This window comes from Schistocerca serialis, chromosome 1, assembly GCF_023864345.2.
Source record: "Schistocerca serialis cubense isolate TAMUIC-IGC-003099 chromosome 1, iqSchSeri2.2, whole genome shotgun sequence".
Classification (NCBI taxonomy): Eukaryota; Metazoa; Arthropoda; class Insecta; order Orthoptera; family Acrididae; genus Schistocerca; species Schistocerca serialis.
Genome location: NC_064638.1, coordinates 119,768,196 through 119,912,374, shown reverse-complemented (window position 1 = coordinate 119,912,374; position 144,179 = coordinate 119,768,196). Strand labels below are relative to the sequence as shown.

The following is a 144,179-nucleotide window of genomic DNA, read 5'->3' as shown; positions in this document are numbered from 1 at the left end:
ACAAGATAATAAAAGAAACTAAAAGAAATAATGACGATAACTATGTATTAAAAGCAAAATATAAGAGAAAAGTTATCAACAAGATTATCATATCAGAAACTGGCACAGATTAGACACAATAAAAAATATCTCTTACTAAACAGCAAATAGCTCATTAGCTTAATGTGTATCACAGTAATAAACGAAATCAGTTAACACAAAATAGCATGCAGATATACTTTGTCTGCCAAATTATGTAAATGCTATTCTGAAGTAAGATATCACACTGACAGAGGAGAATCTAATATTGAGGTCGCTTAGAAATCAATATTTGTGTGAGTTGTATGGTGTACCACAGTATGTACAGTCTCTAAAAAATCGTCTGATTATAGTAATAAAACCAATAATGTACACAGCAAACATATCCCTATGAGATGGAACATAGTAGCTTAAAAACAGCTAAATTAACTACAGTATTAAAAAAGAGGTGTACTGAATCATATTATTTTTTGTTATTTCCTTTTCTTATATATAAGCTATATGTAAACTGAATGAGTTATAGACACCTCCAAAGGTAGTTTAACGAGATCTTTTGTAGCATGGATAATGTTTTATATGTTGTTAAATATCTGCAAGAAACAAAGTAAGAAACACACTCTTCAATTTGTTAATTAATGTATCTTCACACTTTTGTTTTGGGAAGTGGTAGTGTACAGAGGTGTCCTTGGATCCGTCATACCAGCATTGGTCAATATGTGTGTTTTAACTGTTTATTAAAAGTATTATAAAAAAGTTATTAGAAAAGGAATATTTATTAGCATGGTTTTAAGGTCAAATTATATCTATTCATGTTTTCACTCACTGTCGAGATCCTGCATAAAGAGGTTCAGTGCAGACAATACTAACTAAAGCGGTATATGGAGGATCATTCCTGCAGCGATATTGTAATACTCAAGACTAAACACAATGGAATTTATGTGGAGTTAATGACTCAGACTTTATGTTGTTGTTGTGGCCTGATGGTGGTTTGATGCAGCTCTCCATGCTACTCTATCCTGTGCAAGCTTTTTCATCTCCCAGTACCTACTGCAGCCTACATCCTTCTGAATCTGCTTAGTGTATTCATCTCTTGGTCTCCCTCTACGATTTTTACCCTCCACACTGCCCTCCAACACTAAATTGGTGACCCGTCGATGTCTCAGAACATGTCCTACCAACCAATCCCTTCTTCTAGTCAAGTTGTGCCACAAGCTCCTCTTCTCCCCAATTCTATTCAATACCTCCTCATTAGTTATATGATCTACCCAGCTAATCTTCAGCATTGTTCTGTAGCACCACATTTCGAAAGCTTCTATTCTATTCTTGTCTAAACTATTTACCGTCAACATTTCACTTCCATACATGGCTACACTCCATACAAATACTTTCAGAAACGACTTCCTGACATTTAAATCTATACTCGATGTTAACAAATTTATCTTCTTCAGAAACGCTTTCCTTGCCATTGCCAGTCTACATTTTATATCCTCTCTACTTCGACCATCATCAGTTATTTTGCTCCCTCAAATAGCAAAGCTCCTTTATTGCTTTAAGTGTCTCATTTCCTAATCTAATTCCCTCTGCTTCACCCGACTTCATTCTACTACATTCCATGACCCTCGTTTTTCTGTTGATGTTAATCTTATACCCTCCTTTCAAGACACTATCCATACGTTCAGGCTTAATAGGCACCTGTTAAACTTGGTTTACTTGTACTAAAAATATTGTGCTTCCTGTGACAGATCGACAGTTTCAATGGTTGCAGTGATTATCTGGTAGCGCACAATACTGGATGCAGCAGAACTTGATGCAAATTATGTTTATTGACTTTGAAGGTAATGATATTAAACGTGTGTTGGTATTTGTATCACTTAAAGTTTCACCCAAGATTGTGCACCGATTCAAAAATTACCTTCAAATTTTTATCAACTATTCTTTCCAATCAGTTATTTCAATTATTCAACATTTATTAATCACTTTCCATTTCCATATACTTGTTCAATGGCGACTGTGTAAAGGATAGTGCCAAGTGAAATATGAACAGACCTTTCAATTGCTGAGATAAAATTTTTCGAGATAAATGATTCGTATTATCGTTACAAGGAACTGATGAAACTTTCATTGTATTTGTTACATGACCACGAGATTAGAGATTGGGAATCTAGAAACATTGAAAGAGCAAATTAAAATTAAATTTTGCCTATAAACGAGACGAGTCAGGAATGCTGATTTCAGTGGAAAAGGTAGGAAGCTGCTACACTCTATGCTTATATGGCTGCACTACGCTCTTCAGTTTGTTAATCCATGTATCTTCACACTTTTGTTTTGGAAAGTGGTAGCGTATGGAGGTTTGCTTCGATCCTTCGTACCAGCATTGTTAAAAATCTGTATTTTAATTGTTCATTAAAACTATTATAAAAATCATTAGAAATGGAATATTTACTCACATGGTTATAAGGTTAAATCCTATCTGTTCATCATTTCACTCGCAAACCGAGATCCTGCATCAAGAGGTTTGGTGGAAGCAAGAATAATTCATGCCATGTATGGAGGAGTGTTCCGGCATCAACATTGTCATACTCAAGAGTAAACACAATGGAATTAATATGAAGGTAAGACTCAGACTTCACAGGCACCTGTTAAACTTGGTTTACTTATATTACAAATATTGTGCTTCGTATGATAGGTCGACAATTTCAATAGCTGCAGTGATTATTTGCTACCACACTACTGGAAACAGCAGTACATAATGCACATTATGTTTACTGATCTTGAAGGTAATGATATTAAAAGTCTGTTGATATTGGTATCAGTTAAAGTTTCACTCAAGATTGTGCACAGATTCATAAATTACCTTGAAAAATTTTCAACTATTCTTTCAAATCAATTTTTCCAACTATTCAACCAATTACTCATCCATTTCCATTTTCATATTCCTTTTCAAGGGGCACTTTAATCTAAATAACTGTTGTCCAGTGTTCTAACTCAGTGTTTCCTCCAAAATACATGAAACAATGTACAAAGTTACATTACAAAAAATATCATATAATGTCCAAGTAATCTTGGATTTAGCAAATCTGAGTCTGCATTAACAGCTATTTATTAGTATTTAGAAGAACTGGATGGCATGGAAGATGTCATCAGAGGGATTCGATATCAGTGGAAAAGATCTTGCATAGAAGAAAGGCAGCAAATGGTGATATTAAGGTACGATAACATTCAAGAAAATGACATTACAACAATACACATCTATCTAATAAATTACCAATGAAGTACAGAGTACCACAAGGCTCTGCACTAGGATCTCTATAGTTCCTTTCAGTGTGTCTGATTACTAGCCAATGTCAAAAAATAACTTAATAATAAATACAGAAAAAAACTATCTTTATCAGTCTCCACTCTTCTTCATTTCTACCAGAATTTGATACAATACCATGGATTGGCAATATGTAATTGACATCAGTTCTGAAACTAAAGTTCTATAAATATCGATGAAAACGAATTTAAAATGGTGCTGTCATATGAAAGCTCTTGGAATAAAGCTTTCAAGAGCTTGTTCTGCACTTTCTGCGCTAAATCAAAGTGCAGCCAAGTCAGCTGTGATTAAGACATATTATGAACACTTCCAATCATTAGTTCAGTAAGGGCTCATCCTCGGGGGAGACACAGCTCTCTGTAAAACATCTAGACAACACTTCATTCAGCTGAAAATAAAGGGCCCACAAGACTTTTAGATATTAGTTAGTTTTTTAGTTTCATGAACCATAGATCATTTTGCACGATAAATCATAATGGGATGGACTATGTCATTTTATATTCACAGAAAAAATTATTTTGGAACTATTGCTACATGCTGAACATTTATATGTTTTTTTAAGTACACAAAGGTGAATTATTAATTCCTGCAACAACCTTTAAGTCATTACAATAACAGAAATTGTTCAAAGGAATAAAAGAAATTGGCACAGAGAAAGTTTTTTATTTTTAGATTTTATTTTTCTCTCCAACAGACTTTTTATATCACTGATTAAGTGATCAAAACTTTTAATTGCAGCTTTGTGTACCACTTTTTGTGCTGAAGACAACCTTAATATAGAGTAATAAGTATCACTTTTTCTTCGTGTATTGTAATTACATACATCATTGTTCATTTTGAACTGGAGCGAGTTACTTACAACAAACTTCACGAGGTAATAAATATTGCAGTAGTCAGAACACGCAACTACTTTGACAGATGTCTACAAGAAGATCGTGTGGGAGCACTGTGTATTATTCTTACAGCTCGATTCTGAACAATGAAGATTTTATTGCTTAAATATGAGTTAGCCAAGAACATTATTCCACCGGACATTATTGAATGGAAATATGCAGAATATCTCAGCTTACTGATTTGTCACTCCCCAACATTTACAATGATTCCAAGTGCAAATGTGGCTGAACTAAGTCATTTTAGGAATTCCAAAATGTCTTATCTTCAGTTTAAATTCTCATAAATAAGGACATTTAAGAATTTTGAATTTTCCACTCTATTTATTAATTTCTCACCATATGTTAGACTTTCATTGTTGTGGTACCCCTAGATATAGAGAACAGAATATGTTGCCTTTTAAAATTGAAGATGAGAGCATTCACAGATAACTAATCAATGGTAATTTTAAGAAATTATTTACTATATCACCTGTTTCTGTATGTATGAGTGTATCTGTTTGCTGATGAGTGTCTTTTAAACAGCGCTTGAGACCTATGATAAAATAAAAACATATTTTTAACAACACATTAAACACAATTAATATTCACATATCTCAGCCTGTAACAGTATTAGGTCATTCAAGTGCTTTGAAGATAACAGTTAAATTATGCAACAGCCCACCTAATGATTTAAAATAGCAGTGACATAAAAATACTTTCAAACATAATTTCTGGGAACAGTACTGTTTCTCTCACTCTCTTTCTCTCTCTGTCTGTCTGTCTTTCTCTATTTTGCTTGTCCTATGTGCAGTGTATTGTTTAAGTATGTAATGGATCAGAGTGCACCAACAAATAATGATGACCTTTAACTGACAGCAACATTTAATATATAAAATAAGTAATAGGTTCCTATTAAAATAAATACCATGTTGTCACAGTATTGGTCATATACAATTTAGAATAAAAATACACAGACCATATTATTGGATAGTGTGGTACACACCTTGAATGATGAGATAATAATCCACCTCATTTTGTTGTCATCCGAGATGTGCACTAACTATACAGCATATCATAATTAATATTTTGTATTGACAAAGTACAGCACTAACATTTTTGTACAACTTTCACAAACTTTAAAGAAATGCACGATTTCTTCCTGAACACACATTACAATGCCTGATAAGTTTTAAAAGTGGAATTTATTTTATATACAACCATACATTTCCAGAAACCAATCTTTTGGTCCCTGTTTTGTTGTGTCCATTTATGTAGGCACAGCAAATACTTCTTAGTTTAGCTTATGTAATATGCAAATCACCCACTCGTCATCCACACTTTTGGGCAATCCTTGGTCATTAAACTTCTGTGTGTGCAGCACTCGTTTTTGTATTTCCACAAACATGCTCGAAATTTAAGAGACTCAGCAATTATTGCTAATGATTTTTTTTAGATTTGTTTGGAACTGCAAATCACACACACCAGAAAATTGCAAACATGAAAACCAAAATACAGAAATGGTGCTTCGAAATTGAAACAAGAATTGACAAACGGAATTTGCTGTTCATTAGTGCAGGAAGGGAACTGCATCAGAAGGTGCAAAAGGGATGAACATTTTGTGCCATACTCAAATTGCCTTTTGAGTGATGTAATTGAAAACTGAGTTCTCACACACATTGATTAGTTAGTTAGTTTAATGTTCCATGAATCATTTGCACAATAAATCGTAAAGATGTGGAACAAGTCATTTTATATTCACATGGCAATTTAATTTGTAGTTTGAAAATATAGCTATATGCTGAACATTTATTACCATTAATATCATTAAATATACAGATGTGAGCTAATAATTATTGCCTATCGCATTTTACACATTTCAATAATAGAAATATTTCTGCAGAATGGAAGGAGTAGTCAAGGAGAAACATTTGCAGCTTGTTTTCAGATTTTACTTTGTGGGGTAAGTTATAAAACTTTCAGTTGCAGCACTGTGCACTTTTTTGTGCTAAAGACAACGTTAATGTTTAGTAATGAATGTCATTTATCTTCCTAATATAGTAATAATGTACAACATTGTTTCTTTTGAACTGCAATGGATTATTTGCAACAAAGTTCCTGAGGAAATAAATATATTGCAAAGCATAAATCGGAATTCTCGACTCCTTAAACATGTCTATAAGATTATCATGGATAGATGGATACTTAGAACATGTTTTTGAGCAACATACATTTTCTTTCTTAAAGATGAGTTACCCTAGAACATTATTCGATATGACGTTATTGAATGAAAATATGCAAAATATATCAACTTACTGGTTTGTCTCCCCTGTAGATTTCCGAAGATTGTAAGTTCAAATATGGCTAAACTAACACAACTGGATTCACATTCAAGATGGCGCCGAATGAAATTCGCGAGTGTGTTAGTTCCAGTAATAAATGTAAATTTAATGAAGAAAAGTGTGCATTTTGCAGAAATGTCGGTTGGTATTGTGACCAGTTATGTATTACGTGTTATATTGTGTTAAAAGTATCTGAAAAAACTGTGATGCATCTATAAACTGTGAAAAAGAAACCATGTTGACGATCGGTAAACAGAACAGCATGAGTTCCGCAAATAAAAGCAAACAATCCGAAGTTTGTGTGAAGTGTAAGAAGTTCGACGTATTTAGTGATGGGAAGTGCATCTCTTGTTATTTAATTATGAAGGTGGTAGTAAAAAATGAGAAACTCAGTGTTTGCTTAGCATCAACTTCATCATACAGCCACGAAATTGCGCTTCAAGAAATAACAAACAGCAAACTATGCTCATGCAGAAAGAAAGTCGTTACAGGTATTATGTGCTTTAAGTGTAAAATTGTTTATCATTATAACTGTGCAAAGGTGGACTCAAAACAAGTGATATGGAAATGTGATAATTGCGTAAAAGTGGGCACTATAGACAGCAAGGAAGAAATAATTTCCGTGTTGTTAGAAGAACTGCAAAGACTGAAAGCTGAAAATGTCACATTGTCTGCTAGAAGTCAACAGAACAAAAGTGAATCCCAAGACGAGAGCACAAATTGTCACCAGCCCAAGAAGATACCAAAACATCTCGTTTCTCAGCAGTTATATCATCTGAATACAAGCAACCGTTTTAGTGCCTTAAGTGATAAAATTGATGAAACAGAGAAATCTACTCAGGTGGTAGGACGAGACAATGTTCCTAAAAATTCGACAAAAAGACCAATTGAGAGTCAGCCAACGAATAAGATTTTATTACTATCGGACAGTCATGGGCGAAACTGTGCATCATTGCTAAATGAATTTTTGAAACCCAAGTACTACACATCATCTGTTGTTAAACCAAATGCATGCCTCAGTGGTGTAGTTGAAGGGGCATCAGATCTTACTAGTGATTTCAATTTGGACGATGCAGTTATTATCCTTGCAGGAATAAATGACATTCGTAAGAAAAACAACTTTATTCCAGACTTAGAAAAGTTGACTGCAGCACTTGATCATACAAAGCTATTGTTATGTACCGTTCCCTACTGTTATGACAAGCCAGAAGTCAACGAAACAGTGTACAGATTTAATGAATATATAATGAATTTGTCATCTAATTTTGTTAATGTGAAAGTAATTGATGTCAATTTATTCTTGCAAAGGCCTGATTACACTAATCATGGACTACACCTGAACAAAACAGGAAAGCTCAGACTGTGCAGGAACATTGCTTCATCAGTATCAAACCCATGGAAACGGTGTGATGTAGTAAAAACACTTACAACCAGCTCTGCAAGAAAGGTCAGATTTTGTACCGGTACTGTAGAAACCAATTCATGCCAAGATAGACAGGGAACCAATGTGAATACAAGAAACAGATGTATAGCTGTGTCTCACCCTGTCACTGCCAATGACATATTAATACCATATGATGAAGTTCCACCCAAAGAACCTCAAGGACTGGAAAATAATTCCGATGCAGTATCTCCAAGGATAAAAGGTAATCCCCGATTTTCTACGAGAGAAAGAAGAATTCCAAAAAGAAACAGTGATTTTTTATGGCCAGCACCCACCCGACCTCGCCAACGACATCTAGTGAACAAATCTCCAGCTGCGACATAGGTCTTAATGTATCCAACACAGTTTTGAGTGCAACGGGGACTAACGGTGTTAATGGACAAGCAGACCAGCAGAAGGACAGTAGAGGTAGCTATAAGAATCTTATTATTCTTCATCAAAATATCAGAAGTCTCAAAAGTAAATTAGAGTTTTTATCTGTAAATTTAGGGGACATGGACACTGTTGACCGTCCTCATGTTTTATGCCTTACTGAGCATCATGTAACAGTTGGAATTGATGGGCTGCAGCTTGATGGGTATGATCTAGCTACTCATTACTGCAGAACAAGTAAGGAGAAAGGTGGTGCTGTAATTTATATAGACAGTAAAATCATTTATAAATCTTTAGATCTAAGTAAGTATTGTGTAGATCAACATTTTGAAGTTTGCGGGACTGAAATTTCTGCAAAGGACATGTTACTTACTGTGCTTGCAATTTACAGAGCTCCAGCAGGGAAGTTTTGCATCTTTATGAATAAGTTAGAATCTCTTTTGACCAAATTGTTCTCTAAAACTAGAAATTTAATAATTGTAGGTGACTTTAATGTCAACTTCTTAACTGATAACAACCTCAAAACTGACCTGGACCACTGAATGAATTCTTACAACTTGGCTGCGATGGTTACCTGGCCCACTAGAGATACAGAAAATTGCAAGAGCCTTCTAGATAATATTTTCATTGACAAGAATAGAGTCAACAGTGCTAGTGTGAGCAAAGTAATTTATGGCCTGTCTGACCATGATGGACAACTTCTGAAAGTAAATAACATCAGTTTGTGCAATAAAATCTCCCACACCTATAGGTCCTATAGATGTATAAACACTGAAACTGTGTCTGCCTTTAACGACTATTTGTCACAGATAGATTGGGAGCCAGTGTACAGCACATCAGATGTTAATGATAAATTTAACCTTTTTTTAAATGAATTTATATCTGTATTTGAAATGGCTTTCCCAAAAAAAACTGTCAGAAAGAACAATGAGGTTTCTTCCAGTAAACCATGGATTACTGGAGGTATAAAAATTTCTTGCAGGACTAAGAGGGAGTTACATGCCTCACTAAGAGTATCAAATGATCCCCGTGAAAGGTCTCATTTTAAGTTATATTGTAAAATTTTAAAAAGGGTGATAAACAAATCCAAGAGCCTGTATATTAAGTCTGAAATTGATAAATCTGAGAACAAAATAAAAGCAGTTTGGAATGTTATAAAGAGAGAGTGTGGCAAGAGTAACAAGAATGTTAATACCACAGAGATAAGCTATAAGGATGAGGTTATTCATAATCCTGTAACAGTTTCCAACATATTCAACAATCACTTCATAACTGCAGCAGAACAAGTAGGTTGTAACGGTTCCTTAAATGCTGCTACGCATTTATTACACAGAGCTAACCCTAACACGTATGACCCAATTTGTATTGCCCCAGTTACTATTACTGAAGTTAAAAATACCATCAAGGCCTTAAAAAATAAAAATTCCACTGGTATTGACAACATCTCACCAAAAATACTGAAGCATTGTAGTGAACACATATGTCAAGTCCTGTGTCACATTTTTAATGAGTCTATCCAGCAAGGTGTTGTCCCAGAGAGATTAAAGCTTGCCGTTGTGAAACCACTTTTCAAGAAGGGTGACAAAACTAATTTATCTAACTACCGTCCAATATCACTACTAAGTAGTTTCTCAAAAGTATTAGAGAAACTAATGTATACAAGAATTGTAGAACATCTTAACAGCCACAACATACTCAACAGAAACCAGTTTGGTTTCCAAAAAGGTAGATCAACTGAGCAGGCTATTTTTTCTCTCACAAATGAAATTTTAGAGTCAATAAATAATAAAATGTCACCTATTGGAATTTTTTGTGACTTGTCTAAGGCCTTTGACTGTGTGGACCACAACATTCTCTTACATAAGGCTAATTTTTATGGCTTGCGAGGTAGCATTGGTAGATGGATAGAATCATATCTGCAAAACAGAAAACAGAAGGTGATAATTAATGGTGCCAATGATAGTCCCATTTCTTCTGATTGGGGCACATTAAAGTGTGGTGTGCCTCAGGGGTCCATCCTAGGACCTTTGCTTTTCCTTATCTTCATCAATGATCTCCCACTTTGCACAGACACCGAGTGTAAATTTACTCTTTTTGCTGATGACACCACTATTCTGCTTGAAAGTCGAACTAACAGTGACCTAGAAAATAAATGTAATGCTGTACTCGTTGACATCCTACACTGGTTTAAGTGCAACGGACTAACTCTAAACATTCAGAAAACTCAGTATATGCAATTTCACACATCTCAACAAGAAAATGAAGTATGCCACTTAAACTGTGGTAACCAAAATATACTACACTGTGAATCATCTAAGTTCTTGGGCATTCTAATTGATGGCAAGCTGAACTGGTCTGAGCATATCTTAGACCTACATAGAAGGCTCAGTGTGGCAACTTATGCTCTGCGTGTAATCACCCCCATTGGTGATGAGGACGCTACTAAAGCTGCCTACTTTGGTTATTTTCATTCTATCATGTCGTATGGCATAATATTTTGGGGCAACAAGCCTTTAGCCAAAAAAATATTTACTGCACAGAAGAGAGCTGTTAGAATCATGAGTGGTGTTCATCCAAGATACTCTTGCAGAAGTCTGTTTCATAAGTTACAAATATTAACACTTACATCTCAATTCATATTTTCTTTGATGATTTTTGTTTCTAACAACCTATCTCTTTTTAAAACTAATAGTGAATGTCATGATCATAATACTAGGTCTAAAAATGATCTACACAGGGATCTGAAACATTTAAGTCTTGTTCAGAAAGGTGTTCATTATTCAGCCACAAAAATTTTCAACTCCCTTCCATCAGGTATTAAAGATCACATTAATGTCTTACCTACTTTTAAATGTAAATTGAGAGAATACCTAATGGTAAATTCCTTCTATTCTCTTGATGAGTATCTACAGGTAAAGCAATGATTTTTTATACTGATAAAAATTTGTTTGCTATAGATCACATTAACTGTTTAATTTGGAAAATGTACTATATTTCCTTTTTAGGTATTGTTTTATATTACTTGAGCTATACCTTTGATTTGATTTTAACCTACAAACTTATTCATAATCTTATGGTACATTTTTGTCATTTTATATATGTGTATTATTTGTTTAATTTGGAAAATGTGCTATATTTCCTTTTTAGGTATTGTTTTATATTACTTGAGCTATACCTTTGATTTGATTTTAACCTACAAACTTATTCATAATCTTATGGTACATTTTTGTCATTTTATATATGTGTATTATATCTGTTGTATGTAATCATGACTCATTCCACATCCTTGTGATTTATCACAATACGGATTAATTGAATACGAAATAAATAAATAAATAAATAAATAAGTTGTTTTAATTTCCAAAATGTGTTTTTTTCTTGTTTAAATTCTTATCAATATGGACACCTACAAATTTTGAGTGTTCCATCCTATTTACAATTTTCTGATCATGTGTTGCACTTATCATTGATGAAGTACCTCTAGACAGGCAAAGACGAATATGTTGTGTCTTTTTACAATTGAAGGTGATACTGTTCACAGAAAACCTGTCAATGAAACTTATAAGAATCTTGTTTACTTTTTTTGTCTTTCAGAGTGTGTGCTTGGATTGATTATAGTACTACTGTTACCTACAAACAGTACTAAATCTGCTTGTTGCATATTAGATGGAAGATCATTTACATACACGTGGAACAATAGCAGACCTAAGGTTGAGCCTTGGGGTCACCACATACATGATTTCTCCAACGTCAGATTATCGTCCCTAGACTACGTTTTTTGCATTACTAATTACTACTTTATGCTTTCACTTCATTAGATATGACATTATCCAGTAGTTGGCTACACCATCAATCCCACAAAACTGTAGTTTATCTAGGAGAGTACTGTTACTCACACATTCAGTTACCTTAGATAGGACAGAGAAAATATCAACTGGCTCTATTTTGTATTTAACACACGTAAAATTTGGTGAGTGAACAAGTTAATAGCATTCTCAGTAGCAGAACCCTTCTGGAATCCATACTATGAGTTGCTGAGGGTATTAGTGTTCCTCAGTTACTATTCTAGAATACATCACCTTCTCAAAAATTTTCGAAAATTAAGTCACTAGCGAAATGGATCGGTAAGTATTGACACTTCTCCTGTCATCCTTCTCAAAGAGGCATTTTACAGTGGCATATTCCAGTCTCTCTGGAAAAAGATCCTTGAGTTAGTGATTCATTAGGCTGTGAGCAGGCAGCACACTCGATGACATAATGCAGGCTGATGCTGTAGTGTCCTGGGCAGTGTGGTTGGTAGCATCTTGCCGAGATCAGGCGAACAATAGAATCTGATGCATTGTTATTCAATTTGATAGTGGAAGTAAGTACATTTCTGACAGTACATTTATTCAGCGTAAAGTAAGGTCCAAGCATTCAAGTGAAACAGAGAAATTTTTGGAGATTTTAATACCATGCATGTGAATTTACGATCAAATCCTGATAAATTCCATAAATGCACTAGAATGTCCACATTTACATTTGATTACGTTTTGAAAGCGATCGATGCAAGCTTGAGAGTACTCTGCATCAATTTCCATTGAACTGTATTGCTCGCATCAACGCAAGTTAAGTGATTTCAACACTTTTTTTGCTTTTTTGGATATTATTTTCAACGAAAATAGTATAAACAGCTGCATCTAACATTACTAGTGGCAAAAACTGTGCGACACTTGTTTGTGAATTACTTTGTATGAACAGAATAACACAATAAAAATATTTACTTTATGTTAATTTTAAGCTTCATTACTATTTCACAACAAACCTTCCTTCCAATGGACTTATTTTTACACTGAAAATGGCTAGGCTGGTAAATTTCTGGCCTTTTCTTGTTCCAGTGTGCTAATTTCTTCAGAGGACATTGCTTGCCACTCACTGCGCACTTAAGAAACACAAACTGGTTTCTGTCCCATGTGAACTCCCTGCTGCTTGCTGTTACTGCCATCTGCACGTGCCTCCCGAAATACCTGCCTCCAGGACACTTCCATATCGTCAAATAGGTTTGTGTTCTGCACAGTATGGGAGACACCATTCAACACTACTCACTTGGGTCATAACCTTAACAAATCTTTACTTTGCTACTTGAAACACTGTCAAATCCAGATGAACTTTTATTTTTGAGAGTATATGTAATTTTCTTAATTTCAGAAGAATTTGATGAAACATTCATGTGTCTGAAGTTTTTGAGAGTTGTTTCTTCAACATACTACTATGATTTTTCTCTTGAACTGTTAGTCCCTTTAATTTCTTTTGTGTTTATCGAATGATTGTTAAACATATTTGGTGCCTGTCACTTATCATTTATAGTTCTTCCCTTCAGCTCTATAGTGATGTTACCATTTTAGGTTGCATTGTCTCTAGTTTCACTACATTCCATATATCCTCACATCTGTTGTCAGAGCTGATGAAAAATATTATTTAAAGGCAAGAAAACATTTTATTAGCTTTGTAATTACACCCTGGATACGAAAAAAACAAAACACATTTACTGTAAGAAAAAAACACACAGAAGTTACACACAAGCCAAGAATAAAGATATTGACAGCAGAGTCGTGGAGCAGCACATAAATATAGACGTCAAGGAATTTTTTTTCTTTTCTTTTAACACTTCCTCCAAAAGAAAAAATCACGAAATTATTGCTTTGTCTCTTGCATGCCAATTTCCGAACATAGAAAATTAAATCGAACTCGTTCAAGAGGTTTCGTCAAAATATCTGCCAACTGATTGTGTCCATCAATGTGTTCCAAGAAAATCTCACCGTTCAGATATCTTTCACGAACATAGAAATGTCGGACCTCTATATGTTTAGAACGTCGATGATATTCTGGATTTTTTGCCAACTTCAATGCACTAGCATTGTCAATGTAAAGAACTGGAGGCTGCCCTGACATTTCCACTAATTCTGATAGCAGACGACGTAACCAAACTAACTCTTTTGCTCCTTCACTAGCTGCAATTATTTCCGCCTCGGTTGTGGATGTGGCCACTACTTTCTGCAACTGACTTGTCCATGACACTGCACCACCTGAGTACTTTGCAAGAATTCCAGTTGTTGAGCGCCTTGTCCGGTTATCACCTGCGAAATCTGCATCAGCGTAAAACTTTAACTCTTCTTTTTTATTACATACAATTCCAAAATTTAAGGTCCCTTTCAAATACCGGAAAATGCGCTTTACTCTATTCCAGTCTTCAGTGGTTGGTTTCTCCATAGCTCGAGCAGCTTTATTGACTGCAAAAGTGATGTCTGGACAAGTTACTGTTGAAAGGTACATGAGACAACCAATTGCTTCACGGTAGGGTACAGATGACGAAACTTCTTCGTTTTGATTATTGTCCTCACGTCCAATAGGAGTTGAGATTGTATTGCATACTGCCATTCGAAATCTTTGCAGAATTTCTTCTGCGTATTTCTCTTGACTTATCATTATTGCTCCATCTTCATATTGCTTTATTTTTATGCCAAGAAAATTGTCAAGACTGCCAGTTGTTATTTCGAATTCATGTTGTAAAACATCCATAAAAACAGCAATTTCTTTCTTGTTACTGCCGACAATCAGGCCATCATCAACGTAGATTGCCACATAAAGGCTATTTCCATTTTGTCTACGATAAAATAGGCATGGGTCTGCATCACTGTTTGAAAAACCAGCTTTCTTCATGAACTCAACAAAACGTTTGTTCCAGCGCAACGTGGCGCTTGCTTCAATCCATAAAGACCTTTTTTTAAGAAACATACTCGGCCTGTACCATCTTCGAAACCTTCTGGTTGTTCCATACATACTTCATCTTCAAGTATTCCATTCAAAAAAGCTGTCTTTACATCGAATTGTTCTAGCAGCATTTTCTTTGAAGCAGCTACAGCCAACAGAGTTCGTATGGTGTCATAACGTGCCACAGGGCTAAAGGCGTCGTCATAATCAATTCCTGCTTTCTGAATACAGCCTTTTGCAACCAATCTGGCTTTAAAGCGAGTACCTCCATTGACTGCGACCTTTCGCCGTAGAACCCAGCGGTTTTGCAATACTTTGGCATTCTTTGGACGGTCAACCAGCACCCAGGTATTGTTTTCCTTAAGTGATTGAAGTTCTTCACTAATAGCTTGCATCCATTCTTCCTTCTCGTTTGACTGCAATATTTCTGAAAAACAGTTTGGATCTTTGTATCCAAGTGCATCAACTTTTGTTGCCATACAAAATTCACCACTTTCCATCCAGGTTGGTTTTCTTCGTTGTCTTTTATTCTTCTGTTTCTCTTCGTTAGAAGATTCAGCAGCTTCTGCTTTTAGAAATTCTGTTAATTCTTTATTTTCTTCAGATTCACTCGACTCTTGACTTTCTCTAGAATCGAGAGTGCCAATTTTTTCTTGAGTTTGGCTTCCTCCAGAAGTGTACAGCCTAGGAGATTTACATTGGTCATCTTTAGATGAATTCGGATCATTAAATTCTTCCCGAGGGACTTCAAATTCAACATGATCACTATGTAAATCACAAACAATTTCTGGCTTAAATTTCACATCGTGACTCAACACCACTTTTCTTTTAGATGGAATCCAAACTCTGAACCCATCTTTGTCATTAACATATCCAACAAGTCGTCCAAACACTGCCTTATCATCAAACTTGGAACGGAATTGTTTGTTAATGTGAACATAGCAGCCTGTACCAAAAATTCTGAGATGATCAAGTCGTCCTACTGGTCGATTAAACCATAGTTCATAAGGGGTTTTATTTTCAACTGAAGATTTTCCAGTACGATTTATTAGGTAGACTGCTGTGTTACATGCCTCTGCCCACAACCCTTTAGGTAATTTACTCAGATTTAGCATTGACCAGGCAGCTTCAACAATGGTTCTATTTTCCCATTCAGCCACACCATTTTGTTCAGGAGTGTAAGGAGGAGGAATCAGTAGCTCTATTCCCCTGTCTGCAAGCAGTTCACTGACATTCTTATTGTTAAATTCTTTGCCACCATCACATCTAAATTGTTTGACAACATGTCCATTAGTTCGTGCTTCATTTAAAAACTGCTTAAGCACAGTACACACTTCACTTTTGTGTCCTAAAAAGAAAATTCGACGAAATTTACTAAAATCGTCTTTGAAACATACATAATAATGCTTGCCTCCAAAAGATTTCGTGCTCATTGGTCCATTTACATCCGCGTGGATTAATTCACCAGTACTGGTAGCGCGTATTGTTCGTGTTTTGAATGGCAGCCTATGCATCTTTCCAACCGCACAGCCGTCACAAAATTCACTCTTGGCATCTTCCACATTAATGTTCATTCCTTTTAAAATATTCTTCACATGTTGTTTATTCTGATGACCAAACCTTTCATGGTACACTTGCAATGTTTCGGATGAAGTCATCAAGCTCATACGATTCATTTTTGCATTTCTAACAACACGCATGTTCAACACATAAAGTCCATTTTTCACATAACCTGTCATAACAATATTGCCACTGACTTGTTTTCGAACACAGACATTATTATAACTAAAATTAGTACTGTAGCCTCTGCAGGCAATGGCTCTCACAGAGAACAGATTAGCACTTGCATCAGGGACGTATAAAACATTGTCCATTCTAGCATTGTACCATTTATTGTTTCGTCGGATTTGGATGTAAACTGTTCCTTGACCGTACGCACACATTTTCACATCTTGTTTTCCCAATGAAATTACTTGAGGAACATCAAATTCACTATACGAAACAAAATACTGTTTGTTGGGAGTGATATGATTTGTAGCGCCACTGTCGCAATACCATTTATTTGGGTCACTGTGATTACTGGTACACACACCCATAGCGTATGAAGTAAATGTAGCGTGTTCACTGACTCGCTTCTTCTCTTTTCTTTTATTGCTGTCACGAGTGTTCTGTGGACACTCTGCTGCCCAGTGACCTAATTGTTTGCATTTATTACACGGAAACTTTTGTTTTAATTGTGACTTCGTCATCTTTACTTGCTGATTACTTGTTTGCCGTTTTCTTGTTTTAGAAACGACAAAAGCTGCACTTCCATTAACGTCTTGTTCACGCAGTTCAATAGTACAGAGTTTTTCAATCAATAAATTCAAGCTTTGCTTTTCTGTCGGTATCGTATCCCAGAGATCCTTAAAATTGTCGTAGTCTTTTCCCAGTGTAGACAAAATTCGACCATTTAAGATTCTTTCAGATAGCGTATTTTCTTCATGTTTTGATAATTCATCGTTCAGGTCCACAAATAACTTTTGCAGTTTGGCCACATGTGCACTAATATCTTCCGATTCATCACGTTTAACACGGAAAAATGTTTCAATCAACATATTCAAACGCTGAGTACTGCTACGTTCAAATCGGGCGCGTAATTTGTCCCAGATTTCTTTAGCATTCTTGCACGTTAAGACGAGTTCTGCAACAGGTTTACTTAGCGCACTTGCTATAAGACTTGCTGCCTTTGCGTCGTCCTTGAGCCATTCCACATACGCTTCTTTTTGTTCACTTGTCGCATCTTGCGGCAACTCTACACGTTCACGTGTACCGTTAATAATATCTTCTAGTCCATATGCACGTAGCACCATAGAAATATGCCATTTCCATTTAGCCCAGTCGTCAGGTCCTTCAAGCTTATCAATGCTGACCTTATAATCGCTGCTAGCAGTCATGTTTATTTACAGACATACGCTCATTTCAAATATTGTTTTAATTAAACTGTGTTGTTTGCCTTTACACGTGTACTGGGCCCATAACCTGATGAAAAATATTATTTAAAGGCAAGAAAACATTTTATTAGCTTTGTAATTACACCCTGGATACGAAAAAAACAAAACACATTTACTGTAAGAAAAAAACACACAGAAGTTACACACAAGCCAAGAATAAAGATATTGACAGCAGAGTCGTGGAGCAGCACATAAATATAGAAGTCAAGGAATTTTTTTCTTTTCTTTTAACAAGAGCTACTAGTTTCTGACATTATGTGCATGTTCCTTGATTTTTTAATAACTTTTGTTAGTAATTTTGACAAGAATTTGTTGTGTGCAACTACTGCAGAATATCCACTTGTTCTTGCCAACAGATACATTCCCCTTTCCCTTTCACAAGCTACTTCAATCCCTGTAATGATTCATGTTTTTTATGTCGCTATTCAATGTCTTTTCTGATTAACTTTTACGAGGGTTGGAAGTACACTCCTAAATGTTTGAAAATTCGAAACAGCTTTTATGTAGACAATGAATAAGACAGATCCAACTATGGAGCCTTGAGGTACTCCTCTTTTTATTGGGAGTGCTAATGATTTATGCATGTTTACAAATGGATTATGTAACTTATTTCTTTAAATTTAAGATTTAATAAGAGTTGAATAAGTGGAGTATTTATCTTTAATGTCACAGTATTTTTAACTTTGCAAGAAATATGTTAAGTGAGACAGAATCAAATAATTTGCTTAAATCAGCAAATGTACCAAAGAAAGTCAGCATTCTATCATACTCTTCATAAAAGGCATTAAAGTTTCAATTGTTTTCACAGCTCCTAGATGGCTGAGTTTGGTGAAGAGCAGTGGTAACTATTTGAGAGAAATTACAAGTGTGATAAGAGTGAAATGGTGACATTGTAATCTATGTGTGTGTGTCTGCATAAAAGTGATGAGCTATTAATTATAATGCAAGATTTTCATTCTACTTGTGCATAGCTGAGATCAACATTCGTTTCCATGTGACACTACCTAAATTGAGTATGTATTTTCGTAAGTAACTAGTGCTTAAGTGGCACAAAATGATTGAAAGATGCTAAAAGATTATTATTATTATTATTATTACCATTATTAATATTAGTATTAGATTACCTACATTGCCAAACACATAACCTATATTGTAATGTGTGTGTTGTACCTTCATGTACGTATATGTTCCTCTGATCTAATAAGAAACCCTCGACGAGACTGCTCATGTCTAGTCATGGGCACCCAGATAATTTTATTTTGCAGGTGTCCAGGTTTTAAAATTTGTCAGTGTTAGTTTACATGCTGTGTGTCACCCTACTACAATTTTTTTTGCCAGTGGCTAAAGTAACTGTTAGATTGTATGGTCTTAATATAATAACAATTATCTTCAATATGTTGCTCAGTAGTCGCATATTTGGTCTCTTCAGTACATGTCCAGCACTTGCAGAATTACGGCGACAAGCAGAAGTCTTTTATTGACAGTACTAGTGGTTGTGTATACAGGGTGGTCCATTGATAGTGACTGAGCCAAAATATCTCACGAAATAAGTATCAAACGAAAAAAAACACAGAACGAAACTCGTCTAGCTTGAAGGGGGAACCAGACGGCGCTATGGTTGGCGTACTAGATGGCGCTGCCATAGGTCAAACGGATATCAAATGCGTTTTTTTTAAAAATAGGAACCCACGTTTTTATGACATATTCGGGTAGTACATAAAGAAATTAGTTGGACCACTTATTTCGCTTTTTGATAGATGGCCCTGTAATAGTCACAAACGTATAAGTACATGGTATCACGTATCATTCCGTCAGTGCGGACGGTATTTGCTTCGTGTTACATTACCAGTATTAAAATGGACTGTTTACCAATTGCGGAAAAGGTCGATATCGTGTTGATGTATGGCTATTGTGATCAAAATGCCCAACGGTCATGTGCTATGTATGCTGCTCTGTATCCTGGATGACATTATCCAAGTGTCTGTACCGTTCGCTGGATAGTTAAGTTATTTAAGGAAACAGGAAGTGTTCATCCACATGTGAAACGTCAACCACGACCTGCAGCAAATGATGATGCCCAAGTAGGTGTTTTAGCTGCTGACATGGCTAATCTGCACATCAGTAGCAGACAAATTGCGCGATAATCGGGAATCTCTAAAACGTCGGTGTTGAGAATGCTACATCTACATCTGTTGGACCTGTAGCATATTTCTAAGCACCAGGAATTGCAAGGCGACGACTTTGAACGTCGTGTACAGTTCTGCCACTGGTCACAAGAGAAATTACGGGACGGTGACAAATTTTTTGCACGCTTTCTATTTAGCGACGAAGTGTCATTCACCAACAGCGGTAACGTAAACCGGCATAATATGCACTATTGGGCAACGGAAAATCCACGACAGCTGTGGCAAGTGAAACATCAGCGACCTTGGTGGATTAATGTATGGTGCGGCATTATGGGAGGAAGGATAATTGGTCCCCATTTCATCGATGGCAATCTAAATGGTGCAATGTAAGCTGATTTCCTACCTAATGTTCAAATGGCTCTGAGCAGTATGGGACTTAACATTTGAAGTCATCAGTTCCCTAGATCTTAGAACTACTTTAACCTAACTAACCTCAGGACATCACATACATCCATGTCCGAGGCAAGATTCGAACCTGCGTCCGTAGCATTCGCGCGGTTCCAGACTGACGCACCTAGAACCGCTCGGGCACCGTGGCCGGCCCTACGTAATGTTCTACCGATGTTACTAAAAGATGTTTCACTGCATGACAGAATGGCGATGTACATTCAACATGGTGGGTGTCTGGGACATAGCTCGCGTGCTGTTGAAGCGGTATTGAATAGCATAATTCATGACAGGTGGATTGGTCGTCGAAGCACCATACCATGGCCCGCACGTTCACCGGATCTGACGTCCCCGGACTTCTTTCTGTGGGGCTAGTTGAAGGATATTTACTATCGTGATCCACTGACAACGCCTGACAACATGCGTCAGTGCATTGTCAATGCATGTGCGAACATTATGGAAGGCGAACTACTCGCTGTTGAGAGGAATGTCGTTATACATATTGCCAAATGCACTGAGGTTGATGGACATAATTTGGAGCATTTATTGCAAAATTGGTATTTATAGGTAATCACGCCACTACAGCGTGCGTTCTCAGAAATGATAAGTTCACAAACGTACATGTATCAGATTGTAACAACTGAAATAAAATGTTCAAACGTACCTATGTTCTGTATTTTAATTTAAGAAAGCTACCTGTTACCAACTGTTCATCTAAAATTGTGAGCTATATGTTTGTGACTATTATAGCGCCATTTATTGCAAAGCGAAAAAAGTGGTCCAACTAAAACATTCATATTTCTTTATGTACTACACGAATATGTAATAAAAATGGGGGTTCCTATAGAAAACAAAACGCAACTGATATCCGTTTGACCTATGGCAGCGTCATCTAGCGGGCCATCCATTGCGCCATCTGGTTTCCCCATTTAAGCTAGACAAGTTTCGTTATTTGTAGTTTTTTCGTTTGACGCTAATTTCGTGAGATATTTGGCCTGGTTACGATCAATGGACCACCCTGTGTATGTTTGGTTCACTTCATGTCATTTCACAACGTTACATACATTTTGCTAAACACTCCGCGAAAATTAAATTCATTTATTTCTACTTAGGACATCACACTTTCTTGGAAAAGGTTACTATTGCCCCAGTTTTCTGAAAAGTGCTCGCCACTGATCACTCCACGAGGGATCTTTCCAGCCAGTACTTTCTGAAGCAAAAAGATATGGGCTATTGTCCTTATGACGCTGGGCGTTTGTGCAATACTGTCTCTATTCGATTATAGACAGGCGACCCTGTGATTCTGTTGATGCGTTTTCTTCTTGAGGTATCATTTGAAGGTTTGAGTCAGGGGAAAAGCAGTTACAATACTGTTCAGGAGGCCATTAATGAATACTTTTAGATAGTGAGGTCACAAATCATTCAAACTGCTCTCTAGCCAGTTTGGGAACTTCTCACTCAAGTGCCTCCATCTAGTGGAAATTCTTAACAATAACTAAGATTGAAGAGGAGTTCTTTTTATGGTACTCAGACCTTCAGTTACAAATATTGCATTCTTTACGTGATGTAATTGTCTTCTCTGACACTGACTCACTATATATGATGAAAAATAGTTAGTTGCCTGAGGAGATACAGCATACTGATTTGTCCTTCTTACACATGACTGAAGAGGTACATAGATTCATTTTATACAAATATATCATTGTAATCCTTCCACAGTAGTATATCACAACTAACATGTCATTTTGTGAACAGTATTTCTTTCTGTTTTTTGGGAAATCATCTTATTCAATTCTTGTAGAAAAATTTGTGACAGTTCTTATTGCAGATGACAACTGTGTTTCTGTTAGAGTATTGTTATGTAGAAGTACTCTCAAAAAGGAAAAATGTAGAAGAAGAGAATTACAAGATTAGTAGATTTGGAGAACTATGGTGTGAATTCATTATCTACACCTTGCTCGAAATATTGAATACCACTGCTACTTAATTTGGTTAAAATCAATTAGAATAATGAGTGAGGAGTTTTCAGAGCCAATTTGGCTGCCACTGCAAGCAAAACTTCATAAGTATATTATTAACAGTTACAGTAATTGTGGGGGATAGAAAATCTAAGTCACTGATAATATGAACTGTGCAAGAAATGTAATAAAATTGCGCCAGTAAAAATAAGCAAGGATGTATTCTATTATAGATATTGAATTTTTTTATTGTGATCTCACTCTCCGATATTTTACATCATCAAAAGGCTAGAAAATAGTATGTTACCTGATAAAAAGAATTATACCCTATCTAAACTCTAGCTGGAACAATACAAGCTAGGGCAACACTCAATCCATTTTTTTTCAGTTGATGATTGATCTGCTTTAGGCAGCTGGAATATTCAGAAAGATAAGACATTTGTCTCATGGATAAGTATTTCTGATGGTAGTTAATTGAGTGAGAAAAGAATTACCTTGCATTGCTCAGCTTGTTCTTTTTCTTTTTCTTTTTTTTTTTTTTTTTTGCTTTGAACACAAATGGAAATTTGTGATGATATGGTCACTCTGCAGGTCCTCTGTCCGATGGGTTGCTAAAAATGCATTTCATGTTGTATGACTTCAGTTAGCTGTGATAGCTTGCTAACACATACCTACATTGCTATTAGCCTACTATACTGCCTCTGTATGGAATAAACAGTCCCTATTTCATATTGATTCTGATGTAGTAATGTGGTAATACGATTTAACTAATTATTTAATCAGTTCATATCAAATGGTTTTTGGTCTGAAGACAACACTACTGTTGCATGAGACATGGCTGGTGCAAGCCATTTGTTCACAGAGTATAATGTAACAACTGAATGTATTGTTACAAATTTAATTCGGACAAATGTCAATTTACACCTTATGTTGTACAGTATTTAGTTCACATTATATTATTATATCATTTACACTATTACGCATGAATTCATCAACTTTCTAGAAGGTCTGTATTTTAGCCATGATTCCATCTCCATTTTAATTTTGTTGTAGCAGTTACTTGATACCTTTTGGTATCTTTTTCAGAAACAGCACGCAAATCTGTGCAAAATTATTTTTAGTCTAGTTCAGAGGACATTTATCATGGTTCCGTTCCTTGTTTTACAAGAACAGACATATATATGCCTTCTCCTTTGGTGTTGACAAGAACTTAGAGTATGTACAAGCAGAGACAATAAGATTTTGTATTTTGTGAAGTATTTTTTGCAAGAGATAGTGTTTTATAGACCAAAAATGCATCTTATTATTTTCTTTTGCCAGAGGAAGACATTTGTAACTCTGACAAAGTACTCCTAGACTATTGTATTTTATTTTGTATGTCGTGTTCCACAGGACCAAACTGAGGAGCAGTTGTCGTTAGTCATGGAATGAGCCAGTAAACGAAATTATAACAAAAGAGTAATAATAGATAAAATGGGACATATATGAATCCTATGTAGATGACAAGCCACAATTTTAAGTAAACATAATCAACAATGCAACACAGTAATTAGCTTAGTTTTTTGATTTTTCCAGGAGTTCCCTGACAGATTAGAAAGAGTGAATCATGAGGAAATTTTTCAGTTTGGACTTGAAAGGTTGTGGATTACTGCTAAGATTTTTGAATTCATGTGGCAGCTTATTGAAAATGGATACAGCGGAATATTGCATGCCTTTCTGTACAAGAGTCAAGGAGCTGCATTCCAAATGCAAATTGGATTTTTACCTTGTATTAATTGAGAGAAACTTATGTTTTAAACTATATTATTTCATACTGTGTTAGCATCGCTCACAACTTGGTGCACTATCAAGCTGGTATCATCAGCAAAAAGAAATGTTTTAGAATCACCCATAATACTAGAAGGCTTATTATTTACATAAATAAGAAATGATAGCAGGACCAGCACTATTTTGTTTATTAAGATATTATGTAAAACAATTTTGAAGCTCTTACGACGATCCACTAGAGTGAGTGTTGAACATTTACTTGGAAACAGCTCTATCCAAGGCTATACGTATTTTGTAATAGCCTTGAAACTACATGATTATACCAACTTTATCTTAGCAACAAAGAAAAATGTGTTGGAAATGATGTGAAATTCTTAAAAAGATCCATAAATATTATTATACGCTAAAACGTTTCTGACTTGATTAAAAAAAGGTATAATTTGCTGTTAAGCACATTCTAGCCACATTTAGCACATCATTCATCTATGAAGTGGACGGTGTTAAATTCTTGGGATTACAGCTTGATAATAAATTCAACTGGGAGGAGCACACCACAGAACTGCTGAAGCGTCTTAACAAATCTCTGTTTGCAATGCGAATTTTGTCAGACATAGGGGATATAAAAATGAAAAAGCTGGCATACTATGCTTACTTTCATTCCATAATGTCATATGGGATTATTTTCTGGGGTAATTCATCAAGCCAAGCTAAAGTTTTCCGGGCACAAAAACGTGCAGTAAGAATTATATGTGGTGTGAACTCAAGAACATCCTGCAGAAGCCTGTTTAGGGAACTAGGGATACTAACTACAGCTTCCCAATATATTTATTCCTTAATGAAATTTGTCATTAAAAATATATCACTTTTTCAAACCAACAGCTCAATTCATGGAATCAATACTAGAAATAAGAATAATCTTCACAAGGATTTAAAGTCACTTAGTCTTGTACAAAAAGGTGTGCATTATTCAGGAACACACATTTTCAATAACTTGCCAGCAGCCATAAAAAGCTTAACAACCAATGAAATTCAGTTTAAGAGAAGCCTAAAGGATTTATTGGTGGCCAACTCCTTCTACTCCATTGATGAATTTCTGAGGAAAACCAACTGATTTGTATATAAGTACAACATAACTTCTGCACAATTTCAGTGCAGTAATGTGTTCACTGAAAATTTGTGTGTGTGTGTGTGTGTGTGTAAGTATAATCTAACTTCTGCACCATTTCAGTGCAGTAATGTGTTCATTGTAAATAAGTATTACAGCAGTTGTATTACATGTTTCTTACCTTATAAATAAATATAAAACTTTTTTATTTTAAATTCAGTGCAATAGTATTTGTAAAATGACTCTTAGTGTTCATTAAAAAATGACGATCATTCCACTTGGGACCTGTGGAATGGTACATTAGCTTATTTGTTTTAGTTTAAATATTTGTCATGTATTGTTGTTTTTCTGACATGTTCCACATCCTGGAGGACCTCCTCACTACGGATCAATTGGAATGAAAGTAAATCTAATCTAATCTAATCTAATCTGTCTAAAGTCCATAAACCACTGTAAAGTCCATGGCATTGGACCCTTCTCATTGTACCAATTATTAGGACTTTCTCCCATTCCTTAAATGTACAAAGTGTGGGACAAATGATTGCTTTAAACACTTCTTCGTCTGTCTTCAAGACTCTTCCAGTTGCGATGATCCTCTTTGTATATGTTTAATATCCCTTAGTATTCCTGTTTGATGCGGGTTCCACACTCCACACACTTGTGCAGTATTCTAGGATGCCTCACACGTGTGCTCTGCATGCAGTTTTCTTTGTAGGATAGTTATAACTCTTTGATTACGAAACGTGGATGAGATGAATCGTGCATTATACTGTTATATTGAATAATAAATATCGAATCCATATCTTGCTTTATACTTCCAGTGTTTTTACTAAACATTTTAGGTGAATGTTAGGTGAATTCCTTAAACGAGACAATTGTCAGTCTTAGCAGCATCGTTTGAAATTAGCTGTTTTCCGTTGATGTCCCTTTGTGGGCCCGATTCTCGAATTTTCAGTGTGATTATTGGTGTTCACTGATCTGCAAGGCATTATGGTATATATTGGAAATGCTCGTATTGATTAGCGTACGAAAAGAAAATACAACAATTTGGCATTGATCCTTGTTGTATTCTTAGAAGAGTGTCACAGAATAATGGAAAGTCTCATTATGGTGGCTGTCTTCTTATCGAAACTGTGAGCTTATATTATGCACAATGCAATCATGTTTCTGTACTGCTCTAGTGACACATCAAGATATGGAAAAACAGTCGTATTAGTATATTGCTTCATTTGGTATTTGCTGGGTTCTAAATTTTGGATCTCGCCTTTCGATGCCGGTGACCTGTCATTGAGGATACTGAATATTGGGCTTTAGGTAACAGCTACTCTCGAAACGTTAATTTCAGTGGTTATTGCTGTAATGATTCATTCAAATTGATACCAAAATGTCTAGTAAGTTTCAGGGGGCAGCCTCTACATAAGAGTGACCACACTGTTCCAGAAGAATTCATGAAATTCGTATTCTCTCTCACGTTTCATTAAAAGACTATTTAAAAGGGAAGTATCTTCACGATATTAAACTGTACCGGTTAGCATCTCTTCTAAATTTTTGTGATTTTGCGGAAAGTTATTCATAACTTTTTTGAGTGTGGCTCGTTTGCATTATAGGCTGTTCGCCATTGCTCATATTCAGAGGTGTTCTACCTCGAAAAAGCAGCTAAGCAATTTCTGCCTGAGTTTAGCGACATCAGCAATGCTAAGGCGAAGCAAAACTTACAGAATAATTCATAATCATAAATCAATAATACGTATATATTATATACTGAGTACATGTAAGGAGATACTCTTGTATGACGGAGATGACAGTCGAGACGCACTGAATACTCCCTTGGCTAGTGCTAGATAAGTTGGAGCAACTGCAAGTACCAAACAGTAATCATGTTGCACTGTCTACTCAAACCTTTATCATTACGGTAGTCAACATATTTGCTATTAATGCACAGTTGTTTGGTAGATAATGTGCTGAAATTTTCGATTTTTTGTGATTAAATGTGTAATATAGAAGAAATGCAATAAACTAGAACTACTCATTGCGTGACTATCAAATCATTTAGAAAACTGCGTAGGACATGAAATATAGACCTTTAAGAATAAGTGAATGTGTCCACAAATTTTCTTAATTTTTTCATCTGAATCTTATATTGGGACGGCTATGGTAAACATCGATTACTTTACGGAATTTCGCAGCATATTATTTAGCCACTTGATATTAAGCTTTTACGAAACAGCACTTCCCGCCATGTTGTCTGGCCATTTGTATTAATTTGAGTCAACAATCTTTGGTGGACTTGTAGTTGGCGTGTGTTCGTTTGGCACGAAGTTTGTATATCAATGATTTTATACGACATAGCGCTCGAAATATGAAATAATGAGATTGTAAGTTACGTGACATAAAAGTTGTGTAATGGGAGGCGTGTGTAGAGCTCGTAATTGCTTTCGCACTAAAGATAAGTGTCCTGATCTACCGTTCTTCACTTTTCCTAAAAACCCTATCAGGTATGTTGGTGTTGAAATGTATTTATAAACTTGTTGATGGTTTTCACATCCTAAATACTTGTTATATTATTTTTTCTTCATGATTTCTTTTGTTTTTAATAGTGCCAAGAAATGGATTACAAACATTGGTGACCCAGAACTGTTGAAGCGGCCACCTAGCGCCTTGAAGAACAATGTTGTTTGTGCCCTTCATTTCGAAGAAAAGTGTTTTGTGAACAAAAAGAAACGCTCACTTGTGAGGAACGCTGTCCCTACTATATTCAACATTCCTCCATTTAGAACTCAAGAAATCCGTAAGAATGATATACATTCGAAATCGGAAAGAACAGACGTTCCTGAGTGTAATAGTGGAGCTCTTTTTTCATGCAATGTTGAATCATTTGATAACTGGCATCGTCAGATTGATGCCGTAACAGAGCAGCTGCTGTGTCTACTACCCGAAAATAGCAGCCATACTTCGCAGCTAGAAACGCAAACAGAAAAAAGGTGTATCGACGCATTTACGCAGTATGAGGATGAAAGTGAAACTCGCGATTTTGAAAACAGATTAAACGATCTGAATAAAGATACCAATGTTGAATCGAGTGATGCAGTTCCGAGAGTGCAGTTGCTGTGCCGTTTGTGTTCAAAGCTTACTCATCGTGAAAGAGTGATGCCAATTTTTAGTTATGAAGCGGAAAAAATACATCTAGATGTTATGATTAATAGCATTATGCCAACGAAAGTAGTGCAGGACGACGGTCTGCCACAGCAGGTTTGCAAGTTGTGTGTACGAAAATTGACATTTTGTCACGATGTAAGAAAAGAGTTTTTAGCCTCAGACAAAAGATTACGCGATCTTTTGGGCATTGCAGCTCCCAAGGATTCGGCTGAAGTAGGCCTACCTTCTACCAAAGAAAACGTCATGGTAAGTAGTAGTACATACATTGATATAGGCTACTAATGGAGACAAGCATGCACTTACAAAAGAATAAGCTAAGATCTCTACCAGTGTTTGCGTTCTAATTTGTTGCCAGTAGACAGACTATGCCGGTTGAGTAAATATAACAGGCCTCATAAAAATATTTATGTAATCGAAGCTCTTGCTTACAATTCTCACAGTAGAAACACATGAAGCATAGTAGGAAGGTGTTTCAGAAGTCAGAATGGTGCAGTAAACATGCTGGCATTCTTGTCAACAACAGGGATGTAGACAAGATGTTTGAAAGTTAATATTTCATGAATATGTCCAAGGTTACTTGTATGTGTTATTCAGTGTACGCTAATATAGGTTAGCACTTCACAGAAGCAGATTAATCTCAACTCAGTCGGCATCTATTTTTAAAGAAACAGAAAGAAAGAAAAAATGCTTGTGACATGTCAAATTTCAGCAAAAATCCATTGTGTTTATTAATTATTTAATAAAATTTTGTTCAGTCTGTTACAATCAAAATGTTAAGAGTAGATTAATACATCAGTAAATCATTAAAAATGTATTTTAGTAAAATATATTTCATAAATTGTAAAAGAAATTATGTTAATAAGAGATAGAAATACATCTTACAGTGTTTTGTGTCCACACACTGCTGTATGTAGTGGTTGAAGAGTACCATAAGCTGTAGTGCTATAGTGGACATTAAATGTGGCTCCAGTGTGATGGTTTCCCCTTCCACTCCACACTCTGGGGAAATTAGTTGTGGTCACAGTCATGTGTAAAATACCTTGAGGCCTTGGTTGGTGTAGAGTTGATTGTAAGTTGACATAGCCAGTGAACATGGGTAACAGATTACTCTGTAGTACAGTTGAGACCTAAGTTTGTTGTTGGAAATATTTGCTCCATATTTAATATGTAATTATGAGACGCATACTCAGCTTTGTGAATGCATAAGTCATTTCTAATTTTGGGTAGAATCCATCACTACCAACATTTGATCTAATTGTTTCTTTATATATACCTGAAAATGGAAGGCAAATTAAGAAATGTTATATCATTTTGTGTAGGGATCTCCAAGTGTATTTTAGTGCATGTTGTGTCCATATGCAATACATTAATCATGATAGAAACAAGTGGGCCATAATGTAGCTTGGAAGTTACAAAGTAAACTCCCCTTTCCTTCTTTTGTAGTTGTAGAAGATATGCCTAAATATACTTGTCAGAGATTTCTCTGTTATGTAATTATTCTTTCCTCAATTTACTGTTCAATTTCATTTTTCTAACAAAAATTAAAATGAATATTTTACCTACTAGGTCTCTAGTCAATTCACATTTATTGACTTTGCCATCTGACAGCTTTACCCAAACCTGTGGCTCCACAGTATATCAGTCTGTAACCACAAACAACATTGGAAGGTTGGGGAGTCGGATAAGCCTCTAGGCGTCAACTTTTGCAGTGGAATGCTGTGTTTTTATTGTGCTGAGCTAGGGCTGTTTGTTCTAGAACAAATGACGAAATAATTAAGGTCCATCATGTAGGTCCTAGGACTGATTTGGGAAGAAATGTTATTGTCCACGTTGACTGCTGAAATTTGCTGCAGAGCATTTGTGAAATGGCAGAATTGTAGGGGGATGGTGAAATTTCCTCCTTCCATGCAGCTCCTCTTAGTGCAGCAGTCTGTTTATAGAGTGGAGTGATTTCATTTTACCTCCCACCCTGCTAGTAAAGCTCAAGAAAAAGTTTGCAGACCACTACCACGAGTGAGTTAAGTTCTTCCATTGTGTTGTTTGATTTGCAACCAAAGTTGGAAATGAAATTTGGAATGAGGCACTACCTTTAATATACTTTGCATTTCATTTTCTGTGGTAATTTATTTCAAAGCTCGTCAGATGCTTGGTGGAGGTATGTCCATATTTTTTTCCGTGCCATGAGACTGTATCCATGAAATAATCCCATAATGCAACATCAACTTACAGGGCATCTGATACCACCATCTATTGTCTTTAACCAATATCATACCAAGCCCCAGGATGCAATGTACAAGAACATGGTTTCGAGATGGTGATCAATAACCTTAGACGTTTACATGGTGTGAAAATGTAAACATCAAATACAAAATTGTACTAATCATGTATAATAAATATTGAAGGTAACAAAACTACCACGGGAAAGTGGAGGTTTTTGGTGGTATCAAACTAAAATCTGATGCAGCAGGAGCAAAATCACATAAAGAGTAAAATATACAAAACACAACAGTGGCAAAATCACGATATGGCATAAAATCAATACAGAAATCCTAAAATAAATTGTACTAACAAAATGCAGTATCAACATCCAGAGTTGAGCTGTATAGCTCAACTTGAAAAGCTGAGACCACTACAAAAATCCTAAAATGGATCATACTACGGAATACCTAAGAACAGGATCGATACACATAGTGAAAAATTGTGAATACTAGTGTAAGACATTATTGATACTGTACAGCAAAACCAATACTCGCTCATATGGTGAATATTGAAATCATTGCTGCACCAATGTAAGTAAAACAAACTGTGATTCCTGTCACCCACAACCAAATATAAATACTAACAACACAACCAGCAAATTCAAATAAAGCTGGAATAAGACACACTTTGATATCCAAGAACCACACTGTTATGTGCAGGTGAGATATAGATCTAGCAACAGCTAGTGTTAGCTGAAAGAACGTCATCCACACAAGCTCTTGAATTGCAAGCTTAGAATTCCCAAACCTGGAATCCCTCTACATAGAATGCCGTATGTTGTTCTGCTGACAATGTCACATATGCTGGTCACTTGGCCGAGATGCAGCAACTTTGGTTAGGCTCACATTTTCTCCTCAATCATAACACTTCACGTTATCTGCAATTAAATCAATCAATTGTAGGAATTTAACTGTGCTCAACATGTCATCCCCCCCCCCCCCCCCCCCCCCAATTGCGAAAGGCAGGGTCCTACTTGTGAACTTAATTGTCACATCCATAATTAATAAAAAATGAAACATAAAATTAAACCTACAACCATAAACAGTACCTACACTAATGCTTCTCAACCCAGAAATGACTATTGCTCATAACTGTTAGACTCAAAATAACTAACAGATTGCCACAAAACAGACTGCCACGAATTATTCTAGTAGTACATCATTAACACCACTCACAAATGTAAACATCCTACATTAGTGTGTGCCACTACACACTCCAGTACACCATTTGCAAACATTATAAGTGTACCGCATGAACATGACATCCCCAACACAACACAGTTATGCCGCAAGTCAAAGCAGATGAGTGGTATTGAATGCCCGAGTTCACCCAAAAAGTTTATGTTAATGGAAGTTGCAATCGCAGTGCACACACATTAGGCAAAATCATGAGAAATGGAGTAGAATATGTCTGGATTTCGAAGAAAAGCTTTCATGTAGTTTCTTACTTGATTGCTTCCATATGTTCCTTTATGCTGTGTTGAGATATCTGCATAACTTGAGTTAACAGCTGTGTTCAGTAGTATTTTTTACTATTTACTGCAGAAACATAAGAAGACTATACAGTTTTTTGCATACCGTACTTTTTTTCTTTTTACACTTTTGTTAACTGTTCATTTGGGCACCTTTTGTAAGGGGGGGGGGGGACTGTTGATTTTGTATTGCTTTTTATTTAATCACTTAGTATGTCGGTTTATTTTATACCCTAATATTTTACTTGCACCTGGCTTTTCATCCAATAACTTATCTACATGATAGGTTTTAATACGCTAAGTATCAGATGGTTTACAGAAGCTTTCATGACAGCATGCTTACTACACTGATGGAAAAAAAATCACACCATCAAAAAATGATTACCATAGAGCAAAGAAACTCCATGAAAGAATTTATCAAGGCAACATATTTAAGTGATTAATGTTACAAGATCACAGGTTAATCAAAGCACAAGATAAGTCATTGTAAGTGTGAAATGTTGGTACATTAATAATCCGATGTAACCACCAGAATGTTGAGTGCAAACATGCATGCATTGTGTAGAACAAGTGCCGGACATCAGTTTGTGGGATGGGGTTCCATGCCTGTTCACTACAGGGATGGTTAATGCCATTTGTGAATGATGCTGCAGTTGTCATCCGATGATGCCCATATGTGCTCAATTAGAGGCATATCTGGTGATTGAGCACGTCAAGCCATCATGTCGACACTGTAGAGCTTATTAGGTGATGACAGCAGTATATGGATGGGCATTTCCTGTTGGAAAACACTTACTGGAATGCTTTTCACAGATGGAAGCACAACAGATGAAATCACCAGATTGAAGTACAGATTTGCAGTCAGGTTGCATGGGATAATCACGAGAGTGCTACTGCTATCATATGAAATTGTACTGCAGGCTGTAACTTCAGGTGTAGGCCCAGTGTGTCTAGACCATGAACAGATTTGTTGCAGGTGCTCACCTGTCCTCCTCCTTACAAACACATGGCCATCACTGCACTGTGGCAGAACTAGGTTTCATTAGAAAACACAGCAGACATCCACCCTGCCCTCCAATGAGCTACCGCTTGACACCACTGAAGTCGCAAATGGTGTTGGTTTGGGGTCACTGGAATTCATGCTACTGCACCTCTGGCTCGGAGCTATCCTTGAAGTGACCAGTTTGTAACAGTTTGTTGTGTCACTGTGGCGCCATCTGTTTCTCAGATTGCTGCTGCAGATGCAGTGCAATGCAATGCACCAGGGCCGAACACTGAACATGGTGGTCTTTCCTTTTGGTAGTGCCACACAGCTGTCTGAATGCCAACCATCTAGTGACAGTACATTCTGGTGACCATCACTGCCAGCAGTTGTGGAAAGCAGCTACATTCCTACCAAGTCTTTCCACAATATCGCAGAAGGAACATCCAGCTTCTCGTAGCCCTATTACACGACGTCTTTCAAACTGAATGAGGTGTTGATAATGGTGTCTTTGTCACCTTAAAGACATTCTTGACCAACATCAACTCACCATGTCCAATCTCAAAGGTAACTAATGTTGATAACCGTTACAGCTTGTGTTTAAACCAAACCAGATTTGCATTCTCATAGTCGCACTACTAGCACCACTCTTATGCAACTGGTGTGAAATTTGAATAGACATCATTTTCATATGCACAAACACGCCTTCTAACTTTTGTTTACGTTGCACATCTCCTTTGTGTTGTGATTTTTTTCCCATCTGTGGATATTCGTAGTTTTATCAAATGTAGTTATGAAAATTATTGCTTTATCGAAGGGGTAGGGTCGAGATCGAGGGCTGTGCTGTCACTTGAATGTTTAGTGCAGCAAAGTTAGTACTACACATTGTGAGGTATGAAGTTGGAAGTTAGTGCATGGCTAATGGCAGAGCAATGAACAGAGTTCAGCTGATGATGTGTGGAAGCCAATGCTTAAACCCCGATAGTATAAAAGCACAATTCCTAGTGACAAAAAAGTCAGTGAAATTGCAGTATTAAATAATGACAGTGCAATGTAGTATGGTATGTATTTCATAAGTGTCATCACTTCTGAGTAACTATTTGCTACTTTAATTGTTTGGTAAATGCTGCTAAGCTTTGTATCATAAAACAACATATATTGGCTTATCGAAGTCACGTCTAAACTACCACATCTCAACTTAATCTAGAACTCTGGGAAACACTGCTGCATCACATTCATTGACTTTTCCAACTTACCAGTCAAACAGTCACTTGATATTGCACTACAGACCTTTCTCTCATAACAAGCAGCATTCTAAAAAAGTAGTGAAAGACTGTTAAAATAATGACACCAATATTTAAGTCAGTCACAAATGATGCCCAAAGGACATCACCGACATTGGAGTCCTCTGAACACTTTTATAATTTCACATTGATTACCTAAAACCGTCCTTCAGTTGGAAGTCTAAAATTGACTTGTAGCAAACCCACGTGCTGTAAAAGAAAAGCTCCTTGGCCGGCACTGCACCTGTTCTAGACTTTAGATGATAAGAAGACATACTGCACGAAAGTTAAACATAAGTTAGCTATATTATCTCCAGTATACAAGTGACATATTTTCAGTAATTCCACCCCACATGACTCACCTTAAGAAGGTATAATTTTTTCATCAGTTTAATAATTCATTAACAGATGAAGCACATTTTATTAGTGCATTGTTCTACAATGTGTATTTACTGTGTGTGATCAATAGACACACCAGTGTGACATGGCGGTGACATATGCTTGAGGGATATTTTGCCACTCCACACTTACTGCAATCTTAAGGTTCAGAACCCTTCAGGAACGTGCGGGAATAATTGCTTCTTGTAAGTGGATCCCAGAACTGTTCAATTAGATCCGTGATCAGCGATTATGTTGCTCACATAGAGTAAAAGTCTCTCTCTGTTGCACGTTGTCCACCAACTAAACTCTGCGAGGAAAAGCATTATCTGTAAAAAACAAATAATTTTCAATTGCTCCAGCATACATTTAAATATAGAGTTCAGCCGGATGCATCCTGTACCTCAAAAGTTTATTTAGAACTGATTCAGATGACATGGAGAACATCTACTAATGCTGGTTCTGGGTGAGACTGTCAGCCAGTAAGATGCACAAAAATAGAGCTATAAAATGTTACCTGCTCATCCGAAATGTGTGTCAGTTTTTGGTATCAACTAAATCAGAACTTAATGAGCAAAATGCAGCTCCATTTGTTATGAACCATCAGTGGTGGTACTCGACCCAATATCTTAATTGTTGTTTGAAGGGTTCTCGGGTGTCCAGCCAGATACGATCACTGAATGCCCATGATATTTTGGCGAATAACTGTTCCGCCAGCATGAGGTGGTGTTGATGCATTCGACGACACCCGAGAACCCTTCAGACATCATATATGCTGAGAAAGCCTCCGATCACACATCCTAATTGTTATTTGAATGTATTTAAGTGTGTGGCATAAATAAAGGTAACTTTCAGAAATCAGAATGCACAGAATTTGAATTGCTCCTTTCTTTGGGCTATATGTTGGTGCAAAAGGACAAGGAGGCAAATTGTACAGAAAATACGTCAAGAGGGTATGGGAAAGACCTCTTACAGTCTGAGAGATCTGCTTCCAATCCCAACCAGCCCCTCCTCCCCGCCCCCCTCCTCCCTCCTCTTTTCCTTATTGAAGAAGGAATGTGAAGTACTGTTAGTGAACAGTATTGCTTTCTGTTTCACGTTTTTCTACCGCCAGCACTAGAATGTCATCCGTTATAGGTAGTTATTGGTCAGCCTTGCTATCTCTTTTTAATTTCAAAACCAAATGGTCAATTTTGTACAGTAAACCACAAAAATACTGTGACAGTTGTGAGCAACACAATAATACAAAATAAGTTTCAATCTATGTTCAATTAGAAACACCTATGCTATCTGCAGGGAATTACCTCTGTGGTGCAGGATTGGCTGTAGGGTTAGAATGTTGCGTATGTTGAATGAGCAACTGAATACTACTATGGGTGATGAAGGTAGCATTGTGGGTAGAATAATCCTGATTTAACGAACATCGAGAGGTAGTTAAGGCTCTGATAAAGAATGTGTTTTGAGACTTTCAAGACCTGTGGGTATTAAGTAATTACAGGGTTAATGTTCAGTGACTAGTTCACATTAGGTAGAGAGTTTGATGGTGTCACAAGAAGACATGACATAGACTGTGTATTGCTGCGAGCTGTGCTGCATGTGTAAAGTCGTTTAGAGGATAGTTTCACTGGCTGGCGTGCTGCAGTTTACCAGTTCAAAAACAACCACGAGCAATTACTTGTTATTTAGTATTAATAATTTTTGCAACGTTCTTTTAATTCCTTATTTTTGTTATATTTGCTTATTCTGGAAAATGTCAGCAGTTAATTTCTGTTTTCTCTGGTACTCGCATTTGGGAAGATGACAGTCAAATCTGTATCCCACCATCCTGAGTTAGGTTTGCTGTGATTTACTCCAGGCAAATGTTGGTTCCTTGAAAAGGGCAGTGCTAGTTTTCTTTCCTTGTAATACCCTTCTGTCATCACCGTGCACTTAATTTTTTGTATTAGAGAGGTCAGTTACAAACTTTCCCTTACCCCACATTTAACAAGAGTTACTGATTTGCTGGCCTGTAGTTATTTTATTTTTGCCAACATAATTTTTCACTCTGGGAATGTCTCATACTTAAGAGTAACTGTATCAACAGTCGCAAGAATTATCATTCCTTTTCGTTTTTGATGAAATTCTTAAGCAATTTACATATGAACGACATCTATCAAAAGTTTTTCTTATTTTTTTATCAGTTTATATTGATGCGGAAAATCTTGACAAATTTTAGTGCTGTTCTTTTCTTTGTTACATACACACGACTGAAAGCAAACATATGCACCAATCAATTATCAGAGACATGACCTCCTGTGACAACTCTTTTCAGGAGAGCTAGTTTGTTCCCAAAAGATATAGTTGTAGCTGATGCATTCTTTTGTGTATATATAACAGATATAGTACCTTAAATCAAACATTGGAAAATTCAGTCCAATGGAATGATAACAATATTATGAGAAGGATAGTTACTACTCACCATATAGCACAAGTGCTGAGTCGCAGATAGGCACAACTAAAAGACTGTCACAGATTAAGCTTTCGGCCAACAAGGCCTTTGTAACCGAGCGAGGTGGCACAGTGGTTAGCACACTGGACTCGCATTCGGGAGGACGACGGTTCAATCCCGCGTCCGGCCATCCTGATTTAGGTTTTCCGTGATTTCCCTAAATCGCTCTAGGCAAATGCTGGGATGGTTCCTTTGAAAGGGCACGGCCGACTTCCTTCCCTAATCCAATGAGACACACACAAACATGACACGACTGCCATCTCCGGCAGCTGAAGGCACACTTCCTTTGCAACAGTCTTTTTGTTGTGCTTGCCTGTGACTTGGCATCTCCGCTATAATGGTGAATAGTAACTATGCTTTTCATAATATTGATATATAGTTCCTTACCTCTTTCCTCCTTTCAGCATATGCATGTACCAGGAAGCACAAAAAATTGTTTCTTCAAACTTAAAACTGTGAAAACTCATGAACAGACTTCAGTGCCTATTGTGTGATAACTAACCAATGGGGATTTACCGTCCATGTTTCACTTCCATACATGGCTACACTCCATACAAATACTTTCAGAAACGACTTCCTGACACTTAAATCAACACTCGTACAAATACTTTCAGAAATGACTTCCTGACACTTAAATCAACACTCGATGTTAACAAATTTCTCTTCTTCAGAAATGCTTTCCTTGCCATTGCCAGTCTACATTTTATACCCTCTCTACTTCGACCATCATCAGTTATTTTGCCTCCTCAAATAGCAAAACTCCTTTACTACTTTAAGTGTCTCATTTCCTAATCTAATTCCCTCAGCATCATCCGACTTAATTCGACTACATTCCGTTATCCTCATTTTGCTTTTGATGATGTTCATCTTATACCCTCTTTTCAAGACACTGTCCATTCCGTTCAGTTGCCCTTCCAAGTCCTTTGCTGTCTCTGACAGAATTACAATGTCGTCGGCGAACCTCAAAAGTTTTTATTTCTTCTCCATGGATTTTAATTCCTACTCCGAACTTTTCTTTTGTTTCTTTTACTGCTTGCTCAATATACAGATTGAATAGCATCGGGGAGAGGCTATAACCCTGTCTCACTCCCTTCCCAACCACTGCTTCCCTTTCATGTCCCTCGACTCTTATAACAGCCATCTGGTTTCTGTACAAATTGTAAATAGCCTTTCACTCCCTGTATTTTACCCCTGCCACCTTCAAAATTTGAAAGAGAGTATTCCAGTCAGCATTGTCAAAAGCTTTCTCTAAGTCTACAAATGCTAGAAACGTATGTTTGCCTTTCCTTAATCTTTCTTCTAAGATAAGTCGTAGGGTCAGTACTGCCTCACGTGTTCCAACATTTCTACGGAATCCAAACTGATTTTCTCCGAGGTCAGCTTCTACCAGTTTTTCCATTCGTCTGTAAAGAATTGGTGTTAGTATTTTGCAGCTGTGACTTATTAAACTGATAGTTCGGTAATTTTCACATCTGTCAACACCTGCTTTCTTTGGGATTGGAATTATTATATTCTTCTTGAAGTCTGAGGAAATTTCGCCTGTCACATACATCTTGCTCATCTTCCGCAGCTCATGGTCTTGCGGTAGTGTTCTCGCTTCCTGCACACAAGGTCCAGGCTTCGATTATTTGACTGGGTGTTGTTGTGTCGTCTTCATCATCCCCATTATGGTCGGAGGAAGGCAATGCAAACCACCTCTGCTAGGACCTTGCCTAATACAGCGGTGTGGGTTTCCATATCATCCCATACGCTCCTTGGAGTATGGGATCTCATCATCATCAGTGGAAAATGTTGTACGTCATCCTACTGTAGGATTTTGACTTGATTGCAGTTACAGTATGACAGTATTGCCCATCTGTAAAGGCTCCTGCAAGATGATTGATATATTTGACAAACTCCTGCGACCCACAGACAAGTATATGTCCCCAGCAGTGCTACTGACTTCTTGAAATCACCTATTTTGTGGTGTAGGTTGGGGTCTCAACTATGCACCCCTGTTGAGTCTTCGTTTCTGAGTAATCGATAAAAAAGGACTTAAAATTTTCTTGTGATCCACTAGAGTTTTTAATATAGTGCTGATTTCAAAATGGCAGAATCTCCTAGCTCCTACTTGTTATTTGACTGATATGCTGAAAATTGTGGCTTTGGTCCTGCTGGCTGCGGTCTACTTTCTAATCTATGAACTTCTTATTGCTAACATTTTTATTTACTTTTATTATTTTTTCAATGCGAGTCTCTGAACTTATGACACTAAAAATTCTCATGTATTTAATTTGTTTCTTTTCTCCTTTTTATATTTTCAACCTTGTTACTGCAATTGTTATATTTTACTTTTATATTTTTACTTATTTTGCTTGTATTTAATTTTATTTATAAAACCTTTTATTAATTTTGTCCTTGGTGCAGGAAGAATTCAAGTTTTAAATGTTTATATTACAATTACCATAACAAAATTACATCTCCTAACAAAAATACATTTTGGACACCATTGCACAACCAATATTAAATATTTGTCTTTTATTTTTTATTCAGCTGATTGGTAGGCCTATTTTGAAACATTTAAATAATTCACTGGATAAAGTTTCAAATGGACATGTGCAGGGATGATGAGGCTTCACACTGAAGACCACAGCAACAAAAATAAGATGCAAGGCTAACAGTCATGTAATGCAGCATAGTAAATGTGAATTCTTATTAATAATTTCCTTTAGTGTCTTCAAAGATTTTCTCACTGGTGGTGACTTTACAAAGCTTTGTCATGAATTGAAGATTTCTATGTGGTCTGTATTTAATGAGTGTAAGCATGGGACACATCTGTCTTTAGATCATTTGATCATATTGCACTATGGGATACTATCTTGTTGGACCTCCTTTTGTCCGGTGTAGTGCAGCAACTTGACGTGGCATGGACGCCACAAGCTGTTGGACGTCTCGAAGTCCACTGGAGAAATATTGAGCCATGCTACCTCTACAGCCGTCCATAATTGCGAAGCCGTCCATAATTGCGAAAATGTTACTGGTGCATGATTTTGTGCGTGTACTGATGTTTTAATTACGTTTCATAAACGTTTAAGGGGATTCATGTTGGGCAATCTGGGTGATCAAATTGTTTGTTTGAATTGTCTGCAGTGTTCTTCAAACCAACTTTAAACAATTGTGGCCTGGTGACATGGCGCACTGTCATCCATAAAAATTCCATTATTGTTTTGTAACATGATCTCGTGTATGGCTGCAAATGGTCTCCAAGTAGCCGATCATAACGATTTACAGTCAATGATTGGTTTAGTTGAACCAAAGGGCCCAGTCCATTCTGTGTAAGCACAGCCCACACCATTGTGGAGCTGCCACCAGCTTGCACAGTGCCTTGTTAACAACTTTGTGGGGCCTGTGCCACACTCGAACCCTACCATCTGCTCTTACCAACTAAAATTGGGGCTCTTGTGATCAGGCCACAGTTTTCCAGTCATCTAGGGTCCAATTAATATGGTCACTAGCCCAGGAGAGCTGCTGCAGGTATTTTGTTAGCAAAGCGTCTTGCACTAGTCATCTGCTGTAATAGCCGAGTAATGCCAAATTTTGCCACACTGTCCTGGTAGATATGTTTGTCGCATGTCCCACGTTGATTTCTGTAGTTATTTCATGCTTTGCTGCTTGTCTGTTAACACTAACAGTTCTAAGCAATCATTATGTGAAGGCCGTTGGCCACTGCGTTGGCCGTTGTGAGAGATAATGCCTGAAATCTGGTACTGTCGGCACACTATTGGCACTGTGGATCTCAGAGTATTGAATTCCGTAATAATTTTTGAAATGGAATGTCCCATGTGTCTAGCTCCAAATACCATTCCGTATTCTAAGTCTGTTAATTTGTGTTGTGCAGCCATAATCATGTCGGACATCTTTTCACATGAATCACCTGAGCACAAATGACAGCTTCGTTGATGCACTGCCCTTTTTCACCGCTGTCTGCGTGTTGCTATCCCATGGCTTTTGTCACCTTGGTACAGTGGAACCTTGCATAATGAGCATAATTCATTTCAGAATCTTACTTGTAGTGTGAAACACTTGTTAAGCAAAACAATTTATCCCATATAAATTAATGTAAAATCGATAATGTGTTCCACGCAGAAAAAATATTAAAAGTTTTCTCTTATTCATGCCATTTATTCAAAGAAAATTGCACACATCGTATTATGTACACTATTTTTCATGATACATAACAATTCTTTTTTACTAGGAAACTATCTATAGTCATTTGTTTCTGCCGATACTTCAGTGCTTGGTGAAAATGCAACACAGCATTATCGTCAAATATATTTGTAGCGTGCGTAGCCACTGCTTTATTGGGGTGATAATTTTCAATGTACAAGCTGCCAATTCCCTTGCTTTCAGTATTTATTTTATTGTACCAGAAGATTGCTGTTTTGCTGTTACTGCCTCCTCCTCCTCCTCCTCCTCCTCCTCTTAACTCCTCTCCACAACTTCCTGCTGTGAAACACACTACAACTCCATAAGCTCTTCGGTGGTCAGTTCTTGGCTGTGATCTTCCACAAACTCGTTAATATCATTGTTATCCACTTCTAATCCAATACCCTTGGCCAAACACACAACCTCATTGACGACACGCTCCACAGGCACCGACTCCAATGCCTCAGAGTCACATTCAACAATGCACTCCGGTCAAAGCTTCTTCCAAGCAGAAGTTAGAGTTCTCTTGGTAACCCCCTTCCCACAACTTTTTGATGTTTTGATGAAGGCAACGATGTTGAAATGATATTTCCAAAACTGTGTGAGAGTGAGATTGGTCACTTCAGTCAACTCAAGTCTACGCTCAAAGAGTGCTTTAATATAGAGCTTCTTAAAGTTGGAAATAATCTGCTGGTCCATAGGCTGGAGTAACAGAGTGGTGTTAGGAGGCAGAAATAGGATCTTGATGAATTGATATTCTTCAAGGAGGTGGTTTTGTAGGCCTGGAGAATGGGCAAGAGCGTTGTCCGTAACAAGCAAGACATGGAGTGGCAGATTGATCTTAAGCAAATATTTTCTCACCTGGGGACCAAACTCTTCTTGACCCAATCACAAAAAGGATCACTTGTCACCTCAGGGAGTCACACCTAGTGATACGTGGCTGGCGACCACGGGGCCCCGAGCTGAGTCCTGGCATTGCTTCCACTTACTTATGCCAGGCTCCTCACTCTTATCTTTCCTATCTGGCCACCCTCGGCTAGCTCTTGTTCTTTTCCGACCCTGACGCTATTAGGTTTCGAGGGCTAGGGGTCTTTCATTTTCCAACCTATACTTCTCATGCAGCGTCTGACCTGGAGCGGGCGGCTGCAAAAGGCGTCTGTATCCCATGTTAGGGGCGGCCTCCAGAACTGCGGAAGGCAACGGAATACCACTGCAGATTATCTTCCCTGCATAATGCAGTCTCCATTTTATGCACAAAAAATGGCTTCCTCTCATGTTAAATCAGTGTCCAGAGGTAAAATAGTCCCCCCATTCGGATCTCCGGGGAGGACAACTTGAAAGGAGGCAAAAAATCAAAACGAGAATTGGTACCTGGAATGTCAGAACTCTGCTACAAGCAGGAAAACTAGAAAACCTTAAAAGAGAGATGGAAAAGAATCATATGGACCTTGTAGGAGTTGCTGAAGTAAGATGGAATGGACATGGAGAGTTGCAGTCAGATGAATATGTATTCTACTACTCAGGAGGAGAAGTAAAAGGAATTAATGGAGTAGGAATGATTATGACAAAGGAATTGGCTAAATGTGTGGAATATGTAGACTATGCAAATGACCGGGTTATTGGTGTAAGGCTGAAAGGAGCACAAAAAGATTTACTGATTGTCCAGGTGTATATGCCAACTTCAGAACATGATGACCAAATTGTAGAGGAAACGTACAATGTAATAGAGAGAATAATGGATGAAAATAAAAAATGCTGCAAAATAGTAATGGGAGACTGGAACGCCATTGTTGGAGAAGGGAAAGAGGGAAACATAGTAGGCAGTCATGGTCTTGGAAAGAGAAATGACAGAGGTGAATGGTTAATTGACTTCTGCAGGGAAAGGCAGCTGATAGTGGCAAACACATGGTTCAAGAACCATAAGAGGAGGCTCTACACTTGGAAATCACCAGGGGATAAATATAGAAACCAAATCGATTTTATACTGGTAGAAGAAAGATACAGGAATGGAATCAAGAAGGTGCACACATTACCAGGTGCAGATATTAATAGTGACCACAACTTACTTATGGCAGAAATAGAAACAAGAATGAAAAAACTGAAAAAGGCGACAATGGTGAAGAAATGGGATCTAGAGAAGATAAGGTCCAACAAAGAACAAATTACAGAAATGCTGTCTCGGGACTTTCTAAACACATTACGAGACAAAGAAGCACCTGATAATGCCAACGAGTACTGGAATATGCTGAAAGAAGGAATCATTAAAGCAGGACAGCAAATTATAGGATATGTAAAAGGGAAAAGGTCAAAAAAACCATGGGTCACACAAGAAATGATTTCCAAGATGGAGGAGAGAAGAAAATTGAAAAACAAGAACACTGAAGATGCAAGAAAGATATACCGAAGGTTAAATAACGAACTGCGAAGAGAAACAGAGCAGGCTAGGAAAAAATGGCTAAAAGAGGAATGTGATGAAATTGAAGAACTGGACAGGAAAGGAAGATACGACTTACTATACAACAGAGTAAAGACTATGACATGGGAACAAAACAGAGCAGGAAGTGCTACTATGGAAATTTTGAGTAAAGACGAAGAGGTAGTGTATAAAGATCGTGACAATGTCCTCCAGAGATGGGAAGAATATATAAAAGAGCTATATGACACAAATAGCAAACCAGAAACTCTGGAACTTGAATCACACAACAGTGTAAGTGATGAAGAGAAAGGACCGACCATCATAATGGAAGAAGTAAAGTCTGCCATTGCTGCAATGAAAAATGGCAAAGCAGTAGGTACAGATACAATACCGGGAGAAATACTAAAATGCTTGAACCACAATGGAATAAGAGAAATATTGAGGTTATGTAATAAAATATATGACATTGGTGAATGGCCTGAGGACTTTTTGACAACAGTAATGATTCCATTGCCGAAAAAACAAGGAACCAAGAAATGCAACGAGCACAGGACAATCAGCCTCATTTCACATGCAGCCAAAGTGATGTTAAGAATAATTAATAAAAGACTTGGAAAAGTAATAGAGGAGAATCTCGGCGAGGAGCAGTTTGGCTTTAGACGGAATACGGGCACCAGAGATGCAATAGGGCTCCTACGAATCTTGGGAGAAAGGTTTATTGAAAAAGGAAGAGACCTATATATGTGCTTCATCGATTTAGAAAAGGCATTTGACAATGTGGTTTGGGACAAGCTGGCGACTATTATGAGGGAAAAGAGAGTGGACTGGAAAACCAGAAGACTTATAAACTCATTGTACCTTAATCAAAAAGTTTCAGTTAAAGTGAGAGGAGAAAGTACAAACTGGATCAGTCTATGGAAAGGAGTAAGACAAGGATGCTGTTTATTACCTACTCTTTTCAACCTGTACTTGGAAAATATGATTGACCAATGCTCATTAGATGACAAAGGAGTAGAAATTGGAGGAAGAAGAGTAGGGTGCTTGAGATTTGCTGATGACATGGTCCTTCTAGCCACAGGGGAAAAAGAATTACAGGATTTGGTGGACACCATTGCAACTAACGGAAAAAAATATGGAATGAAAATTAACACAAATAAAACAAAAGTATTGGCAATAGGAGGAAATAAGGAAATAAAAATTGTGCTGAATGGAGAAACATTAGAACAGGTGCAAAATTTTAAGTATCTTGGAAGCAGGATAGACACAGACTGGAAGTGCACCACAGAAATTAAAACAAGGATAGCAATGGCAAAAGAGGCGTTTTATAAGAAAAGGAGAATCTTCTGCAGCGGTATGGACAGGGAACTCAGAAAGAGACTCATAAAATGTCTTGTATGGAGTGTTCTTCTATATGGCGCTGAAACATGGACTATGAGGAAAAAAGAGAGAGAAAGGCTGGAGGCTTTTGAGATCTGGACATGGCGGAAGATGGAAGGAATAAGTTGGATGGACAGAGTAAAAAATGAAGAGGTACTGAGAAGAGTGGGAGAGAAAAGGCAGTTACTAGATGTAATAAAGAGAAGAAAAAGAAATTGGATTGGGCATATATTAAGAAAGAATGACGGACTGATAAAAACAGTTTTAGAAGGTTATGTAGAAGGGAAAAGGAAGCGAGGAAGGAAGAGATTCCAGATACTGGATGACATGATGGACGGTACAACATACAGCAGCCTTAAGAAGGAAGCAATGGATCGCAGAAAATGGAGAGGCAAAGGACCTGCTAATATAGCAGATAACTGATGAGGATGATGTCACCCAAGCCGTGTTGTTGGACCTCCACGTGACATTTAACCTGCTATTCTGGTCTTTAAGCTTCTTGAAGGCTTGTGGAGTTTCTGAATGGTAAATTTTCAAATCACCACATGCATTGGCACAGAGTAGCAGTGTGAGACCGCCTTTAATTGGCTTGTGACCGGGCAATGCATTCTCCTCTGCTGTTATGAAGGTATGCTTCGGCATTTTTTTTTCCAGAATAGACCCTCTTGTCACTATTAAAAACCTGTTGCAGCAAATAACCTCAGAATCTACTAGCATCTTGAAGTTGTTGATGAAGTTCTCTGCTGCCTTTGTGTCTGAGCTGACTGCTTTGCCTTGCAACACGACGCTGTGGATGCCAGTTCTGTCAAACTTCTCAAACCTCCCACGACTTCCCTTAAACCCTTCTTTCACCACCGATGATCGTGGCATCATCTTAATGAGGTCAGTGAAAATCATTCTTGCCTTCTCACAAATAATGTTCTTGTTAATAGTGTCGCCTTGCAGTTGCTTTTCATTTATCCATATAACAGCAACCTTCTGACATCATCCATAATATGAAAACCGTTGTTTAGATATTCTTCTCACTCCCTTTGAAGCACCTATCTCTTTAATTTTGTCCTTGTTCTTGAGGAGAGTGCAAATAGCTGATGTAGACCAATTTTATTTGCGTGCAAAATTAGCAATGCTCACGCCACATTCACATTTTTCAATGATTTTACGTTTCATTTATAAGATCATTTCTTTCTCTTATGGTTGTCTTCTTGCGGTCTTATTGTCAGGGGCATTTCTATGATGGTTATTAAAATTTTCACACAAAAGAACACTGTGTGAACATAAGTTTAGAAAAACGTGTGATCACAAGCTGCTCTAAGATGGTAGTGGAGAGGAGTGCTAAAGACAGACTGCGGTATGTCCTAAAGACATTGTTCATATGCCGCTGCTGATGATTAAAGGTGTTCATATTGTCGAACGTTTCCCCCTCTGCGTGTGAGTGGCTGGTGATGTCACTCTAAATCATCGTTACTCACTATGAGAAACATCGCCCGTTAGGCAAATCATTTTTTTTACAATTTGTTTTGCTCGTTACCTGAATTGTGCATTATGGGAGGTACTCGTTAAGCGATGTTCCACGATATGTAGTTTTTTAGTTTGTGAAACTGAATTTCATGTGAATGACCTATTGCAGTACTTTCTAAAGTGACACTGTTACCATTACTGTGTGGTAGACAATCTGAGTGGTCCCCTAGTGACGACTGCATTCCAAGGGATAATGCTCTTGAGGTCTGTAGCACATAAGTTACATGTGTCTCCTTCAACATGTCATGGGTGAGCACCTCAGCATTCAGCAATTGAATTTGGCAAGCATGAGTCTACTATGCGAGGGGTCGATCAGTGTTGCTCTGCTTCTACTACCATAACCTATCTACACACTTCAGTGACTCCATTTGATCTGATAGAAGAATTTTGTGTGTCACAAGTGATAGAAATCTTAGCTCCATGTACCATGAGAATGATTCAGACTTCTATTACAGTACTTCAACTTTAAAGTGTGTGTGCTCCATTTGAGTGGACGGCAAAGGTTGTTAGTGGGTAACTAAGAGCACACACACCACATCCAAATTGTATAAATTTACTCAGCCTAGCTGCATGGACATATACTTTTCTAGCCTCCTATAGAAATTATGTGCTTTCTACTAATTCTAAAACCGATCCATTGGTTTAAATGTGGCATCAGGTAGTACCAGTGCCCAACCTGCAAAGATAGTTTGGCTGGCTACCTCTGAAGTAATTTTAGGAAGTGAAAGTATTAAGGTAACAACCAAAGTCATAATTGCCATTGTTCTAAAAACAAACAGTTGTTTGACTTCTGATGAAATGTTGCTATCTGTGGATGCAAGTGACTGTAGATGATGGGCATTTGAAATCTTGTCATGTTTGGTGATGCAAATAATTTACAAAGAACGATAAACCGGGGGATTACTAAATAACTAATGTTTTTACATCGTGAACTTAGGTACTGATGTTGTCTTGTGCAAGGACCTCATGAATGTAGGGAGAGTAGAATTGCAGGAAGAGTCGGAAATGGAAGGGCTGTGCAGTATTTAAAATTCTGTAAAGAGGGGTGATGTTGCTGGAAAAGAGGGTAACATAAACATTAACATTTACACTGACATTTTATCAGTTTACAATATTAGAGAAGGAAAGTTACTACTCACTATACAGCGGAGATGCTGAGTCACGGATAGGTGCAACAAAAAGATTCACATAATTATAGCTTTCAGCCAGTAAGGCCTTTGTCAACAATAGACACACATACACAAACGCTCACACACACAGTCTGGCAATTGCAACTTGCACAATCGACTGCTGTCTTAGGCAACTGAAGCCACACTGCAAGCAGCAGCACCAGTGCATGATGGGAGTGGCAACTGGGTAGGAGTAAGGAGAGGCCAGGGCAGGGAGGGGGAGGTATAGTATGGTGTGGGTGGCGGACAGTGAAGTGCTGCAGGTTAGATGGATGGCAGGAGAGAGGTGGGGAGGGGGGGGGGGAGTAGCAGAAAGTAGAGAAATAAAAAGACTGGGTGTGGTGGTGAAATGACGGCTGTGTAGTGCTGGAGTAGGAACAGGGAGGGGGCTGGATGAATGAGGACAGTGACTAACGAAGGTTGAGGCCAGCAGGGTTACAGGAATGTAGGATGTACTGCAGAGAAAGTTCGCACCTGCACAATTCAGAAAAGCTGGTGTTGGTGGGAAGGATCCATATGGCACAGGCTGTGAAGCAGTCATTTAAATGAGGGCTATCATGTTTGGCAGCATGTTCAGCAACACGCTGGTCCACTTGTTTCTTGGCCACAGTTTTTTGGAGGCCATTCATGTGGACAGACAGCTTGTTGGTTGTCATGTCTACATAGAATGTGGCACGGTGATTGCAGCTTAGCTTGTAGACCACATCACTGGTTTTACAGGTATCCCTGTCTTTAATGGGATAGGTGATGTTAGTGACTGGACTGGAGTAGGTGGTGGTATGAGGATGTATGGGACAGGTCTTCCATCTAGGTCTATTACATGGGTATGAACCATGAGGTAAGGGATTGGGAGCGGACTTTGTGTAAGGATGGAGGAGTATATGGTGTAGGTTCGTTGGATGGTGGAATACAACTGTAGGAGGGGTGGGAAGGATAGTGGTCAGGACATTTCTGATTTCAGGACATGAGAGGTATCAAAACCCTGGTGGAGAATATAATTTAATTGCTCCAGTCCTGGATGGTACTGAGCTACAAGGGGAATGCTTCTCTGTAGCCGCTCTGTGGGGCTTTGGGAGGTGGTGGGAGGTTGGGAAGATAGGGCACGAAGATTTGTTTTTGTAGGAGGTTGGGAGGATAATTATAGTCAGTGAAGGCTTCAGTGAAACCCTCCATATATTCTGAGAGGGACTGCTCGTCACTGCAGATGCGACGACCATGGGTGGCTAGGCTGTATGGATGGGACTTCTTGGTATGGAATGGATGGCAGCTGCCGAAGTGGAGGTATTGCTGGTGGTTAGTTGGTTTGATATGGATGGAGGTATTGATGTAGCCATCAACCAGGTGAAGGGTTTAGGATTCTAGGTTTTTAGGAAGGATTGCTCTAAATGGCCCATGAATAGGTTGGCATAGGATCGTCCCCTGTGGGTACCCATAGCTGTACCCTGGATTTGTTTGTAGGTAAAGCCTTCAAAGGAGAAGTAATTGTGGGTGAGGATATAGTTGGTCATGGCAGCTAGGAAGGAGGTCGTTGATTTGGAAACCATAGGGTGTTGTTGCTGGTGATCAAACACCAACAGTCTCTAAGCATTCAAAGTCTCAGTGCAACACAAGTAAGTATGACCCTAAATCATTCCCCTCCCTAGCCACACCATGGGAGGAACGCCAGGCTAAGGGTGGCAGTGAACCTTATTCACCCCGGTACCTCGTATGTATGAGAACTGATGGGGACTCGATTGTTTCTATGAAGCCACAGTTGTTTGTAGAGCATTTAGAGGACAAGTTCGGGGAGGTGGAGGGCTTGTCCAAAATGTGATCTGGGTCAGTCTTGATAAAAACAGAATCCTCTGCCCAGTCACAGACCTTACTAACTTGTAACAATTAGAGGGATGTTTCTGTTACCATCATGCCAGATAAGAGCTTAAGTATGGTCCAGAGTATTATCTTCCACAGGGACCTTCTTTTGCAGACTGATGACGAGCTGCGTGCCAATTTAGAGCAGCGAGGTGTTCATTTCATCCAGCGTGTCCATCCGAGAAGGTCAAGGGGATGGTCTACCGCTGTGATGTGAAGCCGATGCGGTGCTTTGAAGTGCTGGGAGTTTGGCCATATATCTTCCCATTGTATTTCCAGCGTCACATGTCGAGATTGTAGACGTCCATCACATCCCAATAATCCATGTGCCCTGCCTCCTATCTGTGTCAACTGTGGAGAGCCTTATTCACCTTGCTCGCCAGACTGCAAGATTTTACAGAAAGAGGGGAAATTCATGGAATACAAGACCTTGGACCAACTGACCTACACTGAGGACAAGAGGAAATTTGAGCGCCTACATCCTGTCTCTATGACCTCCTCTTATGCCGCCGTATGAGAACAGTTGTCGCCCCATCAGTTCCTTGCATTCCTGTTGCCTCTCAGAACCAGAATACTACACCTGCCCCTTGACGGTGGGGGGGACTTCCACCCCTGTTGCTCCCACACCACCTACTTCAGGAGCAACCCCCCCCCCCCCCTCCCACTTCTGAGCCGGAGAAGCGTAAGTCTTTTTCATCATAGGAAGGCGTCCCTTCCCAGTGTTCTGCTAGGGGAAAAGATGACACCCGCCAATGGCTGAAGAGCCCAAAAGCAGCTGGTCGTAGGGCTTCACACTCATCCTCAGTTCTGGAGACTGAATCAATGCAGTCCTTCCAGCCAGGGAAACCTAAGGAGCAGCACAAGAAATCCAAAACAAAGGTCCCCGAGACCAAGGGAATTACGGTGGCACCCACACCACCACTACCTACAAGCTTTGCGTCTGCGGATGAGGTGGAGATTCTGGTGTCTGCCGAGGACCTAGGTCTCGCTGGACCCTCATACACAATGGATATAGACTGCTCAGGCAAAACATTAGTGGCAGCAGGTGACCCTGAGGCATAAACTGCCTCCTTGAATGTTTGATGCCTTCCCAGTCTCACGATGACGTCATCCTCCAGTGGAATTGCGGCAGTTTTTTCCACCGCCTGGCTGAGCTACGGCAACTGTTCAGCTTTATACTGGCTTTCTCCATTGCTCTCCAGGAAATCTGGTTCCCGTCAATGTGGACCCGTGCCTTCCGCAGCTATAAGCGATATCACAGGAACCGTAACGACTATAATTGAGTTTCAGGTGAAGTTTGTATATATGTCTGAAGCTCAGTCTGTAGTGAAACTGTGCCCCTTCAAACCCGTCTGGAAGCTGTGGCTGTCAAAATAAGGACGACGCAGGAAATAACTGTCTGCAATGTATATCTTCCTCTAGATGGTGCAGTATCTCTGAACGTATTAACTGCACTGATTGATCAATTCCCTAAACCTTTCCTACTTTTGGGAGATTTTAACACACATAACCCCCTTGTGTGGTGGCACCGTGCTTACTGGCAGAGGCAGAGATGTCGAAACTTTACTGTCTCAGTTCGACCTCTGCCTCTTAAGTACTGGGGCTGCCACACATTTCAGTGATTTATCAATTTGCAGCCCAGGACTTCTCCCATCTATCCACTGGAGAGCACATGACAATTTGTGTGGTAATGACCACTTTCCCATCCTCCTGTCAGTGCCCCGGCGTCAGGCCCACAGACACCTGCCTAGATGGGCTTGAAACAAGGTGGACTGGGAAACTTTCACCTCTGCTGTCACCATTGAATCTCTCCCACATGGGAACAACGATGTGATGGTTGAGCAGGTGACTACAACAATCGTTTCTGTGGCAGAAAACACGATCCCTCCCTCATTATGGTGCCCCCTGCGAAAGGCAGTCCCTTGGTGGTTACCGGAAGTTGCTGAAGCAATTAAGGAGCATCAGCAAGCTCTACAGTGGCATAAGCACCACCCTTCCCTGGAGCACCTCATAGCCTTTAAACGGCTCTGTGCCCGTGTTCGCCAACTTATCAAAGAATGCAAGCAGGAGTGTTGGGAGAGGTAAGCCTCGACCATTGGGTGCCGTACGTCACTTTCCCAAGTCTGGGCAAAAATCAAACGTGTTTTCGGGTACCAAACCCCAGCTGGTGTTCCCGGTGTTAACATAAATGGTGTGTTATCTACCAATGCAAACGCGATTGCTGAGCACTGTGCTCGAGCCTCTGCGTCTGAGAATTACCCCTAGCCTTTCACACTCTCAAATGGCAGCTGGAAGGGAAAGGCCTCTCGTTCACTATATGCCACAGTGAATTCTATAATGCCCCATTTACAGAATGGAAGCTCCTCAGCACCCTTGCTCATTGCCCCAACACAACTCCTGGGCCAGATCGGATCTACAGTCAGATGATTAAATGTCTCTCATCTGTCTTCAAGTGACATCTCCTCTTCATCTTCAGCCGGATCTTGTGCAATGGCGTCTTTCCATCAGAATGGTGGGAGAGCACCAGAATTCCGGTGCTCAAACCTGGTAAAAACCCGCTTGATGTGGAGAGCTATCAGCTTCACCAATATTCTTTGTAAGCTGCTAGAACGTATGGTGTGTCGGCGGTTGGGTTGGGTCCTGGAATCACGTGGCCTACTGGCTCCATATCAGGGCGGCTGCCGCCAGGGTCGCTCTACCACTGATAATCTTGTGTCCCTCAAGTCTGCCATCCGAACAGCCTTTTCCAGGTGCCAACACCTGGTTGCCGTCTCTTTTGATTTACGAAAAGCGTATGACACCATCTGGCAACAACATATCCTTGCAACATTATACATGTGGGGTCTCCGAGGCCTGCTCCCGATTTTTATCCAAAATTTCCTGTCACTTAGTACTTTTCTGTCCAAGTTTGTGCCTCCCATAGTTCCCCCCATCTCCAGTAGAATGGGGTCCAGCAGGCCTCTGTATTGAGCATCTCTCTATTTTTAGTGGCTGTTAATGGTCTAACAGCAGCTGTAGGGTCGTCAGTCTCACCTTCTCTGTATGCAGACAACTTCTGCATTTCGTACTGCTCCACCAGTAGTGGTGTAGCTGAGCGGTGTCTACAGGGAGCTATCCACAAGGCGCAGTCATGGGCTCTAGCCCATGGTTTACAGTTTTCAACCGCAAAGTCGTGTGTTATGCACTTCTGTCGGCGTCATACCATTCATCCTGAACCAGAACTTCACCTTAATGACGATCCACTCACTGTAGTGGAGACAGATCGATTCTTAGGACTGGTTTTCGTTGGCTGATGGACTTGGCTTCCTCACCTTCATCAGCTTAAGCTGGCAGGACCTCGATGCCGTCCGCTGTCTGAGCAACACTAACTGGGGTGCAGATCGGTCTACGCTGCTGCAGCTCTACAGAGCCCTTGTTCAATCCCACCTTGACTATGGGAGTCTGGTTTATGGTTCGGTGATGCCCTCAGCATTGCGTTTACTCGACCCAGTGCTTGACTGTGGCGTTTTCTAGCGACAGGAGCTTTTAGGACAAGTCCGGTAACCAGCGTCCTTGTGGAGGCCAGAGTCCCTCCATTACAGGTTAGGCGTGCGCGTCTGCTTGCTAGTTACATTGCACATGTTCGTAGTTCTCCTGCGCATCCGAATCACTGTCTCCTTTTCCCACCCACAGCGGTTCATCTCCCGCATCAGTGGCCCAGGTCAGGGCTTACGATTGCGGTTCGTGTTCGATCCCTTCTTTCCCAACTGGAGTCCTTGCCTTTACCACCTATACTTGAGGTCCATTCACAGACACCTCCATGATGTACACCTAGGCCGTGGTTTCGCCTGGACCTTTCACATGGCCCTAAGGACTCGGTTAACCCCGTAGCTTTCCGCTGCCACTTCCTCTCGTTTCTTGACTTGTAACAAGGCCACGAAGTGCTTTACACCGACGGCTTGATGGCTGATGGTTATGTCGGCTTCACGTATGTCCGTGGAGGACATATTGAACAGCATTCCTTGCTAGATGGTTGTAGTGTTTTCACTGCCAAGCTGGTGGCTATATCTCGTGCTCTTGAGCACATCCGCTCATGGCCAGGCGAGTCATTTCTCCTGTGTACTGACTCCGTGAGCAACCTACAAACTATCAACCAGTGCTATGCTCGTCATCCTTCGGTAGCGACAATCCAGGAGTCCATCTATGCCCTGGATCGGTCTGGTCGTTCAGTGGTGTTTGTCTGGACCCCAGGTCACTTTGAAATCCCAGGCAACGAAGTTCCCGACAGGCTGTCCAAACATGATATGCGGAAACTGCTTATGGAGATCGGTTACCCTCCAACTGACCTGCATTCAGTACTAAGCCACATGGTTTTTTGCCTTTGGGAGATGAAATGGCATAACCTGAGCACGCACAACAAGCTGTATGCCATTAAGGAGACTACGAATGTGTAACAGTCCTCCATGCGGGCCTCTCGCAGGGACTCTGTGGTTTTCTGTCGGCTCCGCATTGGCTACGCCTGGGTGACATACGGCCACCTCCTGCACCATGATGACCCACCTCAGTGTCGGTGCAGCGCCCGGCTGACAGTGGCCCATATCTTGGTGACCTGTCCTTTGGCTGCCCTGCAACGGACTCTTCAGTCACCAGACTCATTGCCATTAATTTTAACTGGAAACACCTCATCGGCTAATTTAGTTCTATGTTTTATATGTGAAGGTGGGTTTTATCATTGTATATAAATTTTAGCACGTCTTTTGTCCCTTTGTGTTCTCCACTCAAATGCTTTTAGGGTGGATGTTTTAATGTGTCGCAGTGTGGCTGGCTTTTCCTTTTTATTCTCGTGGTCGGCCATCTGTGTTTGTCTGCTCTCTTGTTTTTACCCTTTCTACCTGTTTCTTGCTTCTCTCTGTGGTTTTCTTTCCTGTTTCGTCCATAGCAGTGTTTGTTGTCCTCCTGTCATTCTTCTAGTTCTTCCTTTCTCCTTATATTGTGCTGTACGCCTCCTTTCTTTTCTTCTTTCCATCGTGTAATTATTTTACTGGGAACAAGGGACCGAGGACCTCGTGGTTTGGTCCCTTCCCCCCTCCTTCCCCCCTCCCACCACCCTCTTTTAAACCAACCAACCAACCAACCTCCCTGTGTCCTGGAAGCATGCGCTAGTGCATTTAGCAGTCCAGGCAGGTTATGAGTTTGTAACACTTGATGAGAGTCCAGGAATAACTGGTAGTATACTGATCTTTGATGATTAAAGTTTTGTATCACTTGGTGCACTAGAACCAACCTTTCTTACTGAATTTCTGTCACAATTAAATAAATTAAAATCTGTAGGAATCAAAATTTTTGTTTAGATGTTTGAGATTTCCTATTTTACCATACCACACACACCAATTGGAAATTGATTATGATGTATGATGCGTCAAAATCATTTCCAAAGATGACGGACTGCATACATGATAAAATATGTAACCTTAACATTATATAATAAGTAATGATTAGATAAATGGCAGCAAATTGTGTAGACTTATTTTCTGTGAGTCTTTGCGTGTGAATAAAGAAATGGCAAAACCCAATAGCTACATTTGTACTCCTGTTGACATCTGTTTTCTTCACTCCATAAGTCATCAGACAAGTCTGAAGATGTGGGACCAACATCTCATGCACACAAATGTAACAGCTTGCTGGTAGCTATATGTCACTACCAGGTAATGATACCCAGTGGTAAAGTCTGGTAGTTATTTGTCAGTGATGTGGCATGGCATGATTCTTGAATCATACTTAAAATTGGAGTATTTACACTTAAGTTACCAGTTTTCCCTAATTGAATATGGATTGTTCTCTCTCTCTCTCTCTCTCTCTCTCTCTCTCTCTCTCTCACACACACACACACACACACACACACACACACACACACACACATACATTATCATTGTCTTTGGAGGTAATGCAGGTAAAGTTAATAAGCTATTTATTGTGCTAATGTTGGCAATAGCAGTATTGTGCAAAGCTCTTGGTAACCATCTGTTACATTTACATCGCCTAATGGTATTCAGGGTTAAGAAAAATCAATTTCAGGTGGCTTTGCTGCTTCTTTGGAATTCAGAAAGGGAATATGTGTTCTAGTGCAAGCTTTCTGCTGTCTCAAGTGGGCTGTCAGGGCATTTATCATTAACATGTAGTGACAGAAGCAGTACATTGTTTTTACACTATACCTGTATTGGCATGGGTGTTAAGTTTCAAACCGCTGTCTGTCCAACTTACTTTTCTTTGTTTGCTATAAATGACAAGTGAAAGCTAGGATGGTTCCTAACAAGACAGTAGAAAATTCAGTTTCCCCTCCTCTCCCCTTTAAAAGAAAACCTTCTGTTTGCTTGAGCTCCTTTGGGTGGGATGTTAAACTTCAGCCTTCCTTCCTTTCACAGAATGCCACAAGAGCTTCACTCTGCCACTGCCATTCAGTAATCAGAGTTAGGCAGTTTTTAAGATATATACACATTCTTCATAAGTCAGTGGCTTTCATCATGAGTAGGAGTTTTTTGTCTCTTTAAAGCTGACAACAGCTGTGTGTGAGCAGAACAGTTCTTGTACTCCGTTTATGTGAACCTGCTAGCTGCTGTGACTTTTTAGAGTCAGATCGACTAGCTGCTTGGATACTTATTCCATTTTATACATGGATAACTTGACATTTGGCATAAATTTTTCAGTCATGGTTATTGACCTTCTGAATTTTAAGAACGAAAGCTTAGAAGGAACTAAATCGGGTGTTTGACTTTTGACTTGCTTCCATCAGCAGTAGTTCTTCAGATAAAGCTGGTAGTGTAGCAATCCAGTTCACATAGTTTTGGCGAACTAATGAAGGGGTGCACAATGACTGTCTCATAAACAAAATTCGTTTAATTTGTCACCTTCCTGTTACATGAGTGGTATTGTCACCAATTTTGACTTATTAAAAATTTGTTGTCAGATGACAGCTGAACGCATTACATATTTATTCATGCCGCCAAGGGGCTTGCCGCTCTTTGACAGGTTCATGCTTGGCTACCAAGGGACCCCAGCCTTTGCAGCGTCTTGTACCTTCCGTGCTGCATGTCTATCCTCTTGCTATCCTTTTTCTCCTCCGGTGGGGAACATGTCTGGGGTATTTTTGGGAATGGTCTGAATTTTCCGTAGCTGTCATAAGAACAATCTCACCACTGTTTTTCATTTCTTCATTCACCTTCTCCTATTCTTCCTTTGCTTTGGTGTTTTGATGCCCCTCTTTTTCTTCTCCACCCTGTGCACTCCTGAAGGTTGGCCCACATGTTTGACATGTAACAGGTGACTGGAAAATGCATAATTCCCAGCCCTGGGTCGACAAGTAGGGTTTGCATGTATCCCCAGGTACAGCCCAGGCCCAGGGAGGGGTGATTGCCTGAGCTGCTACTTTCCCAAATTGCTGATTGGCTCCTCTGTCAGGTGTTCGGCAGTTGTTACCAGAGGTGTGAACAATCGCCTACGGCGGCTGAGCCCCCCTCTGAGGGGGAAGTTTGCCATTGGAGATTTTGGCAATCGTGGGAGATTTTCTCGCAATGAGCCAGCCATTATCTTTGCAGTCACATCTACCAAATGTAAATGGAATGAAGTTCCCAATTCAAGGACCCTCCCAGCTGCACCACAGTTCCCTGTGATTTCACATACTGAAGACGGTCATTCCTTTGCGCTGGTAATTTTTTTTCTAATTTAGAATGGTGTTAATGCACTTGCTGGCCCTGTGAAATCCTGCTCTTGTTTACGCAGTGGCACTTTATGTTTGGAGACTACTTCTGATTCTCAAGCACAACAACTGCTTGCCGCACCGCTTCCCCCCGACTACCCTGTTCCTGTTGAGGCCCATACAACTGTGAATTCTTTCCGTGGTATTATTTACACTAGGCTTAAGCGTCAGGAAGTCATTTCTGAAAGTATTTGTAGGGAGTGTAGCCATGTATGGAAGTGAAATATGGACGATAAATAGTTTGGACAAGAAGAGAATAGAAGCTTTCGAAATGTGGTGCTACAGAAGAATGCTGAAGATTAGATGGGTAGATCACATAACTAATGAGGAAGTAGTGAATAGAATTGGAGAGAAGAGGAGTTTGTGGCACAACTTGACAAGAAGAAGGGACCGGTTGGTAGGACATGTCCTGAGGCATCAAGGGATCACAAATTTAGCATTGGAGGGCAGTGTGGAGGGTAAAAATCGTAGAGGGAGACCAAGAGATGAATACAGTAAGCAGATTCAGAAGGATGTAGGTTGCAGTAAGTACTGGGAGATGAAGAAGCTTGCGCAGGATAGAGTAGCATGGAGAGCTGCATCAAACCAGTCTCCGGACTGAAGACCATAACAACAACAACAGGCTACCTGACGGTCTAACCAAGGCAGAAATCCGAATGTACCTCTATGATCAGGGTGTCATTGCCCTCCATTTGATGATGAAAAACATAGATGCATCCTTAGTGCCCACACACACTCTTTTTGTCACGTTTGATAGAGTGGTGCTTCCGTCAAAGATTAAAGCGGGTTATGAAGTTATCACAGTCCAACCGTACATTCCCAACCTGATGCGCTGCTACTAACGTTATTGTTTCAACAGCACTCGAATGTCTTGTCTCCATCGAGCCAAATGTGTAACTTGTTGTTGAGGTACACACGAAGGCAATTGTCCACCTCCTCCTCCCCACGGTATCAACTGCAAAGGTGAGCATGCTGCCTTCTCTTGAGATTGTCCCAAGTATCTTGATGAGCTGGCTGTCCAGGAGATCTGGATAAAGGAAAATGTGCATTACCCGGTCGCTCATAAGTTATTGGCTAGTCGCGAACACTTTGTTCTACCATCTGGTACTTACAGTACTGTTCTTGCTACATCTTGCACCATGAAGGACATGGCCACGCAGACATGTGACCTCACATTCAGCACTGAAGTTGTGAAATCGCCCAGTGTCATGGTAACATCACTGCCTCCTCGTCCAGCACTGCAACAAGCCAACCAGTAGGGCAGAAAGAATAGAGGAAATACTCCCACAAAGTCTTCCTACATCCTTCCAGCCAACAAACATCTGAGACTTCCTTCGCCAGCTGGAAAGGCTCCAAAAAGGCAAACAGCTTTCTCCTTTGCTAAAGAGATCCTCTTCAACGATGTCGCCACACGAAACCCTTGCCTGGCCGACCTCCGTGTCACCGGTTCGTACTGCCAACCGTTTTTCTGTCCTGGACTCCGCAGATCAACAGAGGGTGAGTGCCACCGCCTCTGTAGATCTCGTGGAGCAGGATCGTCCAGTCTCGACACCCTGCAGCAGTGAGTCTTTGAAGGCTGGCACTCGGCAGCTGCCAAGGTGACATACTTGTATTTTTTTCTTCCTCTTCTTTCCTTGTTACGGCTCTCCTTGAGTGGAACGTTTGTGGCCTCCCATCAACCAAAGAGGACATATGGCTGCTCTTAGAATCATAGCGTCTGCTTGATATATGCTTCCAGGAAACAAAATTGCATCTTCACAACTGCTTTGAGCTTTTGCCTTTCTTCGCAGTCTGTTTTGACCTTCCTCCCAAGAATGGCGTTCCATCTCGTGGGGTAGTCATGTTGTTCACCTGAGATGATGTTCGTAGTGAACCAATCTTCCTGACTTCCCATCTTCAAGCTCTTGCAGTTTGCCTTTTTCTTCCTCACTTGAACTTTTCCGTTTGTACCGTTTACATCCCTCTGCCATTCAGAGTCACCAAGGTAGACTTCCTCCAGCTTATTGGGCAGCTACCTCACCCCTGTCTGCAGCTCAATGATTTAAATGCACACCATCCCCTTTGGGGTTCTCCCAGATCCTGCCAGAGAGATGCCCTCTTCACTGAATTTCTCAGTCAACTTAACCTCATCTGCCTTCACACGGAGCACCAGCGTTTCTAACAGACTCCTTGCACACCTATTCCCATTTGGACCTATCCTTCTGTGCTGTCCAGCTTACCCATCATCTCGAGTGGTCCATTCTCACTGATGCATACTCAACCGACCATTTCCTGTATGCTATCCTTCTGCTGACTCCTAACCCACCTACATGTAAACCCAAATGGCAGCTTACTAAGGCCGATTTGGGGCTTTACTCCTCCCTGGTGACTTTTGACGAACAACATTTTCCCACTTCAATGAGCAGGTGGAATATCTTACAAGTGTTATCCTTACTGCCACAGAATGTTCCATTCCTCGCACTTCCTCTTGACATCGCAGTGTCCCAGTCCCTTGGTGGACTGAGACGTTTCGTGACGCAATTCGCATGCGGAGATGTTCTCTCTTCATTTTTAACCATCATCCTATGATGGCTAACTGCATTCATTATAAACTGTTGTGTGCAGAGTGTTGTCGTGTTCTTTGGGGTAGCAAAAAAGCGAGCCGGATTTGATTCACTAGTTCTTTTAACAGTTCCACCTCCTCTTCTGTCATGTGGGCCAGCGGCTCTGAACTGACAGTAGCAGGCAATGTCACAGTGGACCCTGTTGCTGTCTCCAACACCTTGGGCTGCCATTTTGTGGAGAGTTTGAGCTCCTCCTGCTATCACCCTGCCTTCATCCATCGGAAACAAGTGGAGAAGGCTCGAGTGATACCATTCTCCTCTCAGAAATATGAGTGCTACAGTGCCACCTTTACTGTGAGGGAGCTAGATCATCCTTTCACTTCATCCCGATCCTTCGCCCCAGGGCCAGGAGATGTTCACATTCAGATGTTGCAGCACCTCTCTCTTGCGGTCAGGCAGTTTTTGCTTCGTACATACAACTGCATCTGAGCAGAGGGCACGTTTCCCAGATGCTGGTGTGATGCCACTGTCATACCCATAACTAAGCCAGGTTGTCGTACACATAACTAAGCCTGGTAAGGACAAACACCTTCCTTGTAGCTATCACCCCATTTCTCTCACCAGCTGTGTTTGCAAGGTTATGGAACATATGATTCATGCCTGGCTGGTACGGTGACTTGAATCTCGCAATTTATTTACCACTGCACAGTGTGGATTTTGAGCACGCTGTTCAGCAGTTGACCCTCTCATCACTTATCCATCCACGACATGAATGGTTTTCTACGGAAATCCCAGACTGTGACTGTTTATTTTTCAATTTGGAGAAAACCTACAACATCTGCTGGAGGACTGGTATCCTCTGTAAGCTCTGCACGTGGGGCTTCCATGGCCACCTTTCCCATTTCTTTCAGGAATTTTTAAAAGACCGAGTTTCTAAGGTATGTGAGGGCTCTGCCTTGTCAGACACCTTTAGCCAGGAAAACAGTGTGCCTCAGGGTTACATCTGGAGCATTGTCCTCTCTGCTATTGCCATTAACCCTATAATGGCCTGTCTCCCACCATTTGTTGACAATTTTACCATCTATTGTCATTGTCCTTGGAGCTGTCTGATTGAGTGGCGTCTTCAGTGATGTCTCGATTGTCTCTCTCCTGGAGCATTGACAATGGCTTTCACATTTCCACTGACAAAACCACTTGTATGAATTTCTGGCTGTGCAGTTGTTTTCTTCCACTGCCTTTATGTCTTGGGCCTGTTGCTCTTCTGTTCATTGAAACTAAGAAATTCGTGAGCTCATGCTTGATAGCAAACTTGGTTGGTCCTTCCGCGTCCTAACCTGGCAGCCTGCTGTATGCAGTCCCTCAATGTCCTGCATGTCCTCAGTGGTGCTTCTTGGGGAGCAGATCGTACCACCTTCCTCCATTTGTACCGGTCTCTTGTCTATTCAAAACTAGACTATAGGTGTTTCGTTTACTCATCTTCACGTCCAGCCCTTTTAATGCAGTCTTAATACCATCCACCATTGTGGCATCTGGTGGCCACTGGCTCTTTTACACTAGTGCGATCGGGAGTGTGTATGCCAAAGCTGTTGAACTACCACTGTCCTACCACTGTGACTTTCTCCTCAGCATATGTTCATGCCATTTGTCTGCCATGCGTGGCCACTGATCTTACGCCTCCTCCTTCGATGACTCCTCTGATCGCCAGTATGAGGCGTGTCCCTCTATGTTACCTCCTGGAGTTCACTTTCGGCTCTTGCTCCGGCATTTTAACTTCATGCTACCTGCCACTTTCCCGGTGTGTGTGAAGCCTTCACCACCTTGTCTTTGTGTGGCGGCCTGTGTTCACCATGGCCTTCATTCACTTCCAAAGGACACTACTCCAGCCATGCTCTATCACCTTCAGTTTCACAACCTTCACACGGGACTTCACGATAGTACCTTTATGTACACTATTGCTCTTGGACTGAAAGTGGTGTCAGGTGTGCATTCGTCATTGGTACCAACATTCTTCGGTATCAGGTTCCGGAACTCCACTTAGAATTTACAGCTGAGGTTTTTGCCCTGTATCAGGCCATGCAGTACATACGGCGATGTAGGCTTATCAATTGCGCCATCTGCTCTGACTCTCTCAGTGCCCTTGAGAGCCTCAGTATGCTGTTCATCATCCGTCCCTTAGTGCAATGGGTCCAGGAAATCTTTCACTTCCTCACTCTTGATGGAGCCAGTGTGATTTTCTTGGGTTCCTGGTCACATCAGCCTGACAGGAGACGAGGCTGCTGACGCTGCTGCCAAGGCTGCAGTCCTCATACCTCAAGCCCACTAGTCCTTCCATTCCCTCTGATGATCTCTGTGCTGCCATCTGTCAGCAAGAAATGTCCCTGTGGCATCACCATGGGTCCTCCTTCACAGGAACAATTATTAAGCCTCTCCCAGTGGCTTGGATGATCTCCTCTCGGCCCTCTTGTCACGAGGAGATCATATTAGCTAGGTAACGTGTCGGGCTTTGTCTTTTCTCTTGGCCCTCTTGCCATGAGGAGATCGATTGGTTGGTCCTGTGTGTAGGTAACACTCATAACTATACAAAATGTTGTCCATATGGCTGATATTCACTGTATTATTGTGGTTTCCTTGGTCTGCATTGCTATTGCTAGTGGCTCAGTTTCCTTCCGTTGTACTTTTATTATATCCTTACATCTATCTTAATATCTATTATTAATTTATATCTAAAATTAGGTATTCCGATTGGAGGTTGCACATCAGGCTTTGTCTTTTTAGCCATTTCCGGGTGTTAAGTGGTGCTCCTCACACCTTTTTACTCACTGTGCTCAACCTTTGATGGTGCGCCGTTTCCTGATGTAATGCCCTCCTTTTAACCACGTATGTTCTCATTTGTGTTTGCCGTCTGAGTTATTGGCTGATGCGTGGGTTATTGATGGCGTTTCACTTTTTATCTGTCATAGCAATATGGCGAAGGCCATTTAATCTTTAGCTCAGGATGTCTGTTTCTCTATGGCGTATTTTACAGACCTTTCTCCAAGTCCCTGTTTTTAGCTATCTTCTCTTCTGTCATTTGAGATAAATGGGTAGTTGTTGTTAACTCCTCTCTTTGTGTTCTACTGCTCTGACATGGGAGCATATGACCTAGTTGTTTTTACGCCCTAAAACAAAACAAAACAAACAAACAATATTTATTTGTCAATACTGTGAGCACCTCACCTGACCTGTTCAGTTGTGCAGTGTTGGATTATTATGCATTGTGTTCAAGTATCATCATCATCTGATGATGATGGCTTTGTAAGGAGTCATAACAGATTATGATGCCAGCTGTGTGATCCAGGGCTGAAAAATAAAATAACTTTTATTCTATTTTTTATCTTAAGCTGATTTAATACTCAGTTCCAGATAACAGTTTGAATACTTTCTTTGTCTGACTGGACGTTGTTTAAATGAACAACAACAAGGTTTTTGCAGATTCAGATTTTGTCTGCAAAATAGGTTTACATTAAAGACAAGTTATAGGTACATCACTGAACCCCAGGTTGGAATGACACACAATCATTTCCTGTTGTTCAAGAGAAAAGCCTCCAACATCTAAATTACCAAAGTAAAGTTGGGCAGGCCTTCTTCACTATATGAATCCACCAGTTTTCCAAAGGAACTATACGAAAAGTTGCATGAGGGAAAAAATGGTTAAATTTTATATCAGTTGATTATTTTTTATGATGTTTCCCTAGATTGATTAGTAGACCTTCACACAAAATTAGAACAAAATCTGACTTGACTCAGTGGGGCACATCTCTAAAACTAGACCATTCGACATGGAGTCGCCCATTGACAATTGGAAACATGTTGTAGAAGATATAAGATTGATTGACTTGAGAATATAGTGAAACATTAACTTACGAGATGTTTTAATTTTCTTTCGAAGGAACGATCAACTGTTCTGGAAAGCACATCTGCCAAAGTCATCACACCTCCAGCCGAAGATATAATAAAAGTACAACGGAAAGAAAAAGAGCCACCATCAATAGCACTGCAGACCGAGGAAACCACAATAATACAGTGAGTATCAGACATATGGACAACATTATGTATAGTTATGATTGTTACGTACAGGCAGGTGAAAATATGACTTTTCCTGAAGAAGACACAGTTTCTGTAACGCATTGGCATCACTCCTGAAAATACTGAGTTACAAAGAAAAAGATTACAAATGAACTTTATAACAAATGTCTCTTTACAGCATTCACACACATTTAGTTCTTAATAAGACACTAGCTGTATGGATGTTTTTTGACATTCTAAAAATTTTTGGTAACATAGATATTTTGGTTTTTGTGCTGATAAGTACTGTTGAATTTGTTCTATGGCTGTAGTCCCCCCCTCCCTCTCCCTCTCCCTCCCTCTCTCTCTCTCTCTCTCTCTCTCTCTCTCTCTCTGTCTCTCTCTCTCTGTCTCTCTTTATTCCAAACACTAACATTAAGCATAGATACATTCCCTTCTGAAGAACAGAAATCCTTCTGTAATTGATGTACTTTGAGATCTAATTATCCTTTTATTGGGGTGAGACTTTTTTGAGGACACTGAAAAATCTGTGTGTGGAAAAAAAAGACATGACAGAATACAATGGAAACTCCAGGTTGGAATATCAACAATATTAGGAAATGGATAGGTTGCTACTCGCCGTAAAGGTGACACATTGAGTTATAGACAGGCACAACAAAAAAAAAACTGTTACACTTTAAGCTCTTGGCCAAATCCGATGTGAACTGCTGGAGATGGCAGTCATTTGTACATGAGGTGTGCTTGCTTGTGTGAATTTGTGTGCACTTTCTCTTGTGAAGAAGGCTTTGGCTGAAAGCTAAGTGTGTACCACTCTTTTCATTGTGCCCGTGTGTGTCTCAACATGTCATCATTATGGAGAGTAGCAATCTATCCTTCTCCTGATGTTTTGGACTTGTGCCATAAATGGATAAGGGGTTGCCCATCATCAGTGACTTTTAATTTAAAGATGATCTGCAGTATATTTGTTTAATATGAACAGTTCACTGCTTCAAATGACTGAATGCTTTAAATTAATTGAAATAATAGTAATTCTCATTTGGATTATATTGACATGTTGCTTCACCTAAATGCATCCTCCTTCTTGAAGTGTTTCTTTTTCTTTTTATACGAGGGTTATTCCAAAAGTAAGGTCCGATTCGCCGTAACTATTGAAATTTGGCGCCAATGACAAAACACGCATGCGCGCCAACTCCCGGCAAGCCTTGCGCGTCAAACGCCGCCATTCGCTTTGTTACTGTTGCTGAGAGTAGTTCACAGTGTCACTTTACAATGTTTAAGACAATTGATCAGCCCGCCGATTGTGAAGTAAGGGCAGTGATACGGTTTTTGTCTGCAAGAAACAATTCAGCGGCGGAAATCCATCGGCAGATTACTGAAGTGTACGGTCCTAACATAATGAGCGACAGTAAAGTGCGCAAGTGGGTGCGAGCTTTTAATGAAGGACGGGATAATGTGCACGATGAACCACGGTGTGGCCGACCATCAGTGATTTCAGACGATTTGGTCAATGCGGTTGACAAAAAAATTCGTGAAGATCGCCGATTCACTATTACAGACGTAGACATGCATTTTCCGAATGTGGTAGAACAACTTTGTACAGAATTGTGTCTGAACATTTGAAGTTTCACAAATTGTGTGCCCGTTGGGTTCCCAGGCTGCTTACTGAGCCCCAACGAATGAAAAGAATGGCTTTTGCTCTTGATTTTTTGGAGCGATATCATAAGGAAGGTGACAGTCTTTTAGACAATGTTGTCACAGGGGATGAGACATGGGTTTCTCACATCACTCCAGAGTCTAAACATCAGTCAATGCAATGGCGTCACACGTCATCGCCAGTCAAGGTCAAGGCAAAGCAGACAATCTCAACACGTAAGGTTATGGCGACTGTGTTCTGGGATAGACGTGGAGTATTGTTAGTCGACTTTATGGAGAGAGGAACAACGATTAATAAAGCCGCCTACTGCGCTACCCTGACTAAACTTTGACGTGCAATCCAGAATAAGCGACGTGGTCTTTTGTCGTCTGGAATCTTGTTGTTGCATGACAATGCCAGACCCCACACTGCAAATGAAACGCAAGCTCTGATCAAGAAATTTGGATGGGAACAGATGGACCATCCTCCTTACAGTCCGGACCTGGCGCCAAGTGATTTCCACCTGTTCCGTTACTTAAAGGAGTTTCTCGGCGGCAAGCGCTTCGACACAGATGATGAAGTGAAAGAAGCAGTTAAGGACTGGTTATCGTCACAGGCGGCCGATTTCTATAACATGGGCATTCAAAAGCTTGTTGAACGATGTGACAAATGTTTAAATAAGTATGGAAGTTATGTAGAAAAATAGATAAAGATGTAAGGAATGTAAATAAAACAATTGTTTTGAAAAAACATTTTAGTTTTGATTTTTTTTTTTTTATAACCGGACCTTACTTTTGGAATAACCCTCGTAGATTATTACTGCAACTCAAATTTTGAACTTGGTGGAGCACAGAAATACTGTATATTCACTCAAGAAAGAAATTTTTTGGTCCATTGTATGAAAAATGGGAACAGAGTGAGATTAAAAACTTTCCTAGCACATAGATTGTTCTGTAAAAACTTCTGCCACAGTATTTCAGCACAGTGTTCTCAGGTGCATACACCTGAAGATGGTCAGATAAGTCTCCACCAAAAATTGTAGCAGCAAGCAACTGCCATCCATCAGTCTGCCTGAAATTTTATGGAACAATGGAAACAATGTCAAGCCTACAGTGGACAACTTCTTCCATGCTAACTCTTTGTTGTATTTTAGTTTAGCTTCTCAACAATTGTGTGACCAACACAGTGGAGGATTGCTGTCTTATGCATCAAGTCCATCAATCACCTTCACATCTATGCCTGCCATCCCACACACTGCACTGGATTTGCTGCAGCATACTGTGTCACCTCTTACCACTGGTGGAAGAGTAGCAGCAGCTGGAATAGGGAATTACCTCTTCATGTAAAGGCTGCTGTTAACGTCATAATACAAATGGCTGATGTCATAGCATTGAAGGATCTTTTCGGTAGCACTTCGTAGTCCAAGACACTCTGCAATTGAATGTCTTTTAGTTGAGATGTTCTACTCAGTCCATGTGTTACGTGATGTGCTACACCCATAAATAAATTTCTACTCATTGTTTATTAATAATTCTGAAGTTCTGTGTGTATACTGCTGAGTCAGAATTACCTTTTATGTCTTCATTAATATAGACTTCGCCTCCTCCTACAACTTTTTCTGAGAGGGAAGCTGAAAAGGTCTCTCAGTCTTCCAAGAAATGATGTTGAGGCCTTCTTCTTTAACAGCTGTGTATTGACCGATTCACTACGGTACTCAAACACCTTGTACACTACCTTCTGACAAATGAGCTGTATCAGTTACAATTTCATTTGGTATTAGTTGACATTCGTTCTCTTTCGAATGACAGCAGAAACTACTTATGCTGTTCTTGTGATGCATTGCGATTGTCATGGTAGTTCTTCTTTGGTGCGCAACATATCTCCAAGGCAGGATCTGATGCCACAAAATAAACCGCCCAAACAGCAGGTACCGTAAAACATAGTAAGAGTGCTATTATCTCCCAGCTTGCAGATTTCCTGCTCCACCCACTTCAGAATACATGCAGATAAAGGAAAGGAACTTCCGAACAGCATACTTGTTTTAAAAACTATGAATTTGTCCAGCTGTGGAAGCGCATACAACTTGAGACTTATGATGTTTCTGTTTCTTCATTTCTTCCCAGTTCTTCATTTTCTCTCCAACTGCCCATCTCTGATCATCTGTCCACACTGTGGTCAAGGTTTGGCTTATCTTCTTCATATGTTGCCCTTTCTATCACTAGCCTGAAGTGATTCTTGTTACATATGATTTCTTCTGATAACAACTGTTTTGGGACAGCAACCAGCCACAAATTTACTTTCAGTTCCTTTGTTCAAAGGGTACCGTTAGTGGTTTTGAATTTTATGATTCATCTTCAGACAGTTTACATGCTTTCCTTATAACATGGGGTGCCTTTTTTACAGATTAATTGTTGTGAGATGTCAGTTTGGAGCGTTGGTTTTCATAACATTTGTCCAACAGATGTGAATACATTCCTACTGCATTCTTATTGTTGCACACACAAATTTTTCTCACTGAACACTTTAGATTTGTCACTGAAAAGATTTCTACCACACACTACATGTTTAGATACATAAAGAACTCACAAACATATGAGTATCAAAGATGCTGTGATATATCGTAACATAATGTACTGTTTTACCTATACAGTACAAAAAAAGAAGGAACAACTTTATAATTAATATAACAGTATCCACTCATAAATAAATAAATGTCTCTGTATTAGTGTAAAAGGCGTTTATATAGGATGTCTTCAAATGTTTTGATATATCATAGCATCTTTGGTACTCATATGTTTGTAAGCCCTTTGTATGTATCACAACATGTGGTGCATGGTAGAAATCTTTTCAGTGACAAATCTAAAGTGTTCAGTGAGAAAAATTTACGTGTGCAACAATAAGAATGCAGTAGGAATGTATTCATATCTGTTGGATGAATGTTATGAAAACAAACGCTCCAAACTGACATTTCACGACAATCTGTAAAAAATGCACCACGTGATATAAGGAAAGCATGTAAATCGTCTGAAGATGAATCATAAAATTCAAAACCAGTAACGGTACCCTTTGGATAAAGGAAATGAAAGTAAATTTGTGGGTGGTTGCTGTCCCAACACCATCAACATTTGTCTTCAAATAACAGCCACAGTCTCCAGCCGTGTCATCATATGACAAAATTGCAACAACTGTTTTGATTGCATTTTACTTCTCTGCTTCTATCCATCCTACAGTTCTCTTTAGTTTATTGACATAATCAAAAATGTCAAAACTTTTCTTTGAAATCCGTGTTTCTTCTATTCTTTTTAAATGTCCGTACAATTTTAGCTATCTGGTCCTCATGGTGTGTGTGATGTTTTTTTTCTGTATTTTTATACAAATCTTTAATTTCTCCTTTGAATCCCTATATTTTCATTGTTTTTCTCAAGACTTTTAGAATTTTTCTTAGTATTTTCCCCTCTTTTTTTCTAGTTCTCTTAATAATTTGCCTTTCTTATTCAGTGTTAGTCACTCTTCTGAACGCATATTATACATACACTAACACATTACTTAAAAAAATTTTTAGGATGGCAATCATGATTCATCTGTTCAGTAGAATCTATGCAACACATCACTTCACCTAAGTGATGTATTACATTATGCTGTTTTCTCGTTGGCAGAAAAATTGGTAGGAGACTGCTTCCTTAATGACTCAGAAGTAGAGCTCCAGTATCAGTCATTTCGCTAATGCAATTACCAGACTTGTACAACACATTCAGTTAAAACCTTCCATGCTTAAAAGATCTCTTAGCTCTACTGTATAACAAGAATTACATATTGACCTATGAGAACATAATGTAGTTAAGTAGAAATGCATATTGGAGGGTGCCTGAGAAATATTTCAGTTTGAGATAAATAGATAAATGAAGAATTAGGAAAATTTTGGAAAAAAGAAGAAATTCAGAGGTAGTTGATTGTTCACTAAAAATTTTAACAAATGTTCATGAAAAGTTTTGCAAATGTTGAACAATGTGCATGTATTACCACTAAAATTTGGGACAAAATGATGGGAAAGGTAAGGTATTCAAACAGTACCTATCTGAAGATGACAAAAAATGAAAGGTTAGAGGTCCCGTCTAGTTTTCTTTTTACATTTCAGTTCTGAAGATGAGAATTTGGACCTTTTCCAAAGCTGTATTAGTACAGGCAGAAGCTCTCACATCTCACTGGTTGTTTATCATTCACTGCTAGAAACTGCTGTTTCATACAAGCTCATCTTTATAACAGTTTCTGATGCCCCCACTTTCAGATATAAATCTTTTTCAATTATGTATCCTGTTCAACCCCCCCCCCTTTCCAGTAATTCAGGTCTTGGATACATGTCTCCAGTGATGATGATGATGATGATGATGATGGTATAGCATTTACTAAATGTTAATCTATCTTCAATTGTGCAGCAATTTATTTGGATTCTCTATGGCCCCTCTTTTTCTGATTTTCTTAGTGTGTGTGTGTGTGTGTGTGTGTGTGTGTGTGTGTGTGTGTGAGAGAGAGAGAGAGAGAGAGAGAGAGAGAGAGAGAAATTGTGGCATTTCCATAAATGTAATAACTAGGTGACAACCTGGTGTTGCCCAGGTATATATTTATTCCAATTCTAGTAGACCATCTCCTACTCCCTCCTCTCTGTTTATTTCCTCTGCCCCCATCTCTGTCCATCTCCTTCACTCCCCCACACTCTGTCCTCCTCTTCCACCCCTTACTCTCTGTCCATCTCCTCCTGCTCTCCCCTCCCCCACCTCTCTTAGTTTGGTGATATTGATTGATCAGTAATGATTTTTAATGTTTGTCCGAGGTTTCCGACTTTCATTTGTAATTGTCCTGAATTTCTGTTTCCTGAAAACTTTTCTAGGACCATAGCAGAAAAGAATTACACGTATCCATCATTTGAAATGTGACTTGTGGTCTTGAGTTCCTACAAAAATACCATAGAAAAAAAAGCGCTTTCAGATTTTCCCAAATTGTGCAATTTTACAGATAACTTTTCCAATTCTACCTGCCTTAAAAATCTTATTCGACTATTATTAACAAAAAAAGCCAAATCAGTTCAGCCATTCTCAGTTAACATGCAAAGCAGCAGATGGGCATTTAAGTTTTATTTATATAGATAATTGTGGATGGAATAGTAAGATTTTAATGCTAAATTTTAAAATAAAGGTGTTACAAAAATGGCCATTTTCAGTACATGAGACATCAGGAAATGTAAGCATTACTAAAGCAGGAATAGTTCATGATGTTGAATAAACTGCAACTATTAAAATATTTGGTACCTTTGATTGATACTGGACAGAAAGAAAGATTGCGGCTTTGTAGTAATCCAGAGAATGACAATATCACAGTAAAAACAAAACCTCAATAAAATACATAATTCTGAAACATGCTGCTAAAACAAATCACCGAAAGTGAAAAATAAAATAATGAAGGAGCATACAGATACATAAAAGCATAACATGACTGAAAGAATGTCAAAGTACATCGATGTGCAAAACTTAAGGACAGAAGTAATTTTCGTGTTATTTCATTGGCAAGGAACATAGTTGGATGTATCTTAGATTATACATGGAAAGAACTTCTACAGTATAGAACAGAAGACAACAGAAATGACACTTTCCTTCAAAGACAATAATTACAATGAAGTCACCTGGACTTAACAAAAGGTGGGACATGGGTGTTTATTATTATTATTATTATTATTATTATTATTATTATTATTATTATATACAGTTTGTGATCACCATGGATGACAATGCATGGTCTGCAACTTGCTTCCAAGCTGACTACCAAGTTGGCAAGGAGTTCTGGTGATAGGGTGTCTATTCCTCTAACAGCATGGTTGACAGCTGCTAGATATTAGTTGGTGCCTGTGTACATGCTGCAGTACATCTTCCCAAAGCATCCCACATACGCTTGATGCGATTTAAGTCAGGAGGATGGGCAGGCAAGTTTATCTGCTGAATTTCCTCTCATACCGAGACCTGCTTCATGTGTGGTGTTCGATGAAATCATGCATTGTCATCCATAAAAATTAAGTTGCGGCTTATTGTACCCCTGGAAAAAGGCCCTTGCTGTAGGAGTACTGTGTCACTATGACATTGACAGATGAGTGTACCACATTCAGAGATTTGGAGGTCTGTATGTGAATGCAGCATTATGCTTCCCTACACCATAACAACTGGATAGCCAAAATGATCATGTGTGACCATATTCCTAGATGGATTTTATGTTACCACCTCTTGTCATTTAGGCTGTATCCAGAATCACTACTCAGACAGAACGTGCTCTCATCTGAGAAGACTGGACCATGTTGTAATGAAGTCCACAAGCACAATCCACTATGACTGCACCCTGACTGACACACAGTCTTTTTCACTTACTGTCAACTGCTTTTGTTGCCAGTCCAGCAACACTTGGCACTATTGTCACACTGACCTGATGCCGTATTACATCGAGCTTTCTGTGCATAACTGGGAGACCTCTGAAAACATATTCCCGAACATCCATTCATTTCCATAGAGTTGTTAATGTTATAAAATGAGGCATCTCGAACACAATGACCTCCTCCATGCCAACCAGCATGGATTCTGAGAATATCGATCATGTAAACCTGAACTTGCACTTTTCAGCTAACATACTGGAAGCATTGGATCAAGGCAGTCAGATAGATGCAGTATTTCTTGATTTCCAAAAAACATGTGACTCAATAACACACCTAGACTTTTTGTATCCCCAGGGGGCTTGCCACTGTTTGGCAAGTTCGTGCTTGGCTATCACAGGGTCCCAGCCTTAGCAACATCTTTTCCTCTTGCTGTCCTTTTTCCTCTTTCTTGGGGAACATGTCTGGGATGTCTTTGGAAATTTGTTCTGTATTTTCAGTAGCCTGACACTGGAACAGTCTCTCTACTGCTTTTCGTTCCTCTTTTCTTTCTTCGTTCCCCTTCTCCTATACTCCGTCCGTTTCAACATTTGAGGTTCCTCTTTTCCTTCTTCCTCCCAGTGCGCTCTTGAAGGCCGGCCCACACTTCTGATGTGTAACAGGCAACTGGGTAATGCGTAATTCTCAGCACCGGGTCGACAGGTATGGTTTGCACATATCCCTGGTACAGGCCAGGCCCAGGGAGATGTTACCTTCCCAAATTGTCAGTTGGTCCCCCTGTCAGGTGTTCTGGAGATTTGATGTGAGGTGTGAACATTCACCTAAGGCGAGTGTGCACCCTTCTGAGAGGGCCCCAAGTCGGAAGGAGCACATCGGAGACGCTCACAATCATGTGGGATTTTCTCGCAATGAGCCAATCGTCTTCTTCACAGTCAACATCTACCAAATGTAAATGGAATGAGACTAACGATTCAAAGACCTTCCCAGATGCACCACAGTTCCTCCTGCTTTCACGTACTGAAGACTGTCAGTCCTTTGCTACGGTAAATCTGTTTATTATTCAGAAAGATGTTGATGCAATTACTGGCCCTGTGAAATCCTGCTCTTGTTTATGAAATAGGACTTTGGCTTTGGAGACTAAGGTGTCATTGCAGTCCATCAGATGATGAAAAAGGTAGATGTAGCCTTTGTGCTCACATGCACTCTTTTTCTCACCTTTGATAGAGTGGTGCTTCCAACAAAGATCAAAGCAAGCTATGAAGTTATCACTGTCCAACCGCACATTTCGAACTCGATGCTCTGCTACCAGTGTTATCATTACAACCTCACTCGAATGTTTTGTTGACACACGGCCATATGTGTAACCGGTAGTAGGGATGCTCACAAGAGCAATTGTCCGCCTCCAACTTCCCACTGTATCAACTGCAGTGTTGACCATGCCACCACCTCCGGAGTGGTCCCATGTATCTCAGTGAGCGGGCTGTCCCTGAGATCTGGATAAAGGAAAAAGTGCCTTACCTGGTCACTTAAAAGTTATTGGCTAGTCGCAAACTCTGTGTCCTACCATCTGGCACTTACAGTACTGACTTACAGTACTGCTCTTGCTACATCTTGCTCCACGAAGGACACGGCCACGCAGACATGCAACCTCAAGTTCAGCACTGTGGTTGTAAAATCTCCCAGTGTCATGTTAGCAAGCTCGTCTCTTCCTCTAGCTGTGCAACAAGCCACGAAACTTTCCCTCACGGGGCGAAGACACCTGTTACCCAACTGGTGGGCCGGAAAGGACAGAAGGAATACTCCTGCGAAGACTTCCTATGTCCCTCCAGCCAACAAACATCTGAGACTTCCTGTGCCAACTGGAACGGCTCCAAAAAGGCAAATGGTCTTCTCCTTCGCTGACAAGGAGATCCTCTTCGGTGATGGCGCCACGCGAAACCCTTGCACGGCCGACCTCCGTGTCACCGGTTAGCACTGCCAACCATTTTTCTGTCCTGGAATCCGCAGATCGACAGAGGGAAAGTGCCTACACTTCTGACACCCCTTATTTTTCCCTCCTCCCCTTTACTCATTATGACTCTCCTCTGATGGAACATTCCCAGCCTTCGGTCTGACGGAGGACTTATGGCTGCTCTTTGAATTGCAGCATCTGCTTATTATCTGCCTCCAGGAAACAAAATTGCATCTTTACGCTGGTCTGTTGTGACGTTTTCCCTGAGTACACCATTCCATCTCATGAGGTAGTGATGTTGCTCATCCAAGATGATGTTAATAGTCAACAAGTCTCCCTGGCTACTCAGCTTCAAGCTTTTGCAGTGCACATTTTCCTTCCTCACTTGACCTTTTCCCTTTGTACCGTTTGCGTCCTTCTATCATTCAGTGTCACCAGAGCAGACTTCCTTCAGCTTATGGGCAACTCTCTCACCCCTTTCTGCAACTTGGTGACTTTAATGCACACCACCCTCTTTGGAGCTCGCCCAGAACCTGTCCGAGAGGTGCCGTCTTGGCTGACCTCAATCATTTTGGCCTCACCTACCTTAACACAGGAGCACCAGCATTCCTTTCAGACTCCACTCACACCTATTCCCTTTTGGACCTATCCTTCTGCACTGCTCAGCTTGCCCATCATCTCAAGTGGTCTGTTTACTCTGTCACATACTCCAGCGACAATTTCCTGTGTGCTATCCGATTGCCGACTCCTATGCCACCTACGTTCACACCCAAATGGCAGCTTTCTAAGGCTGACTGGAGCCTTTACTCCTCCCTGGTGACCTTCGACGAAAATTATTTCCCAGTGGCGAAGACCAGATTGAATATCTTACAAACATTATCCTTACTGCTGCAGAAAGTTCTAGTCTTAGAACTTCCTCTTTACTGCACCATGCCCTGGTCCCTTGATGGAGTGAGGCGTGCCGCAACACAATTCGCGTGTGGAGATGTGCTATCTGCATTTTTAACCATCACCATACGGTGGCTAAATCTTACAAACAGTTGCATGCACATTGTTGTTGCGTTCTTCAGGATAGCAAAAAAGCTAGCTGGATTTCATTCATTACTTCTTTTGACAGTTCCACTCCCTCTTCTGTCCTGTGGGCCAACATCTGGCAGCTCTTTGGGATCGAGATCCATTTCCCAATTTCCGACCTGACAGTAGCAGACAGTGTCGTAGTGGACCCAGTTCATATCTCCAATGCCTTGGGCCGCTGTTTTGCAGAGATTATGAGCTGCACCCACTATCACCCTGCCTTTCTCCATCAGAAACAAGTGGGGAAGGCTTGTAAGGTACCTTTCTCTTCTCAGAATCGTGAGTACGACAATGTTGCCTTTACTACAACTTTCTCTTTTCAGGATTGTGTGTGCGACAATGTTGCCTTTACTATGAGGTAGCTAGATCATGCTACACTTCATTCCTATCCTCAACCTCAGAGTCGGACAGTGTTCACATTGAGATGTTGCAGCACCTTTCTGTTGCTGGGGGGGGGGGGGGGGGGGGGGGGGGGGGGGGGGGGGAGTTTTGCTCCTTACGTAAAATCGTGTCTGGGTAGAGGGCACGTTTCCCAGATGCTGGCGTGAAGCCAGTGTCATACCCATACCTAAGCCCGGTAAGGACAAGCACCTTCCTTCTAGCTACCACCCCATATCTCTCATCAGCTGTGTTTGCAAGGTGATGGAATGTGTGATTCATGCCCAGCTGGTATGGTGGCTCGAGTCTCACAGCTTACTAACCACTGCACAGTGTGGGTTTCAAGTGCCCCATTCTGCGGTTGACCATCTCGTTACTTTGTCAACTCATGTCATGCAAGGTTTTCTGTGGAAATATCATACTGTGGTCATTTTTTGATTTGGAGAAAGCCTAAGTCATCTGCTGGGGGACCGGTATTCTCCACACTCTCTGCACATGAGGCTTCCATGGCCGCATGCACTGTTTCCTTCAGCAATCCTTAAAAGACCGAGTTTTCAAGGTATGTGTGGGTTCTGCCTTGTCAGACACCTTTATCCAGGAAAACAGTATGCTTTAGAGTTCCATCCTGAGCGTCATCCTTCTTACTATTGCCATTAGTCCTGTGATGACTCCCCATGCGAGTTCGGGGGTAAGCATAGGCTCTTGGTAATCCTGCCTGTTGTAAGAGGTGACTAAGAGGAGTCTCACACCTTTTGGCCTTTACGTGATGGTCCCCTGTAGGGTTTGACCTTCATACCTCCAAATTTTTCCGAAGAGCAAGCCAGTTGGGGAAGGGCGCCTTACATAGTGTATCCATCGTGCATTGAGATCTTTAGCCCACTTTCTCGTCATCGCATTGCAGTCCCGCTCACTCTCCATCTCTTGGGTGAGGATACATTCCTGTGTGCAGTTTCCGCCATCCATGATCTCGTGTCACTTTATACGCTGACGACGACTGTGGACTTCTTTGCGCCTGATATCCACATGGTAGCCAATCCAATGTGGTGGGGCCACCATGTATGATGTTGGTTGTAGCCCCCTGACAACACAGGGATCGCTCTGCTGATGCCTGCGCCGTTAACTCATCACGTATGCCAAGGAGTAGATGCCTATCTTCCTGGGGCATTGGGACTCCCGGCAATGGCCATCCTGCGGCTGGGTGGCACCCGTGGGGAGGGCCCTTGGTCAGTGTGGGTGGCATCAGAGCGGATGACACACAATGAAAGTGGTACATCTTCTTTTGCTGGTGGCCAGCCGCTAGCAGTCTCTAAGCATTTGAGGGCTCACTTAAATGTGCAGAATAGGACCCCAAATCGTTCCCCATCCTGGCCACATCATGGGAGGAACGTAGGGCTTCAGAGTGACAGGGTCCTTACCTCGCCACGTTACTTAGTTTGCAGCGGAAGTGATGCGTGCTCCTTTCTCAACACGAAGCCTCTATTTTTTGTTGAACACCTGGAAGATAAGTTTGGAGAAGTGACAGTGCTATACAAAATGCGCAGTGGGTTGGTTTTGATTCAGATGGTATCCCCAACCCAGTCCCGGAGGTTACTCGCCTGTGACAAGCTGGGTGATATCCCTGTTTGGGTCACTCCCCACACAAGCCTCAATATGGTCCAGGGAATATTTTTCATCATGACCTCCTATTACAGTCGGATGAGGAGCTACATGCCAATTTCGAACGGCGGGGTGTTCATTTCGTCCGGCATGTTTACAGGGGACCCAAAGACAATAGGGTTGCCACTGGTGCTTTCATCTTGGCCTTTAAAGGTGATTCATTACCTGAAAGGTTCAAGGTTATAGTTTACCAGTGTGACGTCAAACTCTGTGTTCCTCCCCCTTTGCGGTGCTTTAAATGTTGGAAACTCGGGCACATGTCCTCCCAGTACTCTTCCAGTGCCACATGTAGAGACTTTGGCCGTTCGCTGCATCTGAATACTCCATGTGCGCCTCCTCCCACCTGTGTCAACTGTGGACAGCTTCACTCCCCCTGCTCGCCGAACTGTCCGGTACTCCAAAAGGTGCGCAAAACTATGGAGTACAAGACCCTGGACAGGCTATCTTATCGCGAAGCTAAATTAAAATATGAATGACTAAACCCTGTTCCCATGCTATCTTCATATGCTGCCGCCGCGACTGCGTCGCCATCGATGCCGTTACGCCCCTCCTCTAAGGTTGCTCCAGTGGGCACTCCGGGCCACCCATCTTTCTCCTCTGTGCAGTTGGCTGGGGGTGCATCTTCTTCTGCTGTTCCCAGAGCTTCTACTTTGGGAGCATCCCCCCCCCCCCCCCCTAAAAAAAAATGCTCAGGACATTGGTCCCCTCCCCCCAGCCGGAGAAGCAACGGCCTCCTACGGCTCCTCTTATGCGGTAGGGGTCGCTTGGGACGCTACCTTTAATGGTCCCTCCTGTGGACACCAGCCAGTGGTTGAAAGAGCCACTGGCTGCTGGTTGAAGGGCTTCATGGTCTTCCTCTGCCCCTGAAACTACTTCTGAGAAGCCCTCCCAACAAGACCGTAAGGAACAGCGAGAGGGCAAATCTTCGAAGAAAACGTCCCCCAAGAAACGTGAGCCTCCAGTGCCTCCTACACCAGCACTCCCCCACGGCTGTGTGTCCGAAGACGAGGTGGAGATTCTGCCATCCCCTGAGGATCTAGCTCTCGTTGATGCCTCAGATGCCATGGTACTGGATGTGGACACACTACCGGTGGCGACAGGTGCCGCTGAGGCCTAATTTGCCTCCTTGGTCACTCCATACCACCCCAGACGACAGACACCGTCATTCTCCAGTGGAACTATGGCGGTTTTTTCCCCCACCTGGCTGAGTTACATCAACTTTTAAGCAGTACACCTGCTTTTAGCATTGTCCTTCAAGAGACATGGTTTCCTGCAATGCGGACCTCTGCCCTTCATAGCTACTGGGGGTACTACAAAAACCGTCCTGCCTGTGACAGAATGTCAGGTGGAATACGTATTTTCGTCCTTACTGCTGTCTGGAGTGAACCTGTGCTCTTCAAACACATTCAGAAGCTGTAACTGTCAGAGTGAGGACAACACAGGAAATTACCATCTGTAACGTCTACCTCCCTCCAGATGGTGAAACACCACCCTACGTTTTGGCGCCTCTCATTTCGCATCTCCCCCCACCTTTCCTCCTCCTGGGTGATTTTAACCCCATAACCCTTTGTGGGGTGGAGCCAAGGTTAATGGCTGTGGGAAAGATGTTCAGGACCTTCTAACAAATGTCGACCTTCGCCTCTTACATACAGGAGCACCCACACATTTCAGTGTGGCACATGGAAGATATTCGACCATTGATCCCTCAGTTTGCAGTCCTGGCCTTCTCCCATCCATCCACTGGAGAGTACATGACGACTTGTGTGGTAGTGACCACTTTCCCTGTCCCTGCCGCAGTGTCCCTCATCTCGATGGATGCCCAGGTGGGTTCTTCCTGAGACTGACTGGAACACTTTCACATCCGCTACCAATATAGAATATCCGTTGCATGCCACCATCGATGAAATGATCCATGTCGCCACAAATACCATTGTTGACGCAGCTGAATCAGCAGTCCCTCATTCTTCCGGGTGTCCCTGGCGGAATTCAGTGCCTTGGTGGTCGCCTGAAATCGCTGCAGCCATTAGAGACCTTAGGCGGGCACTCCAACGCCATAAGCTCCACCCTTACCTGGAGAACCTTATTGCCTTCAAACGGCTTCGAGCGCAGGTTCGCTTACTCATCAAACAAAGGAAGCAGGAGTGTTGGGATTGCTGTGTGTCCACCGTTGGAACAGGAACCTCCCCCTTCCAGGTTTGGACCAAGCTCCGCCGACTTTATGGCTACCAGAACTCAGCAGGTGTACCTGGAATTTCCAAAAATGGAGCTGTATCCGCCGATCCCGACGTAATTGCAGAGCATCTTGCTGAGCATTATGCTCGCATCTCTGCGTCGGAGAATTACCACCCCACCTTTTGTCACCTCAAACAGAGGGTGGAACGACAACACCTCTCTTTTGATCCACGCCACCCTGAACCTTATAATGCTCCATTCAGTGGGTAGGAATTCCTCAGTGTCCTTGCCAACTGTCCTGACACGTCCCCTGGCTCAGATTGCATCCATTCGCAAGTGCTGAAACATCTGTCAGTGGAATCCCAATGTCGCCTCCTTGCTGTCTTCAACCGCATTTGGAGCGATGGTGAATTCCCATCGCAGTGGCAGGAAAGTGTCATCATTCCAGTGCTAAAGCCTGGGAAGAACCCACTAGATGTTGACAGTTATTGTCCCATTAGCATCACCAGTGTTCTGTGCAAGCTGCTTGAATGTATGGTGAACCAGCGGTTGTGTTGGCTACTAGAGTCTCGGGACCTTCTGGCTCCGTCCAGGGCAGTTATTACCAAGGATGTTCCACCATCGACAACTCAGTGTACCTGGAGTATGCCATTCGATCAGCTTTTTTCCGGCGACAACGCCTCATTGCCATATTTTTCGATCTCATGAATGCCTATGATACGACTTGGCGACACCACATCCTCGCTACTCTGGATGAGTGGGGCCTCCGGGGCCCATTTCTGATTTTTATACAGAACTTTTTATAACACCGCACTTTCTGAATTCACAACAGTGCTTCCCATAGTGTACCCCATATGCAAGAGAATGGAGTTCCGCAGGGCTCTGTCCTGAGTGTCCCACTCTTTCTAATTGCCGTCAATGGGCTTGCATTAGCAGTAGGATCATCAGTATCTCCTCTCCTATACACTGCCGATTTTTGTATTTCGTTCTGCTCCGCTTCTACTGTTGCAGCTGAACACCATGTGCAGGGAGCTATACGGAAGGCGCAATCGTGGGCCTTCACTCACAGCTTTCAGTTTTCGGCCACCAAAACTTGTGTGATGCACTTTATTTGTGACAGTCTTTTTGTTGTACCTATCTGTGACTCAGCATCTCCACTATGGTGAATAGCAACTTTCCTTTTCATAATATTGTTGCATTCCACCCTGGATTTTCCATTGAATGATCACATAGGTTCAATCGTGGGTATAGCAGGTGGTAGACTTTGGTTTATTGGTAGAATACTGGGGAAGTGCAATCAGTCTACAAAGGAGAATGCGTACAAATCTGTCGTGCGGCTGGTTCTAGAATATTGCTTAAGTATGTGGGACACATGCCAGATATGACTAACAGGAGATATTGAACATATACGGAAAAGATCACCACAAATAGTCACAGGTTTGTTTGATTCATGGGAAAGTGTCATAGAGATGCCGGAGAAAGTGAACTGGCAGACTCGTGATAGACTTCAACTTTCCCGAGAGAGTCTGCTAACAATGTTTCAAGAACTGATATTAAATGATGAGTATAGGAATATCTACACGCCCCTACAAATTGGTCACATATGAATCATGAGGATAGGATTAGAATAAATCAGCAAGCACAAAGCCATTCAAAGAATCATTCTTCCTGTGCTCCGTATGTGAATGGAATGGGAAGAAACCCTAATAACTGATAGAAAGAGATATATCCTCTGACATGCACTTCACAGTGGTTTGCAGAGTATAGATGAAGATGTAGGTGTAACTTTATCAGCCGTTGTTGGTGAAGCACCAGGAAACTAGCAAGTAGCGTATTTAGCTTCTGTGTTTGTGCTCACAGTTTAATTCTTAAATTATATCTATGTTTTTGTGTACTTGCAAAGTTTAATTCTTAAACTCATTGCAAATCTTGTATTTGAATGGTATAGTAACGCTTCCTAGTGATGATAATGTGTGCATTCGGCAGTCTGTAGCACCGTTGCGATTTCATTCTTGGTTTGTGGGCAGCCAGTAACTGCTGGCTGAAGCTTAATCAGCGGCCTGCCTTCATTGGTGGAGCACCTAGAGACTAGGGAGTCATGTATTTAGCTTTTTCTGTTTGTCTTCATATTTAATTCTCAAGTTAGTAATAGTGACTGTAAGGACAGGATGTGTGCGTGCCATGTGCGGACGCAGGAGGAGTTGGCTGCGATTTGCAAACAGCAGGAGATGCTTATGGCAACGGTCAGCTGTCTTCAGGCTGTCGCCTTGGGGTGTGGCAGCAGTGGAGAAATGGCACGTCACATGGTGGGACACCTCATGTGTCTCGTGTTTCGCCCACAGGCTCTGCTATCAAGGTACCTTCCAGCATATCTGATAGAGGATCTGCACACTCTGTAGGTTGAATGGTGGGTTGTTTCGTGGTCACATCATTTGAGGCAGTATGTTGTTGTAGAGACTGGCTGTCTGTCCTCACCCATTCACTCTGTGAGTAGTTAGGTGGCTACTCCTTCAGCAGGTCCGAGCAAACACAAGGGAGGAAGGGTTTACTAGTTATCGAGAGCACCAGTGTTAAGCACCTTATGGAACTCCTTAAGAAAATAATGTTCAGGGCAGGAAAGATTCCAATGTGCACTTGGTGTGTGGAGAAGGCCCCACCTGTTGTGAACTGGGTTGCAGGGTGCTCTAGTCTGCACCAGATTATGCACTTATGATGCCTTGAGTTTTGAGGACATCCTCTGTTCCTACTGGGGCTGGTGGAAACGGTGAAGACTGCTGGTCTCCCTTGCAGGGTGCAAGCAGAGCTCACAATTTGCAGCATTAAGCCCAAATTAGATAGACGTCCTGGTTTGTAGAAAAGTAGCGGCTCTTTGCCAGACGCTATGTTGACTCCGTGATGGTCATGGCTGCAGATTTCTGGACCTGTGTTATAGGGTGCAGAGTTATAGCACTCCCCTTGAAAGGTCAGCAGTGCACTATCAGGCAGGTAGTGGAGTTCTTGTGGAGTGCATAAGGGTTCATTATAGGCTAGGTGGTAACATAGAAAGTGAAATCAGATTGTTTAGAAAATGGAGATGGTTTGACTATCTACATTTTCACAGTAAAGTATCTAAGTATCCATAACACAGTTCCAAAATTTACTGCCTTCCAGGAAATTTCTTGCACTCAAATTATTCTTGTGACCGAGAGCTGTCTGAAACCTTAACTCCAAAATGTTTAGCGAGTTGTGGAGTGTATATCGCAAAGGCAGATTAGTCACCATAGGAGGTGCCAAAAGTGCTGTAGCTGTTGTTGTTGAATTTGAATCAAACAATGAAGATAAGGGGATGGAACGTAACTATATTAGAGAACTATTGATGCCACCTCCCTGTACACTAACATTCCTAGTGCCCAAGGCCTTACAGTTATTGAACACTACCTTCCCCAACACCCAACGGATTCCAAACCAACCACCTCCTAGTCTCCATGACCAACTACATCCTCACGCACAATTATTTCTTCTATGAAGGCATTACCTGCAAACAAATCCCGGATACGGCTATGGGCAACCTATTTATGAGCCATCTACAGGAACCCTTCCTAAAAACCCAGAATCCTAAACACCTCACCTCATTCAGATTCATTGATGACATCTTTGCTATCTGGATCGAAGGTGAGGACACCCTATTAACATTCCTCCAGAACCTCAACAACTTCTCCCCCAATTGCTTCACTTGGTCCTACTCAACCCAACAAGCCACCTCCCTAGATGTTGACCTCCACCTCGACATGGGTACATCAGTACCTCCATCCATATCAAACCTACTAACTACCAGCAATACCTCCACTTCAACAGCTGCCACCCCTTCTGTACAGCCAAGCCATCTGTAGTCGTCGCATAGGCAGTGACGAGCAGTCCCCCTCGATATATACCGAGTGTCTCTCTGAGGCCTTTGCTGAGCGTAATTATCCTCCGACCTCATACAAAAACAATTCTCCCGTGCCTTATCTTTCCAGTCTCCCACCACCTCTCTAAGTCCCACCGTCTGGCCACAGAGGAGCATTCTCCTTGTAATACAGTACCACCCAGGACTGGAGCAACTGAATTATTTTCTCTGCCAGAATTTCAATTACCTCTCTTCGTGCCCTTCAATGAGAAATGTCCTGCTCACTATCCTTCCCACCCCTCCCACAGTGGTATTCTGCCGTCCACCGAACCTACACAATATACTCGTCCATCCTTACACAAACCCTGCTCCCAATCCCTTACCTTATGGCTCATACCCCCCGTAATAGACCTAGATGGAAGACCTGTCCCATACATCCTTCCACCACTACCTATTCCAGTCTGTTCATTAACATCACCTATCCCATCAAAGGCAGGACTGCCTGTGAAACCAGTCGTGTGGTCTACAAGCTAAGTTGCAATCACTGTGCCGCATTCTATGTAGGCATGACAACCAACAAGCTGTCTGTCCGCATGAATGGCCACTGACAAATTGTGGCCAAGAAACAAGTGGACCACTGTGTTGCTGACATGCTGCCAAATATGATATCCTTCATTTCAATGACTGCTTCACAGCCTGTGCCATATGGATCCTTCCCACCAACACCAGTTTTTCTGAATTGCACAGCTGGGAACTTTCCCTGCAATACATCCTACGTTCCCGTAACCCTCCTGGCCGCAACCTTCGTTAGTCGCTGTCCTCACTCATCCAGCCCCTTCCCTGCTCCCATTCCAGCACTTCACAGACGATATTCCACCACCACACCTAGTCTTTTTATTTTTATTTATTTATTTATTTTTTAATTTATTTCTCTCCTTTTCCGCTACTTCCACCCCTCCCCCTCCCCTCATCTCTCCCCTCTCCCCTGCCCACTGCCTAACCTGCAGCACTTCACTGTCCGCTGTCCCCGCCATACACCGCGTCTGAGTGCGAGTCTTTTTGTTGTGCCTATCTGCATCTCACCATCTCCGTCATATGATGTTGACTTTGAGTGTGACAGTGAAATGACCTGGACGTGTATAACAGATCTGCGTGAAATATGCGTAATTGTTGGATGTTTTTACCTGTTACCCAATTCTGCTGTGACAGTTGCAGAGTCATTCATGGGTAGTTTATGGTCAGTAGCGCGGATATGTGCAGGTCAAGCAGTATTACTCGGAGGCGACTTTAACCTACCCAGTATAGACTGGGACGTCCTTTTATTCACTGCAGGAAGTATGGACAGACAGTCTTGTGGAGTACTTCTGGACTTGTTTTCTGAAAAACACCATGAACAACTAGTTAGACAGCCCACATGCAATGGAAATATTTTCGACCTTTTAGGTACAAAAATTCACGGCCTTATCAACAGTGCCAGTATAGAAGCAGGGATTAGTGATCATGACTTCGTCATAGCACAGTGGTTACTTAAGCTAGTAAATCCATCGAAAAAGTCAAGAGAATGCTAGAAAAAGCAGATACACAGTTGTTAGCATTCCAATTAGACAGTAAATGGACATTGTTTTTAACTCCAGTATGATGAATGTATAAGGATTAAGGGCAAAGTTTAAGCCGATACTAAGTCGCACTCTTGAGTGTGCCAAGTGGCTTAAAGATTGAAAGGGCCCTCTGTGGCTTAATACTCAAATCTGGAAAAATTCTGAGGAAACAGATTGTTGCATTCTCAGTTAGACAGGCAAAAGTTGGTAGAAATTTGTGCATCTGTAAGAAGATCAATGCGTGAAGCATACAACTTCAACCATCATACCTTAGTGAAAGATCTTGCTGAAAACCCAAGAAAATTCTGATAATATGTAAAATCACTAAGCAGATTGAAGGATTCCACCCAGTCACTCTTCAACCTGTCTGGGTCAGCAATAGAATACACCAAAAGGAAAGCTGAAGTTTTAAATTTCTATCTAATGAAACAACAAGTTTTACTGTTACCAGTCACCATTTATTTACACCATTGCTCAAAAGTTTTGAACACCCTGAAAGTAAGATAAAAAAAGCTAGGTATCAGATTCAAATAAGAATTAACTATATTGTTTCCCCAGTGTTTGCTCAGTATAATATTTGAGTAGTGTTCCACGTTTTTAAAAATGAAATTGGTCAAAACATAACTTTCCGTTGTCATACTCTTCAGGATCCAAGCTTTGCATGGCATTAATTTTGTATTGTGGTGGCATAATACAATCTTTCCTCACTAGATGGCGTTCATAGGATGTCAGCAAACTCGTAAACATGGTTAGAGGTAAGAAAGGGGCATTTAGTTATGCACGAGATATCAGAGAGTGAAGTGTGCTCAGTGTAAGCATCGATAATGGAATGAAGAAAGGAGCTGTCGACAGAAAAATGTTCTACAGTTGTGTCCTTATGTGCAGCCAGTCTTACTATTTGACAAATAGCATAGCAAGAACATATTTCCTTGGGATGTGTCCATTGCACATAGCAGGCACATGCAGATACTGGCCAGGATATGGATCAACCTTGAAAGGGTAGGCAAAAAGTCGCATCAAAAAGTGATGACAAATATATAGTAGTCACAAGTAAACATAATTATGTCAAAACAGTGCCAAATTTTGCTACAGAACTCAACCGTAATAGGGAAAAGCTGATGAGTGTAAGTACTGTGAAAAGATGTCTTTGGGCAATGAAACTCAGTGGGCGTATGGCAGCTAAGAAGCCAGTACTGATGGCTATTAATAGGCAGAAGAGGCTTCATTGGGCAATACAACATGAAAATTGGCCAATAAATAAGTGGAAAAGTATACTTCGCAAATCAGTGGAAAAAAATACTTTTCTCTCACAAATCCAAATTTGAAGCAGAGGACAAAATCAGAGAAATTAGAGCCCACACAGAAGCATACCGACAATTCTTCTTTCCATGAACAGTACGAGACTGGAACAGAAGGGAGAACCGATAGAGGTACTCTAGGTACCCTCCACCATACACCGTCGGGTGGCTTGCGGAGTATGGATGTAGATGTAGATGTGAAGTCTGTGGCACAAAGTGATGCAAGTTTGTTTGCCGGTTGCCAGGTGAACGACTGTTATACCAGTTTGTGTCTCCAACATTAAAGCATGGAAGGGATTCCTACATGGTCTGGGGATGTTTTGGAGGTGATAAGATTTGAGACCTTGTACAAATAAACGGAACAGTGAAGAAAGAGGATTACCATTGCATTCTGCAGTATCGTGCAAAGCCATGTGGAAGACGTTTGATTGGCAAGGGATTTGTCCTACAGCTAGATAATGACCCTTAACTTATTTCAGAACTGTGTAAAGCATATTTGGCAAATTAAGAAAAAAGAAGGAACTGAAAATTATGACCTGGCTGCTCCAATCGCCCCCGACTGTAATCCTATTGAACTGCTTTGGGATCACTTGGATAGAGCAGCTACATCAAGGCCTATTACTAATGTTCATCACCTCTGAACCAGACTGCAAGAGGAATGGTGGCATATCACCGAGGAAACCCTGATGAAGCTGACAGCAAAAATGTTTTGCGTATGCAGAGCAGTGATTAAAGCCAAAGGAGACTTCTTTGAGGAGAGTAAAATTTGAGTGCATGTATTTAGTATCAATAAAAGATTATTCTGAATCTGACTTATGAGTATTTCTAACATTTCTGGTTTCAATTTGCATTTTTTCCTCCAAATCACTAATGTTCAAAAACTGTTGAATGATAGTGTGTATCTACAATGCGTTTTGAAGGTTAGGGTAACCCCAAAATTGAAACACAACACACACATATACCATACTAGCATGTGTAAATCCACCTGATGAAGAAGGTTTGAATTTTCAAAACGTTTTTTTGGAAATAAGTTAACAATGACTGGTAACAGAAAGCTTGTTGTTTCATTCGAAATAAATAAGTCATGATCAGGCCTAACCTAAAATGTTTGCATTTTAAATTTCTTGTTTAAGAAATCATTCATGCAGTGGGGGATTGCACAAACATACTGTCATTTGACTATTATACAGACTCCCGCATGGAGAATGTAGAAATTGGAACCCATGGCATAATGCAGCAACTGAAAAAAGAATTGAAAACAAAGTAGTCTCCAGATCCAGATGAAATTCCAATTCTGTTTTACAGAGAGTGGTCTGTGACATTGTGCAGCAAAAAGTCTCAAATGACTAGAAAAAAGTACAAGCAAATGCTGTATATGAATGATAAAAGAACTGTCCCGCATAATTACTGACCAATACCCTGAACATCGACGTGCCGCAGAATTCTTAAGCACATTATGAGTTCGAATATAAAAAATTTCCTTGAGAGGTAAAAGCTTCTGTCTATTAACCAGCACAGCATCAGAAAGTGCCACTAGTGCAAAACTCAGCTTGCCTGTTGCTCGCATTATATCCTGCAAACTTATGATAAAAGGCAACAGGCAGTTTCAATATTCCTAGATTTCCAGAGAGCATTTGACATGGTGTCCCACTGCAGACTGTTATCGTCTGAGCGTACAGTTTAGGTTCCCAGGTACATGTGGGTTGAAGATTTTTGGAGTAAAAGAACCCAGTACGTCACCCTTGACAGCAAATGTTCATCAGAGACAAGGGCATCATCAACAGTGCCCCAGAGAAGTGTGATAAGATCACTTGTATTCTCTATATACATAAATGTCTTGATGGACTGAGTGAACAGCAATTCACTGATGATTGCTAATGATGCGGTGGTGTACAGGAAGGTGTCGTTTGGCGACTGTAGGAGTATACAAGATGACTTAGGCAAAATTTCTAGTTGGTGTAAGGAGTGACAGCTTGCTCTAAATGTGGAAAGGTGTAAGTTAATGTGGTTGAGCAGGAGAAAAGTCCTGCGACATTCGGATACAGTATTAATAGAGTGCAGCTTACACATCAATTAAATATCTGGGCATAATGTTGCAAAGTAACATGAAATGGAATGAGCATGTCAGTTTGATAGAAGGGATAGCAAATGCTCGACTTCGTTTCATTTGGAAGAATTTTGGAAAAGTGTAGCTAATGCAGAAAGGAGACATTATGTAGAATGCTAGTGCTGCACATTGTTGAGTACTGTTAGAGTGTTTGGGATCCCCACGAGGTCGGATTAAAGGAAGAAAGCATTTCAGAGGCAGGCTGCTAGATTTGTTACCATTAGGTTTGATCAGCAACACAAGTATTAGAGCAGTGCTTTGTAAACTCAAATGGAAATCCGTGGAGGGAAGACTATGCTCTTTTCGCAAGAATTCCACTATTGTGAAAATTTACAGAACCTCCATTTGGGGCCAACTGCAGAACAATTCTGCTGCTGCCAAAGTACATTTCATGTAAGGATCATGAGGATAACACACTGAAGTGCTAAAGAAACTGGCATAGGCATGCATATTAAAATACAGAGAGATGTGAACAGGAAGAATATGGTGCTGCGGGTGGCAACGTCTATATAAGACAACATGTGTCTGGCACAGTTGTTAGATCATTTACTACTGCTATATGGCAGGTTATTAAGACTTAAGTGAGTGAGTTTGAACGTGGTGTTATATACAGTGCATAAGTGATGAGACACTGCAACTCTGAGGTAGTGATGAAGTTTGGATTTTCCTATACGACCAGTTCACGAGTGTACTGTGAATATGAGGAATCCGATAAAATATCAAATCTCTGACACCGGTGCGGTTGCAAAAGATCTGCAACAGCGGGACCAACGATGATTGAAGAGAATTGTTCAATATGACAGGAGAGCAACCCTTCTGCAAATTGCTGCAGATGTCAGTGCTGGGCCATTAACAAGTGTCAGCATGCAGACCATTCAACAAAACATCATTTCTATGGGCTTTCAGAGCCAAAGGCCCACTCATGTACCCTTGACGACTGCATGACACAAAAGCTTTACACCTCACCTGGGCCCGTCAACACCGATATTGGACTGTTGGTGACTGGGAACATGTTGCCTGATTGGACAAGTCTCGTTTCAAATTGTATCGAGCGAATGGATGTGTACGGGTATGGAGACAACCTCATGGATCAGTGGACCTTGCATTTCAGCAGGGAATTCAAGCTTGTGGAGGCTCTGTAATGGTGTGTGCCGTGTGTAGTTGGAGTGATTAGGGATCTCTGATACATCGAGATATGACACTGACAAGAGACACATATGTAACCATCTTATCTGATCACGTGCACCCATTCATGACCATAGTGGATTCTAACGGACTTGGGCAATTCCAGCAGGACAACGCGACATCCCACATGTCCAGAATTGCTACAGAATGGCTCCAGGATCACACTTCCGAGTTTAAACACCTCTGCTGGCCCCATACATTAACATTATTGCGCATATCTGGAATGCCTTGAAACGTGCTATTCAGAAGAGATCTGCACCTCCTCCTATTATTCCGGATTTATGCGCACCCTGCAGGATTCATCATGTCAATTCCTTACAGCACCACTTCAGAGATTAGTCAAGTCCATGCCACGTCATGTTGCGGCACTTTTGCGTGCTCGCGTGGGTCCAACATGATATTAGTCAGGTGTACCAGTTTCTTTGGCTCTTCAGTGTATATGGGAGATTAGGTCTCGTATGGAGGCTTTGTGCAGTTGTTTCCCCCTCACTCTATTTGCTAATGTAACAGGAAAGGAAGTGACTAGTAGGTACCTTCCATCATGCACAGAACAGTGATTTGCAAAGTGTAGATGTAGATATCTATATCCATATCTATGTCTATATCTATCTCTACCTCTGTCTCTATCTCAACCTTAAGTTTAGCAGACTATATATCAGACTCTGTGTATCTAATGACAGAACTGATAAATAGCCATGATCAGAGAACTGAGTGAGTAATCAAGAGTATGCAGCAGTACATTGTATAAATTATGTAAAGAAAAGAATGATAAAATGGGTTTCTGAACAAAATCCCAATAGAGTGGAAAACTTGGAAGGTAATAAACATATTTGTGAGTGTCATAAATGTGAGAAGACAATTGATTGATTTTGGTTAAAGTTACAATGTGTCTTAAGATGAGAATTCTGTGATTACTTTTGGGACAGTTTAATGAGACTGCTACATTCATCATCTGGATACCACTGCAACATAATTATCTAATTCATGACATAAAAGGTGACAAGCACATGGAATTAAATCAGTCCAACAATCTTGATACAGCTTCCCTAAGTCACTTCACGTTAATACCAGGATACTCATAAAAGAAGACTGGCAATAACTACTCTACTTCTCCTGGTGGGATGCAGAGGTGCATCTCCCACTGAATCTCTGGATAAAGTGATGTATAAAAATACAATTAATTTGGTGTGTGTGTGTGTGTGTGTGTGTGTGTGTGTGTGTGTGTGTGTGTGTGAGAGAGAGAGAGAGAGAGAGAGAGAGAGAGGTGGGGAGGGAGGTAGGTAGGTATGTATGATGATAACACAATAATCAACAGCTCCTGTTGAAAGTTTCTTCTTTTACACAAGCACCGTGTGGGACATGCTGATATGAATAATTAACTTCAGGAGTTTTCTTCTATTAATGATAATTACCTCTTCTCTCTCATAGTACAACAATGCCGAAGACGATGAGATGGTCATCATCTTGAAGATTATTCCTGTGCATTTGAAGATTTGACAGATGGTTCATGATGTGCATAGAGAACAGATGTACTTGAAGCTTGTAGAAATAAAATACTTTTTTTCCACTATCTAGCCACTTGTTATTTGTTAGTCACATACAAGATACATCCGTACATCATGGTGGACAAGAACAGAAGAGCTATGTCACAAGCATTAAAACAAGAGAGATGGTGAAACTTCCTGTCAGATTGTGCCTGACCGAGACTCGAACTCGAGACCTTTGCCTTTCCCAGGCAAGTATTCTACCATCTGAGCTACCCAAGCATGACTCACAACCAGTCGTCACAGCTTCAATTCTGTCAGTATCTCATCTCCCACCTTCCAGACTTCACAGAAGCTCTTCTGCGAAGAGGATGAATATTACTTATAATTCTGCACTGAAGACAGTAAAAGTCTTGAGCCAGCCGGATATTGAGAACACAATCAGGGAAAATATCAGAGGAACCAACCGAGTCCCCCTGTTTAGGCACATTGGTAAAAACAGATACAAACTTGTCATGCTCACTTAAAAATGCCATAAAACTAGCATCACCAGGTCTCCTGCATGCTTAAATCTACCAACTCCCAAGGCTCCTTGGTTCACAGTTCACACTTGGGTGCCTCCTGCATCTGACCTAATGCTAGGCCGCCACCTGCCCAGCATGGATGCACCCTGGTGCTGCTGATTCGTCCCCACGTGTGACTGACACTGCACTCTTCACTGAGGTCCTGGGTTTTGAGCACTGTGCACTTCGCATTAAGTTGCTACCTGGTGCTACGGGCCACACTCACCAGCGCCTGTCATGTCCAGTGCTGACCCAGCTGTGTTGCATCAGCTCCCGAGGCCATGCCACTGAAACATGGTTACTACACAAGGCCACTGCACCACAATGCTGTGTTTTAATGAGAAGAGCTATTACCCCTGCCACTGCACGCTGCTGAGTCCTTTGCTGGGACCAGCTCTGCAGCCCATTGTCAACAGTGCTGCCACAAAACTAGTCACTGCAGCTGTATGAATTCTGCTGAATAAAATATGTTGTTGATACCACTGCTCTGAAGATTACACAACAGCCGAGGAACTGGTTCTTTGCACTTACCTCCCGGCCAACAATCCTGAGACATCGCCCTACATTTTACATTGTCGATAATTCACAGAATATTCTGGCATCACAGTAACTGGTGTTACGGCTGAGTTACTAGTTGGTCAGATGAATACTTGTTACAAATGACCAAATTACATTTAATAGGGGATGCAAAATCACGTGCAATGTACCACGAGGACCTGAGGTATTTGCAAACATGTTAAGTCTACAGGAAATTCTTAGTACAATGCTAGATAAGAGGACTAGTTGTAGGTACTACGGTGAGCAGTTTAATGGGGTATCACAGAGACAAGGAAAAACAGTCAAAAGTTTTGTGGATAGAATAAGAAAACTCAGTGTTAATGCTTATGAATTAATGGACAGTGATGACACGAATAGGGTCCTTCTGCAAGAAGCAGAGCAGAGTGTTTGACACTTCTTTATGGGGATGATCACGAAGTGTGTCAAGGAAAGAACATGCGTAATTTCTTAAGGATTTATTTGGAGCCATAGACACAACAACAGCTTTGGAAAAAATAGATGTGGTAACTCCATGATAGAAGAGTATTTTTTCCACTTGTGTGGATTGTGGATCTTTGGGTCACATACGATGAGACTGGACAGATATAATGTAGGAAATGTGGGAAGACTGGTCATCAAGAAAGGAACTTCACGCAAAATAAAGGATATGGGAATCACCACCTGTTAAACGGCAACAGGAGCCCCCACAGCAACCAAATGGCACTTCCAGTGAATTTTACCACAAATGAAACAGTGCACAAGTGGAATTCTGCTTGACTGGCACGGTAGATGGAAGGGAACACAAGCTTTTACTAGACATAGGTGTTTATGTACCTGTGGCAGCTTTGGACTAAATGGGAAAGACGCAGTTAAACCATCCACATTATATGTTATGCGGAGTACAAGGTAATGACGTGCGTTCATTGGGTTCAGTGATACTAAGTTTCCAGGTGGAGCAAACCATTCCCAGCAGTATATGGAAGATTTGCCTTGTATATATTTCAGTTATGGTGCAGTCCAAGGGTTAGATTTGCTATATATGCATCATTCTAAAATTGACCTTGGACAACATACAGCAGAACTCGGAGTATCGTTCCATTTGGTGAAAACTGTAGTCAATGACATATTGCCACGTGGTTCGTCTTTCCGGAAAGATGAACCACAGGATCTATGTAAGATGAAGTCAAACCTTAGCCAAAAGCAAGCTGCCACCAGTGTAACTGCATTATGTGAGAAGAAAGTAAAGCGTGTAAAAGGAATGGTAGAAGTAGCAATGGTAGAATTATTAGTATCTGTGACCTGCTTAATCCTCGTGGGTCCTTACCAGTGACCACAGTGACACAACACAGAGTCCAAAGTAGGTCTTAATCAGCAGTGTATCTTAAGACATATCAGGTACTCCCTCACCTACAGCTAAGGATGGAAGAGTTTATTAACCAGCAATTATGGGAAGGGTATTATTGAGGGAAGGTCCAACTTGTGGGATGCACCTGTGGTGATTGTGCCAAAGAAGAGCTTGGAAGGTACACAGAAATATTGGTTTTGCAGCGATTACAGGTACATCAGTTGTCATACCGTCGCAGATGCTTATCTAACATTGTGGCATTTTTGGAGCTCTATAGACAGCTACTATTTCCACCCATAGCCATTTGCACTTTGCAGTTGAAACCTGGCAACAGCACTGCCTGCTGTCAGGAATCATTTTATGCCAACTCAACTACAGACTGTTTGAATGCCGAACAATGTCTTCTAACTCCTCAAACAGGAAAGGAGTTGCCATCATTTTTAGGGTTAGCGAATTACTAAGGGAAACTTGTCCCAAATTTTCAGAAATAATGTGTCTTCTCATGCACGTATTGAAAAAAGATGTAAGGTTACACTGGACATTGGAATACGAAGGTTTGTGTGAAAAGCTGAAAGAGTTATTGACAGCACAGCTAGTCCAGTCCTTGTCTGTTCAGACACTGTGAGTGTCCTTCACTCTCTCCAACACTTGTACCCAGCACAAGTGTCCAGGATGCCCTCCTTCATCTACAAAGGCTGGGTAGGAGGTGTGCCTCTGCTGGGTGCCAGGGCATGTAGGTATTAAGGAGAATAAAATGACAGATGTAGCAGCCAAGTTGGCATGCAGTTATCCTCAGGTACTACAGTGTGTCACCCTTGTACATGCTATCGCCTTGCCGTTGGGATACAGAGTAATGTGTCGATGGGAGGAAGAATGGCTGGAAGTGACGGACAATAAGCTGCATCCGGTAAACTCCTCAATGTGCCAGTGGCATACCTTCTTACAACTGCAGATGGGATGACATCCTTCTTAATCTGTCTTTGCAGAGAACACAGACCCATGACGCATGGCTACTTGCATGGTGAGAGGACCTTTCCAGGTGTGGTGCATATGGCACAAAGGATCTGCGTGCCACAGTTTAGTGGGCTGTATTTTGTATTCAGACAGGTGGGCAGCAGTTATTTGTGAACTGATCGCCCTTTATTTTAAATGACAATGACACAAATGTGGTTTGTCTTTTTAAGTTTTGCACAATGTCCGACTTGTTCCCTAATATATTAAGGCAACAGTTAATGTTATGTCAGTCTGGATGGTTTATCAGTCTTTTTTGTAAATGATAAATCAGTCATGTATTCCTGTGAATCCATTTTAGTTTTCTTCTTCTTTTACTTGTATTTTTGGAACATATGACCAATTTCAACACTCCTTTACAAGATGTGAGCTAGTGTGACTGTGTGGTTGATCAAGGGTGAGACTGGAAGAGATTGAGTGCAGTATTATCTCAAATTGCTTTTTGTATCTCATTTGTTTCTACTAATCTTCATATAGGCACTGATAACGTCGTCATTGATTCCCCCTCCCCCTGCCACACACACACACACACACACACACACACACACACACACACACACGAGCGCATGCAACAGTTCAAGCTCTAATGGCATCGGTTCTAGGCTCAGCTCATGGACCAGCAGCTAGATGAGATTGGATGACTCACATCGGGTTGACAGCTGGTGTGGAATAGTTCTTGGTGTTGGCAGCAGTCAATGACAGATAGTGTTATGCCTCTATGGCAAGTATTTATACTTGATTGGCATGGTGTTGTTATGAAAAGACACAGATTCTTATCTCATAGATGGGCCCAGGCAGTGTGGATGAGCTAACACAGTGCTCCACTGTGCTGGGATGGTGGCTTGCATCATGTCGCATCAGCAGTATTGTGACCCTGCCAATGGAATTTCAAAGTCAGCATGCTGGTACACATGGCTATAGTTTGTGGGATCTGTTGGAGAAGGAGCTGGTGTAACAACCTTAACAGTTAAGGATTTCTGCTTGTCAACAAAGTGGTGCAGCTGTTGTGCATGAAAACTGTTCACTGGAATCCAATGTAAACGTAGAACTTAACCATTCAAGGACAGTGCTTAAAGCAGATACACTATCCAGGTTTTACCATATATTTTGCTGTGTACACACTGAGTTTGCAAAGTGTTTTTAATTATGCTTGCAACAATGTTTCTGCTTACTAACGGGACACTGATGTGCAAAGATGTTTGAAAAAACTGAAATGGTTAGCAATAGCAGTGTCAGTACAAGTCAAAGGAAACAGTGCTTCTGACTGGCCATCACATATCACTGCTGCATGGCAGTAACTTATGTTTACTTTTTGACTTGTGGCTTTGTCTTTAGGTATAGTGTTTGTTTTGTAAATAATTGTAGAGATGATATTGCTGTATCAACCAGAGGGGTGTATACAGAACATAATAAGCAAATACCCAATAAAAACAACTTTCTGCAGGGAAAAAGGAATGAAAAAACCACTAGCAGCCGTGTAGAGCAAAAAAAAAAAAAAAAAAAATAAATAAATAAATAAATAAATAAATAAAAATAAATAAATAAATTGTCAGTTGTTGTAAGATACCAACAGAAGAGAATGGTGGAGCACCACCTGAGATTGGGCAGTGGTGCAGACATTCTGTTCAAGACAAAATGGTTTGGAGATAAATGCTTGTGATTTTGTGACAACACTTAGGAACCAAAAGAAACCATAGATTCCTTGTACAAAGAGGTGCACAGGTTTATACTTGATTTCCCATATTTATATTCATCCATAGTTATTTTGCCATGGTACACTTACTTGTGGGCTAAAATAGAGATTTACAAACCTGTCACAAATATAAGTTTGAAGCTTTTCACTGTATAAACTAGGTCACTGTAATAATAGCCGCTCTGTTACCTCATCTTTATGTGCATGGGTCCCCTCATCCACCTCTAAATCATAAGATTCAGAGTATCCTTGTAGAGTGTATTTATTCCTTGCTTCAGCATTTTACGCCAAGAAATTATGGCAACACACTGCTGAAGACTCAAAAATTTTTAGTCACTGGCATATGAAACACATTTGATTTTGTATTTGGAAGACTTGACAGTAAGAAGTGGCAACGCAAAAAAGTTACTGGAACTTCGATGGATGAGAAGCAAGGGAAATGAAACAGCATAAGGTGGTCCGTTTCTGCTCCTGGAAAGGAAGTACAGAAGTGGGACAATAGAGTATTAGATGAGATCACATCATCTGTAACATACATCTCATGTAGTTTGTGACTGGCACCATAGCAGAAATTTAAACACAAATTAAATGAGGTGCTATGTTTGGCGAAGAGAGGCTTTTACAAAAAATTGGGACCTTCAGTGTGTGTGTGTGTGTGTGTGTGTGTGTGTGTGTGTGTGTGTGTGTGTGTGTGTGTGTGTGTGTGTGGCTGGGGCTGGGACCTCAACAAACACTGATTCCCCTTTAACATTCACAGCATGCAGTAGTGAGTGACAACACTATTGAAGCAGTCATATTGTGTGCTGGTCTGCGCAAGTATTGTGTGACTAATAAAAATTAGATTAAGTATACACTATGTTTATTTCATTTAGTTATCTTTACCCTTACATAATCAAACAGGACTTCCACCAGTGCTCCACAAGTTTTGGGTACTATTTCAGATATTGCTTGCTTTGAAAGGTGAAATGAATATGCAATCCTCTAGAATGAAGATCGTGTAAAAATGTAGTTTTGGCAGCATTTCTAATCTGAGGATGACATCCCAATGAAGGTACATAAACCAGCACAGTCTTCTGTATTCAGCTCTTGCAGCAAGTTTTTCGTGCCACTTCTTTTATAGTATGTTTTTGTCCACCGGTGAAGACCATGTCTTTCTCTCATTTGTATATATGTTCAAGTGTTAATACGGCAGCACCACATATCAATATGTGACCAACACTAAACACAATGTAGTGTATGATACAAATACCCTGCTAGAAATAATGGTGCAGGCAATGAAAATACATTATGAGAAAGAAGGATGTACCCAATGATGAATGATGGTCAGGAGAGAGCAGCTGCTCCCCCCCCCCCCCCCCCCCCCTTCCCCGCACCCTCCCCCAGAAAAAAAATTTGTCACACGCGAAACTATCATCCTGCTCCACCAAACAGACAAAAATGTCAACTCAGTGGTTGTTAGAAGCAAGACAGAACATGTAATGGTTTTTAACTAGTAGCAAGTATACGCAGAGCCATTTGTCTTGAAATAAAAAAGTATTCCATCATTCACTGTGAAAGTAACATGAAATCCCCCTACTCAGCTCAGATTCTCAGTACGCTCTTGAGAAAGTTTGTCGTCAGTGTGTTGAGATTTTAACAACAAATGAAGTTTTCAACGTAAACATTTTTACAGCGGCATTGTGTATACTTAATTAGAATCGTAGCATAAAGCTACTGCTAAAGTGAAGCAATGAGTAGGCCCCATGAAGCACATTCTTAAAGCAATTTGATATAAGAATGTCCCTTGAAAGGCAAAGCTCTTGAGTGCAGTGCTGATGGTCTCTGTGTTGACCCCGCTGCGCATGTCGCGCTCCAATCTCTTTTCCTCAGAAGAAACATTTAAATTGATGAGTATTCCTTAATATTTTATTTCTAGATTTTAGCATCTGTCCTGTTGTAGATGTTTTCAAAATTTCAGGGATCTGTTGAGTCACACTCAAATATTTTGGGTGTCGAGTATGTGGTAATTTCTTGATGTGGAAGATTACATTCAGTACTCTGTTTGCCATTCTGTTGGTTAAGTGGAATGAGCGGACTTCTGTTTTATTAGAGTTTGGGCAAAATCTCCACCATAAATAATACTGGTTGAATTTTCTAATGCAAATTCCTTAAGAACTACAGCACAAGTACTCGTGTATCCTGTCGCTGAAGGCTGTTCTCCTGTTTGGAATAGAAGTATCCGTGTCAGCAAAATGGATACCCATCTGAATGACGTGAAGAGGATCATGACAGGAACCCCTAAATCCACACCAATACCATGGTTGACAGTAATTGCCAATATTGCAGCTCCAAATCTCTTGACAACAAGCAGTAAAACATGAATGGATGAAATCCAGAAGATTGAGAAACTTACCAATTCATGAAACATTGAACAACTTACCATGCACCCATTTAAAAATCTAGGGAACCAATCTTGGTAAACACTGGTCACTTTGCCCCAGAAAGCTACAGTCTTAAACAGATGAATGGAGAGTCAGCGGACATCCTTCCATGGTCACAAGAAGTTAGGTAGAATAGATCTGATCATCCAATGCTATGAAAAAACCAACCAAGAAAAATATGGAGCTCCCTCAATCATGTCAGAACTGGCCCTGCCATGACCAAAGCATTTCTACACAAGTGGGGAGTGACCAATGTAACTGCAGAACATTGGAACAAACACTAGAGCACATTTTGAACAACTGTCCAAAAAGAAAATTTATAGGTACCTGGAAAGACATTGTAGATGTAACATCTGCAGCAGTTACCTTGCTGGAGTCTTTGTGTACAAAATTATGGTGGAAAACGGATTTCTCAACTTCCTTTAGCAAGTGCCAGTTCTCCAGCTTTCATTATTACCTATACATGCATATATACAGGGTGAACATTAATAAAAACGACAAATTGCAGGGTTGGATTCCCAATTGGAAATGGAGGGAAAAAGGTCATATGAACGTGTGTGGAAATGGACAGTGTCCATGCAATGACAGAAAATCATTCCAGAACACTGTTCAGAGCTGTATCGCATCCCCATCACAACAGATGTTCAAAGTGGCCTCCATCGGATTGCAGGTGATAGGGATAGTAGCAGTTGTCATGCAGGATACACATAATCGTTCAAATGTGTGTGAATTCCTAAGGGACCAAACTGCTGAGGTTATTGGTCCCTAGACTTACATACTACTTGTACTAACTTATGCTAAAAGCAACACACCACTCCCATGCCCGAGGTAGGACTCGAACCTCTGGCCGGAGGGGCCGTACAATCTGTGACATGTCGCCTCAGACCGCGAGGCCATATAATCGTACTTTGGCTTACAGTATGTTGGCGGGCCACTTGCCTGGAGCTTGTACTAGGGTTTGTCTCGGTATCCTGCAGAAACCATTCCTCTTGTTCATCTGTCTGAAAGAAGCATGATCACTCAAATGCCCAAAGAGGGCTTGAAATGTTGGGTGATGTGGTTGATAGCTGTGGGTGTACTTGTTTTGGTACAGTTCTGCTGTCTCTTGACCGCTTCTGTCTGCTTGGCCACCTTGACTTGTTCCCGACATAAATACTGGACCATTCTGCTGGTTACAGTGTGCTGCATCAATCACACAGCCTCCAACACAAACTAACACTTGGAAAGTGGTCAGATAAATTGTGGTCTGTAAGTGCCATCTACTATGGCAGTGATGCACTTCCGGACACATGTTCACGTTTTCACATGTTCATAGGACCTCTTATCCTCCAGTTCCAGTCAGAAATCTGTCCACACAGTTTGTCACTTTTGTTTATGTTCACACTGCGTATATAGATGTATCTGCTTGTGCTGATTCGTATCATTTTATCTTGCATCAACTTAACTGTAAAATATAAATCTGTAAGCGATTTGCTAAATAAATAAATTTAAACTTGTCGCTGCTAGAGAGGAATAACCAGATTCCACCAGGTGGCGCTACACACACCACCAGATGATAGCGAATTTGCATCACCTTGCTGCTTGCTGTTGTTACTGGTCCACACGTCTCTTGAAGCCACCATACTCAGAGCTCCACCTCAGATTATCATCACTCCCCGAACACACAAAGCATACAGACGACCGTGCAGTGAGAGCTTCTGAATGTACTACGAAGCGAACTTCATGAACCTAGCAGTGCTTCTGCAACTGCTAGTGAGTATTGTAAGCCCAGTGGTAATGGAACAGAGAGAGATAGAGAGAGAGAGAGAGAGAGAGAGAGAGAAAGAGAGAGAGAGAGAGAGAGAGAGACTCAAGGGAACAAAGTTATTTGTGGTTTATATCGAATATATTGTAAATAAATAAATTTGTGTTGTAACCCTTCTGTAGTGTTGGATGTGTTTTGGGATGTTCAACCACCTTGCTGCACCGAAGGACACAATGCTGGGTTGAATTCCAGATGTGGCAAAGTGTTTTAATTTGTCAGGAAGTTACTTATCACGACATTCCAAGCAATACTGCATATCCTCCCCCCCCCCCCCCCTCCCTCTCCCCCTCTCCTGTCTATTTTCCCTCCAATTGTAAATGAACCTATAACATCAAGACTAGTGTGACTATAGAATATAGTGAAGAGTCCATCTTTTAGGTCTTCTCAGTGATATTTTGTTTTTCCTGTTTGTTTCAAAGTTTCTAGGCAATTTTGTGTTCAGAATTTCAGTAACAGATACACCTGTCCTTGAGGTGCACCAATCAGTGGTCTACAAGCTGCCTCACCTCCATTCATTCTCAGAGATATTGATGGTGCCTTGTTTCTATATACGTGTCGGCTCCTGGCACCAGCTTCATTCGTCGATGTACATTTCTTTTCCCTTGCCCAAAATGTCAATCTGAGAAACAGCCTTATCGTATCCAAGATAGAACCTTTTTCCCTTATTATAAGGTTTTGTAACATTTTTATTTCTATAGTCTCCTTAATGACAGTGTCCCATAGTTGTAGTTGTTGAAAATACTCTGCAAGTGTTCCAGTGTGTCAGTATTATGTAATCCAATTCTATTATTTTCACCTTTGAACAAATACGTAGTACTTGGTACCTTTAATTTAAGGTTGAAGGTCTGATATAAATACCTGGACTTACTTTATATGAAATTTTCATGCATTTCGACAAGTTAGTTTTCAAACTAACTTTCGATTTTCTTTATTAACCCTGCTATTTCTAATCTTTATTGTTTAACTTGTGTGTTGTGGTACATACAGAGCAGTTCCGTATAAATCATTTATTCATACTCCTCTTTGTCTGCAGGTCTGAAACTGTGAAAAGGGGTCCCAGGAAAAGAAAGAGAGTTATGACTGCAGTTAAAACTAAGAGTACTAGGAAAAAGGATGATAAAATCCCAAAATTAACAAAATCCCGTTCTCAGGGGAAAAAAACCACAGCTGAAGATACACCAAAATTAATAAAGTCAACTCCTCAGCGAAAAAAGACCATAGCTGAAGATGTATCAAAATTAGTAAAGTCAGTACATGGAAAAAAAGTTGCAGCTGAAGAAAGTCCAAATTTAATAAAGCCAGCCCCTCTTGGAACAAAAGCCACAGTTGAGGAAAGTTCAAAACTAATCAAGTCAGCTCCTCATGGGAAAAAAGCTGCAATTGAAGAAAGCCCAAAATTAAGTAAGTCAGGTTCACACACAAAAAAATCTGCAGTTGAAGAAAGCCCAAAATTAATAAAGCCAGCTCCTCATGGAAAAAAAGCTGCAGTTGAAGAAAGCCCAAAATTAATAAAGTCAGCACCTTATGGAAGAAAAGCTGCAGTTGAAGAAAGCCCAAAATTAGTAAAGTCAGCTCCTCATGGAAAAGAAGCCACAGCTGAAGAAACCCCTAAATCAATAAAGGCTGGACCTCGTGGGAAAAAGCCCACAGGTGAAGAAATCTCAAAATTAGTAGAGACCGGTCCTCATATAACAAAAGCTACAGTTGAAGAAATCTCAAAATTGGTGAAGACTGACCCCCATGAAAGAACGATCACAGTTGAAGAAATCCCAAAATTAGTACAATCTGATCCTCTTGGGATAATGGCTACAGTTGGAGAAATACCAAATTTAGTAAAGATTGGTCCTCACGAAAAGAAGAGCACAGCTGAAGAGAGTGATTTTGAAAACGATAGCAACTATGAAATCCATTGGTACGATGAAGCGTATGACGATAGTATCTCAGAAGATATGGGCCTTAATGATAGTATTCTGAATAACAAAAAAATGTTAGTGAAAAACGCAAAGAAACAGCTTACATGTGAGGCTACAAAGTTGGTGACAGAGCCTGTTGCAGACGAAGAAATGAAAAATATTAAAGAGAATAATATAACAACATTAAACCACAAAAAGTTGAATGAAAGTAAATTGGATGATACCATGGTGAAGGATATTCACATGAGTGACACTAAAGCGAATGACACTAAAGGGAATGAGAGTAAAGGAAATGACAGTAAAGTGAATGAGAGCAAAGTTGATGAGAGTAATGTAAATAAGAGCAAAGTGGACACTGGTATGACTGTTCCAATAACAAACAGCTGTTCCTCTTCTAAAGAAAGTGTTCCTAGCAGTGGCTCTGTTAGACAAAAAATTGGATCTGGTAGTGTTAAAGTGCGACTGATGACAGAGAGACAAAAACTGTTAAAGCTGAAAATGAAAACTCAGAATAAACTCTTAAAACAAGGTAGCAAAAAGAAAGTGTTACCTGCAAAAAATTCATGTTCAGAATGTAATAAAAGCTTCTCATCTAAACTAAAGCTAGAGCGCCACATACTTATGCATAGTAAATATGAGTGTGCTGTGTGCAGCACCATATTTAACACTGGTGAAGAATTGTCAAATCACAGTAGAGAGAATTGTCTTTCAAAGTTGAAGGCTGTCACGGATGCGGCAGCCACAGGTCATGAATGTGAAATTTGCAGACGCACATTTAAGACTCGCCAGCGCTTATTGCTTCATTCAAAAACACATTCAACAATCATAACGCATTCAACAACCATACCTTATACATGCAAGGTCTGCCCAAAAGCATTCCCAACAAGAATTCGACTGAAACAACATCTCAAGATTCATAAACCAGAAAAGTCTAAAAATAATAAAGCTTTATTTAGACAGCGTGATCAACATACTGAAAGTGCTCTAACTCTAAAGTGTGAGATATGTAGTACGTTTTTCACCAGTGTGAAAGAATATGAGAAACATAGAGAAGAGCATGCTTCCAGTAGTTCGACCATTCATATGAACAGTACATCAAAAGCTGCAATAACTTCAGGTAAGTTATATTTTTTATTTCTTATGTATTCTTATGCATCTTTTCCCTAGTAATTACTAGTTGTGTATTAGAAGGAGACACGGGTTTAAAAGTAAGTAAGTTTATTGACTCTGCACTGTCCAGTTCCACCTTTAGTATAAGGATAAACGCAAAGACTTAAAAAAACACAACAGTCAATAAAAGTGAATAGTAGTGTTGAAATTTCAGTAATAATGTTCTGTATTAATGTAAAGGACAAACAAGAGTTTTTAGAAAAATAGTACAGCGGTATTGTCAGCAGACACCATCTGCTTATTTCTTTACTACCTGTTTTGTTACTAGTTTACAGCTGTTTTATATCGCTTTATGGAATTGTTCACATAAAATGTTATCATATGAATCAGTTGCTGTTATTTTCTGTAGGGGTGCATTGTTGGGGTATTGTTGTTGGTAAAGTGGCATTTGCTCCTTTGATTTGAACTCCTATTATCCATTTCATAATGACTGACCCCTGACTTGGAGCTCATATTCTGGTCACACTGCATTATGAACATCGATGTTATAAATTGTCAGAATTGTGAAAAACGTCTATTACATTTTGGTTGAAATGGGGGCAACATACATGGTAATATTTAAGAGAAACCATGCTTTTTCTAGCTTTTTCAGATAGTGTCAACTTCAAGGATGCATAAAAATTAGACTGTAATGTAGGAGAAAAATTTCCTTACCACAGTTTAAAGATCAGTCTGTTTTATTTACATATGGATTTCCATTATTTTCTGATCGCTATAATGTCAAACGCAGGGAGCTACACTTCAGCTTACCGTTGTAGCTATTGTCATGGAAAAGCCACTGTTAGGCTTGAAATTCTATTGGTTAGATCATATGTCTTTACTAATGAATACTCCTTATGTGTATAGTTAAGAGTTTATAAACCAATTGTGTTAGTGACTGCAATATATATGAGGCTATAGTAGAGCATAGTTGTCGCACCAGTTCGCCACCGCTGTTGGAATGCACCATAAGCACCTGTTCGTCAGCAAAGAATGGTAATTTCATGGTCACATTCTAGTAAAACATAGCCAAGTTCAGTTTTTGTTGCGAGTAGAAGGAAATAATGTGGGAAATTGCAAATAAATGCTCGATATGCAAGCGGCTGACAATAAATGAGCATTTGTACAGCACATTTCAACAGTAAATGGAAAAATTGATTAGCTCAAATAAATTTTGCAGAAAAGAATGATGACTGAAATTAAACATACCTTGATCGCTTTTGCTTCTGGCTGAGGTCTCGCTGCTGCCTTTGCAGTCATCTACTTGGATCAGCAATGGTTCTGTTGCTGTGTCAAGACAGTGGGCTCTTTGTGCATAACTGTTTGTGTATGTGACTCACTGAATTCCTTCAGACACTTTGGGGACACAGCTGTAAAGTATCATTTACTTTCAAATTCTTGTTCTTCTTTGCTACTTTGTTCTTCACAAATGCCTAAATAACCTCAGTGGTGTTCAGTTCGCAATACACTACAGGCAACCACAGAAGTTAAATTTCCTTGTCCATTGATCACAGTCTTTTTTCCAAGGGGTTCCTGTGCCCTGAAGTGCGGTCGTGGGTGTTCCAGTAGGCCAGCTTTGGTAAATTCCTCATATGATGTGGCATTAGATGGAAGCTCTACATTATTGCTTTCCATCCATTCAGTAACAGAATCCTTTCTCCATTTTGTAGATATATTTTGTGACACTGGATTCATCATTGTGCGATATGGAGTCTGATCTAAAACAATCGCAGTTCTGTGTGGTAATTTTCAAGAACGCTCGTCAACCACTCTTCATAGTGTCTGGCATTCATTTGAGAATGATAATCTGCTCCTCCTTTCTGCCCAATAAAATGTAAGCCAGCATTTTGCATGAACCCATCTTTGTTCCCTACATATCACATTATAATCCTTTCTCCAGAACCGGACGTTGTTTGAATTCCTTCTTTTCAGCCTTTCCACACTTTAACACTTCCTCTGCGATAATCATATACATTTTCTGATGCATAAGGCATCTTTTACTCCTGCCAACCAAACTTTCTGGAAAGACTTGCACCACATCAACTCTCATCAGTGTTCTGTAAGTGTCTTGTTTCCCACTGGAACTGATCTCTTTTTCCTGCTACTTAGTTATTTTCCATAGCACATGTTTTTTGTTTTGAACGTATTTTATCTGAAGCCCGATTTTCAAATGGTATGCCAAATGGTTGTTTCACTCATCAGGAAACTTCAACTTCTCCAGAATGGCTGCCACTGTTGGAAACTACTTTTCCACGTAGAAGTCATGGACTTTTCTTTTTATGACTCCCCTGTAAATTCATCCAGTACAGACTTGTGTCGTCTGCCAGAACTGCAGTTGCCTTAGACTGCAGTCGTGTGTGTGTGTGTGTGTGTGTGTGTGTGTGTGTGTGTGTGTGTGTGTGTGTGTGTGTTTTATTTTTGATGAAGGCCTTATGGGCCAAAAGCTTTATTTGTAACAGTCTTTTTATTGGGGCTATCTGCGACTCAGCATCTCCGTTATATAGTGAGTAGCAACTTTCCTTCTCATAATATTGTTACAGAACTCTCATTTGGTGATACAAGATGTGAAGTTCCTCTATATTCTATCAAAATTAACTTGACTGTACTTTCACTAATACTGAGACATTCAGAAGTTCTCTTTACTGGCTGTACACGTAACTGCTCATGCCGTATTCTTTTTCAGCCTCAAATTAAGCACAAGCAAAATTACCATAGACTTCTCACAATTGTGTAAATGATGCGTAGTTTCACACAAGTGCAAGGCAACTGATTATGTTATGAGCAATCTCACACATATACACAACAACGAATGGGAGCACAATTGTTTCCTATCTGACAGGAAGCACAATGTAAACATTGCAACAGTGAACAGTGAACTGGAAATACTGTTCTGAGGTCCGGCAACACAGCAAACGTGAGCGCACAGCCCATAGAAATGCAAAAGCAAATAAATTAAAGATGTTATATTAGTACTTTATGTAGATTTACATGCGTAAAAACATAACAGCTGTGAAAAGCAACAACATAGCTTGCATTTACTCTTTTTGTCTTGTTAATATGTATCACCATTAGTTGTATTGCAACAATCTACACTCACCATTATTAGGAAAAAATGACTAATTGGAAAGCAACGATGATTTGATTGGAAATTGAGTATGGTTGCATCTTTAAACTACGCAAAGGAAATTTTTCTCCTAATTACGTTTCTCTTAAATATTGCTGCAGATGTCGCCCCCATTTCAACAAAGATGTAATATTCATACAAAAAAATAAAAGTAGACATTTCCACAATTTCGCAAGGTATAACATATCGATGGTTATAATGCAATATGACCAGAATATGAGCTCAAAGACAGTGGTCAATCGTTATGGCATGGCTAGTAGTAGCTCGATACTGAAGAAAATGAGATGTTGCAACCATCAGGAGCATCTAGAAGAACAGTTTCTTTCACTAGTTTAGCTATGTTTCCTCATGAATCGGTAGTAAGAAATCATCTAGTCATTCCTGTTGTTTCCTTTATTATATACTTATGCTCAAAAATTGCAAGAGACCTGGATTTTGCTATAGCACCATTCTTTGTTCTAACAGGAACTCTATAGCTTGTCATTTTGTGTACAGAGTACAGGTATTACACATGTCAAGTCTCTTCCCACAGTAGGATTATTCCTTATCTTTGACACAGACTCTTGTGTTCCTAATTTCTTTGAAATATTTTCTTTGAATAATTCTTTCTAATTTTACTTACACAGGTTTATGTGTAATTACCTCTGGGGCTTCAGAATACAACTGTGCAAAAACTGAAAGATGTACTGAATATACACACATATCAGTAAAGTAAACATTTCCCCAATTTTGTAACTCAAGTTAAAGGCCGCCTGTTGTGACATGGCAAATATCAATATGATAACCAATACATGTTCCAACACGTCATGGTCATTATTGGTGACCACATTAATTCTCCCTCCATGCAATTCTTCCCAATTAAGTGACATTGGAGGCAGTAACACACGATCAATGACATAACACCATCATGGATTTAAGTCGGGTGACAATGGGGTCCCTGAAGATGAGGAGAGTCATAAAGGGAAGCACATCCAATCCAACTGTAAGGCAGTTCACTAATGTTGTAAAAAAATGTGGTGGAGTACCATCTTGTTGCACAATAAAGTCTCCGTTGCCTTGCTGTAATTGCAGCATAAGCCATTGCTGCAGCATGTCCATGAGATGATAACTCAGTTGTCTCCTCAAAGAAAAGTGAACAATAAACTTTTGAACAGGACAGGGCAGGGGAAAAAAAGAAAAAAAAACCATTAACATTCAGGCGAATCATGAATGTGAGCCACACACACACACACACACACACACACACACACACACACACACACACACGTGCGTGCACCCAACCACCCATTACGATGCTTCACCATTCCATACAAGTGAAACATGGGTTTGTCACTGAAAACCAACTTTTGCAAAAAACAATCTTCCTGCAGTAGCCACTGCGAGTCATTGCAAAAGTCAGAACAGAGCTTACTGTCCCAAGTAGTCAGAGCATGTAAATTGCTACTGGTATGGTTTGACACTTAGACATTTGTGTAAAATGCTCCAGGCAGTTGACTGTGCTGTCTGTTGTTCTTTCCTTGCAAGACTCATTGATTTCTTTGGACTCCTGACAAATGACCTCCACACAGGCACCACCTGCTATGCTGATTGCCCCCACCTGCAGCTTTTCTACACACCACAAAAGCAGCTAGTGTCACATATCATGTTGTGCCACACATGGATTGTTCTGTCTGTTGTATCTTTTACGTGGTATTTGGTATGAAATCACCACTGAACCATCACAATTGACTCACATTTAACAAATTCAAGGACACGTAACATGCATCGCTTCGTTATATGCCCCATTCTAACGTGCCTACCCCTGCTGGTGTTCCTACCAGGGGGCTCACCACTCTTTGGTGGGTTCATGCTTGGGTACCACAAGGCCCTAGCCTTTGCAGTACTGCTTCCTTGTCTGTGCTGCATGTCTATCCTCCTGTTATTCTTTTTCCCCTCCTTTGGGGAACATGCTTGGGATATTCTCAGGAATGATTGTTGCAGTTTTGATAGCCAGCATCAGAACAGTCCCTCATATGTTTTTCTTTCTTCCTTCATCCTCCATCTCCGCTTCGGCATTTGTTTTTTTTCTTTGTTTCTTCTTCCTTCTTGTGGTTTCCTGAAGGCTAGCCCACACATTTGATGCATAAGAGGTGACTGGGTAACACACAATTCCCAGCCACGGGTCGACAGTTAGGGTTTGCATGTACCCCTGGTACAGGCCAGACCCAGGGAGAGGCGATTGCTTGAGCTGTCACCTTCCCAACTGCCAATTGGTCCCTCTGTCAGGAGTTCGGGAGGTGCAGCCTGGGGCGTGAACAGTCACCTAAGGAGGGTGAGCCGCCCCTCTGAAGGGGCGCACCATAGGAGATGATGGCAATCATAGGAATTTTTTTGCAGTGAACCAATCACCATCCCACTCTATATCTACTGAATGTAAATGGAATGAAACTAAAGATTCAAAGACTTTCCCAGCTGCACGTGGATTCCTCATGGTATCATGTACCGAAGGCAGTCAGTCCTTTGTGACAGTTAATTCGTTTATTATTCAGAAAGGTGTTCATGCAGTTGCAGGCCTTATGAAAACATGCTCTCACTTACGTAATGGGACTTCGCTTCTGGATATAAGCTGTGATTTTCAAGCCCAACAACTGCTTTCTGCTTCACTCCTCCACAACTATCCTGTTCATTTTGAGGCCTGTCAAATGCTGAAATCTTTGCATGGTGTTATTTACACCCATCTGCTTGATGGTCGGACCAAAGGAGAAATCCAAACTTACTTCTCTGATCAGGGCATCACTGCGGTCCATCGGGTAATGAAAACTCTCATGTTTGATCGAGTAGTGCTTTCATAGAAGATCAAGGCAGTCTATGAAATCATCATGGTCCGATGGTACATTCCAAACCCGGTGCATTGCTACCTGTGTCAACGTAGCAACCACACTCACATGCCCTGTCAAAACATGGTCATATGTGTCAATTGAATTGTGGTAAGGATGCTCATGAGGATGATTGCCCACCCCCTTCTCCCCACTGAATGAATTGCGATGGTGACAATGCCGCCTCTTCCCATGAATGTACCATGTATCTAGATGAGCAGGCTGTCCAGGAGATCTGGATGATGGAAAAAGTACCTTACCTCGTTGCTTGCAAGCTTTTGGCGTATCAAAAGCCGTGCATGTTACCATCCAGCAGCCACAGTACCATTCTTGCTACTCCTCTCTCTCCACGAAGAACATGGCTACTCAGACTTGTGAGTTCCAGTTCAGCATTGCAGTTGTAAAATCACCCAGTATCATGGTAACAGCTTCCTGTCCTTCTCCTACAGCTGTGCAACAAGGCACCAAATCTTCGCCTCAGTGGCGAAATCACCTGCTACACAACCAGCAGGCCGGAAAGAACAAAAGGAATACTCCCACGAAGACTTTTTATGTCCCTCCAGTAACAGCTGTCTGAGTTTTCGTCTGCCAGTCGTAAAGCCTCTAAGAAACCAAATAAAGGCAAATGGTCTTCTCCTTCTCTGTCTCAGAGATCATCTTCAATGGTTTTGCCACGTGATACCCTCATCCGAAAGAATTCCGTTTCACTGGTGTGAACTGCCTGCCATTCTTCTGCCCTGGGATCTGCAGGCTGATCCAGGGAGTATGCCAACACCTCTGTAAATATTGTCTTTCAAAACTGACACTCAGCATCCGCTGATGTGACTGCCCTTCATTTGTTCCCACCTCCCTGTTCTGTATTGTGATCCTTTTTCAACATAATGTTCATGGCATAAGGTCCAGAAAGGAGGCATTATGGCTGCTCTTGGAATTGCAGCATCCTATTATTTTCTGGCTCGAACAAACAAAATTGTAACTGCTTTGACCTCTCAAATTCCTTTCAGACTCAACCTACACCTAGTCCCATTTGAACTTCTCATTCTGCACTGCTCAGCTTGATCATCATCTCAAGTGGTCCATTTTCTTTGACACATACCAGAGCGACTATTTTCTGTGGGCTATCCATTTGCTGACTCCTACCCCACCTACATCTAAACTGAATTGCCAGCTGTCTCAGCCTGATAGGGAGCCTTGCTCTTCCCTGACGACTTTAGATGAACAACGTTTCCCCAGTTTTGATCAGGTAGAGTACCTTACGAATGTTATCCTTACTGCCAGAGAATGTTCCACACTTCATTTTTTCCACACTGTTTTCAAGTCCCCTGGTGAACTGAGGTGTGCTGCAACGCGATTCGTGTGCAGTGACATGCTCTCCATATTTTATCATCATCCTACGATGGTGTACCATATTCATTATAAACAGTTGCATGTGCAGTGTCATCGCAGTCTTCGGGATAACAAAAAAAGGTAGTTGGACTTCACTTACTATTTCTTGTAACAGTTTCACTCCCTTGTCCGTCTTGTGGGGCAACCTCCATGTGATCTCTGGGATGAAGGTCCATTCCCCAGTTTTCACCCTGACCATAGCAGATGGTGTCATTGTGGACCATGTTGCTATCTCCAGCACCTTAGGCCACTGTTTTGCAGAAATTTTGAGCTCCACCTACTATCACCCTGCCTTCCTGCCTCGGAAATAACTGGAGGAGGCTTGGGTGATACCCCTAGCCTTTACTATGAGGGAGCAGACCTTGCTTTCTCTTCATCCCGATCTTCCACCCCAGGATCAGGATGGGACATTGTTAACATTCAGATGGTGCAGCATCTCTATCTTGCGGGCAATCACTTCCTCCTTCCTACATACTATCGCATCAGCAGTGTTCACAAGGTGATGGAACATATGATTCATGGCTGTCTGGTATGGTGGCTTGAGTCTCACAGTCTACTAATCCCTGCATGATGTGCATTTTGAGTTTGCCGTTCTGTAGTTGACTGTCTCGTCACTTTGTCAGCCCATGTCATGAATAGTTTCCTGTGGAAATACCAGACACTGGCTGTGTTTTTTAATTTGGAGAAAGCCTACAATGCCTGCTGGAGGACTGGTACCTTCCGTTCTCTATACATGCTGGGCTTCCAAGGCTACCTTCCCAGTTTTCAACAGGGATTTTTAAAAGACCAAGTTTTCAAGGTGCATGTGGGTTCTGTCTTGTCGGACACCTGCATCCAGGAGAATGTCCGGAGCATCGTCCTCTTTGGTACAGCCATTAATCCTATTATGGCCTGTCTCCCACCAGGCATTTCCAGCTCTGTTTTTGGCGACAGCTTTGTGATCTATTAAAGTTCTTCACAGATTTGTCTCCTTGCGGGGCATCTTCAGCAGTGTTTCGGTCATCTTTACAATGGCATTCACTTTTTCACTGATTAAACTGTATGTTGTGCCAAACCCTTGTCCAATCAAAAAAGACTGAAGGTTTTTTGTTTATTCATCTGCATGTTCATCCATTGTATGCCGTTTTAACACAATCCACTACTGTGGAATACATTTGGCCACAGGTACATTTTACACTAGCTCGGTTGAGAGTCTCTATGCAGAAGATGCTGAACTACCACTGTCATACTGGCGTGGTGGATACATGTGCCGTTTGTCTGCCATGCCCGGCCAACCATCCTGTGCCCTCTGTTTCGGTGACTCCCTTGGCCGCCAGTATGGGACGCACCCTCCCAGTGTCTGCTTTCGGCAGCTTAACTTCATGCTACCTGCCATGTTCCAGATTGGTGTGAACCCTTCACCATCTTGGCTTCATACGGCAGCCAGTGTTCATCTTCGACATCATTTGTTTCGCAGGGACTCTACTCTGGATTTGGTCTATTGCTGTAAGTTTCTCGACCTTTGCACACAACCTAGCAATAACACCTTCTTGTGTGCTGATGGCACTAAGACTGACCATGGTGTCGGGTGTAGCTTCGCCATTGGCACATAACATATTCAGTATCTGCTTCCAGAACACTGTTCAATTTTTATAGTAGAGCTCTTCTCCCTCTTCCAGTACATCTGGCGACACAGGCTGTTTAATTGAGTCATATGCTCTGATTCTCTGTGCCCCACTGTGGCTGTACACAGTCTATCATTTAGTGCTACGGCTCCAAGAAAGCTTCCACTAGCTCTCCATTGAGAGAGCCACTGTGATGTTCTTGTGATTCCTGGTCACCTCAGTATGATGGGAAACGATTCTGCTGAAAAGGCCTCCTACCTTGGCCTATTAGTTCTTCCATCCCTTTGGATGCTCTCTATGTTGCTATCTGTAGGCAGATGGTATCACTTTGCCGTCACCGCTGGTCTTTTCTTCATGGGAACAAGCCGTGGGGAATTAAACCTCTACCAGCCGCATGACTGACCACCTCTCAGCCCTCTCACCACTAGATAATTTTAGCTAGGTTTTGTATTGAACATTGTCTTTTTAGCCATTGCCATTTGTTAAGTGGTGATCCCTCAGCACTTGGTACTCATTGTCATCAGCCTTTGACGGTTCTACATTTCCTGACCGAATGCCCTTTCTTTAACCACTTATGTTCCAATGTATGTTTGCCATCTGTGTTATCGACCACTTTAGTGATGACGTGAGGGCTGTCAACCACGTTCTACTTTTCATCCATCGTTCAATATGGCGGAAGATGTTTAATCTTTGGGTCGAGACCTTTGCTGTCTTTACGGCATACTTTGTGGACCTTTCTCCAAGATGACATCCTTGTTATTAGTTCTCTTTCCTTCCATCAGTTGGGCTTAACATGTAGTCTTTAACTTCTTTTTCTTATTAGTGTTCTAAGGTTGTGACCTTAGTTGTTTGTCAGCACACAGTCTGCAGCACAATGAAAATTTCATTTGGGTTCTGAATAGCTCTGTATGTTCTCACAGTTTTCATGTTATTTCACTGTAGCTAATAGCTTTAACTATAGCTGTAGCAGACAGATGAAAGGAACTGATATCATGGTACACACAGAATAATTAAATGGAATTTGAAAGAGAAAACATGATATTAACTCAACTTAATTTTTGTAAAATAATATCTCTGCCAGTAACTTCGTATGGAAGTGAAACGTGAATCTAGTTTCAGTGACAAAATAAAATGTGAAAGAAGTGTATAAATACAATGAAAAGAAGCACACAGATGGAAATTGCTCATGACTGCAAGCTAGTGAGTTGAAGGATCATTAGAAGGCATAGAAAGAATGGGAATTATTGGAATCAGAATGTGTCGTATGGGACAAAATTCCTTGAAAAGAAGAAGAAGAAGAAGTAGCAGCAGCAAACCTAGTTACAAAATAAATTTTTTTCTAAGCTAAAAGCATGGAATTGTACTGCAATCCTTCTCCAGTGTAATATGTAAAATACTGGAATTATTACAAGGTGTACAACTTTGTATCTGCTGTTTTTTTCCCCCCACATTTGAGGCTTTAATGAAACAAATTGGTTACACATGTATCATTCAAAGTATTTTCCATCACTGGCCACTACTTTCTCCCATCTTTCGGGCAGTGTACGAATCCAGTGTCGAAAAAATTGATCATCTTTTGAAGTGATCCATGAATGGATACAATTTGTGACTTCTTCATGAGATCGGAAGTGTTGGTCAGCCAGGCCATTGATCTAAACAGGTGATAGAGGGAGCAATGTCTGGAGAATACAGCAGGTGGGGCAGGACTTACCATTTTAACATTTCCAAGTATGTTTTGACCTCTTTTGCAATGTGGGGTTGAGCGCTGACATGCTGCAAAATCGCTTTATCGTGCCTCTCGCTGTATTGTGGCCATTTGTCTTTTAATGCTCTGCTCAAATGCATTAATTGTGTTCGATAACATTCGATAACGAGCACCTGTGATTGTTTCACTTGGTTTTAACACCTCGTAGTACACGATGCCGAGCTGGTCCCACCAAATACAGAGCATGATCTTGGACCCGGGACCCAAGTTCCTTCTTTCTAAATCATGCCCACAGCCTTGAGAAGTTTTGAAATGGCTTGTGTGTCACTCCCACTAATCATGCCAATTCTTCTCAAGGTTGGCGCAAGTATTCACTCAGCAATGTCTCCAGTTCTGCATCTGCCGGTCTATGACACTAAAATCACCATTCTTGAAGAGTTGAAACCACTTGTGACATGTTCTTTCACAAATAGTGTCCTTACCATATGTGCTTGAGAGCATTCAATGAGACTCAGCTGCTGTTTTCTTCCTATTGAAACAAAACAGTAACACCTCCCGCAAATTATGAGAGTTATTCTTGTAAACTGACATTTTCAATCAAGAACAACCTTATGATGCAGACACAAATTGACTAATGTTTGAATGAGGTTATGTTGACCAAGGTCCAAGCTAACTGCCTGACATCTGCGATCTGTTTCTTTTGATCACTACTTACTGTTGTCGCCACCTATCGGCAAATGGCAGAAGCAAAGTTGTACACCTTGTAATTTTGACCCAGAAATGCATGTTTTGTACTCTCAGTAATCTTGTGTATAAACGTTCAGCTGTTTTTGTGAAAGGTCACTTCATTTAGATAATTTGACGCTCTTAATTCAGTATGAAACTATAATAATTCACAGCAATTCATCCTGTTCTGTAGAGTGGACAAAACACATTATTCTATGAAAAGTGTATGAGGGGTGCAATTTCATTACTAAACATGGTGAATTTAAAGGTTATGTCAGATGCTAAATAAATAAGGTCATGGCTGAGCTTCTGATTGTTAAAGTGTCAGTACCACCTCTTAGCTTGTTGACTAAGAATTGTTCATTTTAATTGTGTTCACTTAACTTCTGAAAATTTAATGTAGCACTACACACAGATTTTCTTCAATTTATTCATTTCAAGCAGTATTGTGCTCATATTTTTTAAAATCTTGTGGCGTCAGTGAATGTCAAGAATTGTAATTTGGGATGCTCTAACCACACACCATTGACTTCATTTCTCTCAAGTCTTAATTATTTTGGTATCAACCTGATTGTTGATTTCAACATTGCAGATCTTTAGCAGTCATTTTGTGCTGGAGATTATCCATCATTTCATTTCCTCTTGCATGAACATATCCCGAGGAGATATATTGGGATCATTGCTATTCATTTTTTGTATTAGTGACCTGCAAACAATATGAATCGTAACCTAAGAGTTTTTGCAGATGATGCAGTTATCTGCAATGAAATAGTGTATGAAAAAAGCTCGCTATTATGCAGATGGATCGTGATAAAATTGAAAGTGTTGCAAAGGTTGATAACATGATTGAAATGCACAGCAATGTAAAACTTGTGCACTTTGTAAAACAGAGAGAAATGGTATCCTAGGACTACAATATCAGTGAATCACAATTAGAGTAGTCAACTCTCACAAATGCTTGGATTGTGACAATTTGTAGGGATATGAATTGGCATAATGATATAACCTCAAACCCAGATAAAGTAGATGGCAGACTTGAGTTCATTAGTAGGATGCTGAAAAAATGCAGTCAGTTTACAAAGAAAATTGATTACAAAACACTTTTGTGACCCATCCTAGAATATTGATTGGTTGTGTGGAACTTAAGCAAATGGGCTGCTTACAAGACACTCATGGCTCCTCCTAGAATGTTAATGAATTCTGACAGATTCGCAGCAAATAGGGCGAACAGTCAATGTCGAATGTATATAAATAAGAGCAACATGAATGGTCATACGTGTGTTTGAAGTATGGGAGAGTGTTACGGAAATACTGAAAACTGTAGACTAAAGAAAGTGTGTAATTAGGAAGTTTCAAGAAGCAGTAGTAAGAAGGGAATCTAGGAATTTACTGCAATCCCCTACAGTTTGCTCCTGTAGAGGACAAGATCACAGTGAGCATGGAGGCATTGAAGAACCCATTCTTCTTCTGCTCCATATGTGAATAGAATGGGAAGAAGCCCTAGCATGTGGTACATGATAAGTACCCTATGCCGTGCATTTAACAGAGGTTTGCAGAGTATTGATGTAGATTTAGGTGCTCTTGTCTTCCACATAATCTCCTTTTTGCAGATATGTTCTAAGAACTTTACTGGATTTTAAAATGAGAGTAAAAATACCATTTATTTTAAAACCGTTTTTAATGCCATTAATGTCATTACAAACCAGACAGCAAGTTCAGTGGAATGGGAATGCACTATATAACTTACTAATGAGCCCCGAATTTTCAGTATTAAAACTCAAGTATATTTAAACAAATATTTATTAAATAAAATTTAGTACTACTGCTCCTAGAAGAATTCTGTTGTTTAATATTTTTAATTTCCTGTTTGTTACAGATGCAAGCAATGCAGATAAGCTTGGAAGTAGTTCAGTTGGCTCTATTGATACAAGTTCTGTAGTGGCTGATGTACATGGTGTTGAATTGACCAAAACTGTTAAAGAAGATGGTATTATGAAAGTTAAAGTACCTCATTTGGAAAAGAATCTAATAATCACTTCTGCTGATCAGTTTGTGTGTGATATATGTGACTGTAAGTTTTCCTCAAAACACTTCCAAGAGGAACATAAAAAAGTACACCATTCATTGCCTAAACAGAGCAGTGTTCCTGTGGCTACGTCTCCAGTGGAGTCTTCTGTAGAACTACTTCAGACTCCAGAACGAGGCAAATTGTACTTTTGTGACCAGTGTGGTGAAGGATATGAACGTAAGAGGTCATTGGCACTACACAGGTTTTCACACACATCCAGTCATCGTTGTCCCCATTGCCATCAGTCATTTTCTTCAGAGGATTCTCTGACACGTCATCTTGAAAACTGTGTAGAAGTGAAAGAAGAAACAACTGTGGGAAATAATCAACTGTAATACATCTCAAATTGTACTTGTTCAAAAAATGATTGAGGTAAGAACAGTCAGTAATGTGGGGATTATCACATGCACATCCCTTCAACATTGCTTTAATGCCTGGTATCCTGTTTCTGTATGATTTATTTCCATAATCTTTAAAGTTGTGCTGAAATAAATGAACCAAACAAGACCAGCCTATGGAATTTTTTGTGAGAAAAAGTTTCAAGAATGTTTGTATTTAATTTCATTTGTTGATTTTGATGACATAGCATATATGAATAGGTTATGTAATTTTAAATAAAACAAAATTTTAACAAATAATAATATTTTAATTATTATAGAGCTTCTGTAACAGTCAATGTTGTAAAGCAAAAATGACCTGCAATGACATTGGTTTTCTTAAGCTTGGTTCAAATTAGTACATGTAGTTAAAAACTACACATAGAGGCTGGAATGCCTGTTTTATTGAAATGTGATGTACATTTTACAAATATATGTCCACAGTCCATTTACTGAAAGTTTACTGCTCTCATAATGCTGCCTGTTCACAAAAAAGAATGCAAATTAAAGTTGTGTTTATTACCAACTAACTAGCAAAGTATATGATGGGAGAATAATTATATAGTGTATATATGATCTGTTGTAAATCACAGAAATAGATTATAGATGTGTACATATTTTATTTAGTGGATTCAGTATTTAATGTGTACCACACTATAGTATTGTATATCTTAGTATACAAATTACCTTTACCCCCTCTCCCCTACAAGTAGAGATTCAAAAGTATTTGTGTGCATCATTCATAGACATCACAGACTGGCTACAATAATAAGCAAATTTTGTCAAAAATTGCAGAACATGTCAAACAAAATTTGGATAAAGAGGTGCTGACAGAAATTAACAAATACAACTGATGATAGTAATTATGTGGAACAAGGAGAGCAAAATTATGGAGAAGCAATTTATATTTTCAATTTTCTGGTTGAATATCAGTAGTGTTATTTAGTGATATATGCATTTTTTGATAAAAAAAGGTCACATTTGTTAGAAGTGAAACATTACCAGAGATTATAGTTAGATTATTGAAGAAGAAACTGATCACAACCTCCATCATATGGAACAGTTGTAGCAGAAGCAAGTAGTGATTCAGTGAAAGCACTGGACCTTCATTGGACCTTCTGAACAAGATTGGGACTTGGCATATTTCACACAAGTGCACTGCCTTACTATAATGTCCTCTCTCTCAGCATCAGCACCTAAGAGGTAAATACAATCCAGAGAAGTATACCATGTGGTGTGGATAGAAAGTAAAATTAAATGGAAGAGCTCTGAATAGTGTGTCAGCTCTTATTCAGCTACAGGTACAATTTTGTACCACAAAAGAATTGATTCCAAAAGCTTGAGATAAGTTCTTAAAATATTTTATGTAATATTGACACTCACTCCAATTTTACACTTTTTACATTCTTGCCTAAATCAAACTTTCATTTTGACAATGAAGGGTTGGAACTTGAAACTTTTTTGGTGCTGTTAATATTATCTGCTTTAAATGCTCGCAGAGGGTATGTAATCAACAGAATGAAGAATGTATTATTGGGAATGTGTGTAATACATATTTCTACAGATTTCCTTACTAGAAACTGCCTAACATGTTCAATATGATAAAAAGGAAAAAATCTCTAATATAGCTAATTATTGGCAGTACACTCTGGTTATATATATTTATTTTCTTCGGCAACTGGAAATTTATGTTTGAATTCGACGGCAAGTTTCCAAATGAACTTCAAACAACTTTATTCATTTATTTCTTTCATTATACATGATAATTTTAATCAAACATTTGCTACTTGAGCCAGTGTAAATGGAAAACTATTTGCCATATCGGTACCCAACATCACAGGAATGATGTTTAGACTGTGTACAACAGAATTCGCATTGTTAGTAGTATTAGTGTCATGAACTACTATTGTGCCAGTGCTGGAACGGTGATGTACGGTCGAAACATATGCATCAGTGGCATTTATAGTTGCAGGCAGTTAATATGGGTTTGGACAAGGTGAGCAGAGCCTTATTTCTAAAGCTTTTTTATCAAAACAACGGTAATAGTGTTGGTGATCTTCATGAGTGTTGACTCATTAAAGGAATGACGGAGAGGTCATCTCTCTTCACTACTGTTGAGGAGTGATCCGGAAGATCAAATTAACTGACGATTTGGGAATTGCTCTTGGGAGAGGCTGACGGACAGTTGCACCACAAATTGGTAAAGAAGTTACTGTTTCCATGGCAGAGAATGCTGGAAGCAATGTGCGATCATCAAGCAGTCCATGAGCTCTATCGCAACAGCTCAGCATTCCATGGTTCGCCTGAGATGTTTCGGGCAGCAGTAGAGCAGTCTGTAATGTAATTCCGGTCTTTCGTGGATGCAAATGGTCATCACATTGATCAATATTCTAACCTGGAACGTAAACATGGTATGCAGTTAATAAATATTACACTCTCATGTGTAAATTAAGATGTATTTCATTCAATGGTTTATTTGCTATTTCTCTTCTGCATGTGTTTCCACAATATTTCATTGCTGTAAAATCGCTTGTTTTCATTGGCCCTCTCAATTAGCGAAAGTTTAATTATAACCACCCAGTATATCCATTTGTTACAAATATTTTCAGTTACCCTAAGAACACACAGTCAACAATTGATACGTGTCATTATAATGCCAATCTTCATTTCCATTTTTTTTGTCTTACTATGATTAATCTTTAATTCTGGTCTTGTGCTTATTGTGTTACGTTCTTCCAGTCTTCATTGCTGTCAGTGCAAATAAAATAATAAGCTTACATATCAAAGTTCATATTGGGAATATATATTGAGGTAAATTTTTCTTCATTCCAATTCACTAAATTCAGCCCCTTTCCAAGGCTGCAAAAAGAGCATTTTTTGTTTCCCCACAGCCCTAAATTTTTCTCTCCTCTTAAAGCTAAGTCTATAGTAAGACTTTACTTAATAAACTGATATCTCTGTGTTAGAGTCTTTCTTCCCAAGTGGTGCTCACACAGCTTTTGTTGAAATTAAGGTGAAAGCTGCAAACTTAAAGAGCTGTCGTACTCATTAGAGCTCTTTACAAGTAGCCCTCTTCCCTATTAGCAGTAGTTTCTTTATTATAATAACGGTTTGCATCATAATACTGCAAGTCCAATAGGCCACACAATGGAATACAATGCTTGCACATTATGGGTTACTATATATTTGACATTTGCTTGGTAATGTTTCAAAATATTTTGAACAATGGAAAAATCTGGGATGGAAAACAATATGAATGAGGATAGATTAATACTCTCGACATAGAATAGGTGCTGGGCAGTGGACATGCACATGCCTGTGCATGCGCCTTCACATATGCGCGACTCACACATATGGGTGGTGAGGCTTGACTGCAGTTTGTAGTGGTCTCTGTTGGAGGGGATAGTGTAGGGACAGAAGATATGGGGAAGGGGAGAGATAGCAGGATAGGGGTAAGGGAAGCTGCTGTTTGACAAGGAAACCTCGAGTGCAAGGTCGCAAGTTCAATCTTTTGTGAGGCTCATTTGATTAGTGTTGTGTTCACAATTATGACAGAAAAATAGTAGTTGCTAATGGCTCACCATGTGTGTCAGGAGGGTGACAGAAAACTATTGTTCGGGAGGTGCAGAGATCAACCTTCTATGGGATGTATGTATTACACTTCACAAAATAGACATTGGTGACATTCAAGAAAAGTGCAGAACAAGCCATTAACTTGCACTATGAACACCGAATGAAAAATAGTGCACCACAGCAATCACAAAGGTCTGCACCATCAAGATTGAAGGCGAACTCCATGGGAGTTACAAACCATGTAGGATGTTCACATAGGTATCTGCTCTTAGAATTCATATAGAGGGTGATTATAATTAAGTTTAAACTTTCAAAACACTGTAGAAATAACACCACTGGTGAGAATAATGTCAAGTTGCAACGGTATATTATCAGAGAAGGGCAGAAGAAGAAAAAATAGTGTGAAAGCTTGATCAATATATGGCACTGTATGTGTCAGATTATGTAAATGAAAACACCTGTCATGCGCACGATCCATTGAAGTTGGTGCAAACATGCCGGGTATGTGGCTTTTCTTCCTTTTGCGTCTGCGACGTTCACCATAACTGTCTCAATGCAGGATGTGCGCTCTGCCTGTAAAGCTGTATTATATGAATGATGACTGTGCACACATCACTCTGCAGAAGTTCTGGACACTGAAGGGTTTGAAAAAAGGCATTGGTCTGATGACTGCTGGGGTCTGGAAAAAATGATTCGGAAATTCGAAAAGACAGGTTCTTTTGGTGTGCATACTGGTAGAGGGAGGAAACAAATTGGTTCGACGCCAGTGGGAGCAGTGGCCACAGCAATGCAGGGGGAGACGAGCGTGGTTGTGTACAAATATGTAGTGCACGGAGAATTACCCGAACATTGGACATACCCGTGAGCACAGTGCAAAACATCCTTATTTGCTATCCACTCAAAATTACCTGTGTGCGCGAGTTGCTTCCTGTTGACCTGCCAGCAAGAGAGACCTTTGCTCGCACGGCCCCTCCTGCCGGAAGTTAGAGTCCTCTCTCGGACATGGGTGAGTGTGTTGTTCTCAGCATAAGTTAGTTTAAGTTGTGTGTAAGTCTAGGGACCGATGACCTCAGCAGTTTGGTTCCTTAGGATTTCACACACGTATGAACATTTTGAACAGAGCTTTGCTTTAGGATTCCTTGCTCACATGGAAATGGACAATGATTGGCTGGGGAAGATTTTGTGGACAGACGAAGCCCACTTCCATCGAGCAGGATATGTCAATACACAGAATTGTCGAATATGGGCAACAGAAAATCCACATACAGATCAACTAGTAACACTTCATCCTGAAAAGGTTACTGTGGGGTGCAGGTTTACGGCATCATTTATCTAGGACCATATTTTTTCGAAAAGACAGGTGCTTCCCGTTCTGTTACCCTGTACTGTCACTAGTAAGTGCTATTAGATCTCAAACAGCATGGATGTATGGATGGGATGATTTTTATGCAAGATGGCACACCTTGCACATTGCGAATCCAGTTAAGCAGCTACCGAAGCACCATTTCGGAAATGCTAGAATTATCAGCTGTCATTCCCTACAGCCTGGCCATCTCAGATCACCTGATCTTAATCCGTGTGACTTCTGGCTGTGGGGCTATCTCAAAGATGTGTTTAATGTTCCAATTGCAAACTTAGCAACGTTGAAGGCACACATGCATAACACATTCTGAACATGACCCCGCAAACATTTCGATCAGTTGTGGAACATGCTGTTTCTCGATTTCAACTTGTTGTAGAAAATGGTGCACACCATACTGAACATGTTTTACGCCACTCATATGGATATTAATTATCCGGTTTGAGTTTGATTGATGCTTTTTATGCAGTTTTTGGGCTCAGGACAATTAAAAACCGATGCGAGTGATACTTTTTATGCAGTTTTTGGCTTCAGAACAATTAAATCCTATTTTTCCCTTCCATTGTGGTATGACTGTGCTGTGGCGGATGGGCTTATGTAACTAAAAGTATCATACCTGTACACCCCCGCACACTTTGTAGTACAGTTTGTTTAATATCAAACGTACACCTTAGGCATTGTTGTACGATTCATTTGTCATTTGTAGTCGACCACTATTAAATTACGATGCTTACAGCACCATCTATTGCTATGTTTTGTAACTATTTATTTTTCTTCTTCCATGCATTTTCCTCCTTCCCCAATAATATTCTGTTGCAATTTGACATAATTCTGACCAGTGGTGTTATTTTTACAGCACTTTGAAACTTTAACTTCAATTATAATCACCCTGTACAATCATATTTGTGTAATGGGGTGATGAGAACTGATGCAGGGTTGCCATAGGTTCTGGGAATCAGGGAGTTCTCAACATGTCAGTGAAATATCAGGGATAATTGGAAAAAAAAGAAAAAACATCACCAGAAAAATCTCCTAACCTAGTAGCTGCCTACAAGAAGCAGGGAGGTATAAGGGGTGGTTTGTTTGGATCTGATTCTCAGAGACTGTAGATGCAGTAGCTGGAGAACAGTGGTCTTGAGTGCCTGAGTTGTGTCTGAGTGATTGTGTGTATGACTTTGTGCTCTCATATTCTGACAAAAGCTATGGCTGAAAATTTAGTTGCTAGAGTGTGATTGTCTTTTCTGTTTGCCTTTATGCAGCTAAGCAATCATCTTTGTGGTGTGTTGCTATGTGACCTCATTGTTATTGAAGCTCAGAGTATTTGAACAAGTTATTTGTTGCATGGATTGATCATCGTGGTCTCATTTCATCAACATGCCCTCTGTGGCTCGTGAATATCTGACCACACTAATGGATTTCCGTGAAGGCTAAATCCAGAGGCGGTTTCTGTGGGTATCTGTAATGGATTGGGCCTGCCGATCTAAAGCCATTCGGTTGCCACTAATGTGCAGGACCTGCCCATTGGATCTAGTCTCACTGATTTGCCCCATACTGGGTCTGTTTGTGTGTTGTGTGATGCTGTGGATTTTCATGGTTTATCCATGGACACAGGACTGCGGTGCTCCTCACCTGGCCAGAGGCCGTGGGTGATGAATTTTAGGAATGGAGACTGTCTCATGGCAAGTGTGTTGTACAGTGTGACATTTTATAGACATTTTATTTGTTCCAGTACATTGTGGCACTTCAAAAGTAGTTTATATGTTAGAAAGTATGGACAATAAGAAGAAGAAAATGTGTTAGTTGCGGGTGGTTTGTACGCTATGTACTCATATATTTCTCAAAAGAAAAATCTCGCAATACCTGTGAATTGATAGATATAACACAGTGGGTAATGACTGACAATAACGAATATAGTAGAACCAACATTTCATTGAAGGTCACCTACAGTGTTGGTTTATACAATTCTTCCAGGCCTTCCACTTCTTTCAAGAGGCGTACTTTTTTCTGAGGTTATTTCTGAAATCAGTGAAGGTATTTTAAATCTGTCTCGCGACTCCAAGGAAATGCATATTTTTGTCACCAAATGTGCTTCATTTTATTGAAATAAAATAATGCCAGTGGTCTTACTGAAACGCGTATACCATTTGGCTTGCTTACTCCATCTAGGAACAGTTCATTACAAAAGAGGTTGGTGTTAGTACTAAAGTATTTTGCTCATATCAAGAAGTGCCATCTGTTTGCAACTATTTTTTTAAATATTTCCTTGTCTGCACTATTGTTTTTTGTGTTGTTGCTGCAAAAACAGATTGTCAACTTACATCTTAAATTAACCTTGAGATCTATTTGTCAGGGAAAAATACGAAAACCCATATGGAAATCAGGGAATTTCACTTGGGGAAACTTATGGCAACCCAGTCAGGGAGTGCGATGGCATGCAACCGAATGCGAAACAGTCTCCCATGGAGCTTATCATGACACTGGCTATCCCTTAGGTAGTGCAATAACATGTTTTATAGGCACGGAAAAAACAAGCATCTGAGGTAGAATTTGTCTAGTGGTTCCAGGTGGTATGAAGTGCCATCTCTCAATCATTTCAGAATGGATAGTTTACATGTGTATGATTGTTATTGACAGACTGTGCCTCAAGCAAAAACAAATTATTTTGACCAGCTACTGGGCAAAAGCAGTGCTCGTACCTTAGTTATTGTTCTCTTATGCCCATTTTCCAACTTTTTCTTGCTATGACGTAAATATTCCCTACTGCCTCATAAATATTCCCTACAGCCCTCGCAAGATTAAATGCAAGGGAGAATTGTAAGGTGCAGAGTACATCCAACTTCTCGCAGCACAATAAATAACTTTCCAGTCAATTTACCATCCAGGTTAACAGTTGGCATAATTGTATATGAATGCATTGAGGCATTGATGTTAGTTTATGTTAATACAACACCCTTGGTACCTCCAATTTCCAGGGTTTCTTTCATAAGCAATTCCTCTTCAAATCCTGATAGGTCAGAGTTGAAAACGAATTCCTTACTGAACAATGGGGTAAGTTTGTTTACCTCGTCTACAAATTTTCAGGCCTGTTCCGCAGTTTGCTGTGCATCGTCAACTTGAGGCTTTGTTTGAAATTTTGTCTTAGCGCTGTTTGAACTTGCTTTCATTCAAATCACAGTAATGTATGTCATGTGCAGTTTGCTGTACATAACATAGAAGCTCACTATCATGCATAACCTCTAAAATGTATCGAGCATCCTGGAAATGTGCAAACAACAGTTTTAAGTGTGCATTGTCCTGCCTTCCGTAGTTTTACTTATGCAGTATATGGTCATATTGCTGTGGTGTTATCCAAAATCTGTTCATAATTTCTTTTTTTCTTTTCCCTATGCTGCAGATTTTCTATGTATGTAATTATATTTAGTACCTGCTCCTTGAATTACTGCATTTCATGGGAAACATGATTTATGGCTGCCTGTCTGACAGGGATGGTGAACTACATTGCTTGACATCTGTTTCAATATCACTTTTACTTGTGAAGCATATATCGTCATTCTTGTACCCCTCATACACATTGTGCACACAGTTGAGTGTATACGACACAACACATTCCGCTGACTTGTCATTCAGATACACTAATATTACATCTGCCACTTCTTTCTCATTCCGTAAAATTCCGTGGGTTCCTTAGGAATGAATCACATTGTGTCCTGAAATGAGAAGTATCCTCCCACAGTGGTATTCCACTGGGCACCCAACCAATACAGTATCCTTGACCATCACTTCTCCCAACCCCCATCACTTACATACCTGCAAAAAACCCAGACTGCGAGACCTGTTTTATACATCATGCTTCTACCACTTAATCCTGTCATGTTGCAGGTGTTTCCTATCCCATCAAAGGTAGGGACACCTGTTAAACCAGTCACGTGGTCTACCAACTTAGCTGCAACCACTATGCAGCATTCTACATAGGCATGCTGCCTGTCCACATGAATGACCATTTCTGGACTATGACAAAGAAATAGTTGGGCCACCAAGTTGCAGAGCATGCTGTGCAACACGTGTGCTTGGCTTCAGTCGCTGTTTCACAGACTGTGTCATCTGGATGCTTCCCACCAACACTATGGTTTCTTCACTACATGTGTGGGAGGTCTCTTTGCAACATATCCTTCAGTTCCCTAACTTGCCTGACCTCCACCATTGCAACTACCTGTCCTGCATGTGTGTCTTACCCTGCGCTGTTCCCACACTGGCCACTAGCATAGCATGCCTTCTGTCCTCCTCCTCCTCCTCCTCCACCTCCCCCCCTCCTGCGCCCCTCAGCTTACCTGCATAGTCCTTTCCTTCCCTCTGCTTCTCTCTCTCAGCCTCCCCTCCCCCCCCCCCTTTCCCCCTAACCCCAGCACAGCTCTCCCAATGCGCAGCCAGTATCCCACCATCCTGTCCCACAATGCACCTGCGCATTCCTAGACAACTCTACGGCATCTTCTCCCACTCCTGTCCTGCTATCCCGTTCCCACCCTCCACCTTTTCTGTATGTCCCTGTCCACCTTAATTGAGTTTACTATTCTCCAAAGTGCCCGAAGACAGCAGTGGTATGTGTGTGTGTGTGTGTGTGTGTGTGTGTGTGTGTGTGTGTGTTTGTGAGTGAGAGAGTGATATCCTGTGATGTACTTTGTGCAGAAGCTGGTATTTTCCAACAATCCACTTTTGAATGAGCCTATATGTCACTCTACACCTCCATTATGTGGTGAGTAGCAATCTGTTCAGTACGTTTTCCATTGTGTAGTTCTTATTTTGTTAATAATAAAATTTATTCGTCAATGTCCTTGTCCTGTACATCTGCAGACATTTTCTGGTGACAGTTCAGTTTCCTGTTCCTGCGTACTTTGATAGCAGAGTTATGTCATGCTTATATGATTTGTTTTAACATTTGTTCTTAGTAACCCATGTTTTGTCTTTCAGACCATACTGTTTATGAGTACTACAATTTGTCTTATAAAGCATTACTTGTGGTAACTATGTGAATCAAGTGCACAACTAGTGACTACTGAGCATAACAGTATTACTACTTACTACAATTACTATTTATTGCAAAATTTAAAACTGTGAAGTATTCTGTCAGAAGGAGTACAGTTACAGTTACGTTAGTCACTAACAAATGTACCAACGAACACAGTTATTTTTGCCGTTGGCAACATTGCCGTGAAATGTACACACAATTACCTGATTTCTTTGGTAGCAATCATCTGCAAAGTCATTGTTCAGAAATGATGACTTGTCAGACAAGTTACTCGTTTGGAGCAATTGCATCCTTATAACTTGTAATATTTTACTTTGTTCAAATTGTATCTGGATAAACTTAACCTGTGCTGACTGGAACCACTATTTCCCCTGCACTATTTGCCCCTCACTGAGGTGAGTACCTGGAGCGACTGTCAGAGTATGGGGCTGAGAGCTCATCAAATTGCAATCAGTTTTCTAACTGAACAATAATGTAGTTAAAGAGTAGACATGTCATACCTACTTTTAACCCTCAAGCGGCCATCTGTTTTTCATAACACGAGCAGGAGGGTGATGTACTTTCTACACTTGTGAAGAACAGCTTTCTTTGTTACCAAGTAAACGTGCATGACTGAAGTCAGAGTTTAATCATAAAATAATCTTACAGTATATGAGCCTAAGAACTGTTTAATTTTATAATTGTAAAATAAACTTTCATTATATCAGTTTGATGCCACATACAAGTGTAGCCCCACTGTAATGATCTGCTCAAAGCATTAAACAGTGCAGTTGCATCATATCCCAGCCAACCACTTATTCGTTTACTAATTATTCCGTCGACAACTGCCTCATTGTGGGATTGTGCTGCTGACTCATAATGTCGGTCATTTGCGTGCATGGAACGTAAATTTTTTGTCTCACTGTTTGTGTTATATTACTGATGCTCACTTGGACACATGACAACAAAACTTATCACTGTGTTAGCTGAAGCAATAATGAAGGAATAAATATGGGCTCAAAATTCTAAAACAACAATGGAATGGAACAAGACAATGTTATTATACATAGGTGCACCCATTTTAAGGTTTAATGCTGCTTGGGATGAGAAGTAACAGTTGTTTCTGGTGTGTTTGCTGAATGTTCAGTGTGTCACTGAATGCTCGGTCATGTGAAAAAATTCTAATTCCCAAAATCATTTTGTTGACTAATAATGAGGTCATTAATTGAAATTGCAAAGCAGTAATTAGTGATTTCAGATACAACTGTGAAGACACTCCACCACACTCCATAACAGGATTTCAAAAGTCTAGATGTATATTTCCAAGAACAGAATCTTTGCAGAGGATAAAATACAAAAATTCACGCCAAATCATTCTTCATTTGAAACCATTCACTCCAGGAAAATTCATCAAGTAATGCCTTATTCTAACTACTGAAGAGATCTCTTTGCAGTTGGTTCCACATTATTAATCAGTTTGTCCTCTAGCAGAATTTGTTGCCTCGCCTTCATAATCTAGCAGCAGATTTTGAAGTTCAATGGAAAATAGTGAAAGTACTGTTAGTCCTTGCTTCCAGGTAACTCACTTCATGCACATGGATACTCCACAGTATACACACATAATGAGAAATGACAGGGAAGTGCTTGGAATTTGGTAGATGTTGTATGCATTACCAGTGAAAGAGAAACTATGGAATAAGATATGTAAAACGACATTGCAACAGTACTTGAACATTTTTTGCAACAGTAGTTGAACACTTTGGTCTCCAGTGGGAACTGCAGTTTATTGACTGACTTGTCTGACAGCGCTGAATCATTTTTTCGAAATTTGACAAGAAATGGCTTTGTTTTTGGAAGTGGAGAATCAGTAGTCTTTCTGACAAAAATAATAAAAAGTGAGTTTGTGGCTTGTTGTTCCTAACTGATACCACTTGTCACTCTGCGATTCCGATTTGTTGCTAAAAGTAAAATTCAGGTAAATTAACAAATGCTTTCAAATTTAAATTATTTATTCGTGACAAACATTGAATGTCATAGACCTGTGGCACTTCCCAATATTAATTTTTCTGATGGATGCTAACCAAGCAGCACATTTTAACCAGAAAGTGTAATTAACAGGAAGGACAATAATTTCATAATTTGTCAGGCCTGAAGATAGATATGAAGATTTTTTTTCTGGGGCCTTTGATGTTCTTCCCCAAGTACTTCACATAGAAAGTATTTATATGCATTTCAGCACACACTGAAGCAAAGAAAAATCTTCACAACTTCTACAGGAATTTTCCTCAAACACTTTGTACAACTTTACTAAAATGTTTCTTGAATGCTCAATATGTTTGGTTGCCTGTGTAATTGTGAACATTTTTATCAATAATAAAAATTTGCCAATTACAACTGAAGAACTCTGTTAGACTGCAGCCAAAAATGCGTTGCACTAAATCTCATGTACCAGATATTGAAGGATTTTGGTACAGCAAGATGCTTAGAAGGTAAAGCAGTGTTTACATGTATTTTTTAATTTAATTTTATCTATTTTGCATAGCTGTTGAGTCTCAAGGTAATAAATATTATTTTAAGCACTGAGTGTTTGTTGTTAAATCTAATTTGTAAGATGAGCATGTGAAGTATTACTAGGATCATGTGTTCTCAAGCATAGAGCAAACAGTCCATGCTCCAGGGTCTGTCTTACAGGCCTACTTCAATAAGTTCAAACAATGAAATGCAAAACTTGTCGTATGACCCATGTATGCATTTAGAAAATCTTTTTTGCATTAGAACTCATAGATGTTTACGGGCAATGTCAGGTCATTTTATGCTTTCAAGTTTCCTGCAGCAAAACATCTCCTCTCCACCCCACCCCACCCCACCCTCCTGCCTCAATTGCGCCGACGTGTGTGTGGGGCGGGGAAGGGGGGGGGGGGGAGGGGGGGGGAAGTGGCATGCGGGTGTGTTGGCATGCAAGCTTAAAATCATGTTCTTTGTGGTGTAATGTCACTCCTCAAGAGTGATGTCTAAACCTACATTTGCCTTTCCCGATGCATAATAAAACAGTATAATACACTGTGGGCATGTTGCACGAATTTGTAGTAAGTGAACTGGAGAGAACTCTGATTGTGGCCATTTGTGCAGTATTCTCCTACAATTCTTAAATCATAGTACACCACAAAAATAGTTGCTCATAAGAGACTGGCTTACTTTTAAATTCAAGATTGTTGTTCTCTTCTTAACCATTGTTAATTTGGGTTCATGGAATCTTCAGTCTGGCCCTTTGAAGCTGCAGTTGGCAATGATGTGTCTACAAAATTCGATCTGACATCGTAGCATTGTCTGCTTCACTGCCCATAGCTAAACAGTTATCTCAAGCAGATGATATGCAAATACAAGCCACAACACATTTCCCATACAATACATAAATAAAACGTGTGTGCAAAGCATCTTAAGTAACATTAAAGAATACGTGAACAAGTAGTTCGTGCGGTTGGGGAAAGCCACTATGCCGAAATGGTATAGTGGTTAGTGCATCTGCCTAGTGAGCAGGAAGCCTGGGTTGAAATCCTGGCCTTGATACAAATTTTCATTTGTGTCTTCAGTCTGCACATATACATAATAGATATTTGTATGATTAAAGCACCTATGCCTGGGTTCCAGGCAGGATTTGCCATTTTGTTTGATGCTGAGGTGTTATTTCTATGCAGTTGGAGAGCCTCTGTAACGCTGTTTGAGTATAGGGAGTATACTAGTGGTCTGAGGTGTGAATGGGAATTTGAATTGAGGAGGGAGGCATGCTAGGGTATTCTATGCAGTTATAAAAAGCCACTGTGCCAGGGTGGCATAGTACTTAGTGCATCTGCCTACTTAGCAGGAGACCCAAGTTCGAATCCCAGTCTTGGTACAAAATTTGCCTGTATTTAGCTACACAGTTTCCTCAGTGATTTGTTCTTGACTCGGTTGTCAATGACAAACACACTATGTTGTAATATATATTGGCTCAAAATCCCATTTTCTGATTGTTATTTTTCCAGTTTCTGACTATCTACTAACAATAAATTTCTGTGTCCTGGCATTCTTTGAATTTTTTAAAAAAAAATTTTGAGTGTCACAACCATTATTTTTCTGTAAGTCTTAAAATTATTATAATTATTCTTTTTATTTTGTATTTGTCTACAGAGTACATTTTGCCCACAGATTCAAGCCTTTTTGTTAGGATTTCTGTCAAAAATACACATTACACAGGTGGGACATATCCCGCCAGGTTGTAATAGTCAATTGAGGCAAGTACTTTTGTTCTTTTTACAACTGGGGGGGGGGGGGGGTGTTTATGCATTGCTTTCATGTTACAGCATAGCATTTTTTAGAGATGATCTATCACACTTATTCTGCAGATTATACATTTATCAAGGATGTAGGTATTAATACATAATCTGGAAAAATTGCAAACATGTCATAATGCAATTTTTCCTGTTTTCAAGGAAAAAATTGCTTTTTCAGATTCTGCTCTCCCTTTCTGAAATACTAATGCAGTCCAGTTTATCATGTTGTTAGTTATCACACCCACATACAACACAGCACAGTGGTTTCAGTTTAGTTTGCAGATCACATGGCTGCTTTCACAGGATTCAGTGGCAGATGGTGATCATGTGCTAATGTGCCACAGTACTGTGTAAATATCGAACTAAAATTGCACAGGTTCTTTTTGAATGCAAGCCGGAAAGTGAATCAAAGTTATACTGTTTCTCTTTTAATGAAGCTGGTATGGAAATAAAATGGATGAAAACAATAACAAGATGCCAGCACTAAGAGTGCTACACTGCACACTGCACCAGGTCTGTATTTTTCTTTGAAAGTGCGTGTAAAGTCTTGCGCAAACAGCATTTCGAATTCTGTAAATGATATGCGAAAGGGGCCTTTTTCCAGTAGATCATTGGAGGAGAAAGTAAGAATTTGAGTTACGTAGATCTATTCCAAATTTAGATCCAACAAGGGGTGGGTGGACATGGGATGGAACTCGCTGATTTGGGTCAAACTCTGTGAGCAGAAGCAGATAGGTGCCCCTTTCAAATATGTCGATTATTTCATCTGAGTAGGCCGCAGGAAAAGGTACAATGCTCTCTAAAGATTTACGAGTAGAGTATGAGGGATTTTTGAGCGATACTTGACATGTTGGCACCATGGCGCAGTGGTTGAGCGCACAAACTGGCAAATTGTCTGTTCGGGTTTGATGCTTGCTGCTACCATCAGTGTTAAACTATTAATTACAAAACTTAAATATATTTAAACAGTTTAATTTAGACACACACAATTAATATTTTCAAATTAGTTAGGTTTACTAACCTTATACGTCAAAAGGAGGTGGTGTTTTTTATTTATTTATTTATTTATTTTTAAAAGAAGAGGGCGAGTATACGAGTAAATTTAGTATGAAAAGAGTTGGATCTGTGGGAGTGATGTTTGCAATGCAGTTTTTTTTTGCTTTCAGTGTTTTTTTTGGAAGCAGTGATGTGTGAGGTACAGAGGGAGTGAAAGATCTAGAAAATGTTAATGCATTAAAAAAACAGAAATAATAAACATATAACCAATATATTTGGTCATATAATTAGGTAAAGTGAATATTGCAACAATATTAAGTCCTGCCTATGATGATGATATAGTGAAACACAGTCCATTTATTTTTCTAATATTATAACACACAAAGTTTGTACGAGGCACCACTAATGGGACTGAAGTGCCCGTGATTCGAGTGGAGTAGGTAGTAGTGGGAGGATGTAAGGGACAGATGTTGTACGTATGTCTATTGCACAGGTACTAGTTGGAAGTAGAGATGGAATAGTAGCAGACAAGGGTATCACATAGGTTTGGTGTGCAGTAGAATACCAAAATGGGAGGAGGGGAGCATAGGGGGTAGGATATTCTTTGTTTCAGGGCACATCAGGAGATAGTCAAAACCCTAGTGGAGAATGTGATTCAGTTGCTCCAGTCCTCGGTGATACTGAGACGAGAGGAAGGCCCATTTGTGGCTGGACAGTGGGTGTGTGGGAGGTTGTAGGAGACTGGAGAGACAAGGTGTGGGAGATCTGTTCTTGAACAAGGTTGTGAAGGTAATTTTGGTCTGTGAAGACCTCAGTGAGACCCTTGTCGTATTTGGTGAGGGACTGCTCTTCACTACATATGCAGCGATCACAAGTGGCTAGGCTGTATGGAAAGGTATCAGATAGATTATATAATGGTAAGACAGAGATTTAGGAACCAGGTTTTAAATTGTAAGACATTTCCAGGAGCAGATGTGGACTCTGACCACAATCTATTGGTTATGATCTGTAGATTAAAACTGAAGAAACTGCAAAAAGGTGGAAATTTAAGGAGATGGGACCTGGATACACTGACTAAACCAGAGGTTGTACAGAGTTTCAGGGAGAGCATAAGGGAACAATTGACAGGAATGGGGGAAAGAAATACAGTAGAAGAAGAATGGGTAGCTCTGAAGGATGAAGTAGTGAAGGCAGCAGAGGATCAAGTAGGTAAAAAGACGAGGGCTAGTAGAAATCCTTGGGTAACAGAAGATATATTGAATTTAATTGATGAAAGGAGAAAATATAAAAATGCATAAATGAAGCAGGCAAAAAGGAACACAAACATCTCAAAAATGAGATCGACAGGAAGTGCAAAATTGCTGAGCAGGGATGGCTAGACGACAAATGTAAGGATGTAGAAGCGAGTACCACTAGGGGTAAGATAGATACTGCCTACAGGAAAATTAAAGAGACCTTTGGAGATAAGAGAACCACTTGCATGAACATCAAGAGCTCAGATGGAAACCCAGTTCTAAGCAAAGAAGGGAAAGCAGAAAGGTGGAAGGAGCATATAGAGGGTCTATACAAGGGCGATGTACTTGAGGACAATATTATGGAAATGGAAGAGGATGTAGATGAAGATGAAATGGGAGATACGATACTGCGTGAAGAGTTTGACAGAGCACTGAAAGACCTGAGTCGAAACAAGGCCCCTGGAGTAGACAACATTCCATTAGAACTACTGACGGCCTTGGGAGAGCCAGTCCTGACAAAACTCTACCATCTGGTGAGCAAGATGTATGAGACAGGCGAAATACCCTCAGACTTCAAGAAGAATATAATAATCCCAATCCCAAAGAAAGCAGGTGTTGACAGATGTGAAAATTATTGAACTATCAGTTTAATAAGTCACAGCTGCAAAATACTAACGCGAATTCTTTACAGATGAATGAAAAACTAGTAGAAGCCGACCTCGGGGAAGATCAGTTTGGATTCCGTAGAAATGTTGGAACACGTGAGGCAATACTGACCCTACGACTTATCTTAGAAGCTAGATTAAGGAAGGGCAAACCTACGTTTCTAGCATTTGTACACTTAGAGAAAGCTTTTGACAATGTTGACTGGAATACTCTCTTTCAAATTCTGAAGGGGGCAGGGGTAAAATACAGGGAGCGAAAGGCTATTTGCAATTTGTACAGAAACCAGGTGGCAGTTATAAGAGTCGAGGAGCATGAAAGGGAAGCAGTGGTTGGGAAGGGAATGAGACAGGGTTGTAGCCTCTCCCCGATGTTATTCAATCTGTATATTGAGCAAGCAGTGAAGGAAACAAAAGAAAAATTCAGAGTAGGTATTAAAATCCATGGAGAAGAAATAAAAACGTTGAGGTTCGCCGATGACATTGTAATTCTGTCAGAGACAGCAAAGGACTTGGAAGAGCAGTTGAATGGAATGGATCGTGTCTTGAAAGGAGGACATAAGATGAACATCGACAAAAGCAAAATGAGGATAATGGAATGTAGTCGAATTAAGTCGAGTGATACTGAGGGAATCAGATTAGGAAATGAGACACTTAAAGTAGTAAAGGAGTTTTGCTATTTGGGGAGCAAAATAACTGATGATGGTCAAAGTAGAGAGGATATAAAATGTAGACTGGCAATGGCAAGGAAAGCGTTTCTGAAGAAGAGAAATTTGTTAACGTCGAGTATAGTCAGGAAGTCATTTTTGAAAGTATTTGTTTGGAGTGTAGCCATATATGGAAGTGACACAGGGACGATAAATAGTTTGTACAAGAAGAGAATAGAAGCTTTTGTAATGTGGTGCTACAGAATAATGCTGAAGATAAGATGGGTAGATCACATAACTAATGAGGAAATATTGAATAGGATTGGGGAGAAGAGAAGTTTGTGGCACAACTTGACTAGAAGAAGGGATCGATTGGTAGGACATGTTCTGAGGCGTCAAGGGATCACCAATTTGGTATTGGAGGGCAGCGTGGAGGGTAAAAATCGTAGAGGGAGACCAAGAGATGAATACACTAAGCAGATTCAGAAGGGTGTAGGTTGCGGTAGGTACTGGGAGATGAAGAAGCTTGCACGGGATAGAGTAGCATGGAGAGCTGCATCAAACCAGTTTCAGGACTGAAGACCACAACAACAACAACAACCATCTTTCCCATAGCCCAGTTGACTCCAGATCCCATAACTTCCTTCCTGGTTACCATGGCCAGCTGTATCCTCACACACAATTACTTCTCCTTTGAAGATATAACCTACAAACAAATTAGTGGTACTGCAATGGGAACACACATGGCACCATCATAAGCCAATCTGTTCATGGGCCTTCTAAAGGAGGCCTTCCTAGAAACCCGTAATAACAAACCCCTCACCTGGTTCAGATTCATGGATCAAATCTTCGTGATCTGGACCGATACTGAGGAAACCCTATTCACATTCCTCCAGAACCTCAACCCCTTCTCCACCATTTGTGTCATCTGGTCCTCCTCAACCCAATAAATTGCCGTTCTCAATTGCCTCAATTGCCTCCAACTCAAGAATGGCTACATTAGCATCTCCATCCACATCAAACCTGCCAACTAACAGCAATATCTCCACTTTCAACAGCTACCAAATGTTCCATGTCAAGAAGATCCCTCATTATGGCATAGCCACTCATTGTTATTGTTCTGTAGGAATGAGTATTCCCTCTCAAAATATGCCTAGGGTCACACCAAGGCAAATAATTCTCCCCTCCTTGTTCAGAAACAAGTCTCCCATGCCTTTCTCTTCAGATCCCCACCACCTCCCAAATACCCACTGTCCACCCACAATGGAGCACTTTTCACTTGACTCAGGACAGGAGCAACTGAATCACATTTTTGGCTAGGGTTTCATTACCTTTTGTTGTGCCCTCAAATGAGGAATACCGCAACAACTATCCTCTCCTCCCCTCCCACAGTGGTATCCCTATGCCCATGAACCCTACACAATACCCTTGTTTCTTTACTCCAGCCCTGCTTCCATCCTCTTGTCTCATATCTGTGCAGTAGACACAATCCCATCATGGACAGTGCTTCCTCTTACAGCAGCTGTTTGATCTACAAACTAAGTTGCAACCACTGTGTTGCTTTGTCTGTGGGCATGACAGCTAAGAGGCTGTCTGTCTGCATGAATGGCCACTAGACAACTATGGCTATGAGAAAGCTGGACCATCAGGTTGCTGAACATGCCACCCAACACAATGCACATCAAACCCTATGCCATCTGAGTCCTTTCTGTCAACACTAGCTTTTTGGAATTGTGTAGGATGGAAACCTCCCTTCAACATATCCTTTGTTCCCGTAACCCTGTTGGCCTCAACATTCACTAGTCTCTGTTTTCCACCCACTTTCCTGCCTCCACTCCAGCACTATGCATATCTTCTACAGGGTGTTTGAAAATTACCGTTACAAGCTTCTAGGACTTGTGGAGGGAACTGAGTACACTGAACTCTCACTTATCTACAGTAATTGGAGACTTCAATACCATGGATAATCGAATTCTGTGGATAATCTACAATTAAATTACATAGTGATCAGTTCGCACATGTGGACATTTTCATAGCCTTCCTCTTTCACAAACTTTTAAATGAGTCTGTACTACTAGCAAACTGAATTATTTTGTCTCTGTTTTTCCAAATATTGTGGATTGTAGTTACACCCACATTGTAAATCACAGCCAGATTCCGCTTATCAATACTGCCTCCTTCAGGTTTGCGTATTATTTCAGGTTTCTGCTGTACTGTCAGCACACCACATTTTCGCTTTTCAGACTTTGTTTGGCACTAACAGAAACCAAATGACTGCAGTATCCATTGTTTACTACAATTGTGTTGTAATGTGACATTATTGTTCACCAGCAACCACTCCTTGGTAAAAGAAAAATTTTCAGCAGCTAAAGCAAAAGAAAAAAAAAATGGGAGAAATATTACGTGGATAATCTGCAAAGTGGATAATCCAGTCATGGATAATCAAGAGTTTACTGTAGATCAGGGCTTCCCAACCTTTCCAGCTGGCGGACCTCCTCTTCAGTTGAAAATCCATGGCAGACCCCTAGTCAGTCAAGAGCACAGTAACTTTAAATTTCAGAGTGAAACCCATGGGAACTGAAAGCTTCTTAATATGCAAGTGCCATGTTCCCAATGACCCCCCACCCCCCTGAAGTATCAATAGTCTCCGGTTTAGAGATGAATGAAAACAACTCGAAATTAATTATCCAATTTGAATTCTCACTGTATCCAGACACTTACTGGTGGATTTACTCCCTTTGTTCAACACACTACAGCCTGATTAAAATTACTTGGTAATTGACATTTCACACGTTGGAGCTGCCTTCCTTCAAGAGCAATCTACGTCATGCCCAAACTGTTCGCTGTTGACAACCTGCCGCTTGTGGCCTGTTCACTTCCACTGTTTGCCTACTGTTGTGTAAGGAGCATGCATATTTCATAACAGTCATGTGTGTGTGTGTGTGTGTCTTTCCAAAACCGGATTTCGTTAGCCGATGTCCCACTTCTGCTTTTGGTTGGTCTGTCCCACTTCCGCTTTTGGTTGGTCAGGTAAACACTTCAAAATCGATTCTGAAAATCTGCTTTTATAAAGCCGTTTTCCAGTTCCACAATCGATTTTTGTGCCCATGTAAACAGCTCGGAAAGTCTAGTTATTTTTACATCTTTGTGTATCTACTGAACGGCAGCTGTCAGTCCATAGCCGGCAGCTAGCAGGCGGCGTTGCTTCAGTGTACTGTCAGTTGGTAGCTGGCAACTGGCAGGCGGCATGGCAACAGTTTAGCCACAGCTGACAACTTCAACTTCTCCTTGGACACTATATTGTGGTAGTCAGCCTTGACTGAAACAAATTAGGAAAACAAACAGTCTCTCTTATTTCTATATAAGAAGAGAAAGCATTTCACAGAACATAAGACTTTTTTCTCAATGGAAACAATTCTGGCAGAGGAGGTTTACCATCTACAAGGTGGCATGTGAAAAGTCTTCATTTGCTTACACTCGCCGCCAGTTACCACAATATAGTGTCAGAGTAATAGCAAGTAATTGTAATTGAAGTATAGGCAGGCCATATTTTTAACTGAAAGGATGGAATATATTATAAAGAAAAGAAATTAGCTTTAGAGATCATTTTAATTTTCGTAACAAAAATATCAATGCCAACAGAATTCAATTAATAATTATTTTGTAAATGATAGAAACAAAATTCCTAGAGTTATAGTTCAGGTACTTTCACTGAGCATCTATGAGGAAAAATGCTTTCTTCTTTACTGTAGATGAGTCTGTAGGAATAATAATGGAATCCTAATGTGATGGTTGAGGGTGCTTCTGCTGACACAATTTTGAAAAGTTGGGTTCAATTCTTGACAACTGGAGACGGATGTCTGGTTCCGCATATCGACAGCTTCAGTACTTAGTTTTGTGGGCAGCATAGATTCACACATGTATTTTGTGGCAAACGGATGAAGTACACGTTTTGCCTTTTCAACAAGGGGGTAGTATTTCTTGTTATCCAAACGGATCCAAATGTGTGAGTAACTGTCAATGTCAAAACTTGATTGATATTCATTTGATGATAGAATGTTCGGCTTCTTGGATACAGTGAATGAGTTGACCAACCATTTGTATTTCTGCAGCTTCTCATCTTCGGCTGTTGGGGAAATAATGCTCCAACAATGACATCAAGCTTCGGAGATGTTCCAGGATTTGACGAAACAAATTCTTCCCAAGTGCCAATGTTTTGTTTTTCAAAAATTCCTTGAGAAGAGAAAAACACTCAACCTCCCCCTCCTTGACACTCTCTGCCCAAAAATTGATTTTCCTCTTTAATGCTTGAACTTTGCCAGTAGCAGTGACCTTTGTTTCACTTTGCCCTCGGAGTGAAATATTCATTTCGTTTATTTTGGAGAAAATATCTGACAAATAGGCAAGTATACATTGCCAATTTTCATCATTAATAAGGTCTGCTAATTTGGTGTTATGCTCCAAAAGGAAAGCTAAGACTTCCAATCTTAATTCGTACAACCGGGAGAGTGCATTCCCACATCAGAGCCACCTCACTTCTGTGGGGGGAAGCAGAGAACGATGAAGGCTTCCCATATCTTCACACAGTATTGTGAAAAGTTTTGACTTCAACGGCCTTGATTTTATGTAGTTAATGATTTGAATGGATTCGTCTAAAACTTTCTTGAACAAAACAGGCAGTTGTTTCGTAGCTAAAGCGTATCTGTGGAGAGCACAACAACTACTGCTGCAATTCTTGGCATTTTATATTATTTTCGTTATTGCTCCGACTGTAGGACCCGTCGTAGCTTTTGCACCATCTGTACACACATCTTTGCAATTAGACCATGAAACTTCATTAGTCCTTAAAAAATCATCCAATAGACGGAATATTTCAGCACCTGTTGTGTTGGCAGGTAGTGGTCTGCACAATAAGAGGTCCTCCTCAAAACATCCAGAATATTCATAACAGACAAAAACCAATAAAATCGCTAATCCTGCAACATCAAGGGATTCATCTGTCTGCAGAGAAAATGAATTGTGTTGGATGCGAGAAACAAGAGTGTCTTTCACATCATTTGACACGTCAACAATGCGTCTCTTCACAGTATTGTTTGATAATGGCACTGAAGATACAAGCTTTACTGCCTTTTCGTCTAGCATGCAAGAAACAATATCATTAACACACGGCTTTATGAGATTTTCTGCAGTGGTATGAGCTTTGCCGGTTTTTGCCACACGATAACTAACCAAGAAAGAAGCTTTAAATGAATTTTCATTAATTGTTTTTGCATGAGTTTTCATGCAATGCTGAGAAGCAGCTAGTTCAGCACTCTTCCTTTTGAAAAAATCAATGTCTTTAGCTTGGAGTGAGTACCTTCAAAATGACGGCGCAATTTAACTGGAACCATTGAACTGTTTGGAAGGACTCGCGCACAAATTACACACTGAGCTTTGCCCTCCTTTGTCTCCATAAAGCACATTTCTAAATAGCTTTCGTTGTACTTACACTTCTTGGTTATTCCACTTCCACAGGATATTGCAACCAATGGAATACTTGCAGCATTTTCACATAATAAATCCAGCTGTGGAGTTTCTTGTGATTGTTCTTCCTTTGGTCATCCTCCCTCCTCAATCATTTCAACTGGGAACTTCCCTTGTTGTGAAGGCGATGGAGAGACTGCACCCTTCTTCAATGATCCTGACTTCAGCCACCGATTCATGTTAGAAGTAATAAACTGGTCAAAAATCGACTTATGAAATAGATAGTGCACTGACAAAGCAAGTTTAACTTTTAATCATGCCTGGGACCGCATACGTGCCAGCTAGCGCTCTGATTGGTTGACAAAGCTCTCTCCGCCCATGTGTAAAAGATTTGATGGCATCTAGTGCCGTGAGCCGGCACACAAACGACCCCCATATTGTTGCGAAACAGTCGATCAAAGAAGCTGCATTCTCCAGCACTAAATTGTGTATGCGTTCTCACTTAGGAACCTCAAAGGCTGCTTGGGAATATGATCTTAAGTAAAAGTACACGTTTTTCACACGAAAAAAAAAAAAAAGTGATGAATTTGATTTTTACATTTTTATTCAATAATTTTACTCATTATTTTACACGATTTGGTGAAAGATGGTCACGGACCCCCTAGAAAGAGCCAGCGGACCTCAAAGGGGTCTGTGGACCACACGTTGGGAACCCTGCTGTAGATAATGCTTTGAATTGGAACCTGTGTCTGGGAACATACCATTTCTGTGCCACAACCATTTGAAAACATGTTGGTAACACAACCACTTTTAGCCCTTAGGAGCTCAGCATTGATTTGCTGAGTATGGCCTTGGTGGCACTGGGGTTCCTGAGCTGGGGACTGGTAAACGCTGCCAGTCCCGTCACCATAAGTTCTGGGCATGCTTCTGCGACCACCGTGCGGCACGGTGGTGGACTGTTGTGTGTCTTAGGGAATAGGGATCTTGGCTTCACTGCCCGGGTCACAAGGATGGGATAAGGATCTATAAAAAAAACCTCAATCTCAAGGTGTGCTCGCACTGATGGGATGCATGGCTGTTGAGGAGAAACAGTCGTTAGCAGCAGGCAACCTCTGGGGAACCTGCAGCACCTCAGTTGTATAAAGCTTACTCAGGCACGCAAGGCTCTGTCTGAGTGGGCCCTTATTTCCCTAGCTGCTCGTGGGACTGAGATGGAACCCTTGAAATCATCTTTTTCTCTTCCCAGTGGTGAGGATGTACTGCCCATTCGCCCAAAAGAATGAGAGAGGCTAGCTCTCCTGATAAAAAGAATACTTTGGACTGCAGTAACAAGGCTCATGGAGTCGTGAATAAAAATGTGTTTCTGGTGATAAAGAGGAAGGAGGGGACAGCTGAAAAATTGTCCCCCTTTTATATCCATAAGGGTTTGGAAGGCCTTGCTGGAACATAAAGTCTATAAAATGATTGCATAATGGCGCATAGTTGGTTTGAACTAACAGGTCAAAGCAAGTAGACCTTCTTAAGAAATCACAGTAATGTAGTGACTGTGATATCGTTGTTGAGATGCACACCTCTCTCAATTCCAGTAAGGGCATTGTCACATGCCAAGATATCGTGGACATGGATATAGCAGAACTGAAGCAAGAATGAGCATCCCAGGGAATAGTCAATGTGCAGCAACGAATGCGCAGGAATAATGGAGCAACTGAAAAGACTGCCACTTTCATTGTCACATTCAATTCTCCGATACTGCCTGAACATCTTATGGCAAGCTTCCTTCGATTTAATGTTTGGCCTTATATATTCCAAACCATGACTTGCGGAGGTGAAGCGATCTGCGGGAACTGTGGAAAATCTGTTCATGACGCTGGGACTGACTGCCCCTCTCCAGCGATTTGCATCAATTGCTGTGAGAACCACCCAGTCTGGAGCTGAGACTGCCCTGTTTTTGCTGAACAATGCAAAATACAGGAGATAAAAGTGACCAAGCAGATCCCCTATGCCAAAGCCAAAAACGAATATAAGGCAACGAAAGCCCCTGTCTTTGCCACCTCATATTCTTCCATGGTGCAGAAACCTAATCCCAAGGCTGACGCTTCGACACAGATGACGCCCAGTGTGCCTGTATCCACCACAAGCACCTGTACTTGCACGTGTACACATCAAGGGAAAAAGAGTAAGGACAAAGTAATCCAGGCAGCTGTACCAGGAAAGACCAACAATAGTTCCGTAGTGAGCATCCAGAAGGTACAAGAAAAGCAGAGTGCCTCTCAATGCCCCTTTCCCCCTCGTCCTCGAAGGGACAGGGTGCAGGAAAAGGCTCACGACGTTCAGGTCAAAAGCTGTCTCAAACGCTGTCAGACGTCATTCTTTCCAATTTGACTGATGAGAAGGATATCATGTAGTTAAATGCCTTGGAGCCAGGCAGCCCCTCCACTCCTCTCACTCAAAGTGCTTCACCTTCTTGGTGCAAAGATAGGGGTAAATTGAAACCACACAGATGACATGGCTTCCATACAACAGTGGAACATGAATGGGTTCGGGACTCGTGTGCAGGAACTGAAATTCCTAGCACAGGCACGTCCCTTGTGCTTTTGTATACAAGAAACGCATTTTAAAGGTACAGATGTCCCTGTGCTACAGGGATATATGCTATATCGCAAGGACCACCTACTGGGGGAAAGAGCCAAAGGAGGTGTTGCAGTGTTTATCACTAATATGCACCACTCCTCTCTTCTCCCCTTCGCTACAGACCTGCAAGCAGTTGCAGTTCAAATTCATGTGTGTCAAAAAATCACTATTTGCTCACTGTATTTACCTTGACAAGATGCAATAGACTCTGAGGCTGTCCCCGATCTTATCGCATAACTCCCGTGACCATTTCTCCTCCTATGAGACTTCAGTGCCCATCATGTCCTGTGGGGCTCGACCAATACTAGTCCTCAGGGTCAGGTTTTGGGGGGCCTACTGATGTCTCACAAGCTGTGCATCCTCAACACTGGTACTGACACACATTTCTCTACTGCTGCTGGATCATTCCCAGCCATCGACTCTGTTCAGTGAGAGGTCATTGTCGACCTTCATTCCAGTGAGCACTTCCCAAACCGCCTTCACCTACTAAATGGCCCACCACATGAAGTTAAGCCCTCAAAATGGATAGTCAGCAGGGCTAACTGGACACGATTCAGCCAGCTGGCTGTGTTCGAACACTGCGACAGTGTCCAAGGATGGGTGGACCACATCAAATGCATGATCCATCGTGCCACTGACTTCTCCATCTTACAGTCCTCATGTCATCTTAGGAGGCAACCAGTACCTTGGTGGACGGATGAGTGCTGTTCTGCGATCCGGAAAAGGCATGCGGCTCTTCAACATTTTAAACGCTGATCAACAGCAGACAACCAAAGGTCCTTTCGAGTTGCAAGGGCCAATGTCATTGGGAAGAGTAAGAAAAGGTCATGGCA

At 40.5% G+C, this 144,179-nt stretch overlaps 2 protein-coding genes across 2 annotated transcripts; both read left to right on the top strand.

The window, feature by feature from the left end:
• Nucleotides 1–7,041: 7,041 nt before the first annotated feature.
• LOC126448372 (uncharacterized) lies at nt 7,042–8,592 on the top strand. The gene is made up of 2 exons (XM_050091000.1): nt 7,042–8,397; nt 8,458–8,592. Exon 1 carries the CDS (start codon nt 7,042–7,044, stop codon nt 8,311–8,313), a length of 1,272 nt encoding a protein of 423 aa, XP_049946957.1. The 3' UTR covers nt 8,314–8,397; nt 8,458–8,592.
• A 19,175-nt stretch (nt 8,593–27,767) lies between these two features.
• Nucleotides 27,768–118,031, top strand: LOC126463667 (uncharacterized). The gene is made up of 5 exons (XM_050096177.1): nt 27,768–28,002; nt 28,105–28,909; nt 64,244–64,377; nt 101,594–103,590; nt 116,899–118,031. Exons 1-5 carry the CDS (start codon nt 27,911–27,913, stop codon nt 117,423–117,425), a joined length of 3,555 nt encoding a protein of 1,184 aa, XP_049952134.1. The 5' UTR covers nt 27,768–27,910; the 3' UTR covers nt 117,426–118,031.
• The last annotated feature ends 26,148 nt before the right edge of the window (nt 118,032–144,179 follow it).

What these genes read in the sequence shown, in the direction of transcription:
- LOC126448372 (XM_050091000.1), top strand. Translation starts at nt 7,042, where the DNA reads ATGTGCTTTAAGTGTAAAATTGTTTATCATTATAACTGTGCAAAGGTG.
- LOC126463667 (XM_050096177.1), top strand. Translation starts at nt 27,911, where the DNA reads ATGGGAGGCGTGTGTAGAGCTCGTAATTGCTTTCGCACTAAAGATAAG. An exon ending in CTACCAAAGAAAACGTCATG is followed by an intron (nt 28,910 to 64,243) that starts GTAAGTAGTAGT and finishes TTTCTTTCGAAG; the next exon opens with GAACGATCAACTGTTCTGGA. An exon ending in AAAAGCTGCAATAACTTCAG is followed by an intron (nt 103,591 to 116,898) that starts GTAAGTTATATT and finishes TGTTTGTTACAG; the next exon opens with ATGCAAGCAATGCAGATAAG.